This window comes from Lampetra planeri, chromosome 1 (genome assembly GCF_965212315.1).
Source record: "Lampetra planeri chromosome 1, kcLamPlan1.2.h2, whole genome shotgun sequence".
Lineage (NCBI taxonomy): Eukaryota > Metazoa > Chordata > Hyperoartia > Petromyzontiformes > Petromyzontidae > Lampetra > Lampetra planeri.
In genome coordinates, this window is record NC_136107.1 from 38463568 (window position 1) to 38607746 (window position 144179).

Below are 144179 nucleotides of genomic sequence, written 5' to 3' on the forward strand. Positions count from 1 at the left end.
AACGTGACCACAACCAATCACTCGCAGGCAAGATTTGGTTTCACAGTAAACTGGTTAGAAGACCACACGCGTACCGACGTAACCACACTTGTGCTTGCAACAGCCAGAAATCACATTGAGAACAAAAAAACACGTTTTTTTATTTTAGTCCACGAGTCATCGGATATGGGCAAGAATAATAGCGGAGTGGCAAGCCACGTTATGCAACGCGTCCCAGAAGACGTACACCGAGGAGATGGAGCAATGGAATCGGTTCGTGTGGAGGCGTTGGGGGTGAATTGTGACGTCGCCAAAATTGGTGGAGGCAGCTTTGGGAGAGCGCCTTCATCCAGAAGGGGATTGGCCAATGGCAGATGATGATCGATGTTGGTGCTGCTGTTGCTGCCATCGTGGTGCTGGGTGGGTGCCACTGTGGTGAGATGTTAACTCCCTCGCCTGGTGTACAAGAAGGTCGTGAGTTCGATCCTCGACCCTGACGCCTGCTGTATATTTGGAGTTCGCCTGCCTCTCTCCCCGTGGTCGCGTGGATTTCTCTCCGGGTCCCACGGTTTTTCTCCTCCACATTTAAAATCAACATCACGCGTTTAGAGTGTTTGGCTGCTCCTCTGAATGTCCGCATGGTGTAAGCCACTTGGTTGATGTATCATTTGTGGTAGCCAGGTCGCTTCTGAAAATAAATACCTGGTCAAACATATATAGTTTCGTTTTTAGTTGAATATTCATCAACAGAGTAGCGGCTCTCACTGACGGTGCCATTTGCCAATATTTACGGAACAAAAAACTAAAACAAATGTAAAACAACCACCCATTCCCGCGGCCTATGACTTCCTGGATACACAAAACAAAGGCTCGCGATTCCGTCTGCTACGTCCTCCCATCTCGAGAGGACAGCCGTGCACGGGACAAGCGTGCTTAGTTTACATCATTAGACATTCCTTTGCCAGTGCCAAAATATAATTATAGGGTTTTCCCCTTTTTTCTGGCAACAAAACTGAAACCTTTCTACGAGGAATCATGTCTGCATTGACCACAATACTTGTGGTCAAAATGCAAACAAAAAACACACTATGATAATATATGCATTGTCCTTGAAACTGATTGGTCCACACCAGAGACGGCTTTCTTTTGAGCCTCGTCTCAATTGGTGCTAGACCAGAGGACGCCACATGATTCCTTGTAAATAGATTTCAGTTTTGTTTCCAGAAAAAAGGGGAAACCCCTATTATTATTCTTTTCAGCGTGCTTAGTGTCTACCAGCGGTCGGACATCCCGTGGACGCGATGTCACCAAATGTCACTGCTGTCTGGATTGTCAACGCCGTGAGTTCCGTACGCAACGGGACTGACAGGCCGAGCGACGCCGCTGCGACATCACCTGAACGATCATCGTAAACGTTCAGATGGGGAGGGGGGGAAAGGAGAAGGGGGGGGGTCCGAGCTGGATGTGGAGTGCTTTGTGCGCCACGTGGTCGCGTGACAAAACGCGTTCGCCCACGTGACGGATCAAACCCGACACACAAGTCGGCCCTTGGCTTCAGCCGATGAATTAGTTATTCCCACTCGTGGCGATATGCCAGCAATCTCTACAGCAATCATCCGGTCACGGGTTAAAAGTGACTGAGGATTTCACTGTCATTTTTACTTTCGTCGAAACATACTACTCTTAGTAATCGAATACAGAGTATGTACTGTGATTAACAAGTCACCTCGGTGGCAAGATGTTAACTACCTCGCTTGGGGACCGTCCATAAATGACGTCACGCGATTTTGGAGGATTTTTGACCCCCCCCTCCCCCCCCCCCATTGTCACACGGCGTGACAAAAAGTCAGGCCCCCTTCAAATAAGACGTCACAAAGCTCTTCCCCCCCCAAAAAATAAAACATGCTTCAAATCGCTTTAAACTATTGTCATTGTAGTGCGTATTTAATGTGGCGCTGCACTCTGATGTTGTAGGAGAAAACATTTATTAAAGAGTCTATTTAATTAAATAGAACGTGTTGTCTATATTCATTTAAAGTTGCGCATTTTGATGTGACATTTCTCAAACGCCCCCCCCCCTCGTCACACATCGTCACAAATGTCTGACCCCCCCCCCCCCCCAGGTGCGTGACGTCATTTATGGACGGCCCCTTGGTATAGAGTAGAGAAGGTCGTGGGTTCGATCCCGACCCTGACGCCTGCTGTATATTTGGAGTTTGCGTGTTCCTCCCGTGGTCGCGTGCATTTTTCTCCGAGTCCTCCGGATTTTCCTCCACATCTACAACCCCCGCGTTTAGAGTATTTGGCTGCGAAAAATTCCACACGCGATAAGCCACTTCGTTGAGCTATAATTTGTGATAGCCAGGTCGCTTCTGAAAAAGAGCTAAATATCTAAGTGGTGCCTTACCAGGGATATTATAAAATATATTTTAGTTTAAATAGTTTAGAATAAAACTTGCACAGCTTCCGCCGATAAACCGAGCCGATCATAATCCAGCCACGAGGTGGAGCGGTGGCGCGGTGGTAATGAGCTCACCGCGCCATCAATCTCGACGACCTGGGAGTTCATTTCGCGGCCACGACTAACATCAGTGGCGTGAGATATCTGACCAATTCCTACGCCCCTCCACCCCTGCCCGCCACCCACTTCACCAACTGACCAGCATGGCGAAAGTATGATGAAACAGACACCGCGGCCAACGCAGCGTGGGGATGAGAAGTGGATTGACAGAGGGCTGTAAATTATTATTATTATTGTTGCTGTAATGACTCAGCCACAGCAAGGACACCGCGTATGTAGTTTGATACGACACCGCAACACTACACGAGCTCCACAGTTATTCAGCCTTTAGTTTAACTGAGTTGAAAGGGGACTGAATGAAATATGAACCGCTTTCAAATTGTGGCTGAAGGTCTTTACGGAACGATGCTCCCTCTGTTGGAGCATCGTTCGTTGATGACCTGTTTCCATCTGTGTGGGATAGAGTGTTGTCCCCTCGCAGGAGTAGGTTATCTCTGGGTACACCACATATAAACACTCATTGATTGGCCGATAACCCCTTAATATGTCGGACCCACAGCACCTGCGTTGCATATTCTCACCGTGGCCGCGTGGATTTTTCTCCGTGTCCTCCGATGTTTCCCTCCACGTTTAGAATCAATGTGCGTTTTAGGGGATTTGGCTGCCATACATTTCCACGTGACGATAAGCCGCTTCGTGGGGCGATCGTTTGTGATCGCCAGGTTGCTTCTGAAAACATAAATCTATATAGCTCAGTGGGCCTTACCTGCGAAAACATTTTGTTTTGTTGGTTGACGTGGTACCGTCCTCTCCGCCTGCCTGTCCATCCTCGCCCCTTCGACTCTCTCTAACAAGAGTGAGCACATACTGCGTTACAAGTTGTAATTACCACCAACATCATCATCGTTGTTATGCTTCACGATCACAAACGCGTGTCGTCACCGCCGCTCGTTTGTTATCAGCCGACAGAGCGATCTTACGACGCAGACAGACATCGCCGAACGTAACGGGGATGGGGGTGAGAGAACAAACACCGTGATATAAAAGTGGGGGGGGGGTGCCCATTATGCCTCGTAAGAGTAAGTACAGGGGACATTATCTGAGAATTACAGCAATTTTTTAGTTTTTCTTCCTCCCGTGGCAATAATTGCGTTGCCGTGTGCCATCGCTGCTGCTGCCGCTGCTGTTGTTGTTGTTGTCGTTATAGCAATACGCCTCGCGCTGCCGTCAGCTGTTGGGGTTATAGCGGCCCAGTCGCGGCTCCTCTTACGCAGACGCGGCTTGCATTATTATCGGAGCAAAAGAGAGACTTTCAATTAAAAAATAGAGGAAACTTTCTTCTTCTTGGTTCTTTCGGTAAAGTCACGTAGAAGGGAAATAATAAAATGATAAAAAATAAAACATAATAAAACATAATAAAATACATTGTATTTTATTATGTTTTATTTTTATCATTTTATTATTTCCCTTCTAATAAAATACATTGTATTTTATTTCCCTTCTACGTGACTTCACCGAAAGAACCAAGAAGATGAATCCCTGCAGTCACGAACGCTTTAAATCGAAAAGGAAACTTTCTGTTGATGTGAGCGAGCGTTCGAACGCGACTCACGAGTTCGTGGACTTCGGCGCAGCGCCGAGTTTGCGTCAAAGTCGCAGCACTCCGGAATTTTGCTCTCGTTATTAATTTGGTCGATACTGGCTGCGTTGGCAGTGGTGCACAAGGACACATAATAATGACGACGCCAAAAAGTCATTATTCATCAATAACACGCTGTCCTAGAAAAAAACATCATCGGTGACGTTTCGGGCAATGACCCTTCTCCACAATGGCCGTTCTTCTTCTCTGGTCCCTCTATGTACTGTGAAGGGCTATCACCCGAAACGTCGCCTGTCATATTATTTCGTTTAAGGCCGCAGCGTTAAGGCCGCGAATGTTTTACGTTTTCCTCTCGATGCTGACCAGCACTGAAGCCGTTGAACTGAAGCAGTCAAAATAAAGCGCATTCGAGTTGCTGCTGCGTCAGTGCGATCCTCATTACCCGTGGCGATTGACGCGCACACTGTCACGGCTCCCACGGGGTTCAAACCATAACAGCGCCTACAGAGGCTCCCAACGCCTCTATGACTAAGGCATCAGCTGCACGGAGAGCTAACGCACCCCGCAACAACAACAACACACACACACACACCCCTTTGGCAATTAGCTAATAGCCCATAATGGCCTGGCTGTTGAATACCATGACTTCAACAGGGAGAAGATGGGATTCCGTTTGTAAATAACGACTGAAGGTAATATCTCCCGACGAATGAGATTATAATTAAGTGAAATGGAGCGCGCGGCGAAGGAGCGGTGGCGAAACGTTCAGCGCGCTGAGTCACGAACCCGGCGACCCGAGTTCGATTCGCGCTCACGGCCAACAACGGTGACGAGTATCATCTGAACCCCTCCTGGGCCTCCCCGTGATCGACTGCGTGGAGCGCGCAGCTGAATGTTGCATTCCGCACTCGGCCCATTGTACACACACACACACATAGGCCGCGTGTGTGTGAACTTTTTACGCACCGTACGTAGGCAACCGTGTTAATCGGACGTATGTTTGTATGTGGAACTTCTTTCGCTAATCGGAGGTGCAAGTGAGTGCGAGTGGGGAGCGGTGGTGGAGCGCTTAGCGTGCTGCACCACTAACGGCCAACACCAGTGACCATTATCTGAACCCGTGCTGGGCCTCCCCTAGGTCGACTCAGCCTCAAATGAGTATCTGATGCGGTGTATGAACATCGCTGGCCCCCCGTCCCCCTCGTGTGCCGTGCCGGCCTTAATGTGTGCTCGCAGACACACTTTTTCCTTGACAACTGTTCTTTGTATTGAGTTCATTGTCCTTTCCCCGCACCTCCGATTAGCACGCTTGGCCTACATACGGTGCGAAAGAAGTTAAACACAACGTACGTCACAGCACGTACAGTGGCTTCGTTTGTTTTGTTTACTTTTCTCAAAGTCTAAGTGGGGTCGATGGCTTCATCTGTGGAATTCTAGTGGAGTTTTCTTGAGTCTGTAGATTTAATTTGCTCTATCTCTCTGGGTCTAGCCGACTTCTTATAGCAGTCAAAAGTGCAGTTGACTGTCAGTAATTGTGGTAAGTGTGTGTGCGAGGCAATCTATAAGACCAGTAAATATGTTTATGCATCTATACAGACGTGGATATTCAATTACAATCGGTGGTCTTCGTGGGTGCACTGCAGTCTCTGAATAACGTTGCTAAATTATCTGCGTCTTCATCTCGATCAATTAGCCTCGGGCCGTCATAATCAGTCACGCTTTGGTCTCTGGTGTGTAGATGATGATGATAGTGGTGATGGTGTTATTGGGTAGATGATGATGATGGTGGTGATGGTGTTATTGGGTAGATGATGATGATGGTGGTGATGGTGTTATTGGGTGGGTAGGTGGTGATGATGATGGTGGTGATGGTGTTATTGGGTGGGTAGGTGGTGATGATGATGGTGGTGATGGTGTTATTGGGTGGGTAGATGATGATGATGATGATGGTGGTGATGGTGTTATTGGGTAGATGATGATGATGGTGGTGATGGTGTTATTGGGTGGGTAGGTGGTGATGATGATGATGGTGGTGTTGGTGTTATTGGGTGGGTAGGTGGTGATGATGATGGTGGTGATGGTGTTATTGGGTGGGTAGGTGACGATGGTGGTGGTGATGGTGTTATTGGGTGGGTAGATGATGATGATGATGATGATGGTGGTGATGGTGTTATTGGGTAGATGATGATGGTGGTGATGGTGTTATTGGGTGGGTAGTTGATGATGATGGTGGTGGTAATAGTGGCATTGGGTGAGTAGATGATGATGGTGGTGGTGTTGTGTGGATAGATGATGATGATGGTGTTGGTGGTATTGGGTGTGTAGATGATGGTGATGGTGGTAGTGGTGGTATTGGGTGGGTAGGTGATGATGGTGATGGTGGTAGTGGTGGTATTGGGTTGGTAGATGATGATGATGATGACGATGCTGATGGTGGTGGTGTTGGTGGTATTGGGTCGGCATTCGTCGTCGTAGTCATCGTCACGCTTGAGTGGACACTCAAAGTAATCCTCGACTCAGGTGAACAAAGCAGCACGAACACTGCCGTCCTAGTTTCATGTCGCGGCGCAGCGCAAATCCTTGGCAACACCAACGTGCTTTTAAGGACACGGCTCGAGTAGCCACTGACCACACGGACTTTGCGCCTTCTTATGCACGAACGAATCATTCGCTGTTGACGTTTGCGATGATGATGATGATGACAATGATAATTATTGTTAATGAAAAAAATCTTCGGTAACTTCTCTCTCGCAATCGGGGATGATTGTCTTCCGTAGAAAAGTCGGATCATCTGCGGGTCCGAAGACGGCTGAAGAGACCGATCCGGAATTGACAGATTCTGCCGCAGCTCGGACACACACACACACACACGTGTAGACACACACGCACACACGTGCGTGCGTGTGTGCGTGTCCAGAACGAGCGGGTGGTGTGGATTAGTAAGTGAGATTAGCAAGTCGGCCTGCAGCGTCGTGCTGTTTCCACCGTTGAGTTTCAAAATGTTTGGATCCTTGCAAATAGACTCTGCGTGTGTCTCCAGCTGAGGTGATCCATGAGTTGGTGGCGATGGTGCGCTTCTTCATGTTGGCCTTGACGAAGGGACATCCTTTAAGCGCTTTCTCTGCCCTCCCCTTGAGCGCACACCCCAACTCAGCTGGGAGGAGAAGACATCTTCCTTCGGGAGGCGAGAGTTGGGCATAAGGACGACGCGGCAGACCAAGCGAAGCTGATGTCGAATGGTCGTTTACTTAAATCAATATAATGTGATGGTAGTATTGTCGGCTGTCTACTGTACAGCATGGGCGAGGGGGGGGCACGATGACGTCACGATCTCCATTGTGACGACACCACTCCTCGTCCCGCTCCTTTCCTCGTGCTAATCAACTTTGGAATTCCCAATGTAACACTTAATCGGCTTTCGCGACCAATGTTATTCATAATAAAAGGGTTTTGTCGGGAGGGGGGTTAGATCGCGTAAATATAAAATGCGTTGTTAATCCACCACCCCACACTGCCAATGAGTAAGGTTGGTCACGTGAACACAAGGTGCCAAGAAGTTACGAGTTCACAATGTCGGTGTGATGGCGCGTAAACCCCACAACATTTAGAATTGAGAACTCCGTTTCGCTGGTGATGACAACTAGCTTCATCGGCCGGTGTCTGATGTCAAACCTTACTAAATGTGATGTTGGGTGGTGGTGGGTTCACGACACATTTATATGTACGCGATGAATTCTCTCCTCCCATCACCAACATCATCTCATTTATTTCCCCAAATCTATTATAACCTTGCCCAAATTAAACAAACAAAACCCGTGTTAAGTCTCATCCATTGTAGCTTTGATCTCGCCATTTACCACTTGACAAATTGTGGCTCTTTGGTTTCGGCGCTCAGCAGAAAACCATGTTAAAGAAAACAAAACTATTGTGGAAGAAAAACAGAAACATTCACGAATATTTTCACCCCATTGCCAGGGTGAACGAGACGTCCACCCTGGCGATGTGACGGCGCGGGGGGGAGTTGGCGAGGGGGAGGATGGGGGTCGAGGGGGAGGATAGGGGGGGGGGGATGGGGGGCGCGTGAGGCCGACAGCTCGGAGGGAGAGAGAGAGAGGGGGGGGAGAGACGCCAGCCCGCGCCCGTGAGTGACGTTTGGCCTGGAATGGCCTTTGGTCGTGGCGATGCCCCCGGCTGCGTAGCAGCAGCGGCCTCCACGGCGCTGTGAGCACGTGGCAGCATGTGCCCTGGCATGCCTTGAGAAACACCACCACCACCACCCCACCCCACCCCCCTCCACCACCCCGTTCCACCGCCGTGCCCACCTTCGATACCGACGCCCTCCCCGTAGCCTCTGGCTCAAACAAACCCCGCCGAGTTTGCCAAAGGAAAAGAAACACGTTCGTAGAATGTAGCCGTGCCTAAGGCGATTGCTCCCATCAGGGCAAACAATCAAAGACAAAGACCCCCCCCCCGCCCCCCCTCCGCGTATAGCCTCACAGGCTGTTGGGGCAAGTGCTGCTAGCGAGTTGCACCTGTGAAGGCAAGAACAGCACACGAAGGGGTGGGTGGACAGCACCACGTCCGACCGCCTTTGCCTCCCCAGTGGCGAAGTTTTACACACCGCACCAAGTACTCATTTGAGGCTGAGTCGACCTAAGCGAGGCCCCAGGACCGATTCAGATCATCGTCACTGGCGTTGGCCGTTAGCGGCGCAGCGCGCTAACCGCTCCACCACCGCTCCCCACTCTCGCCTCCGATTAGCGCGCTTGGCTACGTACGGCGCGAAAGAAGTTCAACACACACACACACAGACAGACACACACGGTCTGTGTGTGTGTGTACAATGGCCTGAGTGCTGAGCGCAAAAGCCAGCCGCGCGCCCCACGCACGACGCTGCTCAAACAACACTTCGCTTTAGCCCGCGGTTGGCACACCTGCTTGTAGAGCAAACCTCTCGAGAACGCAACGGGTAAATATGTTAATTTACTTTTGGCGTTACTAATGACCGCACCGGCGTATCCGTTTGCACCGCAGCGCAACCTGTGTGTGGTTTTTTTTTTGGTGTTCCGTCAACATTTGGACGAATGTTTTAACGGAGTGGCTTTTACCGCGCGGGCGACAGACGATACTTGCCCGTTTCTATTTGCTCACTCGGTAACATCTCGAACGCCTCGATAAGACGCACGTCCGCTGAACTTGTTTAGCGCCGTTCGTAGCCAACCGTGCACATCGGAGGTACGGGGGGGAACTAACAAACTAAGCCAAACTAAGCACAAAAAGCAGTTTACGTAATGTGTGTATGCAGTCATAATTTGTCAACCGTTGGAATTAATCAGCAAAGTGCCACCAGATTCATAGTCTTGGTTCTTTCGGTAAAGTCAGGTAGAAGGGAAATAATAAAATGTTTAAAATAAAACAATAAAATTCTCACGACGTTTCGATTGCAACACAAGCAATCATCATCAGGTGTGAAACCACAGCAAGACAATTTTTAAAAAAAGTGGCGTTTTTTATTGTTTTCTTTTTATTACTTAATTATTTCCCTTCTACGTGACTTTACCGAAAGAACCAAGAATATGAATCCCTGCAGTCACGAAAGAAGCTTTAAATAGAAATAAAATTCCACCAGATTGTCTCTTTATTGTTGGCTCAATCCGCACTTGTCTCGTACGTACGGCACTGACTCGAAGTCAGCCCCCACGCATTCCCATCATCAAACAACGTCGTTGTTTGTACCTGTTCCCGGTACACGCAGCGAGGAGTAAAATCACGAGTGCTGGAGTCAAGGTCCACACGATCGGAGAGGGGGCGGAGGAGACTTCTCGCTTTCCCAGGGCCAGTGACTTCAACCATCAACAATTTGTTCACGTTTGTCTCGCCGTGATTTTTTTTTGCTAGACAAACTTTGACCGTAATAATAGTGGGTGTCCTGGGTTAGATCGCGTACATATAAATACATGTGTCGTTAAATCTGCCACCACCCGACACAGCAATTAGTAAGGTTTGTCACGTAAACAGAACGTGCCCAATTCCTTACTAGTTCAGCACACCAATGTGTTGGAGAGTCAACCCAGAACATTTACAATTTAAAAAAAAATTTTATGTGGCAAACCTTACTCATTGGCTGTGTCGGGTGGTGGCGGGTTCAACGACATTTATATTTACGCGACCTAACCCAAAAACCTCTACTATGGATAATTTTGGTCGCGAAAGTCAACGTGTTAAACAAATTTGGACCAGCTTTACAAGTGAAATATATATGCGTGGTGTCACGTCCACCACCACCAGCTGCTACTGCTGGTGGTGGTGGTTGTGGCGAGCTGTTAACTACCTCGACTGGGTTCGATCCCGACCCCGAAACCTGCTCTACATTGGAGTCAGCGGTATCTCTCTCCCCGTGGTCGCGTGGATTTTTCCTCTGCATCCTCCGGTTTTTCCCACCACATTTAGACTTCAACATCACGCATTTAGATTATTTTGGCTGCTGCTATAAATTTCCGCGTGACAATGAGCCACTTCGTTGAGCTGTCATTTCGTGATAGTGAAGATTCGCTTCTTAAAAAAGCGTTACATAGCTCAGTGGGGCATTACCTGGTAAAATACAAAAAATATATATAGTTTAGTTTAGAAGCAGCGGCTTCACGCGGCGCTCCGTTCTGTCATGCGCCAGGGAGAGGTAAAGATTCGGTCGCGAGGACTCTGAGCTCTGCAGGGGGTCTCCTCGTGCGTCCTAGCAACCTGCCCCCCCCCCGCCCCCGACTCGCTCTAAGAACAAGCGGCCTCTCTACACTCGGCCAGGCGCACACGGGAGGGGGCGGAAGGGGGAGGGTGGGAGAAAGGAACACGGTCGACGAAACACCACGCTTTTGTACGCATGTATGCCCGTTGAACTTCTTGTGCGCCGTACGTTGGCAACCGTGCTTGACCGAGCGCAGTCGACACAACCTCTCCGAACGGTCAATATCGAGGGCGTAGCGGGAGCCGACGAAGAATGTGACACGTGGGGCACGTCTGTCGGTCAAGTCGGCGACTCGACTGTTTAGAGAGTGTCGCGACGCGTGTGTATCTTTCTGGAGCGGTCCGACGGCTCCCGTGACGATTCACACGCGAGACGAGACCCCCCGCTCTCGTAACCGAAGACCGCGCGTGCGGCGAAGTGGGAAGGCTCGCAAAAAATACAAGCAGCGGAAGACGCAAGCCGTGTGAAGAGACGCGCCGCCACGCAACGCCACACGACTGGACGTCTGGGGGAAAAAAGCTTTATAGCTCATCGGATTTCTCGGGTGCAAATACGTGTTCTGATTCTGACCGCCAGCGCGGCTGGGGAAGGCCCCCATTGGACAGAGCTCCACGTGGCCTTCGCTGCCGCTCTGCCATTTACTTAGAATCGGAATATTTATATATTTATACTGGAGGAATCCGATGAGCTATGAAGCTATTTTGTCAGAGATGTCCAGTTCGGGGCGAGTGAGAACGTTACAACAGCAAACACATTTTAAAAAACGCAATAGGAGTGGAAAGTATTGGAAAGGTAAGCAACTCACTAAAGAAATACAAAAAATAAAAATAAACTATTTTAGTTTACCAGGTCAGGGCCCACAGCTATTCGCTTCTTTTTCCGAAGCGACCTGGCCACGAATGATAGTTAAGCGAAGTTGCTTATCGCGTGGAAATTTATAGTAGCAGCCAAATAATAAAACAATTAAAATATTGCGGATTTGCTCTGTAACACACCGGTGTGCTGTACTCGTAACGAATTGGCACTTTCTGTTTACGTGACAAACCTTACTAGTTGTCTGCGTCGGGTGGTGGCGTGTTTAACGACACATTTATACTGGTAGGAACCTACTGGTTACACCAGCCCACAGGGGATTATTGTGTCCGTCGTGCAGGGAGGAGCTGGGTGGGGAGGGAGGGGCTGGGTGGGGAGGGGATGGGTGGGGAGGGTGGGGCTAGGTGGGAAGGGGAGGGTAGGGAGGGGTTGGGTGGGGAGGGTGGGGCTGGGTGGGGAGGGGAGGGTAGGGAGGGGCTGGGTGGGGAGGGTTGGGCTGGGTGGGGGATGGGAGGGGTGGGGCTGCTTGGGGAGGGGCTGGTCACTCCGTGGTGCCCTTATAAAACTTATTATAGTAGCAGCCAAATAATACGCCGGCTTGTGCACGCCCTCACAGTCGGGAATATTTGCGGAATACACCACGCTGCCGTTGACCCTGGCCATTGACCAAGCAATCCAACGTTCCTACCAGCTCCCTCCGCAGGAATGTGTTATGTACGTGGTCTAACTCCCCCAAAATAAACCTATATTATGAAAAGCAAATCTAAACGCACGTTTCTATTTTACAAACTAACCGCAGAGAAAAGTTTCCAAAACTCATTCCCGCTCTTTCGAAGTCACCGGCTATTGCAAGCACTGCACGGCATCCCTCCCCCTATCCCCGTGGAACCAACGGGGATGGGAGGAAGTCGCATACCGCTCAATACCGCAAGAGGGGAGAACTGCATGTGAATGCGTGGTCTTGACCGGTCTATTATTACCCAACTGAGAAAAAAATCCGGGACTTTTAAATCTCCAGAAAGATTTCCCAACAAGAAGATTGGAACGTGGAATTATTATCACCGACTTGGGACTGTAAGCAAGAGATTAGCATCGCCTCAATGTCTCATTTGGAGCATCTCTTTGATTTTAACCCAACATCAACATCCCACGTTGTTCTCCCAAAAGCGAGGAAATCTCGCGGGACATCGTCAACGCACGTGAAGCCACGTTCCAGTTTCATTCACCCTCTCGCTGCCACTCAAATTACACACTCCGTTCCTAGAACGATGAATAACGCATGCGAATTCGTATCAATAAATGAGCACGGCACGGGTGGTGGTGGTGGTGGTGGTGAGGGGGCCTTGACTTGGGTTGCTCTCAGAGTTTCGCGTTAACAAAATCCAGCGAGGCCACGCGGCGCACGCGCTCTCCATTTTCCCCACCTCCATCATCGCCACCCCCCCCCCCCCCCTTGCTCCACTTTGCTTCGTTACCAAGGCGCAGTGTTCCGTTCCCTCTATCTCGATTACACACACTAACACAAAGACAAAGATCCCCCCCGTATAGCCTGTCACAGACTCTTGGAACAAGTGCTGTTAGCGAGCACCTATTAAGGCCGGCGCAGTGGCACACGAGGGGGTGGGTGGCCAGCACCACGCCCGACCGCCTTTGTCTTCGCAGTGGCGATGTTTACAGACCGCACCAGGTACTAATTCGAGGCTGAGTCGACCTAGGGGGAGGCCCAGGACTGGCTCAGATAATCGTCACTGGTGTTGGCTGTGAGTGGCAAATCGAACTCGGGTCGCCGGGTTCGTAGCGACGCGCTAACTGCTACACTACCGCTCCCCCCCATACACACCACATACACTCCACACACACACAGAGTGGCAACAACATTGGCCGGCCACAAACGACGAGCATGATGCGTACGCCGCACAGAAGACATACGGGTTGCCGAGGTCTTTTGAGGGCAGCAAGATGACATTTTTGATGGCGCTGAATTTGAAATATCTCCTTCCGATCTCCGTCCCCGAGAAGGGCACAACAACAACAACAATCCACGCGCACGACCTCTCAACGCGAAACCCGTGAAGCGTGCAGGGGGCCTCGTAGCGTCGACCTCGAGCGCCGTCGTTCTCATCGCGAGACGGCAGTGGCGGCGACCTGTCGCTCGAGTCCCAAGGCCCCCGCTGACACAGAGGCAATTAAGTTTAACACGGAGGCTGTCGCGACATAATATTATCCATAATAAAGAGGGGGGGTTGGTGGGGGGGGGGGTTAGCGAAACGTCGTTCTCTAATTGCAAATGTTGTGGGTTTACTCTCCAACATACCGGTGCGCTGATGTAGTAACGAATTGGCAGGTTTTGTTAACGTGACGAACCTTACTAATTGGCTGTGTCGGGGTGGTCGCGGGTTTAACTACACATTTATATTTACCCGATTTAACCCCGCAAAAAAGAAACAATTAAACACGCGCATCAGGGAGCAGAGCCCGTGTCGCATGGTTCATCTTCCCCATGGAACCTCCCCCTCGATCTACGGCCGTGTGGTCGAGCGTTGCCCTGTGAGAGAGACCTCCACCCGATGATCTGAGAGAATCGCCTCGGCACTGCGTGGGAGCCAGATCAACTGGCTGAGGAGCGGCCGTGTGCCACGCACAAAGACCAACCACTTGTGGGGTGGTCTCCGAAACAGCCCTGACTCTCCCTGTCCCTCTCGCGCTCTCTCTCCCTCTCAGTGGGTTCACTTATCAGATCGTCTTCGGGACAGCCCTGACTCTCTCTGTGCCTCTCTCTCTGTCAATGGCTTCACTTATACAATGGTCTCTGGGACAGCCCTGACTCTCTCTGTCTCTCCCTATCTCTCTCTCAGTGGCTTCACTTATCCGATGGTCTCCGGGACAGCAGTGTCTCTCGGTCTTCAGAGCTCGGTGGGCCTTACGTGGCTAAATAATAAATAAGTAAAATAAATAGTAATAGATTATTTGGGACAAGAAAAGTCTCACATGCCGCTCGTATTCAGTGTTGATAAAGAGCACACTTACAATTGTGAAATCAGTCACTGACTTCCAGGAATTGTACAATGCCTTTACACGAGTTGCACTATGGGTGTTGGATGTGAGGTGTAGTACTTGGGTTTCTGATTAATAGTATGTATGCAGTTTTCCTATAAGTCGTGGCATTATATTAGCACGTACGTTCTGTGGAAAATGGATAGAACAGATGCATACGTATGTCCTTCCAAAAATATACGATGTCAACTGAATTGATTTAGGACACAATGTGAATTCTATATCAGCCGAAACAAGCTACGCGTGATAGATTTGGTCCAATACAGAAATGTATCGTCAGCACGTACAGAGAAGCAATGATTCTGTTTCGGAAGCCATTAATTTACTGAACCTGTGGAAATAAAGAGAGGGCGATTTTGATTTGAGTAAGTTAATATCTCCCGCATTCTAAATTTGAATCCCAGAAAGCGCCATTGGTATGAGTTAATGATCATCGTTGTGCGCGATGACATATTAATGGTGACGTTTGGTGTGGATATCCAGAAGGGGGGAAAAAACCCTTAATATAATGCCGTCACAATAAATGTACAATAAAACGCGCGTGTTTTATTTATATGAGTCATTTAATTCGCGTGAATAATTAACGCGTTTTAGTTGTGTTGTGACTGGCTCGGCACACCGCAGGAACCCCACGCACGCGCGCGCGTGAACCGACACGACCATTCACTCACACGTCCACACGACGTCCGGATATTTGAGGACCGCTCCATTGTCGCCACCCCAGGTGGGTAGGGCGGGAGGAACGTCGTCGCACAAAGGAGCCATCAGAGCCCCCCCCGCCACCACCCCCGGCGAGTTGATGATGCAATGAATGAATGGATGGATGGGGGGGGCCTCATTTCTTCACCGCATATCATTACACACCACGCCAGCCAAGAGCGCCTGTGAATGCAGAACGCGTGACGTGCAGCAGAAATCGCACTGCACACACCCCCACCCACCTTCCCACGAGAAGTCATCCACACGGCACGGGGCGCTCATAGCAACAGTGACTCTGCCGTCCACAAACAGCACTCAGCTCCAGCACAAAAGTGCGCGGGTTTCGCGTGGTCGGAGTGGCTTCGGAGTGGCGCCTCTCGTGTCTGTCTCGACACCGGCGCGGGACCTCGGACTGTTACGAAGTAAGTGGCTTCGGAGTCAGACATAGAGCCCCTAGGGGACCCCCTCTGAGCCCTCTACACTTCTTTAACGTTACAAGATGTCATGCAACGTTGGCCATTCTTCGTATGCCTCTGCCATAAAGAAGGAAAATTGCCTAAAACGTCTCGTATTAAGTATATAATTCATTTAAGAGCAATGGTATTGATGAAAGTTGTAAGCGTATGTTATGTATGCTTGTGCACCACTGCCGAGGCAGTATCACAATGTGAAACATAAGAATAGGTGTTACCCTTTCTGGCAATAAAACAGGAGGTGCTAAGATGTTCAAACACCAAATAGAAACCTTATGCAAGAAATCAAGTTCGCATTAACCCCATGTACTTGTGGTGAACATGCAAACCAACACGCTCTGATAATATATGCATTGTCTTTGAAACGGATTGGCCTACACCAGAGACAGCGTTCTTTATGTCCTAATCTCATAAGTGTCAGACCAGAGAATACCAATTTTGTATTTTCCACAATAAATGGGTTTTTTGGGTTAGATCGCGTAAATATAAATGTGTTGTTAACCCGCCACCACCCGACACAGCCATTTCGTAAGGTTTGTCACGTAAGCAAAACGTGGCAATTAGTGACTACTTCAGCACACCGGTGTGTTGGAGAGCAAATCCACAACATTTACAATTTTGTATTATTTGGCTGCTACTATATATTTCTACGCGATAAGCCACTTTGCTGAGCTATCATTCGTGGCCAGGTCGCTTCGGAAAAATATTTACAATTTGAGTAGCGTGAAGTTCCCGCTGGTCATTGCGAACAACCAGCCTCGTCGGTCGATTTTCCAGAATTGTGAAGAAGTTCTCCCGCATTGAGCAAGTACGATTGGGATTCGTGGCAGCGGCCGTTGTTAATGTGTCAGCGTCTCCGCGCCTCCCTCGCCTCTCCCCCCGGGGCTTAGATTTGAGGTTCAATGGAGCTGCTTGGCGCAACGAACGCGGCCACGTACGTGCGGTCGCGAGCAGCCATGGGCCCCTTCTTGCCCTCCATCAGCACCATGCGGGCCAGCTACAGGCACCCAGCCGGGTCGGTCATCAGCACACACCCGTACTGCCACTCAACTACAACACTGCACACTTGCTGACCCACTCAACTACAACACTGCACACTTGCTGACCCACTCAACTACAACACTGCACACCTGCTGACCCACTCCACTACAACACTGCACACTTGCTGGCCCACTCAACTACAACACTGCACACCTGCTGACCCACTCAACTACTACACTGCACACTTGCTGACCCACTCAACTACTACACTGCACACTTGCTGGCCCACTCAACTACAACACTGCACACTTGCTGACCCACTCAACTACAACACTGCACACTTGCTGACCCACTCAACTACAACACTGCACACCTGTTGGCCCACTCAACTACAACACTGCACACTTGCTGGCCCACTCAACTACAACACTGCAGACTTGCTGACCCACTCAACTACAATACTGCACACATGCTGACCCACTCATCTACAACACTGCACACTTGCTGCCCACTCAACTACAACACTGCACACCTGCTGGCACACTCAACTACAACACTGCACACTTGCTGGCCCACTCCACTAGAACACTGCACACTTGCTGGCCCACTCAACTACAACTCTGCACACTTGCTGACCCACTCAACTACAACACTGCACACTTGCTGACCCACTCAACTACAACACTGCATTCTTGCTGACCCACTCAACTACAACACTGCACACTTGCTGACCCACTCAACTACAACACTGCACACTTGCTGACCCACTCAACTACAACACTGCACATTTGCTGACCCACTCAACTACAACACTGCACACTTGCTGACCCACTCAACTACAACACTGCACACTTGCTGGCCCACTCAACTACAACACTGCACATTTGCTGACCCACTCAACTACAACACTGCACACTTGCTGACCCACTCAACTACAACACTGCACACTTGCTGGCCCACTCAACTACAACACTGCACACTTGCTGGCCCACTCAACTACAACACTGCACACTTGCTGACCCACTCAACTACAACACTGCACACTTGCTGGCCCACTCAACTACAACACTGCACACTTGCTGCCCCACTCAACTACTACACTGCACACTTGCGGACCCACTCCACTACAACGCTGCACACTTGTTGACCCACTCAACTACAACACTGCACACTTGCTGGCCCACTCAACTACAACACTGCACACTTGCTGGCCCACTCCACTACAACACTGCACACTTGCTGACCCACTCAACTACTACACTGCACACTTGCTGGCCCACTCAACTACAACACTGCACATTTGCTGACCCACTCAACTACAACACTGCACACTTGCTGACCCACTCAACTACAACACTGCACACTTGCTGGCCCACTCAACTACAACACTGCACACTTGCTGGCCCACTCAACTACAACACTGCACACTTGCTGACCCACTCAACTACAACACTGCACACTTGCTGGCCCACTCAACTACAACACTGCACACTTGCTGCCCCACTCAACTACTACACTGCACACTTGCGGACCCACTCCACTACAACGCTGCACACTTGCTGACCCACTCAACTACAACACTGCACACTTGCTGGCCCACTCAACTACAACACTGCACACTTGCTGGCCCACTCCACTACAACGCTGCACACTTGCTGACCCACTCAACTACAACACTGCACACTTGCTGGCCCACTCAACTACAACACTGCACACTTGCTGGCCCACTCCACTACAACACTGCACACTTGCTGACCCACTCAACTACTACACTGCACACTTGCTGGCCCACTCAACTACAACACTGCACATTTGCTGACTCACTCAACTACAACACTGCACACTTGCTGACCCACTCAACTACAACACTGCACACTTGCTGGCCCACTCAACTACAACACTGCACACTTGCTGGCCCACTCAACTACAACACTGCACACTTGCTGACCCACTCAACTACAACACTGCACACTTGCTGGCCCACTCAACTACAACACTGCACACTTGCTGCCCCACTCAACTACTACACTGCACACTTGCGGACCCACTCCACTACAACGCTGCACACTTGCTGACCCACTCAACTACAACACTGCACACTTGCTGGCCCACTCAACTACAACACTGCACACTTGCTGGCCCACTCCACTACAACACTGCACACTTGCTGACCCACTCAACTACTACACTGCACACTTTCTGGCCCACTCAACTACAACACTGCACACTTGCTGGCCCACTCAACTACAACACTGCACACTTGCTGGCCCACTCAACTACAACACTGCACACTTGCTGGCCCACTCCACTACAACACTGCACACTTGCTGACCCACTCAACTACAACACTGCACACTTGCTGACTCAACTACAACACTGCACACTTGCTGACCCACTCAACTACAACACTGCACATCTACACTACTGCACACACGTATGCTACGACACAAGCATACACGTTCACACTTCCCTGCACACGTGTATAGTTGGACATCTAATAATAGGAAATTAAACATCTGTATTCAGAAGAGATAGGCAACATATCCATTAAGATGGGACATGAGAGGGAGATCATTCATATGAGATATTCGATAAATGTATTCATGATAAGAGAACATATATACATATTCAGAATTGGGAGGAGAGAGATGTATTCAGTAGATACGAAGTGGGAAATGTAGGAGAGTGATGTCGAGGCTTTATCTGGGACAGTTTAGGTGCAAGGGCTCATTTCCATTTGGGGATTTGGTGTCACGGGGCGGGTGGGGAGCGGTGGCGCAGTGGTTAGCGCACTGTGCTATGCACCCAGTCACCTGAGTTATATTCCCAGTGTCGACAACCATCGGTGGCGATGTCCGAAATAATCGACTTTAAGGTTCTTCTTCTCACGTTTAAGGCCTTGGATGGGTTGGCTTATAAATATCTTACTGATCTCTGCTCAAGTTGTATATTCCACTGCAAACACTTAGATCTGATAATTCTGGTCTAAACCCGTTATTCCCAAAGGCCGGACTGTGTGGTGTTCTGTGGGAGACAAACGGAGCCGTCTGCAGCCAGGCTCTGCGATTCTAGATTTGAAGCTTTCGTGACTGCAAGGATTCATATTCTTAGGTTTTTTCGGTAAAGTCACGTAGGTAAAAAATTTAAATTAATAAAAGTAAAATAAAATAAAAAATAAAAAAATTTATTTTACTTTTATTAATTTTGATTTTTTTACCTACGTGACTTTACCGAAAAAACCTAAGAATAGGCTCTGCGATTGTTGAATTCCCTTCCCCCATCCCTTGGGGGATCTAGTTTGAGATGCTTTTTTTTACTCATCCGAAAACTCACCCCCTCTTACAGCCCGCTTTCGCCATAACTTAATACGCCAGAGTGTAAAGCGCTTTGAGGTCTTGTGCAAATTGCGATGTAGAAGAACCGAGTCCATTATTTATATTACCTCCGAAACACCTCTACTTCTTGGTTCTTTCGGTAAAGTCACGTAGAAAGAACCAAGAAGATGAATCCCTGCAGTCACGAAAGCTTTAAATCGAAACACCTCTACTGTCCATCAACCCGCGCTGACGCACGTGTTCGGTCATAGTTTGGAGAGGGAGGCATTCATCCAACAGTGGATTGGCCGTGGCCTTAAAATTTATTTTAAAATAAAATGTTTCCGCGTCACGGGGTCTTCTTATTTTTCTCGTCCTGCCACCGAACTCATACGTTATGCCATTCTCTTTTTGCGAACGGTGATACGATAACCACGGTTGGCTACGTACGCTGAGAAAGAGGTTCAAAATACCACGCACACAATGTCGCGCACGTGACCGCCGCATCTCACCGCGGTGGCGAGATGTTAACTACCTCGCCTGGTATACAGAAGGTCGTGGGTTCGATCCCGACCCTGACGCCTGCTGTATATTTGGAGTTTGCGGTGTCTCTCTCCCCGTGGTCGCGTGGGTTTTTCTCCGGGTCCACCGGATTTTCTCGCCACATTTATAAATGAACACCACGCGTTTAGACTATTTGGCTGCCGCTATAAATGTCCACGTGATTATGATAAGCCGCTTCGTTGAGCTATCATTTGCGGCCAGGTCGCTTCTGAAAAAGGAGCTGCATAGCTCAGTGGGCCCTTACCCGGTTAACATTTATTTATACATATAGCTTCACGTCGGACGCGCGTTGTTTGAATCTATTTAATTTCCTCCACGCAGCTACAACCCCTGCGTGCACTGGCGCCCAGCCAGCTCCTCCTTGGGCAACGGCGCGCGGGTCATGACCGCCCCGTCGCATCAGCACCTGCAGATGCAGCACCCGCGCATGCCGCCCCTGGCCTCCGCGGGGTCCCCCTCGGCGAGCCGCACGGCTCTGGTCCTGTCGGCTCGCTTCACGCCCCTCGAGTGGCAGCGCGCCAACCAGGGCCACTACTCGCGCTCCGAGGTGTCGCGCCACGACGCCGAGCGCCTGCGCCACGACACGGTTCGCCTGCTGCGCGACGCGGAGCAGGCGACGCGCCGCGTTCAGGCCGAGAGCAGCCGCGGGCTGGGCGAGCGCGTGGGCGACATCTCCTTCTGGAGGGCGGAGCTGAGCCACGAGATGCAGCGCAGCGTCGCCGAGATGAACGCGCTGGGCGACATGAAGAAGCGCGTGGAGCGCGCGCTCGCCGAGACCGAGGGGCCGATGCAGGTGCCGCCCCGCCTACATCGCGCCGCGGGGGGGCAGGGTGCAATGCACCCCCTCCCTCCTCCCTGCCCCCTCGCTCGCTCCACCACCGCCCACCTCTCGTGCCCGCTGCTTGGGACATCACAGAACCACTGACACCGCATGCCACCTGCGCACGCCCGCAGTACGACGCGCCCGGATGTCAGCACGGTCGGTTACGTACGGCGCGAAAGAAGTTCAACATCCATACAGCAACACCTGTGCACACCTGATTGCTAGTGGCGAATGGAAGTCACTTTCTCGAGCGTTTTTTTTTTTGGAGGTGGGGCGGGGGGGCACTTCGAATCGATTGGGAGAGGGAATCAATTGAAATAGAATGATGGAGATATTTGGGCGCCCCGGGTTATCCGTCACAGTGAGATTCACGTGCCGGCATCTTCATTCGCCGAGCTGCACTTCCAGGCTCATTTGCGTCAGAACATCCCGAACTAAACAGACTCCTCCTTCCACTGCAACTGGTGGCCCCCACACTGCCAACACCTACCCACACCTACACGGCTACACCTGTTCACCCCCACACCGCCACACCTGCACACACCTACACAGAAATTAATACTTAAAGGCGAGAAGAACAATTGTGAAGGGTGAATTAATTGGGAGCCACGAGACATCTGGACCACCCTGTACATCGTGCACACCTCATTCCTTGCCCGGGACATCCCCACCCACCCACACACAGGAGTGTGTCTCCAGAAGCACTCCCAACCCGCGTCTCCCCACCTGCCTCGCTTCACACGCTGCCGCTGAGCCGACTCGCTGTTTATCCTCGCGTCTCCAGCTGCGGGGTTCATGCCCCGAGTCAGAGTGGAAGTGCGTTTCTCTGACTATCTGTGTGGGTGGGTGTGGGGGAGCGGTAGCGTAGCGGTTAGCGCGCGACGCTGCCCTCTGAACCCTGCGACCCAAGTTCGATTCCCGGTCACGGCCAACATCAGTGACGATCATCTGAACCGGTCGTGGGACTTTCTCTAGCTCGACTCGGCCTCAAATGAGTACCCGGTGCGGTGTGTAAACATCGCCACGAGGGAGACAAAGGGGGCCGGGAGTGGTGTTGGCCACCCGCCCCCTCGTGTGCCGTGCAGGCCTTCAAAGGTGCTATTCGCTAACAGCACTTGCCCCAGCGGTCAGTTAAGGCTACACGGGGGATCTTCGTCTTTGACATTTGGTGTCGGGAGCTGTGCATATCACACACAACGAGCACACGTAACAATAAAACTCGCCCGCTAATCCACACACACAAAACCAAAGACAAATATTCACCGTATAACCTCTCACAGGCTGTTGAGGCAAGTGCTGTTAGCCGGCAAGGCACAAAAAAGGTGGGTGGCCAGCACAAGGCCCGGCCGCATTTGTCTCCCCGGTGCTGATGTAAACACACCGCACCAGGTACTCATTTAACGCCGAGTAAACCTAGGGGGAGTATGTATGTTGAACTTCTTTCGCACCGCACGTAGCCAGTCGTGCTAATTGGAGGTACGGTAGGAAGGACAACAAGCGAAACACAAAAAGCAGTTCACAAAAAATACAATCAGACATTCGGTCATCGAATGTTGGTCGTGAGCGGTATTCGAACTCGGGTCGTCGGGTTCGTACCGTAGTGCGCTAACCACCGCGCCACCGCTCGCCAACACACACACACACATACATACCCACCAGAACATGTTAGCAGTCCAAATACGCTGCTGTGTGTGCACCTACGCCGTGTAGGGCTCACTCGTGGCTTTCTCCTCTCCAGGTGTGCAAGGAGTGCCTCTACCACCGGGAGAAGCGCATGGGCATGGACATGGTGCACGATGACGTGGAGAAACAGCTGCTGCAGGTGCCCCCCACAACTCACTCACTCACTCACCCGGTGGTTCCATTCACCCATCGGATTCTGCCAGTATGAATAAAGATTCTGATTCTAAACTCACTCGCACGCCGATTTCACACTTCTTACTCACTCACCCTGCCCGTAGGTTTCATAGCTCACCTCACTTGCTCACCCACCCACCCAATCACTCACTCATGTGTCCCATACTTCACTCACTCAATAATGGGTCCCATTAACTCACAAGACCCACAGCTTACTCATTCACTCACTGATAAGTCTCAACCTAAATTTACCCTCTCGTAGATTAGTGCTACCCACCTCAGCCTTAACCCTCTCCCGTTCCGATGACGAACGTGTACACCACCAGTCTTTCTTCCCATTCCGTTCCGATGACGTACACGAAGGTAATCAAAACGGAATTATAAATAATAGATCGTGCGGGAGGGCGTCTGGCAGAGTTTGGCACCAGCTATCGTAGAGTGCGGTCGTGTCGCGACAGTTCTCTGCGGTGAGTACAATGTCTTTAAAACAGTGGCGCTACGCATCTCTAATTAAAATTAACCCTGAGCCGCTTGTGCGTTCCAAGATTCAGCGTTGAACGGCACCCCACCCTGCAACTTGCAGACGTCTCGCAACGGGAAAGGGTTTTAAGGTATCACTCCTTTCAGACTAAACCCTGACTTTCATACACTGCAGCTTCCACACGATCTTCTCTTGCACATAAGCTGTAAGAGCGTCGTCTGTGGTGATCAGCGTGCATCCCTGCCCTGCGTGTGCATGTCAGGAGGTGGACGTGGTGCGGAGGTCCCAAGAGCAATTGAGAAATAAGCTGAACAAAATCAACGCTCAGCTCGTGTAAGTCCACCTCTCGTGACGGCGCGTGCACGGCTGTGTCTAATGGCACCACTCGTTTTCATGTCCGTGGCTCCTGACCACAGCATTGCCATCAGATTTGTTTTCGAAGCGACCAGCACGGTAAGAACCAGCCGGGTGGCTCAGCGGTAGAGCGAACGGCTCGCAAATGGAAGGTCGCGAGTTCAAATCTTGGTTGGGCGGGGGGTTTAACGGTTTGACTCAACCCATCATCCCTACAGGCTTGATCAAATTAGCACCAATTTATGGAGAAGTCAACAGCGGATGTCCTATTGATAGACTCGCCCCACGATATATATATGAATGTGGAATGTCCACCACTGGCTGAGGGCTGCGAACAGGCGATGTGCTCCGGTGCCTCGTTGCTCGTTGGAGCGAGGAAATCGCTTCGCCCAGACTTTTGAAAGCAGCGAGAAGCAGGCCCTGGTGCCTAAAAACGCTCCCCGCACGGCTTCCTCCGCTGCATTTCCACCCCCCCCCCCCCCGTCGCCGGATTTTCGCACCTCCGACGAACGCGGTTGAGCTACGTACGGTGCGAAGGAAGTTCAACAGACATGCGCGCGCACGCACGTTGTGACGTCAGCGCGAGCAGGGCGGCATACCACGAGCTGGAACGCGACGCCAGCGACAAGCACAACGCCCTGCGCATCGACGAGAAGTGCCAGCACCTGGGAAACTCCTCCGAGGGCATCAGCTTCTTCCGAGGCGTGGAGCAACTGGACCCCGCGTAAGCCCGAGCGGCGCCACGATGGGGGGAGGAGGAGGTGGGGGGGGGGGGGCGCAGAATAGGGGGTGGGGGGCTACGGCACCGCCGACTTTGGTAGAGAAACCACCCAGAGGTTCAGAATCAGAACATTCATACTGCAGGAGGAATACGATGAGCTGTAAAGTTATTTTTCACAGATGTCCAGTAGGAACGTTGCAACGGTTCGTGCAGGCCCAGGATCGAAAGCCCCCGCGGGATCCCCTTGCTCCATGAGCAAAACCAGGCCCGCTGTGGGCACTCCTTGGTGCGTGAGGTCTGGGGCAAATTCCCCCCTTTGCCCCCTTCCCCCCTCGCCACCCTGTTCCTTTGGTAGACTGATGGGCGCCAGGCATACACTTTAACCCAGCCGCTGCACATCGCAGCCTACAGAGGTGGCTGGGTTGGCTCCGAGTGGCACCGCTGGGATCCTGGCTTGGAATGCAGTCGACCGCCTGCGTTTCATTTGGCACCTCGAGTTGTAGTCGGTTGATGTAGGTATGCGACTTGTGCAGCACTGACCACAGACAAGAACAATTCACGTCAAATTTGGTTCTGCACTCGGAAAAATTCCTGCTAGCTTTATACTACATTTATAGAGCACCTTCACTCAAGGAGCTGGAAATTGTTTTAAAAACGGTGACAGAATGGTGCGAAAGAAGTTCAACATACAAAGATAAAGATCCCCCGTATAGCCTTAACAGACTGTAGGGGCAAGTGCTGTTAGCGAGCATCTATGAAGGCCAGAACGGTACACGAGGGGGTGGGTGGCCAGCACCACGCCCGACCGCCTTTGTCTCCCGAGTGGCTATGTTTACACACCGCACCAGGTACTCATTTAAGGCTGTGTCGACCTCGGGGAGGCCCAGGACCGGTTTAGATAATCGTCACTGGTGTTAGCCGTGAGCGAGAATCGAACCCGGGTCGCCAGGTTCATAACGCAGCGCGCTAACCGCTACACCACCGCTCCCCTTTACACGTACATACATACATTCAATTGCCAGTGCTCCCCATGCTCGTCTGTGACCTTTCCGCCCGTGACCTAGTCACGGGCCGCAGCGGCGAGCGCTTCCGTAAACGATGCCGGCGGTGGTGGCGGCGGAGCGGGGAATTTGCCGTTCCTCCGTGCCCCCCCCCCCCTCTCCCAAGGATCTCCGTGCCCGAGTCCTGGGCCAAGTTCACGGAGGACAACATCGTGCGGTCGCAGTGCGAGCGCGCGGCCTCCTCCAAGCTGCGCGAGGACGTGGAGGCCACGCTGGAGGTGGCCTCGACCAACATGTGGCAGCAGTTCAACTCCGTCAACGTGGCCTTCACCAACCGTGTCTCTGAGACGGCCGAGACCAAAAACAAGCTGCAGACACACCTGGCGAAGGTGAGCACAGCCGTGTCGGGTGGTGGAAGGTTACGACACATTTATAAATAACGCGATCTGACCCAAAAATCTATATTATGAATAATATTGGTCGCGAAAGCCTACGTGTTAAATTGATTTGGATGTATGTTGAACTTCTTTCGCACTGTATGTAGCTAGCTGCGCTCTTCCTTCCAATATTACGAAGTCACTGGAGCTAAGCACTTAATTAATCTAGATTGAAAACTCATTTATTTATAACTCCTTTTTTGTGTTTAGGTTGTTGTCTTTCCCCCCGGCACCCCACGGTTGGCTACGTACGGTGCGAAAGAAGTTCAACAAATACGCACGAACACACACTGCACCCATACAGAGCGGCGTTCCTGTAAACACAGATCTGTGCGTTTGTCATCAACAGACCATGCAAGAGATCTTCCAGACGGAGGTGCTGATTGAGAACATCAAGAGAGCCATCCAGGAGAAGCAGGCGCCCCTGAAGGTGGCTCAGACGCGTTTGGAGGAGCGCATCCGAAGGCCCAACGTGGAACTGTGTCGCGATGCCCCACAAGTCAAGTGAGATTCACACTGGCCCTATAGGGGAGTCACACTGACCCTATAGGGGAATTACACTAGACCTACAAGGGAGTCGCACTGACCCTATCGGGGAGCCACACTGACCCTATAGGAGAGCCACACTGACCCTACAAGGGAGTCGCACTGACCCTATAGGAGAATCACACTGACCCTACAAGGGAGCTACACTGACCCTATAGGAGAGTCACACTGGCCCTATAGGAGAGCCACACTGACCCTATGGGGGAGCCACACTGACCCTATAGGAGAGCCACACTGACCCTATAGGAGAGCCACACCGACCCTATAGAGAAGCCACACTGACCCTACAGGTCAAGGTACCCTTCCCTCCTCCGTGACTTGAACACGCCGCATGGAGGCCGCCCTGGTTCGGAAATCTTCCTCGAAGGTTTGCTCCTAAAGCCCACGGAGCGTGGTTTATGGCGACGCACTTTTGCTCACGTCTCAAATCCCAACGGGGGTGCGTGCGTAGTGTTTTTGTAACAAGACAAGGCCAAATGGACGGTGCATGTAATGCCAGGTTGTCACGTGATACGCATACGAAGCATGGTGGCAGCCCTGCCTCCCTGCTGTTAGTGAGGCATCACACCCGTGCGTGCTGTTGCTTCTAACCGCTCGGCTTGCTAGTTAAGAGAATCCATCAACCCTCCTTGCGGAGACCAGAAGCCAACAAGCTCTAGGCGCCACGGTGGCTAGATGTTAACTACCTCGCCTGGTATACAGGAGGGTCGTGAGTTCGATCCCGGCCCCGACGCCTGCTGCTGTATATTTGGAGTTTGTGTGTCTCTCTCATCATCATCACGGTGGCTAGTTGATGTTAACTACCTCGCCTGGTATACAGGAGGGTCGTGAGTTCGATCCCGGCCCCGACGCCTGCTGTATATTATGACAGCAGGCGTCGGGGTCTGGCGGCACATTTCCCTGACAGTGTCTTGTCACGTCGGCTGTGGTGTGGCCGGCGTCGAGTAGCGAAATGCGGTCAGCGAGCGGCCGCTGCCTCTGCTTTGCTCAGGCTGATGGGCGAGGTGCACGAGCTGCAGGACACCATCGGCGCGCTCAAGCGGCGCAAGGCGGAGGCCGAGTCTGCGTTGCAGGTCCTCGCCTCCACGCGCGCAGCGCTGGAGCACGACCTCGGGGTCAAGGCCAACTCGCTCTTCATCGACCGCGACAAGTGCATGGGCATGCGCCGCAACTTCCCCAGCACTCCCCGCCTCATCGGCTACGTATAGCGGCGTCTAGTGGCGACACACACTCGTCCACGCACACGCAGCAGAGCGCGCGACGCAGCTTTACAACACTAACTATTTCAGCGGTGGGGCTGACAATTTTTTTTTACCCTTTTCACCCCGTCCCGATTTTCAAAGCGGACCGTACCGCTTTGAAAAAAATTTTGGCTGAACAAATATAGATAAACATATTAGCCACATTTCGATTTAAAGCTTTCGTGACTGCAGGGATTCATCTTCTTGGTTCTTTCGGTAAAGTCACGTGGAAGGGAAATAATAAAATAATAAAAATATAAAACAATAAACATTCAGACGCTGTCTTTCCGACAGCCCTGTTCTTCACCTGAGGACGGCTGCTTGCGTTGTGGCCGAAACGTCGTGAGAATTGTATTTTATTATGTTTTATTTTTATTATTTTATTATTTCCCTTCTACGTGACTTTACCGAAAGAACCAAGAAGATATTAGCCGCAGTTTTTTGCGGTTTGCAGTACAAGGGTTTAAAAATCGGCAGCCTAACCGTTTAAATCAGTAAGCTTGACAAATTGTGCACCGCAGAGATTTCGCCGCACCACGTGGCTTCACAACACCACGCAATAAAACATCAGCCACAACACAGGGCCACTGCTATCACGCGACGTGGCATTCTAGTCCCTCAAGGAAAGCAAGGACTTTCAATTATTAACTATTATTCCTTGAATACTGATCCATCACACACACACACTGACCCATCACACAGACACTGACGCATCGCACGAACACTGACCCATCACATGAACGCTGATCCATTACTCATGTGAACGCTGACCCATGGACACTGACTGATTGCATAAACATTGACCTTACTTGCCAGCCAACCCTACGAATTTAAGCGATCGGGGTGCCAATTTCAAAACCCTTTAAACCGCATTACCGATTTCAAATAACCTTACATTGGTATTTCGGTTAAAGGATTTAAAAGTCGGCAGGAACCTGATTCATCTTCTTGGTTCTTTCGGTAAAGTCACGTAGAATGGAAATAATAAAAAAATACAAATAAAACATAATACATTTAATTGTTTAATATTTATTTTTATTATTTTATTATTTCCATTCTACGTAGGTCACGTAGAATGGAAATAATAAAATAATAAAAAATACAAATTATAAAAAAAAAATATTTTATTATTTCATTATTTCCATTCTACGTGACTTTACCGAAAGAACCAAGAAGATGAATCCCTGCAGTCACGAAAGCTTTAAATCGAAAAGGAACCTGAGTGTTTGGTCAAAAGTGCGCATTGCATGGACACAAGAAACCAGGTAAAATGCAGCGCAACCCCGTTACAAATTACCTTGAAGTGGCAGCGACGCGCAGCCGGGTGAGCATCTGTTATGGACAATGATCGCAGCTCATCCGTCATCAGTGTCGCAGCGTGGCCGCATTATCCCCCTTCCCGTGAGTCTTTACACGAGTTTAAGGAATCGATTTTGGCAGGGCAGTTGTTGTCATCCAGCCACACCGTGCGCCCCGTGACCCTGAAGAGTAGCTTCTGAGCGATGACTTTGGTAAGCCTCCACGTTTCAGCAAGAAGCAGAAAGCACAGATGTATTTTCTCCCCACACAATGCCCGCACACTAGCGCAGCAGAACGTGTTTTAAAGGTGAAAAAAATATTGTCGGATTTTCAACAAGTTTTCCTGGTTTTATTTGCACTGCGGGATTTTAGGTATGTGTTGACAATCTGTTTAATAAAGGCAGTGGCGTGTAGAAGTGTGTGTCCCGCGTCATCTGTTCTTTGTCCTTCCCCCGAACCTTCGATTTGCACGGTTGGCTACGTACGGTGCGAAAGAAGTTCAACATACATACATGTCTTCAGCGTAACCATCACTGTAATTCTACGGATAGAAGGCATTTGTTTACCGAATTTCCTGGTTTTTCTCTCGTTAGTACTTATATACAAGTAGCTCTGCGTGTTTTCATGATGTCACGACACTCGAAAAAAAATACAAAGGCAACGTAGCTGAGCCATCGCAGCCAGAGGGCAGGGGCATGAGGAAAAATGAAGTAATTAAACTGAGAGTACATTACCCGATCAACTACACCCATTACAGTGTTGTTGGTCCGGACGTAATTTAAAGGCGTGCTTCAGTACAAGCATTGTTAAAGCAATTACGGTGATCCTATGAAATATGACAATTACGTTGATTTTCATTCAAAACACAAACACACGTGTTGTGCGCGCCCTTAGCAAGCCGTGCGAACACATTCCACACTTCACAGGAGCCCCATACATGCGTGTGTGCACGACACGTACCTCAATATCTCCTTCGTTCCGATGCAGTGTAAAAGCTCTGGACTTATTAAAAAAAACTAAATTAAAAAAAAACGCTCCACGGTGGGAAACGGTGCACGTGATGTGGAATTTACCCAGCGATTAAAAAAGTCCGTGCGAACCGTAGGGTTGGAGATCCCACGGTACACCCCGTGACGTTGGACACGTTAATTGGGTGTCCTCCTCAAAACCCCTCTCGCCCGAGCCCGGAGCCCACACAGCGGCCTCCACAGCCACAGCCACCACCGTCCGTCCGTCCGTCGATCTACCGTCGTCACCGTTGTTGCCCGTCCCATTGTCAACAACCCCCGATTGCTTCCGCTCTAGGTAAGAGAGAGAAAGTTGGCCGGGTGGGTGGGTGGCTGTGAGCTTGTGGCTTCAATTGTAAAGCCGTCGTTAATGATAGACGAAGAAAGGAGTGCTCCTCGGATTGTTTTTCTGCATTTCCCTTTCCGCTGTTTTCATTTATGTTTGTGTTATTATGAATGTCGTTGGTATTGCAAACATTGGCTATGGTTAATTTTGTTGAAATTCTTGTGGTTCAACGTCGCGATATTTTATCGGTATTTCTACCTAAGTGACTTTACCGAAAGACCCAAAGAATATTGTTCACCACACAGAATTATCATTTGGTTCTTATAACAATGGACTTTACCGCAAAAGTGCATCTCAGCGATGTCGATGGCCAACCCACCCTCAGGATGATATTGGTCTCTCGTAACGTGGCTTTGTACATATGTATGTTGAACTTCTTTCGCACCGTACGTAGCCACCCGTGCTAATCGGATGTGCGGGGGGAAGGACAACAAACGAAACACAAAAAGCGGTTCTAAAGAAATAAGTTTTCAATCTAGATTGAAAAGCGCATAGCTCCAGTGGCTTCCTAATATCGGAAGAGCGTTCCAGACGGCCGCGGATTCGCATCTGAAAGCGCGCGATGCGGTGACCCATCTTTGTTCGATGGCCATCCACAAGCCGCTGCTGCGAGGATGACCGGAGCTCGCGTGGTTGATGCTCCTTGACGATCAGAAAAAAGATCCCACGTGTCACAATGGGTTATTTCATGGACTGTAGTTCTGAAAACTAAATGCAATGTAGCTATGACACTTACACATCTGAACCAAGGCATTGATTGAGGTTGCGCATGACTGATTATCCTTACAAGTTCTGCTCCTCTTTCTGGTCTTCCGAAGACATTAATAAGTAAACTGCAGCTAATTCAGAATGCAGCGACACGTGTTCTGACGAAAACCTGAAAGAGCACTCAACATAACCACCCATTTTACAATCCTTGCACTGGCTGCCAGTCGGTGAAATAATTTATTTAAAAAGTATTCTATTGGTTTTTAAGTCGTTGAATGGTCTGGCACCTGTATATATGTCTCCCATGCTTTTAAGATCTGAACCAACACGATCCCTCAGATCCTCTGGTACTGGTCTTTTAGTCGTCCCAAAGGCCAGGATCCAAAACCTATAGAGAAGCGGCTTTTAGTGTATACGGTCCTCATCTGTGGAACAGCCTGCCAGGGGGTCTGAGTGCTTCAGAATCATTAAACACTTTATAAAATAAATCTTCAAACGTACTTTTTTAAACTTTTTTAATTAGCATTTTCTGAATGTGTTTTTTTTTTTATGTCTTTGCTACACAGGTGTTACTTGATTTTTTTTTCTAGATTTGAAGCTTTCGTGACTGCAAAGATTCATATTCTAAGGTTTTCGGTAAAGTCACGTAGGTAAAAAAATTAAATTAATAAAGGTAAAATACAAATAAAATGTATTAATTTTAATTTTATTTTTTTACCTACCTTAGAATATCAATTACTTGATTTTATTTTGCCTACAATTAAATTTGTATTGTTCGTGCCTGTAAAGCACGACGTATTGCATTTTTTTTGCGCGAATAGTGCGATAGTAATAAAGTTTGATTGATTGATTGAGTGTGCGTTCGTTGCCGTCTCCTGCAGAGCACAGGCCAACGAGGCTGCAGGCAAAATGAAGAAGCTGATGATATTAGTGGCGCTCATCCACCTGCTGGCTTTGGCGCTGCTCCTGGCCAGCACATTGGACAATGTAGGTTGTCACGAGGCTTTTATTGACGACCTTTGTGACTGGTGAGAAAACAACGAATTGATGGCACGTGATCCGTGCCCGACGTTTCCGGATGAATAACGCCTTAAGTTCGGCACGCGGTGAGGTGACCACGAGTGGCTCAGAGGTCACTGCCGACGATCTGGGTTCGTAATCCGGGTTTCAGCCGCTGGTCATTGAAACCCTCGGGGTTGTTGTTGAGTGAACCTGGCCATTAACAATGACAAGCATTAAGAGGAGAAAAAGAAGAAATAACCGTCGCATTAAATTTGGTTTCACGCTTAATTCGACTAAATTCCAGCTCCGAGAATTAAAAATGTGACTTTGACAGTCTTCATTCTAGATTTGAAGTTTTCGTGACTGCAAAGGTCCATACTCTTTGGTTTTTTCGCTAAAGTCACGTAGGTGACAATAAAAATAAACATTACTCTGGGAAAATGACCCCCCCACACCCACCTCCTACTGTGTAGAAGAGAGAGTTCACTTGAAGGAAACTTCGCTCAAACTATCGCAATCTCGTCCATTCTACTGAATCCGCGTTTCGCTCCCTGCTTTCCCAGCGTTGGTCCCTTCTTTACTTTCTTTTTTATAAAACCTTATTTATATTTTATTCTTGGTTCTTTCGGTAAAGTCACGTAGAAGGGAAATAATAAAATAATAAAAATATTAAACAATGAAATTCTCACGACGTTTCGACTGTAACACGACGGACGGACGGACACAATAATCCCCTGTGGGCTGGTGTAACCAGGAGGTTCCTACCAGTAAAAGCCCTCTCCTGCCACACTTGCTGCAGAATTTAAACTCAACTAGAGTTGTGAGTTCCAACCCTGTTTGAGGGTTGACTAAACACATCATCCTTCTGGGCTCGATAAAGTGAGTACCACTTTGTGGGGAAGTCCACATTGCTTGTCCTATGGATAGACTCATCCCCGTTATGGGAATGAGGAATTTCCACCACTGGCTCACGACTGGACTCAACAAGAGATGAGCACCAATGCCTCCAATGCCTCCAATGCTCATTTAAGCAGAACATCACTTTTTTTTAGTTATAAAGTCCTGTAGACTTCTCCCCAGGTTATTGCATAACCATAGTTCATCCTTACCAACTCCGCCACCTATTTAAGCGGTGGGCTGCTGATTTATCAACACTTTTGCCGCATACCGATTTTGCAAACTAAGCATACTCCATGGATGAAATCAGTTCATGCTGAGGTAGTTTTGCGTTGGCCTTGGGAGACCTTCATCCAACAATTGTTTATGGCTGCTGCTGCTGATGATGATGATGCGGTACTTTTTTTTCAGAATTGGTATCAATACTATGGGCCAAATAATACCAAAGTGCTGGGATTCCTTTGGCAACAATGCATCTACAGCCGGACGGGAACCTGCTGCGTTGGGACCCAGGGCTGTTCGAACGGTAGGGCGCACAAGAGCTGGGTACACTGAGAGACGTCGCTCACCGCACCACTGCATTCTGTGTACGCGCGTGTGCTCGTGTGTGTGTGGGGGGGGGAGCGGTGGTGCAGTCGTTAGCGCGCCACGCTGTGGACCCGGCAGCATAGGGGCACGGGTTGACCAATAAAGCTTGAATTGGTCTGTAATAAGGTTGGCACTAAATTTTGATTTAAAGCTTTCGTGACTGCAGGGATTCATATTCTTGGTTCTTTTGGTAAAGTCACGGAGAAGGGAAATAATAAAATAATATTATTATAAAAACTATAAAAATAAATATAAAACAATACAAACATTTCTTTTTATTGTTTTATATTTTTCTTACTTTATTATTTCCCTTCTACGTGACTTTACCGAAAGAACCAAGAATACGGTTGGCACTGACAAGGGGTTCACAGGTATGCGGCAGAGATACCCGAGTTCGATTCCCGCTCTCGGCCAACACCATTGACAATTGTCTGAACCGGTCCTGGGCCTCCCCTAGATCGACTCGGCCTCAAATGGTTTCCCGGCGCGGTGTGTAAACATCGGGCGTGGTGCTGGCCACTTACCCCCTCGTGTGCCGTGCCGGCCTTCATAGGTGCTCGCTAACAGCGCTTGCCCCGACAATCTGTCTGTGAGGCTACAGGGGGTGACCTTTGTCTGGTGTTGTTGATAAAGGGGGCTCACACTCTGAGCCTGCATCACCGTCTGCATCACCGCTTACATAACCAAGGGGCCACATTGTTATCTCCGCTTTACATCACCGCACGGCGAGCACGCGGTTGATCTGTGTCCACAACAGCTGACGTCAGCGGTTGGTAATTCTCAAAATCTGATTTGGAAAAAAAATATGTTGTACGTCTAACACAGGGGCCGGCAACCTGCGGATCCGGAGTCGAATGTGGCTCTTTAAGGACTGCTTCGTGACATTATTCGCATGGTATTGCGGCAATTGAACTATTGATTTAATTATTTTTACCGAATTAGGAGAAAAAATGGCTCTTATTATTATTTTTGTTGCCGACCTCTGGTCTAACGTTTGGCATGCGGACACACTCACGGTGTTGAAAGCGGCCACACACTGCATGTCATAGCGTGGATTGGTTTCCTGCTCGTTCTGTAACTGAATTATCATCCATGATCATCATCAATTGATTTGTCTCTATTTAATCCACCACTCCATGCCTCCACGAAAGTCCAGGGCCTGAGCAACAAGACACAAGCTTGCGGTGTTAGACCTCGTTAGGTCAAGCCACGTGTGTAAAGAGATTTAGGACGAGATTTTAAGCTTTCGTGACTGCAAGGATTCATACGCTTAGGTTTTTCGGTAAAGTCACGTAGGTAAAAAAAAGAATATAATTGAAATTATTATTATTTCAATTATATATATATAATATTAAGAATATAATTTAAATAAAAATAATTATTATTGCAATTAAATTCTTATTATTATTTTTTTACCTACGTGACTTTAATAATTATTATTTCAATTATATATAAATATATTAAGACTATAATTGAAATAATTATTATTATTTCAATTATATAATTATTATTATTTCAATTATATTCTTATTATTTATTTGTTACCTACGTGACTTTACCGAAAAACCTAAGAGTATAGAGATTTAGGACGTTTGCAAAAATAGTGGTGACATTATTTTCCTTGCAGGAGTGTATTTTTGTTCATTGAAAATGCGGCCACATAATTCGCGTGCAGGCCAACATCACGGACGGAATAAGATGATTCCCGCGTGGCACTAATTCATATACACACACTGCACGGCGCGTCAAGTACAGATGTCACACATCAGCACTAAGGCGGATTGCGTTTATCAAAGGAAGCACACTTAATAATTCTCGACTCGACTGGACATGTGTGAAAAAGAGCCGTGTAGCACATCGGATTCCTCCAGTATAAATCCATATTCTGATTTATTAAATAGATAAATTCCAATTATCAGCCATGGTGTGTTTGTGTCTTGTCACCTCTTTAATTTGTATTAAAACGCAGCTTTTGAATAGGGCGTGGAATGTATGAGTCATATATGACCAAGCTACAAACGTACCAGGCTCCTTTAAAGAAAAGATGATTGTTAAACGTCACCATTACAGTAATATAACAGAAGGCGAACATTAGAAACATGCTAAGGGTGTACTGCTATTCCTGTTGTCATTAATACTAACAACGCTAAATATTACACATCCGCTGGTGACCTCGCCTGATGCTGTGTTCGCAGTGCGCAGCTGTACTCAAATCGAACCACCAGGTGTCACTGAACCTCCATCACTTGATTTATTTAGAAGTTCGTGTGCGGACATTCGCCACACAAGATCTTAAGTCGCCAGGTGCCGCTCCAGACCTATAATTCTAAATTGAAAGCCAGTGCCGTATTAGAGACGGCTAACGGGTAGAGGATCCTTCATACGCTCCTGGAATCATGCACGCTGGACAAATTATATTTATATTATTTTATTATTTCCCTTCTACGTGACTTTACCGAAAGAGTATTAATTCTAGATTTGAAGCTTTCGTGACTGCAAGGATTCATATTCTAAGGTTTTTTCGGTAAAGTCACGTAGGTAAAAATTTTAAATTAATAAAAGTAAAATAAAAATAAAAATCACGACGTTTCGGAGGCAACACAAGCTTCCGTCTTCAGGTGGAACCGTCACAGCACGATAGCTGTATCAAGATGCTTGTGTTGCCTCTGAAACGTCGTGATTTTTTATTTTATTTTACTTTTATTAATTTTAATTTTTTTACCTACGGGACTTTACCGAAAAAACCTAAGAATATTTACCGAAAAAAACCAAGAATATGAATCCCTGCAGTCACGAAAGCTTTAAATAAAAAATTACCGAGTGTTCAGCACAAGTCCAACTGACACGGGATCATTAATTACTTATCGGGAATCACTCCTAATTCCGCACGACATCCGCATGTTGATCCCATGGCTCTTTGTTTGGGATCAATGTTTTCGAGCAGCGTTTATTTATAAGCAGGCAAACTCAAGGAGGGTTTTTTCAACTTTCAGTTTCATCAGCAGGGGCATGGCCTGCTAAATAAAAGCTGCTGCGTTGACTGGTGAAACTGAGCTTTTATTGTCACTCATAATCCACCAAGATAGTGCGTGGAATATTTACACACGCTTGCTGTACAGAGCTTAATTGGTCCAAATGTAAACATGGAGAGTTATTGCCAATAACACCTAGGCAACCGCACAGAAATAAAAGGCACGTTATTTTTCAAGACTGTATTGTCTCCTATACATGGTGTTTGATATTGGCCCGATGTCTTTTTGGTTCTTTCGGTAAAGTCACGTAGAATGGAAATAATAAAATAATAAAAATAAAACATAATAAAATAATTCTCACGACGTTTCGGCCACAACGCAAGCAGCCGTCCTCAGGTGAAGAACAGGTCTATCGGAAAGACAGCGTCTGAAATTGTCGGAAAGACAGCGTCTGAAATTCAGACGCTGTCTTTCCGACAGCCCTGTTCTTCACCTGAGGACGGCTGCTTGCGTTGTGGCCGAAACGTCGTGAGAATTGTATTTTATCATGTTTTATTTTTATTATTATATTATTTCCCTTCTACGTGACTTTACCGAAAGAACCAAGAAGATGAATCCCTGCAGTCACGAAAGCTTTAAATTAAAATGTCACCGTTTGTTAGTCTTTGACCCGTCGCGAGAGCCACGGTTTTAAGTTGTCGTGTGAAAGTGGATGGACGCTTACGATCCGTGTGTGTGTGTGGTGCAGCATGGGTGCAGGCGGTGCAGGCGTTCATGATCTTGGCCATCCTGGCCTCCTTGGCCTCGCTAGCCATGTTCATGGTGGAGGTCTTGAAGATGAAATGCGGAAAGAAGTTCTGCATTCCTGGTCTACTGCAGTGCTCAGCTGGTAATGCGCACATTGACAGGAACACGGGATAGACAGGGTGGTCCAGATGTCTTGTGATCCCCAATGCGTTGACCGCTAACAGGTTTTTTTCCCAATTGAATATTCACTTTTGTTTTAAATAAACCTTACTTTAAAAAGTTTTAGAAAATTAAACTGGGGTCACAAGACATCTGGACCACCCTTGAACCGAGATGCGGTCCATGCACTATCAGTAGCAACATTAATAGTCTCTTGTACTTCTGGCGTATGGCTAGATTTGTGTGTAAAAAAAACGAAATGAAAGTTCAATATCAATGTTCGTGAGCCACACAAATGGGTGGTGGTTTTCGTCGACGCACTCTGTCTGGGTTTCCTATCAAAAGCTGGGGGCTGTCTTTGATCTTCCGCCTGTGAAGTGGGAAAGCGCGCAGGGTCTGGCTGAGGTCTGGCTTCGTTTCGTTGCGGCCCCAGGAAAAAAAATAAGATTTCCCTTTTCAACACCATGAATGCAATAGCAACAAAAAAAACCTCTCGAATTACATCCGCATGCGATTTTGACCATTTTTATATCCAGTGCATATATGAAAAAAACACTTGCAAATGCCCATAGGATATATGAAATCCTGACATGCATTTTGCGTTTCATCAATGTATCTTTCAGAAATGTAAAATGTTACCGTTTCCAAAAACATTACTGCGGCGTAAAATTCCAACCGGGTGTTCATCACGTTGGCTTGCTTCAGTTCACACTCCCGTCATGACAAACGCAGCTCATTTTCCACCCCTACCTCTGCCTCCCAGGCCTGTGTGCCCTCATCGGTGCATCCATCTTCACGGCCCGCTCGCACGCCCACCACTGGGCCAACGCCTGCCAGCAGAACTTCACGCTGGTGCACAGCGGCCACCCGTGCTTCAATGTCACCCTGTTCCACCCGGGCCACAACGGCACGCCATTCTTCCTGGCCTGGTCCACCGTGCCGCTGCTGATCATCAGCGGGCTGCTCTACACGTTCCTCGAGAAGAAGGAAAGTTTCCCCGTCATGGCCACCAAGTAGAAGAAGAAGGGAACGACGTTGGCACCGCACGCACCACCCAACAACAACAACTTTCATAATAAACGTTTTTGGGTTAGATCGCGTTATTTATAAATGTGTCGTAACCCTCCACCACCCGACACGGCCAATCGGCAAAAAAAGACAAATAGTTCACTAATTTAGCCCACCGGTGTGTTGAAGCGTGAAACCACAACATTCACAGTTTTTTTTTTGTGATTTCACGATTCAACACACCGGTGGGCTAAAGCAGTGAACTATTTGTCTTTTGTCAACGTGACACTTTTTTACTGATTGGCCGTGTCGGGTGGTGGAGGGTTATGACACATTTATAAATAACGTGATCTAACCCAAAAACGTTAATTATGAATAATATTGGTCGCGAAAGCCTGGTACGTGTTAAACAACGACGACGACGGCTCTGCGCGTGCCGCCCAAAAAACAAACAACAATCAAGGTGCGGGTAACACTAAAACCCGCAGGTCACGAGGCCAGGGCTCGTGCCAAAAACCCTCACGGTTGGACAAACGTCGTGCAATTTTAAAATTGTTTGCGAACTACTGAAGCCTATATAAAGCAGCTGAAATGTACGTTATTAATCAAATATTGGCGCAAAGGGAATAAAACAAAAACAGTGGCGCCGTGACCCGAGCCGAGCCATCGGCTATAATCATCACCGACGAGATTTACCGTTTCTCCGAGTTTATTGAGTTTCAGCTCCTGCCAAATTGTAAACCTGCAATTACAAATTAATCGGGCCTGAAGGTTAGGGCTGTGAATTCCGCATATCATTTGCCACAGGTTTAGACTACTCTAGATTTGAAGTTTTTGTGACTGCAAAGGTCCATCCTATTTGGTTTTTTCGGTAGTCACGTAGGTAAAAAAAAATTAATCACAATTTATTTTTTATTTTTTTACCTACGTGACTTTACCGAAAAAACCAAAGAGTATAGTTTAGAATAATGTTTACTTTTTTTTCAGTGCCGTTTCAAAGTAACGGGGCGGTGATGGCTATGCACACCTGTGATCCGGCACTGTGGAAGCAAGCGAGGCTTGGTGGATCAAACAAATAAAAATACGTTGCGAGACCCCCTTCCCACGAGCATCGAGGTGCAATGCTCCGGGCCATCTGCCAGCAGAATGCTGGACGGCAAAGTGTGGACCGATATCATCCGTCCCCCCTTCTGTATGGGATAGAGTGTTGCTCCCTCGCATGTGGTTTTTTTTTCCCGGGTCCTCTGGTTTCCTTCGACGTGTATAAACACCAATTGGCGGCTGAAAAATATCAATTGTTGGTGCCGGCTCACCCCCTGACAGCCTTCCAGCTTTGTGAGATGCAATTTGCATGAACGACGCTATATAAAAATGTAATAATTTAGATTTTTTTTCTAATGTTGCAGTACAACAGCCAATCCGAAACGTACTGAGTCATTTATATGGATGCACACTAACCAAGTTGAGTATTCTTAAAATTGTTTATATCCACTTTAAAAAAACATTAACAGGAAAGGTGCACATACACGTTTCTTTTACACACGTTTCTACATCGAGTGGTGGAGGCAGTACATTTACCATGCAACTTCAAACCTCTGCTGCCCAATGCAGGAACTCTTCATGGGGAAACTGTACTATTAAGCACCAGTCCTCTACACCATCATACTGAACATGTACCTTCAAACACTTCACTCCATGGTGTACCACTAAGAAAGCATTTTTACTGCACGGGCATCTGCTCATGTGTGACCCCAACTCACGAGTCGCGACCCGATTTAAAAAATTGCTAAAAATCTTGAGGTAAATTTTTAACCAAAAATAACTTTATGAACGAAGACAATTGTTAAAAAGTACTAAAACACATTATTATATCCTATCTGTGAATACAAATACAGCAATATGTAAAGCACTGTCGTTTAAAGATTACTAAAACGATGTGGGTGGTGATTAGTTCCAAAAACAAGGGAGGGTCAAACGTTTAAGCCGATGTTTCAACTCAAGCCAAACCCAGGCCCCCTGCCCGCTTATTAAAACCAGTGGGAATATCGTGGATAGATATCGTCAAATTCTGTCCAAAAAAAAAGCCTCAATTAAAATGAATGTTACAAAATACCACACACAATGGCCGGTAATGCGAACGTGTTACAATCGGTTCGGGCACACGACTGCCGCTCAAGAACACAAGCACTGCATTCCGTCACCGAAGCCACAAGTTCTCCACCTCCAACACACAAGTCGAAGCCGCATCCAGGGGGGTTCACACACTGCCAGTCATATAAACGGGTGAGAGCTGCAATGTAGACGCGGATTTACACAAAATGCACCAGGCTGTGTTGTGTTAAATACGGCCAAGGTCCATGGGCACTGGCCGTGGCTACAAATGGCAGCGGGCAAATTGCAGTCGTTTCGACAGCAAAAGTGACACAACCACCCCCAGGCATGACTTAAGAGGGCGCTTGGGAGCCAAATGGTACATGGGATCAACTAAATTTGGACCATTTCGCGTGCTCGCTTTTGGTCACGCTGCATGTTAATGGCAAACATAAGCGGAAGACACTGCAAGTACAGTCCTTAGTTGTTAACCCTATGTCACCGAGAACAATTACCACACAAACGTTGCTAAGAAAGCTTCATCTTCAAGTATTACCACTAAAATAATAGTTTGCTATGTTGTATAATACACAGTATAAGTTTACACACCAGTTTCAAGCAACATAAGATTTGAGTGCAGACACTGACTGGGTGAGGTTTGGCACCAATTGCTCAAGACTTTGGGAACTAAGAAAATTAACGGCTTCTCTTTTGCAGCTCGCACACACACACGTAACAAAGTGTGCCGTTTCCTACTTCCACTCTACACAGAAGAAATGGGGTTACTAAAATATACTTTCAAGTGTTACATTACTGTTACGGTGATGGTTTACCTAAAATTCAATTATGCTTACGTTATCAAACTTAACCTACCTTCGGCATGTATGTAACATCTTTTTGTGTTCGATCGTTGTAATGTCTATCCCTATATTAAAAACATCTCATTTTTCAACGACCTCAAAATGATGGCCTCCGCTCACCATATCTCACGGGGGTTCCCCGCATTCGAGGCATCGCCGACGCCAACAAAATACAGCTGCTTGGGTGGCACTTGTGGCCGATGCTAGTGCTACTGTAGAGTTAACAAGCTCCTCCTTCACACGTTATCTCAACACCTTTTGACCTTTGTGGAATGAAATTAACTCTTTGAAAACGGGTACTCAAGTAGTGAAATTCTAACAGCAAAAAAGATAAGAAGTGTTGCCGTGAAAATACAAAAAAAACGCAAGACCTCCTGGTTGAACACACCAGCACTCCATACCACTTCATTGAGAGCAACACCTCGATAGCAGAAATGTCCACATCATCACCTTAAATGTTCACAAAGTGGAACAAACAGAATTGAACATACCGTTTTCAAAATAAAACATTTATTACCGTAAAGTCTACATAAGCTACTGCTTTTTGTTTTAATTTAAAACAGATTAAATAATGGCCTTAGTCATAAAAATGCAGTGTCATGTCATATATAAAAACAAGTACAGATGAATGTAAATTACTTAGAAAATAAAATATACAAACACTAGTATGCTACACTTATCGATTCACAGCAGACACTTATCAGCGATTTGCTATGCAAATAAAGAAGGTTAAGCAGTGTTACTGCTCGTTCTAATGTTTTTTTTTCAACTCGAGGTACAAAATAGTCGCATTACAAACTGGCAGTTTCAAAATAGCATATTTCGTGAAACAAATGTACATAAGTTATTTTGAGATGGAGGGCTTTATTTTCCCAGAACACTAAGAATAGCTTCAGGGGTATCAACTTCAAGTCAGTTACTTGGATGTAAAAATAACACTTTACAAGTTCAGCTGAGCGCAACACTTTGGGCCACAAGGTGCCAACACACAACACCCTCCAGAAAACGATCAAGGGGTCTTGAAGTCAGTGCACTGTGGTTCACAGAACGGTCCGTATCTGCCATAGACGTCCTTGGCCCTGACGGCGAAGTAGTACTTGCTGCGGCAAACGAACTGCGTGAGGGTGCACGCCATGGGAAGCGGCAGGGCCTTCACCTCCCCAATTTTCTTCCACTGAGAGGGCATGGGGCTGTTGGGGTCCTCGTGGTAGGCAAACAGGTGGTAGCTCTCGACGGGCGCACACTTGGGGTTCTCCTCCGCCACGTTCCACTGCAGCACGATGGCGTTCTGGTTGTCGGAACGGCCCAGCTTCAACACGGGCCTCTGGGGAGGCAGTTTGGCAGCGGCTTCGGTGGGCAGGCCTGGGGGAGGAGGGGGGGTCCCAGGCAACGGCGCTGGGTAGCTCTGACGCACCGGGGCCTGCAGAAGAGACGCGACGATTACAGACACAACTCTTGAATGTCAATGCACTCGCATAGTGCGCAATGGCTTCGACAACACTGCCTTTTGTGAAGTGTTAAGATGGATTTTATATATTGCACTTTATTTTATAGATTGGTTTCAGATTTTAAAGTCCTGGATTTTTATAAGAACAATTTCGGTTTTTCCCATCCACATTTAGAAACATACATTTTGATTATTTACATTATTTGGCTTCTATAAATTTCCACATGATGAGCCACTGCTTTGGGCTATCATTTGTGGCCAGGTTGCTTCTGAAAAAGAAAAGCTCAGTGGGCTTTACCTGGTAAAATAGAAATAGTCAAGTAAATGATACTTTGCACTCCTATTGTGTTTTTGTATTGTTTGTTGTTGTAACTTTCTGTCCCAATCCTACCGGACATGTGTGAAAAAGCACTTTATAGCTCATCGGATTCTTCCAGTACAAATAAAAATTCCGATTTTGGATATATTCTTCACTGCACAGTGAAGTATTTACAAAAACAGACTAAGATAATGTGCTTCATGTGCTCATGTAAAATGTCTTGGTACTAGCAATAGTGACGTGACGCCACGCAGCTTTACTTACGATGGGAAAAGCGTCGACGTGACGGCATGCGAGCGACTTCCCTTCCGGTTTTTGGATTAATCCGAAACAACAAATATTGGGATCATCCAACATTTCATAACCGAGCTCTGAATTTCGATTATTTTAAGACGAATCAAAAATTCGGGTGGACATCCATGCACTATGATTTACTCTGGTCCAATTTATGACAATCCACATTTACGAGTTTACATCATGCCACCATTGATCGATTTACGAAGCAGACACTTGGTTTACGACGCAGACACTTGATTTACGACGCATCTTCTGACATGACTCCAAACAAATCTTAACAGTGGGTTCGTTTTCCGATGTGACCTGGCATGGGAGCTTTTATTATTCTCAAGTATATTTGTGGATTTTCACCGATTAAACCCTGTTAAATATGGCTGATAAAAGGAAAAAGGCATCAGCAATTTTCTACTGTCTATAGGAAAAAATAAGGGTCCAATTTATGACAGTCCGATTTACGACTACAAGGTTCCCAGGAACATATTGTATCGTAAAAGCGGGGACTGCCTTAATATAATTTTACCCAATTTAAGAACATGCAATATTCATGGCTCTCACACAGATATAGAACATCATTTATTAACTCACTTTTGCAGTTAACATCTTTAGACCACATTAACCTGTTCTGAATTTCATTTGAACACTGTGCAGTGAAGAATTAAAAAAAATAGAAATATATAAAACACATGTGATGTTGCAATTTTTTTTGCACAATCGAGGTCTCTGCGGGAGAACAGAGCACATCACAGGTGCTTTAAACCCCTGCACCCCAACGACGACGACGCTTGCAAGATTAAACGAATCGGACTCGTCTCTCTTGTGAGAAGCCATAAAAACGAAAAAAGAAACAGAATTCCACCCGAGATGTGAACACTCATCCATTGACGCAACGGGAATATAACGTGGCATTTGTAGACATTTTATCAATGCAAATGTTCTCGTATCTCTGGAGAATGGCTAATAAAATAAAGACAGCATGACAATCTGAACAACAGGCATCTGTGAAGGATGTTGTGGTATAGGGCAAGGAAATTAATATTTGCTTCGTATATTGTGTGTGTGTGTAGTGGGTGTCGCAGTATACCGTTATGTAGCTGTTTTGATACGGAGACTGAGTGTGGGTAGACGGAGGGGCAGACACTCGCACCATATTCTGGGCCACTCGTCCGTTCAATCCGTTAACCATCTGCGTTGAAAGACCCTGAGAAAGAGATCATCGTCAACACTTTACCATTCAAATCCAAATCATTCTAGATTTGAAGTTTTCGTGACTGCAAGGATTCATACTCTTTGGTTTTTTCGGTAAAGTCACGTAGGTAAAAAATTAAAATAAATTAAATCACGACGTTTCGGGCGCAACACAAGCATCCTTCTTCAGGTGGGGACAACGTAGCGAAAGCACAAACGCTTAAGTGTGTCACACTTAGCGAAAGCACAAACCGCTTAAGTGTGTCACACTTAGCGAAAGCACACCACTTAAGTGTGACACTTAAGAGATGTGCTTTCGCTAAGTTGGGACAATGTCTGAAATATATATTCCAATCGAGTAATTTGGCAAGTATTTAGCAACTGAAAACCTTGCAGGACCCTCCTGAAAACAAGTCATGAGACTCGGTGTAGCGAAACTATGTTCATTTAAACAGGTAAGTCCCACTGAGCTGTATAGCTCTTTTTAAGAAGCGACATGGCCACAAATGATAGCTCAACGAAGTGGATGCTCATCTGAAAATCTATAGGAGCCAAATATTCTAAACACAAGTTGATTCTAAATGTCGACGGATAAACCGGAGGACCCGGGAGAAAATTCCACGCGACCACAGGGAGAGAGAAATGCAAACTCCAAATATACAGGCATCACACGACTGGAATCGAATCCACAACCTCCTGTATACCGGGCGAGGTAGTTAACATCTCGCCACCGTGGTGCCCCAGGCTTTCCTGGGTAAATTCGTGTAATAGTAACAATTAGCATCTTTAAGTTACAATAACATTGTCTGTCATGACACACGGAGGATTTTATTTTTTTACGAATGCTTGTGAGCGAGACTGAAGACCAACTTACTGAAGGCACCACCAGCCGCTGCTGCTGCGTGTAATGAGGCTGGCCGTTGACTGGCATCGCCCCCACCGAGGAGTAAACGGGCACGGAGCTCATGCCCATTTGATTGGAAAAGTTCACGGCTGAGGAAACACCCAACAAAAACACACAGTTATAGCCACACTCGTAGCGTACACCTTGCTGTTCTCGTGAGCCCATCCCAGTAAGAGCAGCCTCTACCCCCTGTTGGCAAGATGTCACAAAATGTACCAACTCGGTTTGGATATCCATATGTACACATACACCAATATTTTTTGTCAATCCACTGCTGGATGAGGGCATCCCCGTCGCGTGGGGGGTTATTTACTGCACTTCACCCACGGTGGTCAATGACGGCTAGTTTAGGCGGGGTGCAGACGTTGTAACAGTACAGTACAATGGATTATCGCTGCGCATCCTCCTCTTGACAAGGTAGCCCCGCAGCAACCCATAACACCTATTTTATGCACGGTGGCCGCCAATGCCAAGCACTATCCAAGCCTCATCATGCTTACACTTCCGAGATCTGACTAGATCAGGCACACTTCGGTCGATTTGGTCACAAGCGGGATCATTCTACTCACGTTCAAACACGCAACTCACCTGCAAGAGCGACATTTGGAGGAATCTGCTGCATAGGGATGTGGATGAGCTGCTGCTGCTGCGTGGGGGGTGGCCCCTGATGAATCATCTGGCCAGACATAGGCCCCATGTGTGTCCCCGCTGGCCCAAGAGACATGTGCCCATTGCCCCCTTGCTGGTGGTGGTACGGTGGTGGAGGACCCATTGACCCGTAGGTATCCACGTGGCTGTTGACAACCCTCTGCAGTGGTGGGGGTGGTCGCAGATGCTGCTGCTGCTGCTGTTGCTGCTGCTGTTGGCGATGAGGCAGGGGCTGTCGGCCGTGCACTACTATGTTGCCTGCAAAAGATTAACAACGGCCGTTAAAAGGACTGCTTAAAAGATTGGGTGGCACGTACAAGCCACTTTATTCACAATACATAGAACCTACTGAACAATGTCGAGACGCCCCATGCCAAACGCCTGGCTGCATTCAGGATCAACGTGACAGTCTCAATCATGCAGCAGCCTCTACAACCCAATCATGGCTCTTCCCATCGATTCTCGGCACACGGCGACACCCTTCCTCCTGTGGCTGGTACCAATAATCCAGATGCCAAATGTCGATTTGTTTGGTGGCCAGGCACGTGTGTGCTGCCATCTCGTGGCAAAGATTGGATTTAAAAAAATATTTTTACCAACAATCCAACTGGGCCACCCCACCTTCACCCATATCATTAATGGGGCGTGGAGGTGGATGGAAGGGCGCCACGGTGGCGAGATGTTCACTACCTCGCCTGGTAGACAGGAGGTCGTAGGTTCGATCCTGACTCTGACACCTGCTGTATATTTGGAGTTTGCATGTTCTCTCCGTGGTCGTGTGGATTTTTCCCCGGGTCCTCCGGTTTTTCCCTCCACATTTAGAATCAACATGCATTTAGAGTATTTGGATGCCATACATTTCCATATGATAAGCAATTTGGTTGACCTATCATTTGTGGCCAGGTCGCATTTGAAAAATAGATATACAGCTCAGTAGGCCTAACCTGGTTAAATAAAAAGTCGCTTTAGTTTAATTTCAAAACAGAGGGCTGGATGCAGTACGACATGCAGTTGTAAAAAAAACACATTGGCAACGAAAGGGTTAAACAAGCGGGACACAACTCACCGTCAACAACCTGCTGACTCATGGACACTGGCACACAGATGGAGGTGTGAGAAACAGCTCCTAGGGGCGCCTTTCCGGCGCCGTGCTGCTGCTGCTGCTGGTGAGCCGCTGCCGGCTGCGAGTGCACCTGCCCCACCACCACCCTGTCGTGGTTCGCCTGGCTCAAGGGGGCCCGCGACAGGCCCATGCCATGTTGCGTGGCTGGAGAGATGCGCGACGGCGCGTGCTGGGATTGATGTTGCGAAGGATGCTGCTGCTGCTGCTGCTGATGATGTTGCTGCTGAGCTTGCTGGAGCTGTGACAACTGCTGCTGATGTTGCGGTGGCTGGTGTTGACGGTGCTGCTGTGACTGTACTTGTGAAGTTCGAATTTGTTGTTGCTGAGTAGGTACAATTTGTTGACCTTGCCCAACCCTTCCTTGGTTCTGTTGACCTTGCGTGCCTCTGAGCTGCTGTGGTGAAGCATGTTGCTGCAGCTGTTGCTGCTGTTGCTGCTGTTGCTGCATCTGCTGCTGTTGCTGCATCTGCTGCTGTTGCTGGACCTGGGTGTTCCTTGAAGATGGTGGTGCCATATTTTTGGGCTGGGCTGAGCCACTAGAGGGTCCTCCCGGCAGGTGGCGCTGTTGGCTCGCCGTACTGGATAAACCAGGTTGGCTTCTGTTAACCGTCCTCATGCCTCGTTCCATGCCAGTTACTACATAAAAACATCACAACAAACAACAACGGTTACTCCTTAACTGCACAAATAAAATAAATAAATAAATTGCTCGATTTCAATCACTTGAGAATAATCACACGTGACCAAAATCAGACTTTTTACATTTCAACAGACCATTCAAACGGTTCATCTTCTTGACGCCATGATTTTTTTCATAGCGTTGCCATCGGGCAACGCTGTGATTCTACGGTCGCATTTGACGACGAAACCACGGGAGTAAATGCTCATAAATAAAAACTGTCCCCGAGACCGTCCACGGAGAGTCAAGACCATACCACACATCAACACATGTGAACTTCTTTACTTCATGGTACCTTCTCCTTTGCCAGTACCAAAATATAAGAATAGGTTTTTCCCCTTTTTTCTGACAACAAAACTGAACATTTTTACAAGGAATCATGTCTGCATTAACCACAATACTTGTGGTCATTTTTTTGTTTGCATGACGCTCTTCCTTTGATGAAGTCAACCGAACGACAAAACACAGATAGGAGCTTCGCAATCAACGTATCCTTCCAAATTCGGTGGGCTCAGCCCCATTCATGGGTCACAGCTTCAAATCCAAGAGGTTATCACTTTTGACATGGCTGATACTCAGTTGTATGTTTCAACAATATTAAATATGGGAAAAAAAAGATATAAAAATAACCATTTCACAATCAAAATGGGTTTAATAAGACGCAATATCTTTAAAACCGAGACCACCCAATATGCGGTGGAGAGAAGCAGTAACCTCGACTGGGCAATTGACAAACGACAGTTGTTATTTTGTTTCCATGGCTACAATAAGCCCCCCTCCCCGTATATTAATTTATTAATGAACCTGTGATGACTTCCTCGTGGTTGGGACTCAGTTTAAGGAATGCTACGCTTCAGCAAACCACCGTGAACTCATATTACATAAAACGAACACTTATTTACCCGAACTTGTTATTCATTGTGGAAAGTCAATGATGTAGTGACAAATTAATGGGATACTAACCAATTAAATACTGCCTCCCTTAAATTACTTCCAAGCTCAAAACTTCCACAATACAAGAACTCCATGGTTAACGTCCAATGACTAACAACACGTCCTGGGCGACGGTTAGTACCAGAATGCTCTTGTCAAACTTACTTAGAATATCATCGTCCTCTTCTGTGAGATCAATGACAGCGTCTGACGTCGCAGAGTTTCTCCGTAAGGCCTAAAGGAGACAAAAACACAACATCAACACGAAGGTCACAATATTACTAAAAGTGTACACTGAAATTCATATCCTTTGGGTTTTTCGGTAAAGTCACGTAGATATTTTCTTTGAACCTATCTACGTTCAAAGAAAATATCTACGTGACTTTACCGAAAGACCCAAAGAATATGAATTCCTGCAGCCACGAAAAAGCTTTAAGTCAAGATTTGTACACTGAAAAACAAAAGCGATAGTATGTATTAAATTCTTTAGCACGATACGTAGCTAACCATGCTAAGCCGGTTAAATCATCAACTATTTCTTCCACTCTCTTACTTTTACTTACGCCGTCTGCGGAAACGACAATCGTTGTTCTCATGAAGGGGTACAGTTACCGGTCTGATGGCTCAACGGCAGAGCAAGCGGCTCACAAGTGGAAGATGCAAGTTCAAATCATGGTTGGGGGTTGACTTCAGGGTCGATAAAATAAGTTCCATCTTGTGGAGTGGCTATCCTATGATGCGACTTCACCCCTGCCATCGGAATGTGGAATTTCCACCAATGGCCCAGGGCTGTGACCAGGAGATGAGTGCAACCTGACTGCTAATTTCAAACTCCACTTTTTTTTACTAAACTAACCCTTTCATTGTCAACGTGGTTTTTTTCCAACTGTATGTCATCCTACAGCCAAGCCCACTGTTTTGACATTAAACAAAAGCTACTATTTCTATTTTACCAGGTAAGGCCCACTGAGCTATAGAGCTCTTTTTCAGAAGCGACCTGGCAACAAAATGATAGCTCAACCAAGTCACTTATATCATGTGCAAATTTATAGCAACCAAATACTCGAGACGCATGTTTCTAAATGTTGAGGGGAACACCGGAGGACCCAGAGAAAAATCCATGCGACCACAAATATACATGCATCAGGGTCAGGTTCATACCCACAACCTCCTGTACACCAGGCGAGGAAAGTTAACATCTTGCCACCGTGGCGCCCGTTTTAGCAGGAAACCACTCCAACATGAAAGCTACATGGACTTCCAATGACCTTGAGCGCGTAAGCTTTGATTCATAGAGACGCACTCACCTGGCTGGAGGTCCCAGCTGTGCCGCTGCTTGGAGGACTCCTCGACGAAGCTGCTGCTGCTGCTGCTGCTGTTGTTGACTCAGCACAATCTGGGAAGAAAGCCCCTGGCCGGATGCCGAATGCCCGGGCAGTCTGCTTGCGCTGCTACTACCGGTCCCCACCGGCACAGCTGCGCAAATACAACCAACGTTTGATTAGCACGGTTGGCTAGGTACGGTGCAAAAGAAGTTCAACATACATACACTGCTGCCACACCATGCTACACAAGTGGTTAGCAAGACACTGCGTGAATAGCATACACCTTTAATCTGTTCATAATAAAGGTTTTCGGGTTAGATCGCGTTATTATAAATGTGTCGCAAACCCTCCACAACCCGACACGACCAATCAGTAAAAAATGTGTCACGTTAACAAAACACCAATTAGTTACTTCTTCAGCCCACCGGCGTGTTTGAAGAGTGAATCCACAACATTTAGAATTTGAGTAGTACGACGTTTCTCTGGTAATTGCATCCAGCATCTTTGGGCGATTTGCCAGAACAGTGAAGCCATCCACGTGCTTCCGGTCTTAAATAGAGCAGGATGACGTCATCATTGTTGAACCCCATCAGGTTTCGAGATCAGAGGCGGAGGTGGGGGGTATTGCAATTATGTAATAGATCAGTAATCAGCCATTTAGCATGTGACTCCTCTAAGGAATTGCAATGTATTGTGTATTACTTAATACGCTTCCAGGCTGCGCCGAGTCTGTAACTACCACAACGGTTGAAATTAATTGTATTTTTCTCAATTTCGATTGATTCTCTAATTAGTCTTGGCCAGTAATAATTAGTTATGCATAACACTTTAACGTTATCAAAATCAATGTCCTTGCATTACAGATGGGATGTAACATTAGACTAAAAGAACACCAAAGGATAACGTTGAAGTGTTATGCAAAACTAATGACTGGCCAAGACTAATTCGAGAATCAATTGAAATTTAGAAAAAATTAATTTCAACCACTGTGATAGCTACAGACTCGGCGCAGCCTGGAAGCGTATCAAGTAATACACAATACATATTGCAATTCCTTATAGAAGAGTCACATGCTAAGTGGCTGATAACTGATCTATTACATAATTGCAATACCCCCCAACCCACCTCTGCCTCTGATCTCTAAACCTGATGATGACGTCATCCTGCACGATTTAAGACCGGAAGCAGGTGGATGGCTTCACAATTCTGGCAAATCGCCCGAAGATGCTGGATGTAATTACCTGCAAAACGTCGTACTACTCAAATTCTAAATGTTGTGGATTCACTCTTCAAACACACCGGTGGGCTGAAGAAGTAACTAATTGCCATTTTGTTAACGTGACACATTTTTTACTGATTGGCCGTGTTGGGTGGTGGAGGGTTGCGACACATTTATAATAACGTGATCGAACCCAAAAACCTTTATTATGAATAATACTGGTCGCGAAAGCCTACGTGTTAAACGGACCTTTAATCTGCTGTTATTAATCCATACGAAATAAGCCTGGTCTGTGTAGTCATATTCCACTGCAGGGATATGTTTATGTAAAAGATCATAGATAATCAAGGTAACCTGAAATTAACATAAACATGCACGTTTACAAATTTGTGCATATAAAACGTATTACAGGTACTGTAATATGAAAGTTTATGTGAACACAAAAAAAGTTAATTTTTTTTTTATTCGAGCAAATGACTAAAGCAGAATGTAAGGAAGTCTGGATGATATTCAATGTTTTCAATAAGCACTCTCGCTTGATCTATAGCAGTGGTTCTTAACCTGGGATGCACTCACCCGCTGGGGGTGCGAGATGCCCTTTCTGGGAGTGTGAGCCATAGATTATTTTTTTAAGGTAAATCATCCAAAACACAAATTAAGCACGGGCACGCAGGTACAACTACTTTGTTTCATCAAACCCGATGTATTTATTCATATTATACATTTTTTACGATTGAGAGCCAAAGGGATGCAGGCTGCAGAAAAGGTTAAGAACCACTGATCTCTAGCAACCTCAATCCTACCAACTCTTTAGTGAAATGCGAACCAAAACACTAGTGGTGACAAAACACATTCCACTTCTCTCTCTCAATACAGGCAATACAAAGCGATTCATATTCAGGAAAGAAAAAAAACATTTCTTTAACGCAGCTCTAAGGTGTTTTTGTCGGGGGTGGCATTTAGGGAAGTTTACCGAACCTTACTTTTTAAATTAAATATCATAAGTAATATATTAACTCATGTCCGAAACCGAAAGGTCATTATTGTCTGGCTCAACCCGTATTTGCATCACAGCCCCGCAGACCACCTAGAGGACCGTCGCGAATCATCTGGTGGTGCGAGAACCACTGCACTACAGTGTCATACACAACAATAGATGTCATACGAAAAACAAATTATCGTCATCAGCATGCAAATACACAGTTGATCACGCAAACACTCCTTTCACCCTCTCCAGTCCAACCAAGTATCTCCAGCACAACCCTTTCCTGGCTCCTGTCTTATCTCTCTTCATGCACTTCCTCTGTTTCTTTCAACCACGACAACTCCCCTTCTCTCCCCCAAGCCTCTGTCCGAGGGGACCTTGGCTATTCTCCCTCTGTATCTCGCGTCACTTCTTCGCCGACGACGCTCAGATTAAATGCTCCTTTCCTGCCTTTACCCCTGACCGTGCCTCGCGCATTTCCAGCTGCTTAACGACTGTCCAATCCTGGATGTCAACGCCACTACCTCTACATCAATCATTCCAAAACTGAAATTAGTTTCTTCCCTTCTCCCTGCTTCCTTCCACCCCGTCCTACCATCTCATCTCCTCCCTTCTCCCTCGCTCTTCCTGCCTCTAGTCTGCTTACAACCTCGGGGTCATCTTCAACTCCTCCCTCTCCAACCACACCTCTGCCCGCACTTGCCGCTTTCACCTATTTAATATCCGTAAAATCGGTCCCCTTAACTCACTCTCTGCTGCTAAACTCCTGGTTCACTCGCTTGTTTTCACTCAACTTGACTCCTGGACCACTCTTATTCTCGGCCTTCCTGCCTACGCCTTCACTCCTCTCCAACAACATGTACAAAACGCCTCAGCCCGGATCATCTTAACCTCCACCACAATTCCCAACTCCACTGGCTCCATCTACTATCGCTGTCTGTTTAAATGTCTCACTCGGGTCTACATTCCTCCATGGTCTTGCCCCAACTTCTCTTGCTTCCCTCGCTTCTCTGATCTGTTACTACTCTGTCCCTACTCTGTCCCGTCCCATCCTCTACGCTCTCAGTCTCTGCCGCCCCTCTCTGTGCCTCCCTCGCCCTGTGCCCAGTCTCGCTCTCTCCTTCCTTCTCCATTCTTGCCTCCCTTCCATTGAACAAACTACCACTGCACATAAAACAATCTTCCTCCCTTAAAACAACCCCCATCTATTCTCCACTAGCCTATCATCGTGCTACTCCTACTCCCTGTCCTGGACCCCCAGCTACGACTATGCCTACCCAAACCCCTATCACTATCCCGATCACTAACCCACCCCCAACCCCTCCAAAAACTCTCCAGCCTGTTCTCCTGTCACCTTAACTACACCACCAATCTGAATAACCCCACTCTTCAGTTTAATCACTATCATCTTATGTACAAGTTAATGATTGTTGTAAAGCACCTTAGAATTAGTCGCTATATAAATTTTATATAAACTCATATGTGTGCTGATATGTTGGGATCATTTCTCCGATCCTGTAATTTGCGACGCACCGCAGAGGTTAGTCCCGTAATCCGCAAAAAAATTGCGCCAGGATGAATTATATCTGTGCGACTCGGTTAATTTGCAAAAAACATTGGCGGATAACAGTCGGTGCATCCGTGATCAATTAACAGATGAGGTTAGGATTTTACTTTTAAAGCCCCAAATAGAGCAAAGCGACCATATGGGTCTGTAAAAAAAGGCTTTGTGTAGTTTAGACTCAAACATCCAGCCTATTAAAAAAATCACAAAAATTCTATACAACTTAACAGATCCCATAACCACAGCTGGTATGTGTGGACGCAAGACGAACCCCATTTCGAGCAACAACAACAACAAAAACTGCATTCGTATCTGCAGCTCTGCGCTTCTCTCAGCAGCTATGGCCTTTCCGTTTGCAAAACTTTTTTTGTCAATCTGCAGCTCTGCATTGTTCTATGTGCAGCTCTGCATCTGCACCTCCGGGGTTTCTATATTGCAGCTACACTCTTCAAACCAGTGCTAATTACCAAGGGGCCGGAGGCATCTTTGCAATGCACGGCGATTAACAAAAAATGTATTAACAAAACATAAATCTGCGCACGCCGCCAATGTAGCGTTGTATAAGCTTCACAGGTTTTGTTGAGATTTCATGGTCAACTATCCGGCATAATTACGGTAGCAGTCAGGAACAGCGAGTAACCCGCCACACACAGGGATTCACGGATTGCAGCGTTGATTTTTTAAGTTCTGCTGCACAGGACTGCGAGTTCTTGTAATGCTTATACAATCTAGTACAAGACTGCAAGTTCCTGTGAAGCTGATGCAATCTAGTACAGGGCTGCAAGTTCCTGTAAAGCTTACATAAACTAGTACAGGACTGTTCCTGTAGTGAGCATGCAAAGTTTATGGGCATGGGAAGGGTACATCTCATACAAATGTACATCCGTACTTACGTGAAAAAAAAAACACTTCATGCATTGAACATACATATAAAGTAGACATTTATTTTGAATGAGCAACTGCTACGGTACCTGCTCTTGGAGCGGTATGCGATGGAACCGACGACGTTCTGACTTGTGCATTTGGCGAAACCCCCGTGGTTCCCGTGCCCGAGAACCTCGAGGCCGGGTTCCGGTTCGCAACAGGCGACTGCATAGCCACCGAGGGACGACCTGCCCCGGCGTGTGGCAGCTGCGTGCCGGGCGAACACGTGGTGCTGGCGTTTGACGACGGCACACGGGAGAGCGCAGATGGAAGGGCGAGGGACTGTGTCGAGTGAGAATTGGAAGAGCCGTGGTTTTGGCTCGCGGCCCCGACCGGAGGAGTCCGTGCGACGCTCGATGGTGGAGGAGCCACGGAAACGGACGGCAGCGCCGGGGGCATCTGTCCCACAGAAGACAGGGCGGCCGTTGCCTGGCGGGGCGCCGTGAAGTGTGGTCGCGCAACCAGTCGCACCCTCTCCTCCCCGCCAGGCACGCCACCCAGAGCTGGCGGGACATCGGATGGTGGGATCGCCCGGCCCCTCTCATCCCCCGATATGGCGCTCGAAGACATCTGGATGGCAGACGACGTGGCTGCGCGGGCTCTCTCTTCCCTGTACAACAAGCCGGCGACCGTCTGGGCGGGAAACGGCACTGCCAGCCGTGCCCTCTGGGGCGAGCCCCCTATTGCCGCTGTGCCAGAGGCAAGCCCAGGCGGAGCTTAAAACACAATCATACAGAGGAAGGTCGTGAATGAGCACACATCGCTTCACATTGAAGCATTATCAATACCATATCATGAAAGTCAATTTCAATTAAAATCCAAAGAATCTTTTACTCACCACCATTAAGGTTGCTTCCAACAGATGAAACAGGACTACTTCTTGGCATTCCAGGTTTGCTCTGCATTCTGTTGGCCACAGCCCGTAGATTGTTAATCATTTCTCTAACAGTAAACCTGCAGATTAAAAAGAGTTACTTGATAAAAAAAATGTGCACGTGTCATTAATTTATCAGTGAATATTGCTTCATCGCCACCTAAGTGCATGTAAATAAAGCACTTTATTCAAGCACCTAATCATATCATGACCAATTTCACAGCTGACTATAACCAAAAATACTCATTTTATCGATGCAGGAGGTAAACAAACCCCCATATATTGTGATTCGAAATCAAACCTTCCATTTGCAAGTCAAGTGCTCCAGCTGCGATAACGGTGTACACATTTCACGAGTTCCCCATACCGAGTAAAGCAATGTTGTCAAAATTATACGCGAGGCAAAGAAAGACATACCCCTTGTTTTTGAGTTGCTGGCTGTTAGGATTGGAGCTGGGAGGAGATGGTGATGCAAATGTGGTGGTGGCGGCAGTAGTAGTCATCGAAATCTGGGGCTGGCTAGCGACAAGCGCTTCACTTGATACCTGCCAAGAACAAAGCATGGGGGGGGTCAACAGCTATCCACCAAACAATCCAACAATACCAAGAACACCAACACATGATACCAACTACAACCCCCAGGAAGCCTGAAGCTATTTGTGTCTTCTAGAACAGATCCTATCAACTGCCTATTTGGGGTGAAAAAAGTAACGGAGGCTTGAAAAGCAGCATCTGCATTTCCATATGTGCATACACAACACATGCATAACACGTGGGATGCGGCTTTGTTCAGGTGTTCTGATATTAATGACTTAAATGCAGTGTATGACATCCCTATTTGGAGCCAAATGCAAAAGATAATCACACGCAGAAATACTTTAGTTTACTATCCGGCTGATGGATACTTGGAATTTTAACTTTATAAGACAATGTTAATGACAGTGAAGACATTCTAACTAGTGGGAAACCTGTTGAGATTCAACAGTAATAAATCGTTCCACTCCCCTTCCTCCTGCAAGCACCATCTGCCACTACACCCCCCCCCCCCCCCATGGTAGCCATCCACTGTAAGATTGTTTTAAACAGGGCTTGCATACATAACAGGTTTTTTGGGTAAATATATGAATGTGTCATTAAACCCGCCACCACCCAACACAGCCAATTAGTAAGGTGTGTTACGTAAACAGAACGTGCCAATTCGTTACTAGTACAGCACACCGGTGTGTTGGAGAGCAAAGCCACAATATTTACAATCAGAGTACGACGTTTCGACAGTAATTAGCTAGCTTCATCAGGCGACAGCCAGATTTGGAGAGAAATCCTCCTGTTTCGTTCCTTAAATAGAGTGGTAGATGTGATGAGACTTGTGTGCTCATCTTGCACGAAGTGGGGGAGGGGGTGAATACATATAAATGAAGATGGGTATCCATTGCCATTTGGGTTATTCATATAATTAACGTACATTATTGAAGCCCATTGTTCTTGAACTTCTTGTCGATTGTGTGGACTAAAACAGCCGTACCAACGGTAATCCCTTTTGAAGTATGGTGACCTGTATAGGCATGCATTTAAACAATGTATTATTTGATTATTAGCTTCCAAGCAGCACTAAGCCTGTAGCTATCCATACAATTAAAATTATTTTTATTTCTCTCAATTTCGATAAATTCTCTAATTATTATTGGCCAGTAGTAACTATTTTGCACAGAACTTCAACAATATCAAAATCAATTGAGTGTCCTTGTTGGCACGTGTGTTCTTCCACTGCTGACAGTTGTATTAAGGAGTATTTAAAATTTCTTTGGTGTTCTTTTAGTCTCGTGCTGATCATTCACCCTGTTTGCCCAACATAGCGTTTGTCCCCAAGTGCAAATAATCCGGTACACACCTTCTGTTGATAGCTTCAGTAATACATCTTTTGTAGCAGATATACATTTCTGAATTTTATGTACCATTCCAAATCTGACTCGGATGTTTTGTTTTTCCAAACATCTGGCTAGTTTATCAGTTACTCACGCAATGTATGGTAGTTTAATAGTTTGAATTACTTAGTAAATTTCAATGTTCGTATTATTTGATTTGGTTTTAGCATTCAATGCCCTGTTGATTTGTGCATCATTGTCACCGTTCAATTGCAGCGCTTTTTTAAAATGTTAGGCCTATCTGAATGCAATGTCACACCATCACCCCGCACAAAAATGGCTCTCATCAACTGCATGTCACGTTTAAAAAGTTACTCATCATTCATCAAAATTGATGGGAGTGACCTAGGAGGGTGTTTCTCCGGACAAACAATGCAGATTAGCCGATTATGCAGATTCTGTGTAAAAAATTTAGCAGAAATTAAGTGCACAACCAAAGTTATTAACGTTGGGAGTTTTGATTGTTTTTTTACCCTTTTATCTGGCAACAAAACTGACACCTTTTTTACAAGGAGTCATGTTTACATAGACCACAATACCTGCGGTCATAATGCAAACAAAAAACATAACTCTGATAATGTATGCACTGTCCTTGAAGTTGATTGGTCCAAACCCGAGACAGCCAAAAGGCGCCATCTGGTCCAACACCATGTGAGACTAGGTTCTAAGGAAAGCGGTCTCGGGTGTGGACCAATCAACTTCAAGGACAGTGCATACATTATCAGAGTTATGTTTTTTGTTTGCATTATGACTGCAGGTATTGTGGTCTATGCAAACAGGACTCCTTGTAAAAAAAGGTGTCAGTTTTGTTGCCAGATAAAAGGGTAAAAAAACAATTATCATATTTTTTACTGGCAAATGAGGTTCCAATGGTGTTGGGGGTTTTGTTGAGCAGTCGTTGGCGACTGGCCCGAAACCATCAACCCACTCCACTGGAAAACACCAGTGGATTACAGGCAGCTCCTTAGATGAGAGAACACACAGGGGCCTCGGCGATGCCATCTCAGTGCTCCAACGTCTGGTCCACCAACTCTTCATGAATTGCAAACAATTGATAAAAAAAGTTAACGTAAAAATTTTTTAAAAGCTTACCTCTTGATTTTTTGGTGTTTCAAGATGTTTTCCCACAACTTGCATAGCCAAGGACAACATTTTCTCGAGGCACAACAGCTGGGACTAAACAATAGTGGCAAGCGTTAATGTTTATTTGCATAATAGAAAATGTTCTGTTATGCAGCATATTTAACTTATCACTGTATATAGAACTCAAAGACCAGAGTAATTGGTCTATTTAACTACCAGTAACGTACAGATAATTCATCAACTAAACAGGAAATGGACAGCACATGGAAAAAAATATGTAACAATTCCACCAATACACACGAGACCAAACCTTTTTACGCAACCCTGGTGATTAAATGGATTGTCACAATTCAGATCCATAATAACATTTTAGCAAGAGTTTACACAAGTGCATAAATGTCCACTGAAAAAATACCTGCTTATAGTCCGTAAAAAAACCAAGCTAATGTTATTTCATTTGTGATTTCTAGAATTTGACTGATAATACAATAAGGTCAAAAAGGTAGAAAACTACTCGTAGCAAGCTTGCGAAGTTGGCTGGCTACAATATTGTATTGTCCGTTCAGTTTACAAGACTTGCATCAACAATTTGCCTCATTGCGATGGGAAGCCAATGGGCCACTAACTCTTAAATTTAAATCAGTGTTATCGTTGAAAACAAAATAAAATAAAACAACTAAATTAAATGATGACGTTTGGGAAGCAACACAAGCATCCGTCATCAGGTGTGACTGCTCCAGCAAAATTACTGTAGCGTATGAAGAGAGTTATTAAGAGACACGTGTTTATATCGGGTACTGGGGGGGGGAAAGGAGCCAAGGGGTCGGGGGGCTCCCCACCCCCCCCCCTAGTACCCTATATAAACATGTGTCTCTAAATAGCTCTCTTCATACGCTACAGTAATTTTGCTGGAGAAGTCACACCTGATGACGGATGCTTGTGTTGCTTCCGAAACGTCTTGATTTAATTTAGTTGGTTTATTTTAATTTTATTTCGTTTTCACCTACGTGACTTTACCGAAAGAACCAAGAATAGGGTTATTTAGGTTTTATTATATTCTTATTTTGTTATCAGCTAGCCGCAGCAGTGCTCAGCCCGATCCATCCAGCGAGCAAAGGTTTTACCATATTATAAGTATCGAGGAGTCTTTTCATGCTAATATTTTTTAAGTAAATAGTCTCGCTTCTGTTTGCCAGTCATAATAGTTTTTCGTTTTATACAGTGTCATTCATGAAAACGATTAACATTTTCGACGCATGAAAGCATGAGGAACTACAGAAGTTGGAAAAAGCAGCCAAGCGATGAGCCAGCTCCAACAATTGCCCACGCTTCGTCCTCTCAAGCATTAAAATGTTTTCAGCCAATTCATGCGAGTTCATGCACGTGGGAGGAAACCGGAGCACGCGGAGAAAATTAATGGCTCGGAGGGGGCAAAACTATATCATACAGATGTAATTAGTCCATATTTGTGTACTGCCTTCTCCTGGCAAGCCAGGGTATGGCACCTCGATGCCCACAGGAATGGAATTTCACATTTGTTCGATCCACCAACACATTTATGGATTAGTGTCGAGCATGGCCACCACCAGCACATAAATATATCTACAGTTTCATGTACACTATGTGACCAATAAGCTCTACGATTGAGATATGCACATCTTTTGTAAAAAATCTTACATTTATTTTCAATGTAAAGTAAAGCAGTGTCAAAATGGTCAGGTGCATTAATTTTAAAAATAAATGTAAACACATTATCGCAGCTCCAAACATACATAACAAAGTCATGTTTACCTGTAATTTGCTTCCCAGGTTCTCAAATTTTTCGTAATCCTTATCCCTTTTTCGGACCTCCGATTTTATCCATCGGACCTGCTTCATCAGCATGGCTCCGTCGATGTCACCAAATTGCCTTTGGAACGCAGCTTCAACAGTCTAAGAAAGTTCAACATAACAATCATTGCCCAAACTTTACATCAATTAATAAGAAAAAACACTCAACTTTTGTATTACAATGTAAGAGTTATGACAATTGTTCACCCAGGAACCCTCACTGAGTCGCAAGACTATTGCAGGAGGGTCCTGAAGATTTTCACAATATGGGAGGATGATGTCTACATTTCTAAATTAAGATGGAACATTATGGTGAAGACACCCACTGTATTCATACACCTCTGATTAGTACGTTAAGCTATGTAAGATGCGAAAGAAGTTCAACATACATATATAACCCACTATATTAAACCAGGAGTCTGCAGGATTCCTATCATGTACCTCTACAACATGGAACACGTTACCAATAAGCCACATCATCCCCCCCTAAATACTTTTTCCAGTCACACCATAGACAATTTCAAACCTTGACTTGTGCATTACACAAACTACATTCCACGTGTTCTTATATTCATTGAGCACACAAAGCATTCACCCTTGTGACCTTATTAATGATTCCATTGAGACGTGGAGATTCTTGCTGGTTATAGGCAGCCTCGTTAACACTCGTGGTTACATCAGTGGTTGTTTTGCTTCGTTTTGGCATGTGCTCCATCTCGGTATCATCTTCCAGAGCTGTTCTTTTCCGAGAAATCTCACCTACAACAAAGATTGAACTTTTTCAGCATCATTGTTACAATTATCAACATTGTAAAAATCTAATGTGCTGTAATCCAGTGCTAAATAACTACATATTAATTATCATTATTTATTTCATTGTTAAACAATATTTTCTTCATATTCCTGGTTCTTTCGGTAAAGTCACGTAGAAGGGAAATAATAAAATAATACAAATAAAACAATAAAAATTCTCACGACGTTTCGACTGCAATCATCATCAGGTGTGAAATCCACAGCAAGCAAATTTCACACCTGATGATGATTGCTTGTGTTGCATTCGAAACGTCGTGAGAATTGTTATTGTTTAATTTGTATTATTTTATTATTTCCCTTCTACGTGACTTACCGAAAGAACCAAGAATATGAATCCCTTCAGTCACGAAAGCTTTAAATCAAAACATTATTTTCTTCATTGGCATTTCTCCAATTTATTGTTTCCGACAAAACAAAATAATCCTGAATGTGCCAAATCTTATAAAATCTCAGAATATAAGATTGTACATGGTTGCTAGTGCAGTCGAATTACCCTTATGTGTAAACCTATATTATCTGTAGAACCTATAGGGTCAACAAAAACTTTTTTTTCCTGAACCTCTATTTTTTCCTGAACCTCTATTCTTCCTATTATTCGCATTATTTCCCATCTTACATTTTGCAATGGCTTCCCATTTACAATTTGTCATGGATAAGGAGTCAATGGCACATTCATCCTATTATCCACCGGTTTTCTGCAATTTTTCCAACATGGTGCCAAAATCCATTTTCAGCAATGAGAAACTTTTTTAAAAGCCCTCCAGGGATGTGGATTGATGACACGGCATTCTCAGCATTAGCATCAAATCGACACTTCTTTAACCTGTAAATAATGTCCATTTATGGATAAAGTTGTTCTTTCAAATGTACGTTAAAATACTAATGAATTGCCTTTCAACCACTAATATCTGAACCAATTACATCTGTGGCCAAGAAGACATGTATAAGTAAATTATATTCATCACACGAGGCAGTGGAGGAGTTATTCAGATGGAACACAAACGACTTGGCTTCCCCGTGAAGGGGAATCAATTTCTTGGATGAGTCATTACCAACGCGCAGAGGGTTTCTGGATTTGTTTCAAGGGGGGCAAAGACTTAAATGTGGAGACCAATCTTGATTTGAAGCTTTCGTCACTGCAGGAATCCATACTCTTTGGTTCTTTCGGTAAAATTACGTAGGTAGAAAATAAAATAAATCACGCCGTTTCGGGCACAACATCATCAGATGGGAAAGCGTGGTCTGCTGCTGAGGCAGACCGTTTATGCTTGTGTTGCGCCCGAAACGTCGCGATTTATTTTCTTTTATACCTATGTGACTTTACCGAAAGAACCAAAGAGTATGGGGAGACCAAGCATAAGAGTTACAGTAGTACAGACGAGTAAATATAAGGGAATGGATAAGGAGTTTTTCAGCAAAGGTCAAATTTTGCCAATGTTAAACAAGTACGGGTAGTCGCGGATATGTGAAAGGAAAGCGTTAAAAAATAATAGCAAAGTTGTGTTCAGGAAATCAACAGAGGGAAAGAGATGGTGGGACAGGGATGAGGGTTACGTGAGGTAAGGAAAAAATATAATTTGGGTTTTGTAAGAGTTAATGAACAGTGACGTGACATCCAAGGTTGGATGGAAACCAGACATGATAAGATATGGGAAGCGAGGTCATGGGAAAATAAGAACATTTGGATATCATCAGTGAATTAAGAATTAGGAAACTTAAGTGAAGGAGTGATGAGTCGTAAAATAGAGAAAACTATGAGAATGAGCACAGACTCTTGTGGAACACCAACAGTGAAGGGGGCTGGGGGGGGGAGTGGCAAAATTACATGAGACTGCAGAGGTGCATAGAGAGATATAGGACTGTAGCCAGGAAAGTGGTGTGCCAAACATACCAAACGAGAATATAAAAGAGTAAGATGGTCAAGTGTCAAAAGCTGAGGACAGCTCAAGGAGTACAAGTAAAAAGAGAGACCAGCATGAGCAGAGTTAGCCAGATGATTCTGAGCCGAAATAGACGTTTTAGTTGAATGAGAGGGACGAAACCCGGATTGGAATTGGGGTAGAGTGAGTTAGAGGAGATGTAGTGAGTAAGACGAGAATGTGCCAGACAAGCCAAGTGTTTTGAGAAATAGGTGAGAAGAGAAATGGGGCGGTAGTTGGCAGAAGAGGTATCAAGAGATAGTTTTTTTAGGAGAAAAACAATGACTGACTAATAGATAGCGGTAAAGACACCAGAGGAGAGGGAGGAATTAAATTGAGAAAATTAGAGGAAGGAGTCCGGGTATAAGAAAAGCAGGGATGGGATCGAGGAAAGAGGAAGTGGGATGGGCCTTAGAGATGATGGAAGATAGTTCTGTAGTAGAAGTTGCAGAGGAAATGGTGAACGCAGTCATTATGGATTTGACGTAGGGGGAAAGGTTGATGAGATGAGCTAGAGGACGAGGTAGATAGAAGGGTAGATCAAAGAGTAATCTTGGTAGAAAATAGGCAAAGTCAAGAGCTGAAGTGAGAGTAAAGGGAAGAATGTATCGGGGTAAAGGGGTCAAGGAGGTTGTTGAGAGTAGAGAAGAGTAGGGTGGGGGTGATGAGCAAAGGAAGAAATAGTGTGTGGGTAGAGGGGGACAGGTGGTCAAACGAGCCAGTGAGGGGAAGGAGGGCAGTGGCAAAGTTGGAGATTAAAGTCTCCAAGAACCATAAGGGGTGGGTGACAGAAAGAATGGAGGAAAGGACAGTCAAGATGGTCGAAGGAATTAGGGAAAGTGATCATTGAACTGAGGTAATTCACAACATATGAAAGAGCATTTTCAGTAGAATTCCCTTGATGGAAACCAGATTGTATTGTTTTTTGAGTTCCAGTGGCTTTTTTTCAAGGTAATGAAATGGTACCTGATTAAATAGATGAAAATTACAAAGCTGCTAATATACTGGGCTAGCGTGGTTAGGCAGTGCAATTTAGTTTGGTGGGGAGGGGATTGCAAATGGGAGACATTAGGTTGGAAATTATTTTAATATTTATGGTGACAGGTTCAGGGTTGTTAAGGGTTGTTAGTGCTGAAACAGGATAGAGAACAAGAAAAGTTGACTCCAGCACTAGAATGCAATTCCCAAGTTTCTCTACATTTTCAGACTAGAAGGCGAATTATTGACATAGAATCTCCTTCCTCGGTCCATGAGGAATTCTGAGTCTGTTTCACTTTTTTTCCTATGGACTGACCACGATGTGCTTACAGGTCACTCAAAATTGTGCCCATTCCTCTCCGCCCCAGACCTGGAATCATTACTTCATGCCTGTGTCTCAACACACCTGGATTATGTGAATGCCCTCTACGCAGATATACCACTTGGTTTGGTGTGGAAGCTCCAGTTAGTGCAGAATGCAGCTGCCCGGATAATCTGGTGGGTAAGCCTTTTTGAACACATTACGCCTACCCTCCACAGCTTACACTGGCATACCCCCAAGTCGGTGGGTGAGGTGCGTAGTTTTGTAGGGTTCGCTTCTTATTATCACCGTTTCAGGCCCGGGTTCGTGACAATCGCAAAACCTCTCCACATTCTCACGGCTAAGGGCCAGAGATTTCTATGGGGGGAGGAGGCTGCGTTTGTCATGCTGCGGGATGGTCTGGTCAACACACCTCCCCATTGGTACCCTGATTTTTCGTTGCCTTTCATCCTGGACACAAACGCCAGTAACACCGGAATTGGCGCCGTGTTGTCTCAGGTTATGAATGGAGTGGAGAGCATAGTTGCGTATGGAAGTCGAGTACTGTCCCCAGCAGAGTAACGCTACTGCGTGACGCGCCGAGAGTTGTTGGCCATTGTATATTTTATACAATACCGTCCGTACCTCTATGGCAGAGGGTTTGAGGTACGCACGGATCAAGCGGCTCTCCAATATGCGTTGTGGGTCGAACAACCATCCGGGCAGCTCTCCCGGTGGCTAGAGGGGTCCCTTCACGACTACTCGTTTACGGTCTCCTACAGAAAAGGTGTTCGCCACGGTAATGCAGATGCACTGTCAAGACTGTCACCAAGGAACCAGTGTGCATGCCTGCGGAGACAGGGTTGCCTCATACTGTTGTGGCGTTGATGGTCGTTCCACCCCCCGATACTGCCGATGCGTGCAACAATACTATCGGCTTCACGTATACTGAATGGGGGCGACTCCAAGTGGAGGACGCCTCCTTATTGAAGCTGAGGCGCCGCGTCGGGAGAGTAGAGGGTGGGAAGAGCTGACAAGACTTGTCCCCTGTGATTCTCAAAGGGGGTCTTGTTGATGAAATGGGACGGAGAGATGCAACGCTATAGCATTGTAGTGCCCACTGTTCTGTGGGGTAAAGTTATTTGGGCTGCACACGAACGATTGATGCCCCTTGAAGTACAGAAAACAGTCAACCCTCAGACTTTCTTCAGGCCCGGAGTGTCGGGGGATGTCTACAATGTGTTGAAAGAGTGTGTGAAATGCGCTCGCCGAGAATGGGCCGTCGACCGTTGCAATCTATTGGTGTGTCCCGGATAAACGAACTCATCGCGCTCGACATGCTCGGGCCGTTCCCCACCACTTCGCGGGGTAATACATATTTATTGGTGGGGGTAGAATATCTCTCTAGCTGGCCGATGGCCTGGCCGCTGCCAGACCAGTCGGCTGTGGCTATTACGGAAGAATTCATTCATGGCTAGGTGTTAGATAAGGGGGCCCCGGAACGCCTACTTACGGGCCAAGGTAAAAATGTTTCATCGAAATTGTTAAAGGAAGTGTGTGATCTGTTGGGCAACAAGAAGGTTCGGACTTCGCCCTATCACCCCCAGACTGATGCTATGGTGGAACGATTGCAGAGGATGCTGACGTCTATGTTGTGCCAGCAGGTTAATGAAGCCCAGTCCAACTGGGACTTGCACGTTCCGGGGGTTCTCGCGACCTATACAATGGCCCCTCACGCTTCTACTGGATTCTCACTGTTTTTTTCTTATGTATGGGAGGGAACGGGACCCCCAGTTGAAGTTCTATTAAACACAGAGCCGAGTAAGAAAAACATACTTGACCCTATGCAACTTACCCTTAAATGGGTATCTGAAGCACGAGAGGCTTCCCGAGGGAATTCGGGCCTTGCGTCAGGCTGCTAATGAAAGGCTAGTGGGGCTTCGTGAATATGGAACTAAATGGAAACTGGGGGATAAGGCTTGGCTACATTGCCCCCAGGTGCTGGTGGGTATGTCCCCAAAATTGTATAAACCTTGGCAGGGCCTGGTTGAAGTGATAGAAGATTCAGTTCGGTCACCAGCTTCGGTTTGTACATCTGTCGCGACTGAAAGCATTTTTTCCGCCTTGCGGGATCCCTTCATCTCCACTACCCAAGGCCGGGTGTCTGATGTGTCCGACGAGCTGGGGCGTGTGTCCACTGAAGTCATGCCTCAGGGGATTTCTGGTTTTCCGCCCACAGGATCCTAGCACCTAGCACCCTTGGAGTCACCGGTTGCGCCGACCGGATATGGATTGAGAATGAAGCGGCCATCACCCACTCCTTCTCTTGTTGGTTCTCCTTCTCGGGAGGGGCCGCACCCGTTAGGTCATCTTCAAGCCGTCCCCGGGACCCCTGGGGAGCCCACTCCCACCCTTCCTAAGGGACTGGCGAAAAGAACACGTTCAACTCCGTCCGGTTCAAAAGGACTCTCCTCCAGCGTCCTATTTATCCCTGCACTGTCTGTCGGTGGTCACAAACACGAGCCGGATTGTATTACTGGTTGAACTGGGTTATTTTAGTGCTCATGGGTGGTGACACACTTATGGTGTAGGGTTGTGTATATTGTCTAGGGGTCGGGTCGGTTGTATATTCGTGGAAGTTTTTTCTGGTTGTTGTTGTTTTTTTAAGGTCATTTTCTGTAATTATATATATTGTTCAGTCCACTTGGGTTTATTGTTCAACAGAAAATTGTTGGAGGCAGATTGTTGTTAATTGAGGGATAGTGATCAGCCGGGATGGCTGTGTTTTATAAGGGGGGGGGGGGTGATATAATGACGTATATCGGGTTACTACGGCGCATAGCGCCAGTTACTTAGAGAGGAAAACTGGAGTGTAAGTAGCCCTCTCTGCCAGCAGGGTGTGCTATGCCATGGTAAATGGTCCCGAAGGAGCATGGTTTTATCGGCGGGCAGAGAGAGCATGTGAGGACGTAGCAGCCCGATTGGCTGGCAAGGGCACATGACAGGACAGAGTAAGGATGTGGGCCAAAGGTGACCGAAGGGACATGTGATATAAGGCCCAAAGTCTTCTCGGGAATTCTAGAGGAGGGCGTGGCCGAGGCGGAGCCGGGCCACACTGAGGGGCATAAAAGGGAGGTCCCAATGTCTGATCCGGGCTGTCTACTGGAATGGAACCCGCCGTGCTACGTCTCTTCGATCTTTGCTCTTCAAGCTTCAGTCTTCATGGTCAGCATCATGGGTTAGGCAGTGCGTTAACTGACCTGACCCAGTTATTTAGTTATCCCGTGGTGGTTACCGCTATATAGTTATCCCATTGTTACGTTTATGCAGTTACCCTATTGTGGTCATAGAATAAACGTGTTGCCTCCAAAGTCAAGGGTGTCTCTCACGTGAACACACTACACAAGTCTCTAAGACCAGTCTGTAGATGATGTCACAGTAGTCAAAAATATGGAAACTGTTGACTCTAATAATGCCCAATTTGAGACAGATGGGAATTCAATGTTTTTTTCTGTGGAGAAAAACATGTTTTTTTCTTTTAAATGTTCTGTATGAGCCTGGAAATAGATATAGAAATCTAGGATCACTGGTATAATTTTCTGAGAATCCAGAGACACAATATGAATTGGAAAATGTGCAGGCTTAAATTTCCTCAAAAACTGTTTATTTGCATTGAAGAAAAGTCTAAGGGCAGCCAATTCCAATTACTGGAAATCAAAAGCCTGCTGATGTTGATGTTGTAAATAAAGATCATCCAAATATCTGACAGATACCATTAGGGCTGTGTCATTAGCAAAAACCTTTATATCAAAGTCGATTTGAGATTTACCTCAGTAGTTGACAGAGAACAAAATGGGGCCCAGGACAGAGTTGAGGAACGCCCTTTGTGACCGGGGTTTTATTATCAGCTTTCTATTTTACTTAGATTTTAACGATACTTGTGAGTGTAGTTTTATGTTTATGTACAGCACTTTCAGATACAGGGGATTTCCAATATATGTCTTCTCGATATATACATTGTTTCGCATTCACGTTGATAACTTTGAGGAAAACAACGTAAAATGTCCCCTAATGTCGTTTTTGACTCAGTTCAGCGCAGCCGAGTCAAACACACTATGCATGGGTGCAAAGCGGTTAGCACGCGCTGTGCTATGAGCCCAGCAACCAAACTTCGATTCCCGCTCACAGCTACATCAGTGATGATTATAATTTTCAATCATTATTTTTGACTTGGCTCAACTGAACTCGATTCTGGCGGGTGGAAAGGGCGAGATGTACTGTACAACTCGCTCATGCGTCCCATCTTCTCAGTCTGATCGTGTTCTCTCACGTGCATAGAGCATGCTCATTGTAATAGGTGCAGACTTTATCACAAAATACCAGTAGAAATGTCTACACAAACTGAAAATGATAAGGTAGGCAACTACGGACCCAGCTTATTGCCGAGTTGGAGAAGTTTAGGCATGCCAATCTACATAGTAGAAAGTTAGAGTCTCAAAAATATTTTAAGGAGGGTCCTGACAAGTTTTTAAGTAGGCGATGTTGCCATGTATTTGAGTAATTTGCTGCAAAAATTTCAACATTGGGATCTTTGGCCGATACCATTTACATTGTTTATTTTTTGCTATGGATTAAACTCGAGAACCCGGAGAAAGCCCATGCAAAACAGGGGTTAAAACAAACTACACACAGAAAGCCACCCACGTCAGAAATCAAACTCAGGCCCTTCTTGCTGTGAGGCAAGTGTTACTGCTCCGCCACTGTATTGTTATATAAGATGTCTAACCAACATGACTTATCAGGTGAGGAACTAAAGTTCGAGGTTATATTTAAGTTTGGGAAGATAAACACAAGGTAGAGTACTTGAAATAAAAAGTAGAAAAGATGCCAAATACTAAATATTGTACTTTTTTTGAGTATTCAAAGGAAAATAATTATATGTTCAGGATATTGTACTGTTGAGAGGACTGCAACTTAGGAGATTATATTAAGATGTAAACTAATATGGACACTAATGTTAATTTAAACTTTTAACATTCTCTAACTCTCAAAATAGTGAGGACTCAGAGGTGCGAGGAACCACAGCAGAAATGCCAGCCAGGTGGTGAGCAGTCGCCAAATTTCCTAATAAACTCTGCGGTCCCTAGTATTGACTTAAAGCTCTCGTGACTGCAGGAATTCATATTCTTGGGTCTTTCGGTAAAGTCACGTAGATAGGTTCAAAGAAAATAATCAAAAATAACAAAACGATGTTTCGATCGCAATGCAAGCAGTCGTCTTGCATTGCCATCGAAACATCGTAGTTTTGTTATTTTTGATTATTTTCTTTGAACCTATCTACGTGACTTTACAGAGAGACCCAAGAATAGGGGGGTCCCTAGTATGATGTATTTTCGGCAAATTATTGAATGGTTTATATGTGGAAGGAAACCGGAGTACTTGGAGAAAACCCACAAGTGTCATTGGGCAACACTATCCTGTACAGATGTAACAGGTGGAATCCACATTTGCTGTACCACCTTCTAGCAAGCCAGCGTATGGCACCTCAACCCCCATGGGAAGGTAGTTTCACAGCATGTGTGATCCACCAACTGTTACCTCCACAGTACTGGATTACAAGTATGTGCCATCACCTTCTTACAAATGGAAAGAACTTATATTGAAAATGTTTAATGCAATGTATTCTAGCAAATTATGTAGAATTAGAAATGAAATTACTTACCACTGTATTCCTGCGTTAAGTTGGGTATTCTGTCTTCTTCAATGGTTTCACCATTACTTTTGGAACAATTATCCGTTTCCTCATCTTGTGTTTCTTCCATAGGGTTAACACCACACTCATCATTGCCATCTTGTATACACGGATTCCTCAATTCTTCACTAGTTTTGTCCAATATTGCATTTGAACCAGTGTCCAACTGATCATGGTCAGTATTAGAGCCACCTTCTACTATTTCCTGATTTTCTTCTTCAACATTTTCAGCTTGAATAAGTTCAGAGTTCTTTTGACAAACGGTTTCCATTTCGTTCAGGTTTGGGTCTTCATCTGGCTCATCTAGCTGTGAAGATTTGCTCAATTTTGCACAACCTACTTTGTCAATTGATGGCATATCATTCTCTGTAAATGTATTTGGATTTTCTGGAGTTGCATGAGCTTCAACTTGACTATCCAATGATTCAGAGTTGTTATTTGGAACTACATCTTGATTATCCATGTCCTGAGGTTCCATAGTATGGCTTTCGGATTCAAAATCCTGATAATCATGTTCGGTGGCAATATGTTTTAACTGACCACTGTTTTCACTGGATCCTTCCTCAGCACAATTAGGCTGAGACACGTTTTCCTCATTATGCATGCAATATACATGGTCGGTCTTAAAATCCTCAGTGTGTGAATCTTCACTCATGTTTCCATTCACCATGACTTTGGAATCATTTTCAGTGACCATTTCTTTCGGGTCCACTTTTGACAATACTGTTAATATTTGTATGTTTAAACTATTTGGCTCCAAATGTACCAAGGCTGACGTATCCTCAGAACATACATTATCTATTGCCTGGTGGTCTTCAGCGTCCATATTTATAGAGCTAGCCCTTTTTGGAGAGTCTTCAGAGAAATCTTCCAAACTTTCATCAACATGATTAAGATCATTGTTCACATCTCCATTACAATTATAGTTTGCTATGCTTTCCTTGGTGGAAGCTATGTGGTTAACTAAGGCATTCTTAAGAATGGAAAGTTGTTTTCTGTTGCCAATAGGCAACGTTTTTCTTGCCTTGTTGACAACTGCTTTTAACAACTCATCTGAAGAGCATGACGTATCATGCAACCTGCACGAGACCCAACATTGGACAGAAGGTAATTAGCATCAAATACAGGAATTCATTTAAAATCAAACAAAAATTAATATGCACGATGGGCTATTTACGGTGCGGAAGTTCAAAGTACATACATGTACAGCAGATACTAAGTCAAAATCCAGAATATCAATATAATGAAGTGCCTATTGTAGTTTTAAGAGGCTATACAGATTGAACAGCATAAATTATAACACGTAGGCTTTCGCGACTAATATTATCCATTAGTTTTTTTTGTTAGATAGCGTAAATATAAATGTGTCAGTTTAAAACGTAGGCTTTCGTGAGCAATTTCATCCATAATACAGGTTTTTTGGGTAAGATCGCGTAAACATAAATGTGTCGTTGCTGTACTAGTAACGAATTGCCATAACGTGTCATTGCTGTACTTGTAACGAATTGGCATGTTTGTTTACGTGACAAACCTTACTAATGGGCTGTGTCAGGGGGTGGCGGGTTTATTGACACATTTATATTCACACAATCTAACCCAAAAAAACCTATATTATGTAGAAATGTGTCGTTAAAACCTGCTACCACCCAACAGCCAATTAGTAAGGTTTGGCACAAACAAATGCCAATTAGTTACTAGTTCAGCACACCGGTACGTTAGGGAATAAACCCACATTTGCTATTAGAGTATGACGTTTCCCCGGTAATTACAACCAGCCTCATCAGGCGACAGCCAGAATTGAGAGAAAAACTCTATAATGAAGTATAAATTATATTTTAAATTATACCTTTACGTAAACTTTTGAAACAAAACACTGTTTAAAACCAGTCATACGGTGTTCCTGGTATGGCAGCAACTATACCTCGGCAGTTCCTGTGTCCGGGACAAAGACACAAAACATGGCCGTATGACCATCGTCTCTCCTGTTAAAACAGAACGGTGGGAATTATAACACACTCATACACTCGCTCAAACACTCACGCGTATCATATACACTATAGATGTTTCACTCAATTGAACAAATAAATTACGGCAAACTGAGAATGGGGAAAACAACAACAAAAAACGTCACCAACTGCCTAATCGAGTAATCACGCGGTCGAGAGGCAGCTGGTAGAGAGTACTGAAGACTTCAACAGTTTCGCAATAGGGTCACGTGGTCGCGAGTGTGAGGCTTACATACACACACACACCACACACACGTGTATGTTGCTATGCTATGCACGATTCAACTACCGAGCACATTCCACTCTTCCAACGATTCAGGGCAGCGATGCCATTGACTAATTCATGTTAGTCTCACTTGTTTTTTTTATACCGTATTGTTAATATAGTTGCGTGTTACCTTTTGCTAACGTGCCTACATAAACATTGTGATTTGCCTAAGTAGTGCATAGCACCAGCACGTGTTTGAGCGTCAGAATACATCTTTATCAACACATTGATGTATCTCACTGCAATATACTACACACTGTACACAGTAAATGCTGTACATCTGATCATACACTGTATACGGTCCACAATGGACTGTCAACTAGTATTTGATTAATTTTCACGATTCCGAATCACGATTAACAAAAAGTTCCATTAGTTGCTTTCGATGTCTCGTCTCAATCGGTTTGTTTTACCTTGATTATTTTATTCCGACTACAGGTAACATAGGTAAAGGTGTCAGTCAGCCCTGCAATTACTTGCAGAGGCTATTGCTGCTGGGAGGATGGCTCTCTACAGTGCTTCTTAGAGATGGTAACTTGGGCATAACTTCTAAGCTGGCCAAACGTCCTTGAGAGATGGAATTACCCACACTTTGCCCCACCATCATCGACCTGCCGATGGAACACCATATAATGTACTTTCTATCAATCGTAGTCGATTTTCAGAACCCGTAGTAAGCTTAATCGACTGCCACAGGTTAACTGTGCATGCTACCCACCACACATCCTTTTCGCTACTATCCGCTATTTGCCATTGTGTATACAGTACAGAATACGCAATATACTTCACGTAACGTAATGCGTTACACCCAACACCATACACGGACCATAACATATACGACACACCATATCAATAATTATGAATAAAATACTCTTAATATACATATACTGTACTTTATCATACAAGCTCACGCTGTTAACACTCAATAGGATGCTGCCGTGGTGTTAATGATTAAACACCGTGGATTTGTAACTCAATCTACCGACGCTGCAGCTGCATCGATAAACCAGTTGCCTGTCCACCATAAAGTTTGCGCCTAGTTGTGATCGCTTCCCAAGACTTCTGATCGTCGTGGAAGAGTAGTCCAAATACTTTACTCTCCAGGAGGGTTCCCGTTGGAACTCCCCGAGTGGAGGAGACCCTTCCGCCAGCAGTGGCGAGTGAATCTAATCTGCGGGCTGCGCTTTTACCTTGGCACCCAACAAAATGCTTAACACAACTTAAACACAACCGAACGTCGCATAGAGTACACACAGCGGTGTGTATCTATACATACACCCATCGCGCAGTACTGTACATGTAACACACGACGTCGTTTCAACTTTCAAAATCAGAATTTGACTGCGGACAAACATCCTTAACGGGCGGACTGCAACGCAAGCCTACTGGCGTATTAACGTCGGTATCGTAAAGACGGCGCGAATCATCTAACAAACACACGTGTCGAACACACGCATCATCTCACCACGTGTCTAACACACCCGCATCATCACACCACGTGTCGAACACACACGCATCATCTCACCACGAGTCGAACACACACGCATCATCACACCACGTGTCTAAACACACACGCATCATCACACCACACGCATCATCACACCACGTGTCTAACACACACGCATCTCACCACGTGTCGAACACACACACGCATCATCTTACCACGTGTCGAACACACGCGCTTCATTTCACCACGTGTCTAACACACGCATCATCTTACACACACGTATCTACCACACGCATCATCTTACACACACGTATCTAACACACGCATCATGACACACACGTATCTACCACACGCATCATCTTACACACACGTATCTAACACACGCATCATCTAAGCGCGCCGGAAAGCGCCACTTGCATTCACTTAACGTCGCACGCTCAGCGCGACGTTCGGTCCGGGGGGGGGGACAATGCCCACGGTGACGTCACCTAACGCGCTTGGATTGTGGCCTCGACCACGCGCCGCTACCGCACGGGAGGGGGGCACACACACACACCGACACACCAACACACACACACCAACACAACCACACACACACCGACACACCAACACAACCACACACACACCAACACACACACCAACACAACCACACACACACCGACACACCAACACAACCACACACACACCGACACACCAACACAACCACACACACACCAACACACACACACCGACACACCAACACAACCACACACACACCAACACACACACCAACACAACCACACACACACACCAACACACACACACCGACACACCAACACAACCACACACATACACCAACACACACACACCGACACCAACACAACCACACACACACCAACACAACCACCCCAACACAACCACACACACACCAACACAACCACCCCAACACAACCACACACACACCAACACAACCACCCCAACACCAACACACACACCAACACAACGCCACACATACCACGCCAACAAACCAACAAAACGCCACACACACCTAAACACAACCACAACACAACGCCACACACACAAAACCACAACACACAACCACACCAACACACATACAAAACCACAACACACAACACACAACCACACCAACACACATACAAAACCACAACACACAACCACACCAACACACATACAAAACCACACACACAACCACACCAACACACATACAAAACCACACACAACCACACCAACACACATACAAAACCACAACACACAACCACACCAACACACATACAAAACCACAACACACAACCACACACAACCACAACACCACACACACCAACACACAACCACAACACTACACACAACCACACCAACACACACACAAAACCACACACAACCACACAACCACAACACCATACACACACCAACACACAACCACAACGCCACACACACACCAACACACCGCCACACAACAACCGCAACACACACGGGAGTGAGTTCCATCAATCCGACTTACCTTCTTCCATGGCCGCCTTAAGCTTGTGCCTCGGCGATAATTCTTCCCAGTCCATCACGACCGCCTACCACCCCCCCAAAAATGACAAAAGGCAACATCAACAACAAAAACAAACGTGACGGGCTTTAAAAACACCACGTAGGGCTCGGGTCACAATGCCGTCGGTAGTCACCCACCACCCACCAACACCACAACCACCCACCAGCAACACCAACACCCACCAACACCACCACCCACCAACACCACCACCACCCCGTGCGAGAGAGCGCGAGTGAAGAATCCGAGACGGAGAGACGCGAGAGGGGGAGGACGGAGTGAAAAGAGAGGGGGCAGAGTGGAACCACGAACATTCGCTCACCGTTAAGCCATCCACTCCACCACCACCAGTCTCGCAACTAAACCCGACTACAGTAACAAACCACCCCTCCTCCTAACAAACTACAGCTTCCACAGCCACTCCGACACAACACAACCTTCCACAACTAAGCTGCACACGCACGTGCCATTTCAACTACAAAGCCAGTTGTGCATTACAGCCGAGCAACAACTTAAACATCAACAACAAAACCCTCGAAACGCGCACCACACACACAAACACTACCACCACTACTACTACTAACCACACCACAACCCCCATTGTAACAACCTGGACACACCAACACCACCCCCGGCGTCCGCCGTAAGCACCACCCACCCGCGTGCTCTCGCCAACAACAAAAGCCGCCGCCTGTTGTCGCTACAGCCCCCGAGGCAAGGTGGTTGCTTGCTTGGTTGTTGTTGGTGGTGGTGGTGGTGTAGAGCTCCCCCCGCCCCACCACTACAGTCGGAGTGACGCCGGCGGGCGGACGGGGGAAGGAACGCGGTGGCGACAGCAGTGGGGGGTGGTGGTGGTGGTGGTGTGGACAGCATCGGCAGACACGGCCAGGGTGGTGGTGGTTGGGGGGTAGGAGGAGGAGCGAGAGAAGAGAAGAGGTTGGGTGACGGGAGATTGAGGAATCGGAGAGACAGCAAGCGATGGTAGGGGGGGGAGCGAGGAGGAGGAAGGGGGTGGTACAGCAGGAAGAATGTGGACAGCAAAGGGAAGAGCGTGGGGTAAGGGAGGAGCAGGCGAGGAAGAAGAGGAGGGAGTTGTGGGCACAGCAGACCAGCAAAGCCTCTCCTCCCCCCACCCCACAACCACTCCACGAGTTGTTGTTGCCCCGCGCGATCGCTCGAACCCCGCCCCAAGAGGCAGGCGGTGGAGACCGACACAGGCGTAGAGAGACAGTCACCACCATCACCCAGTCCCCACCACCACCACCATCACCACCCAATGCTGTGAACCACCACCACCACCCCCGCCTTGCCCGGCCACGTCCTGACCATGACAGCCCCAGGAGTGGGGGATGGGGCTGGTGGTTGTGTGCATTGCTCACCAGGAGCACGGAGGAGCCATGGGCGGAACCAAATGACCCCCCCCCCACCCACCAAAACTACCTCGCTCCTGTTAACGAAGCCCGCGGTCTTCGTTCCAGGAGAAAGTGAGACGCCCTGCACCACCGCACAAGCCGCCACTTCATTGCGTGGTGGTGGTGGAGGGGGGGGGTAGCGAGAGGGGTGCACCGGCTGCGTGCTGAGGTCCCTGGTAGAGAGTACCGGGGGCCCCGCCCCCACAGGCGCAGCTGCACAGCCCCGCCCCTCCCCCACAGCCCCGCCCCTCCCCCACAGCCCTGGGCCAGTAGTTAGACTGGGAAGAGGGGGGCTTATGTGTTGGGTTGTAAAATGAGAATGCCGAGCTTGAGGTGTGGGTATCGAATCGGTATTAACGACGCAACCGGGGACTAAACTCGTCTTCCACAATGCAGTTGACGGAAAATTTAGTTTTTTGTTGTTGTTGTTGCTAGAACCAATATTTAATCGAAAAACAACACTCGCTTGCTATTATTGTCGTGTGACATTAAATCGGCGGCAGTTAACATTAACATAATTGATCTGCGTTAAGATGAATAGCCATTGTTCAGAAGCAACAATAATGAGGCCTCGTGTCTGCTTCACCCCCCTCCCTCGCCCGTTGCCCCCCCCCCCCCCGCTGCGTTGCCCGGGGCAACGCCCACGTGGTGCTGCTGCTGAGTTGGCACGTGACTAGCGAGAGAGACGATCCATTTGGCAGCAGTTCCATAGATCGGTTTAGCCAACTCACTAGAAGCGAACACTTCGTGTGGGTTAGTTAAATCATTCACGTTATGGTGGGGATTTTTGTTTGTTTCTATCTTAAGCTGCCTTTACAAGAATTGAGTCACATTCGTTATCGGTCACTAAGCTTATTTTCCTTCCAAGTCAAAATGGCCCCTGCTGGTTCTTTGTTGTTTTAAATGCTGAACATGGGGAAACTGACTCATTGCTAACGCCAACCACGTTACTCGGTAACCATACTCACTGTAATCGGTGACAAGAACATTTAAAAATAGTACAAGGCTATTGCTGTCTCCTGCACACGACAGCCAGCAACAGATAACGATCCAAATATTTGGTTCATACAGAACAGAGCGGCCATGTCACGACACAGTTACACCTCATGCCCTACCCAGAGGCTCCCACAAGCAGATTTACATAACATACTTTAGTTTTCCCTTTGCCATTTCAGTTAAAGTACACTTAGGTTGCTAAGTGCAACCAGCCTTGGTAAATAATATAAATATGTTTTGCAGATGCTTTTATGCATGAGTGTAATTGGGGTCAATCTGTACTCTGTGCTTTGATCTTGCCTGGGTAAACAATGCTTTTATTATTCAAGTTAATATTATTCAAGTTGCTGAAAAGCTCGTGATCTGCTGTAATAAAAAAAAGACAATTATACAGTATGTCATAACCGAATAAATTACGATTATGCAGTACATTTCACGAGCTGTACTGAGGCTTTTTACACCAGCAATACACAACTAAATTAGCACTTTTTTTACGTACATTGAACGTAAATGCAACAAAAAAAGTCAGTGGATGCTATTTTTTTTCCATCGTGTTGGGCAGTATAATAGCCACGCGGCGGACGCTGACACGAGCAACGCCTTCCCTGGTAGAGAGTACTGCCTGCTGCCATGGAAAATAACAGGAAACAAGAGTAGAAAACCGGTTCAATCTGGTTGCAGCTGCTTTGGTAATTCACAAAGACAGCTGTGGACATTTGGGTGCTCACATGATGCGATATTTTCACGCGTTGATCTTTTTTTACCATCAGCAAATGAATCTCCGTGGTCGGGATAATTATCCGAGTTAAATTTACATGTATTTATTTCCCTCTTCCCCCGTACAGTTTTAAAAAGGTTGCACAATACCTAGAAACATGAAAACATGCATTTCTGAATATTAGTGAATTGTGATTTATTAAAATCTCGCTAAGATTTGTTTCATATTGGATGTGAGATGTTAATACACATTTACATGTCCATCCCTTTTTGCCAATTCACTGCTAGATTAGAGCCACCATACCACAGAGCCTCTACTAACTTGCATGATGGTCATTGATTAAAATACTATCCAGATCTAAACCTGTACAGCTCCGGAGGCCTGATGAGTTTAGACAGTTTGGGTGATGTCAATGTATACCATAGTGGTGAGCATAAACATCTAATAAATATTTACAAAGCTAAAGCAAGTGGCTTTAGTTTGTGTGAAAAGTGAGTACTATAATACAGCAGTGTGAGGGTTGCTCTTTTTTATTAATATGGAAGAGGAGTTCAGATCTATTTTCTTTCCCATGCAATTCCCTCAATTCTATTCTGTTTAGGATTTATATAGTGCTCTTTCCAGGATGCTTTACAATGCATCCAGGGCCCTTTACAATACAATAGTAGAGGGTACCAATGCAGACTTTTAAAAGTGCTTTAACGGCATCCTAAAAGTGGACAATAACTCCATCAGGAATACACAGTCTTAACGAGATTTAGAATTTATTAACTATGCCTTGAGACACTTTGTCCAAGGACGCGAATCAAACAATGACAGATAATAACGTCACACATCTACATCACGCCCCCACGTGTCAACAATTACACAACACTGAGTATAACAGACTTTTAAAAACTCTTGCGTATCGCCACGGCGCGTCGACAAATCACAGAACACCAAGTACTACTTCTCGAAACTTGAAGAACACACATCTACACAGCATCCCTGTGTGTTCACAATAACAAAGCACCATGGTGATAAAACTTATACAGAAAACACGACGACCATTCGTACCAACCCTCACGCATGCCCCGCTCTTGGGTGATAGGATGAGGCAGCATACATCCAGAGAACACCAATCTGCGGTCAAGGTCGTGTGCAGCCCAAGCTTCCGTCTTCAGGTGGAACGAAACGTCATGTCTCTGATCGTGTCCGCGAGCACAAGTCAGATCTGAAACACGGCAGAACTGATTCTTCGGCCGTTGCCGATCATTGCTACAACTCGGTGGGCTCTCATAAAATTGTCTTTTCCGAGACCAAGGTGATCTGCAAACCTCCTGGCTACCATCAAAGGTTTGTACACGAAGCCATACAAATATACAAACACAGACATAATTTCAACCGTGATGATGGTTACAAACTGAGTAATCATTGGAAAGATGTGATTAACCATGCAAAAAAGATTTAACTACACTTATTTGGACCATCTTATTTGACAGACAACTATTACAGGTTATTGATAGACAGCCAGGCTTGTTTTACCATGTTTAGTTTGTTTATTTTTTCACACTATTGTTATGTAGGCCAGGCTTAGTCACAAACCGTACCTCTCCATAACAAAGGCTCAGCCTCTTAAGCCTCACCTTACCATATTAATAAAAAGTGTGCCGTACTTGACCCTTCCCCCTCTCCAACCATTATATATACGGAGTAGTAGGAGTAGTAGCTCTTGCAATCTCTCATTTACTTGATACAGCTGTCGTGGCTGTGACGGTTCCACCTGAAGACGGAAGCTTGTGTTGCCTCCGAAACGTCGTGATTTTTATTTTATTTTACTTTTATTAATTTTAATGTTTTACCTACGTGACTTTACCGAAAAAACCTAAGAATATGGTCGTGTGCAGCCTCAAGGATTCACTGGACCAAACAGTAGTGTCTTGGTTTGCATTTACATCTGCGCTTTTGATGTATCCACTCAAAAAGCGGTCTCTGGACTCCACGTGGCTAGGGTCTCGGGACTTGGCTGTCACCGCCAACCGCATGTTGAATAACTCAACACACCTGCAGTCTTGGTCCCGTAGCCGCCTGCCCGGCAGTCGTCGCTGGTTTGCTCCGGGAGTCCTTTGGTCGTGGTGGGCATAGATTGTCTCTCCCCATACCCAGTGGCGCCCGCTTACATCCACAAAATTATTCCCACCATCACGGCCTCTTTCTCTCTCCCTAGCAGCCAATCAGCTGCCTGTTGCAAGGCGGCAGACATTTGTCTGTCGCCTCGTGGAGTCCAGAGACCGTCTGTCGCCTCCTGGCTCCTATCAATCAACTTGGCATATGCAGCGTCCTCCAATCGGAACCTCTAAAATTTGTTATCTTAAACCTTATTTTTTGTTGGCAATACCTGACACCAATCACGAATAGCACCGCTGACTACTCCCTCACCCCACACCACCTAGCCTGTCCTGACTGGCCAATTTGTGTCCCACCCCCAATTAAGGCCAGACTGAGTGACGCCATTTCACACTCACCTACACCATTTCAAGCAGGACTTTAATACAGTAATTAGAGGTGATAAATCATAACCATATCATGGAACCTGTAATCCATAGGAGATCGCTAAAGTAGTCCCGTAATTCGCGAAAAAAGTTGTGCCAATGTGATGTGCCGTGAATTATGACAGGAGTAAGCCAGGTGATTCCATTAGTCTACAAAAAATGTGCGAATTACAAGGAAAGTGCAAGCACATGAGCTCCAGTTCAATTAATTCACAATAAATAAGTAGATTATAAGGTTACAATGGTGCAAATCTTCGATATGGCTCTATTTTCAAGCGTTTTTTGCACTTTTTAGACTTAATATCCAAGTAAAAAATCAAGATTTTTGTTCAAACAAATCACATCAGTCCAGCTAGCCTTGTTTATACATGTGTAGTGACACAGCGCTGACTGCTGTACAGCAGCTGCAACTGCAGGTGGACATTTTGCGCACACGCCATTGAGCATATACACGGGTGTGCCGGCAGGGCAGAGGAACTGGGGCAAGGGTCACGGTATACCTCATAGGGAGGCCCCTGGAACCCTCTGATGGGTTTGAGAAGGGAGGCGCGGCTAAGGCGGAGCCAAGCCACGTTGAGGGGAATATAAGCAGCGGAAAGCGAGAGCTCTGGGCTGCCGGTTCTGGGAGTGGACTCATCTCGTTGTAGCTGTCGTCGTCGCCGCCTTCATCGCTGCCGCCTTCGCCCGATAATTGTGCAGCTGGACAGTAGTTGACTGTCTCGGTCGACGCCGTTGGTACAACGTGGACAGGGTCGTGTCTGGGCCGGGCCGTATGGCAGCGTGGTCAGTAGTAGGTTGTTAGCTAAATCAGCACTGCCACCGATCTAATGTGAGTATGTACTGTACAACACTGCTGGAACTTGGGTAATGTAGCACGAACAGAGGCATCATTGCCTTCAACAAAATAACTCTTTAATAACTTCCTGTGACAATGGGTACTTGCTTAACGAATTAAAACAATAGACTAAGGGTACCTACGGACTAAAAATACACTAAACACATGAGTCTCACTCAAGGTTGAGAAGCCCCTGTGCAAGGGGAGAGCACAGTTGTCCTTTGTTTGTCAGGTGGGAACTGCAATAGAGTAAGCGAGAGATGAGACAACTCACCAAGGCATGTCCCACTTTTCCTGAGGACCGTTAAACGCAGGACACAACCCGCATTAATGTCCTGAGCACTCTTAACACATAGGTTAAAAAGCCCTGACAGGAACCGGCTATGTCCTGTTCATGAACCAGCCCAACTACCACTTGATTGGCTCTCCCCCATTCATATCATACTCAAGATATTGTGTTATTGATGCAAGAAGCTAGAAGCAAACTCAATTGGCCACCTTCATGCAACTTTCTACAAGACTCCTCCATTATCTCCAGGCTGCCTAAGATAGTTTCCCAGCTTACCCTGACCTCTTACCGACTTACCAGCATGGTACATTAAAACCCCGCTAATGCCGCTCTTTGCCATGTGTGGCACAGGGCAATCACATTCTAGTATAACATACAAAATACAAGTGTAAGGGGCACATAAGGATGCCTTGAATAACTTAATTAAGGCTGGAGGTTCCAGGATATTCCAGAAGAAATGGGAGAGGATCAAATGCAGGAGTGACATCAACACAAGGGTTATCGAGAGATTGCTTCCGAATGCGTGTGTGTTCTAGTGAGGGATTTTGAATAAACTCCTTACCTGAACATTGCCTCATTTGGACTCCCTGCCATCTGGTGGCAACGTTGGGATGATGTCTTGTCCTACTCGATGAAACCCCCACCGAAGAGAGTCCAAGTAAGTCTGGGAGGTTGAGGAGGAGAGAGAGAAGATGGAGGTGCTGGACGAGTCAAGTCCAGAGATTCCTCTTCTCTTAGACTTCCTCCCCAGGCCGACGCCTGTGACTCCCCCGCAGCCATGGGAGTCATTAGAGCCAGCTCTAGAACCAGCTCTAATGACCCCGGGGCCTGCATCAGGGGCCACCTGGGATGGCCGACCTCTGCTAGAATAAAGGGTGGACTTGCTAGTAGAGGCGGTCACTTGCCTTCTGCAATGGATTGCAGAGGAAAGCAGCAAACCCCAGGATGGAGTGAGGAACGGTTCCAACCACTCCTGCTATGTTCCTGGGTCGGTGCCATCACCAATACACATGATGTCTTTGCTGTCCCTGGCTTCTTCCACCCTCGAGCAGCTGGAGACAAGATTATCCAGACAGCCTTGGTGACTCATTCCTCTTAAAGGTTGGTGGCTGCTGATGGATAACTAGAGGTATGTGTACACCGGTTAGAGGCAACATACAGAGCCTTTGGAGTGGTCGGAAGAGGAGGCTTTCAAGGCGCTACCAATTGCTCTCAATGACAATGGTCTGGCTATGTTTTCGGCCATACCGGGAGAAGAGAGGTCCATCCAGCAGGCCGCTCATAAGGAGATGGCAGAAATAGACGACCCGCCATCCAGCTCCATGCACCGATTCTAGTTACGTCATGCACTGATTCCAGTTTGGTAAAGGAGGCCACGGTGAGGGAGGCATCCTTCAAACCCATGAGAGATTTCTTCAATTCGAAAAGAGCCAGATCTTGATCATCACCCCTGATTTAGCATTTTTTTTCCCTGGGAGGGCCTTAAGCATTGGAATGGGTATCAGATTGCCCGGATTGAGCAAGCCGCAATTCACCAACTCACACTCCCAAGGTTCCCTTACAGTCCATTACTGTATCCAGTATAAATGTATGTATGTATATTATTTGGGTCTTTCGGTAAAGTCACATAGATAGGTACAAATTAATTTAAAAAAAAAATATAAAATAAACAAATAACTACGACGTTTCAATCACAATACAAGCGATCAACATCAGGATGAAAGAGGGGGAAAGCTGCTGAATGCAGACTGTTTTATAGGTTTAAAATGGGTGTAGTCCTAGGGTAATAAATGAAGTGGGTGGGGCTAGTGATGTTAATGTGAGAAATTAGCATGTTAATGTAAGATTGGAGAGCGGCCTCCATGACGAGTGCGCGGGTGGCTATGTTAATGTGAGAGATTATCATATTAATGTAAGATTGCAGAGCCACCGCGACGTCAAGGTTGGTGTCTAGAGGTGGCCACGTTGGCACGAGAAATTCAACCTGTTTATGTGAAATCGGAGAGCCGAAGCCAACGGGGAAAAAATAATAAAAATTAACATCGCATCGGAAGGTGGCAGGATGGGAACATCACAGCCAGTTATGACTTAAACTGGTTGATGATGTCTTTCCAATGATTGCTGAGATTGTACCCATCCTCTCGGTTGAAATTGTGTCTGTGTCTGTATATATGGATGGCTTCATGAACGAATCTTTGTTGATAGCCAGTGGGCTTACAAATTACCTTCGTCTTAGAGAAATCTATTTCATGTGAGCCAACCGCATTAAAACAATGATCAGCCACGGCCGACGTGTTGGTCCTACCGTGTTTCAAATCTGCCTTATGCTCACGAACACGGTCTGAGACATGTAGCTTAGTTTCCCCAATGTAACGACTGCCACAGACACAGCTTCGTTTGTAGATGCCAGGGTATTGCATATCAGGGATCCTATCCTTCACAGATGGGATTAGATCACAAATTTTATGTACTGTGTTAAATCGAGCCTGGATCTTGTGTTTGCTCAAGATTTTGGAAATCTTTTTGGTGACCCCTGCTATGTATGGCAAGGTGATGGTTTTGATTGGGTCCTCAGATGGTTCTTTCCCAATGGTTGGGGTGGTAGCTTTACGGATTACGGATTGTGTGGTCCATTCATCTTGAAAGCTTGGTGCACGTGTTTCAGTTCACTGGCTAGGTGATGATGGTAGGAGATGCATCGAGCTCTATGGTGTAGAGTTTTAATGAGGGAATTCTTCTGGGATGGATGGTGGTGGGAGTCAGGTTAAGGTAGGCATCCATATGAGTTGCTTTCCTGTATACAGAGTTTCCCATTGAGCCATCTGGTCTCTTTTCGATTAGAACATCCAAAAATGGTCATCCTTTTCCACCTCCATGGTGAATTTGATCGCTGGGTGTATGGAATGTGGTTGAGGAATTGGTTCAGACACGTTCGTCATCTGGCCACATGGCCGACCAGCTCTGAACCAATTCTTCAACCACATAAATCCATACACCCAGCCATCAAATTTAACATGGAGGTGGACAAGGATGGCAAGCTACCATTTTTGGATGTTCTAATTGAAAAGAGACCAGATGGCTCAATGAGACACTCTGTCTACAGGAAAGCAACTCATATGGATGCCGACCTAAAACCTGACTCCCACCACCATCCATCCCAAAAGAATTGCCTCATCAGAATTCCCTCATCATCAGGGTCTTTGTAAATGGGTACGTGGTAGAAAAGGATCCTCCTGAACACTTGCTGACCAAACAGAGGCATTTTTTGCCCCATTTATTAAAGAACACTTTTGGCAGCAAGATGTTGTGCGCTTCACCTTACTACCCACAAATGGCTGGAATGGTTAAATGACTGAATCAGACTATTTTGGCCATATGTCTGGTGGTCAACGACAAACAAACCGATTTGGATCAGCACATCTCTGCCGTTCTCACAGGATATTAGCTGGTTCTACACGGCCGCCACAGGATTTTTCCCATTCTGGCCAGGATTTATAGGGTTTTTTTTATATTTTATTGAAATTTATTTCCATTTTTGTAGTAGTTCGCCGGACTTTCAGATAGCCGGACTCAAGCCCTTCACTGTTAGTCCGGCTCGCTGAGGTTTGACTATATACATTTTCAAAAGCGCTTACAGTACAGTACCGGATTTATTCATATACTTTTAATGAGAAAAATAATTGAACTAAATCAGGGATAATACTGTAATGAACACACATTCATATTTGATCAGTGCTATAATTCTCATCAACTGATATTACACGTGCTTAATTTCTATGGCACGTAGCCTTTCTCCCTGAGCCCCATTGGTAATTAACACACGGAGTGTTTTTTTAATTACTATGATCCCAGTCTTTAGGGACCACGGCTGGGGATGTACCCAGTTCCTTACTGGATATCAACCATCAAAGACGTCACGAGCTCAAAGTTGCTGCCTTATTTTGGGAAAACAAATCTTTAATGTGACTGTGATCTTTGGAGAATCAAAGTTATTCGCAAACCTGTAATTTAGGAAATTCCTGAAAAAACTGTTTACTAACTGTAGTAGAAATTGTGGACATTTTCAATCCCAATAAAAATCACACTATAGTAATATAGAGGGTGATCCATATGACTTGTGACCCCCAATTAATTGACCCCTAAAATATTTCCATTGCATATTAATTTCTTTTTTTTTTAATCTTTACTTTAAAAATATGAAGCTTTAGAGAATTAAATGGGGGTCACAACACATCTGGACCACCCTGTACATTCTAGGATTTAATTCAGTAGTCTTAAGGGATATTATATTTTTCATGTTTTCATTATATTGAATTGCACATTTTGCTGTTGTTACATACTAATAAGCAAATGTTCAATGCGCCAATACCCACGTATACACTGAGCAGCTCAGAATATTTAGCTGCATATGCCATGCCGCTGTATTCATGCGTCTGGATCTAAACTTACCATCAAAAACAACCCTTTCCTCTCAACCCCCAACTGATCTGGATTTTTATTATACCCATTTTAAATCAAAGAATGTAATTATACTGTACTCTAGTTTGGAGTCTGGGGATTAAAGTGCTAGCTTATACAAGCTGAAACTGGCTAGAACCGGCTGAGGGATATTTTTTTTTCAAGGTGAAAAGCAAAACCTGAACCGGTGTTCTAAAAAAAACGTACGATGGAATTACTATATATTAAAGACCGTACAAGACATCGTTGCAATGGAAGAGCAAATCATCGTAACGGTGACGCGCATTATGCTTGATTTGTTTATGTTATTTAAGTCAACACTTTTGGCTTACAAAGTGGCGCTGGACAAGCTCCCCACGATCCACGTCGGATTTTGTTGAACGCTGCACCACCGGCATTGGCTTACAGGCTCCCATTATTCTGGGAGATAAATAACCTCCCTCTCCTGATTTTCGCGACTCTCTACCAGGGAGCAATTCACAGCGGGCTTAAAATATATAATGGTTTAAAATGTTATTTTTGAAAGATGTTGAAACAGGTTAAAATATTTTAACCCATTTCAAATAATGCTGTCTAAGCACTCGTATCGTCATAAAGCATATGTTTGCATTTTTAAAAAAATCTGTACATTATGTACAGTACTACAATATCACTATAACATTTTATGCAACAGCGAATTCTCTATAGAAAAAAGAACTCGTACAATTGACTGTTTTGTATTTTGCAAGACAGTAGTACTTCATAGCTAATAAACCTGCAATAAATTCGCCTTGCATGTGTGCCTGACTGCAAAGATTTCACCACATGAGTGAGAATATGATAATTCACGTCTCAAAATGGTGCTCGTGACTCGCTGATCTGCCCTCTCCTACAGTACTTACTTTTTCTTAAACCCGAACAGAAAAATCTAACAAATTAGGATACGTGTCAGCTCATATAGCAGCTACAGCAATTGCCCATCGTGTATTTATCTTTAGTCTGCACCTGCACTCAAAGCTTCTCACGTTTCTTCATTTCTTATTACCATATTTAATGCTATAAATGAATTGCAAAATCTGCAGAGCTTTTTTTACATGTGGAGGTTTTTTTATGTTGATATACTGTAATTATAAAGATAACAATATACGTCACTGCAACTGCATTTTAAAAGGCTCCAGCGTCTCCCAATGTTCAGGGGATGTTTTGTTTTATCTGAGAATTTTGTGACCCTATTATTTTGTCAGCCATACAAAGAAGGGGAGACGGATAGGTGGGGGAGGGGTGGTTAAGCTAACAATATGGATTCCTTAAGACATTAATGAGGTGTTTTGATAAGTAGATAAAACCTTTTACGGTGTATATATAGAACAAGGTGTAGGTAATTATGTTAACCCCCTTATTCCTAAACACCCATAATCAAGGCCTAATACAGTATGGTATGCGAGTTTTAATATTTAGGAGTTCTGTATGTCCACATCCAAGGTTAGGTGTAGGACTACATGCATGAGGCAGTTCAGCAACCCCCCACCCTCCATATGAGTTGCAGTGATGATTACATTCAAGAATCGATTAATTAGTTTTTTAAAAATACAGGCCACACATAATAGGAGTTTTAAATAAGAGTCACGGATAAGGGGAGTTCCACTGTAATAGATACTGACTTAATGTATGCAATGAGCACATGCTGAAATGCATGAGCATAAGAATAATTTTAAATCAATGCATATATATGTGGTTAGTATAAACCTAACCAAATACTTTTATTTGTCAAAGTTGTATTTGTGAAATAAAAATATTTTGGATTGGTGGAATGCAAAAATAAATCTAAAGAGAGCCCTGTTCATCCATAAAATTCTTATTGACAACTCTGCGCTATACTTAGCTCATTCGTTAAACCCATTGTCAAATGCAGGAAACCTAAGACGTTCATCTAATTGAATTTTAACTCTCCCAAGAACAATAATTGGAATAGGTGACAAAGCCTTTGCCACTGCATCACCAACGTTTTGGAACAGCCTTGATTTCTCCATTAACATTATAAATCTTCCTTCAATAAATATTCTCAAGCAGAAGAATAATGCTGGCTACAGGCACATTTGTCAATGTGATCTGTAAATTAAAATCTTAACAATGTATCGATAATTTAAATTTTAAACTATGAACTTATTGAAGGACTGTGTGTTGTCTTGGTATGGTCTGGGACTGTTGTTTTACTGCCTTTCCCAAGCTTGATAATTGATGTACTAATGCAATTTGAATTTATATACGTTCTTTAAGGGGCACCACGGTGGTGTGATGATATCTTCCTCGCCTGGGATGCAGGAGGTCGGGGGTTCAACCCCGACCCTGACGCCTGTATATTTGGGGTTTGCATGTTCTCCCCGTGGTCGTGTGGATTTTTCTCTGGGTCTTCCCGGTTTTCCCTCCACATTTATAAATGTGCATTTATACAATTTTTCTGCAATAAATTTCCACGTGATGAGCCACTTCGTTGAGATATCACTTGTGGCTAGGTTGCTTCTGAAAAAATTGCTAATAGCTCAGTGGGCCTTCCCTGGCAAAATAATAGTTGGATTCGTATGCTGTATATATTTTAAATGATTTGTTTACATTTCCTCTACTCTGCACTCATATCGTGTTGGTATTTCTTGTTCTTGTAACGTTCTGAGCTGCCCCTACTGGACATGTGAAAAAAATTACATCTCATTGGATTCCTGCAGTATTCTGATTCTGATATGTAAGATAAACGGGAAATGAATATAAGTGTAGGCATTACCTCAAATATACATAATGAGAATTACTTTTCCTGGGTACTTCAGCCTCACAGTGGCAAGGACAAAGACCCCCCGTGTAGCCTTACCAATCTGTAGGGGCAAGTCCTGTTAGCAAGTACCTATGAAGGCCGGAAAAGCACACAAGGGGGTGCGTGACCAGCAGAACGCCCGGCCGCCTTTTTGTCCCCAGTAACGACGTTTATGCATCGCACCAGATCCTGATTTGAGGCTGAGTCTGTCTATTACCACTCTCAGTATAACCATCACTGCTCTTGGGCCTGAACGGGAATCAAACTCGGGTCGCCGGGCTCATAGTGCAGTGCGCTTAACCGCTACACCACCTCTCCACTCTACAAAGGCTCACTCACAGAGAAAAATATCCCCAATGTAGCCTTCACAGGCTGCTAGGACAAGTTACAGCGAGTACCAATTAAGCCCAACAAGACACACAAGAGGGTTTGTAGCCATAACCACTCCCAAGCTCTCTTTGTGCCCACATTGCTGGTGTTTACACAGCGTACCAGGGACCTGAGTACAGAAGGACTGTGTGAAAATGCACAGTCGGGAGGCGATTTGCATACGCACCGAAAATGCGTAGTGAGAAAAGTTAAGTCCGCAGCCATTTCGCGGACATGCACGGGGTACTCGACCCTTGCTTTGGATTGCCATCACTCCAGCTCCACCAGCCAATCGGCTGTAATATGACTTCACCTACTCCTACTGCAGCCAGTGCCGGATTATCCTCGTAGCAAAAGTAGCTACATATGCCACGGGCCTCGCACTTTCAAGGGCCCCGCGCTAAATGCTTTCAAGCTATCAATTCCGGTTCAGTGATTCTGCACTTGCTCTATTACTATAGTACTATACTGCCTTGAACTTTTATGAACGACTGGATGTTTAAGATTAGCGATTTGTCGTATTATCTGCCTGTATAGCAAATTAAAAAAATATAATTACTTTACTATGCAAGTTAAAAATGTATGTGTTTTAATATTTATGGGTTGTTTTAAATTTAGAGGCCCCTTTATAACATATGCCCGCACGAGCTTAATCCGACACTGACTACTGCAGCAGCACTTCTCTTTTCAGGAGAGAAGAGAAAACTTCGCGCATGATTCGGTGGACACCCTGGCTTATGGTGTCCACCGGCATGACATTTGCCTGGAATGTAGCAGCAGCAGAGGCACGCGGGAATGGAGCACGCGTGGCAGAGTTAAGCACAGTTATGTCGTGTACGTCATAATAGTTGAAGTGTAGTCGCAATGTTAACCATTTTAAGAATGTTATTGTACAATGCAATGTTAATCTTTATCATATCGTTACAATATTTAACCATATTTAAGAGGTTATAAAAAAAATCACGTCCTGTAGTAGAATGCAATGGCAATGGTAATGTTATAATATATATTTATCGTTCGATATCAATCTGAACATTTATACTGGAGAAATCTGATGAGCTATGACGCTCTTTTCCCAGATGTCCAGTAGTGGCGGGTCAGAACTCTTTAACAACAGACAATACAAAAACACGATAGGAGTGAAAAGTATAGAAAGGTAAACAAATAACTTAAAACACACACAAATAAAGTGGCTAATCATGTAGACATTTACAGCAGAAAAATAATCTCAATGCATGTTTCTAAATGTGGAAGGAAAAATCGGAGGACCCGCAGATAAAAATCCACGTGACCACGGGGCAAGAGAGAGAGACACGCAAACTCCAAATATGCAACCATGCACCACAACAACCGCTCAACCACAACCACAAAAACCCCTCAACCACAACATACACCCCAACATCCGCTCAACCACAACAACCACTCAACCACAACCGTACACCACAATAACCACTCAACTACAACCGTACATCTCAACAACCACTCAACCACAACCATTCACCACAACGACCTCTCAACCACGACTGCTCAACCACAACTATACACATCAATACTGAAACTTCCACAGCCATACACCTCAACACTCAAACTTCCACAACCATACACCCCAACAAACACTCAATCTGAGTCGACCTCTGGGAAACCCAGGACTTGTTCAGATAATCACCACTGTTGTTAGCCATTAAGAAGAGTAATCGAACTCGGGTGTCGAGTTTGTGATGCAGTGCACTAACATCAGTGGCGGCTCGTGGTATTTCCACTAGGTGGGGCTGTTGTGAGTGACCTCTGAAAAGATGGTGTTATAATTAAGAAAAACCTCGTCGTGTTATTGGCTTTCCCGTGAAAGTGATATACAGTAACTGTCTTATCTACCAACAGTAGGCATTCATGAACAATACGAAACAAAACAACAAAGCACTCAAATGCTGTCCCCATTAACTTCAAGTCCACACTACACCACCCCTTCAACACTGCCAAAAGCCTAAATAATAATTAAAGATCAGCTGACACGACTCAGCAAATTAGCTAAGGCAACCAAGACACCGCATATTGTACAATAGCGGCCACATACCGTCGTACACCCACCTACGTGTAGGCCGTGAGCTGCTATATTTGCACAGTGCAACCTAGCGTTGTGACATCGTCAGTAAAGCCATGGGCGCCGTTTTCACCGCCCTGAATGGGTCTTAAACGCCGGAGCTAAAATGCGAAGCTCATCGCAATGAATGAAGGGACATCTATCACTCGGACGCCTTCACAGCCGCCTCCCCGAGACCACCCCCCTAGGCACAAATCAAACTGTCTTGCAGTGGTTTCTAACATGAACAACTTAAAATGTTATCTTCATTCGGCAATTCACGTTGAAAGAATCATATTTTTTTGTTTAAACGCAACAAAACAATTAATAGAAAACTATTGTTTTAAATTAAAACTTTCGTGACTGCAGGAATTCATATGCTTTGGTTATTTTGGTAAAGTCACGTAGATAGAAAAAATAAAATAAAGTGAATAAAAAATAAGAAATAATAAAAATAATACTGTAGCCTGGTTCTTAATCGGAGTGTACTGGCAGTCTATAATGTAAACTGTAGCCTGGTTAAGTTTGGTGAGTGTCCTGGCAGTCTATAATGTAGACTGTAGCCTGAAAAAAAACAAATAAAAAACAAACAAAAAGCCACGACGTTTCGATCGCAACACAAGAGTTATCATCAGGAAAAGGGGGGTTAGCCTCTAAAGGCAAACTGTTTATAAAGGTTTGGAGATGGGCGTAGCCCAAGTGTCTCAGCAGCATGGGCGGGGCAGCTGATGCCAATCCACTGCCCGTGCCACTGCCGGTGTCGTTGTTGTCTCCTGCATTGGGCATCAGCTGCCCCGCCCATGCTGCTGGTGCTGCTGAGACACTTGGGCTACGCCCATCTCCAAACCTTTATAAACAGTTTGCCTTTAGAGGTTAACTCCCCCTTTTCCTGATGACGACCGCTTGTGTTGCGATCGAAACGTCGTGGCTTTTTGTTTGTTTTTTATGTTTTACTATTTATATTTTTCAGGCTACAGTCTACATTATAGACTGCCAGTACACTCACCGAGGTTAAGAACCAGGCTACAGTCTACATAATAGACTGCTAGTGCGCTCACCGAGGTTGTCTACATTATAGACTGCCAGTACACTCACCCAGCTTAATAACCATTGCTACAGTCTAGATTATAGACTGCCAGTACACTCACTCCGATTAAGAACCAGGCTACAGTATTATTTTTTATGTTTATTCACTTTATTTTTTTCTATGTATGTGACTTTACCGAAAGAACCAAAGAATAAAAAAACGATTATTATTAGAAACATGTCTCATCTCCAGCTGCTTGGTGGGTTGGCGCTCCAATGCCACTAACACCAGTTGTCAATCTACTGCTGGATGAAGACCTTCACATGCCACAGCTCTCCAGTGATCCTGTGATAGAACAATTTTTCCAGAACCTGTACATAAACTGATTTTATCGCGCAAGCCCCTCGGTGTACCTACACACGGATGCGATGCACTCGTTGGTTGCCACTCCGTTATTATTCTTGACCATTCTCCATCATCTCTTCTGCAAGCCCACTAACAGAAAATGGTGTTTTCTGTCTCACTGCCTTCATCGCTTTCTCTGTGTCACAATGCATTTGTGTGTCTCTGTGTCTGTGCGTGTCTCTGCATATGTGTGTGTTTTCCTGTATTTCCGTTTCTTGTTGCACGGGGATACAGAGAGGGGACACGTGTCCTTGAAGCACTTCACTTTATTACCCACAATTTTTTTGTGGATGAAGAGGAGTAGCATGGCAAATTCATCCTGCAGTCCACACCAAAATTTTATTGCACACTGGATCTTTTTGCTCAAGCTTACCAAAGCCTAGGATTCTCACTTGACATTGAGAAGACAAAGGTGCTATATCAGCCTGCCTGAGGTCTTGCACATGAGCCATCACGGATCACCATCGAGGTACAGACTTTGGAGACAGTGGTGCACTTCTTTTAACTCAGTAGCCACCTCTCACAAAGTGCTAACATCGACAATGAGATTCAGCACATGATCCATTGCGCAAGTGCTTCCTTTGGGAAACTGCTCCGACATGTTTTAACTGACCGTTACCTACGGAATGACACAAAGATACAGGTCTATAATGCAGTTGTCATTTCTACATTCCTCTTTGGTTGAGAAACCTGGGTGACCTATCGACAACACCTTAAGAGTCTGAAGAGGTACCACCAACGATGCATCCGGAAAATCCTTTGGATCAATTTGGAAGACCGCCGCACTAATGCCAGCATCCTCACTAAAGCCAATGTCAACATTGAGGCAATGATCCTCATTCACCAACTTCGCTGGACTGGACATTGTGTGCAGATGCCAGATTCTCATCTCCCCAAACAATCCCTCTGCTCCCAGCTCACCCATGGTCAGAGATCTTGTGGTGGTCAGAGGAAATGCAACAAAAGGACACACTAAAAGCATATTTAAAGAAAACTGATGTGGACATCACAAGCTGGGAGGGAGGGGAAAGCTGTAAATCAACCTCAATGGTGATACATCATCCATCTGGCAGTGGTCCGCTTCCATGAGAACCCAAAAACCTCTATTGGATCTATGAGAAGCGTTTTGCCCTTGAAGCTGAAAACAGAGAAGGAAAGGGAAATAACCCTCTGCTGGCAACGGGCTCGCGAGGTAATGCACCTTTTACCGGTGGGTTTGGGGTTCCAGAATCGACTCCTGAGTCATCTCAGGACCCATATGTAAATCTCTGGTAGAGATCAGCCTTTAATCGAGGGATTGCTGCACTTCCGATTAGCATGGTCGGCTACGTACTGTGTGAAAGAAGTAAAAAATGCATATATACATTGCTGATGATGAGAATGACCTATCCCTGATTATTGCAGAAAGGAATTGTGTGGCAAATTCACCCTATTACGCACGGGGTTATCCACAATGTTATACTCTGTGGATTACAGGAATACAATTTCCAGGGATAATAAATTCCGCAATATTGGTCCCCCATATCACCGTGGATAAGAGGTGTTTTGTATATTTTTACAATATATTTGTCAGCCGTGTTAACACGCCACGTTATGCAAATAAGTACCCTGAAATGTTATATGGTAGGTGTACACCGTGTAATGAGATTAAACAATTTTCATTCTCGAGTCATAATCTATCAAGTTTTTATCAACTACATTACCCTAAGTTCCTCCAATAGCCAATATGACTGCTGATTTAGAACTAAAACATTCTGAACTCTTTACTGCCTAAGAATAAATAGGGAAGAAGAGAGTTGCCTCGTGTCTAAAACAAATCTAGTTGTAAATTAGATCTGAACTGATGCCATGAGGAATTACATTAATAGGATGTCACAAATGACAAGGGAACATATGTTCAAGCTCATTTATCACAAAACATTTCAAGAGTGAGCAGAAAGACTGCGGGCAATTTGCAGAGCAAGCCAGTCAACATCGAGAGCAAGCATCTGAACCACAGATATGAAGTCACCTTCAAAGTGTCAAGGAGCATGTCACAATCATTAAAGTAGTTATAGTGAAGATAAGTGCATTTTTTCACGGGAATCATTTAACAGTAGGTCGTGGGACAAAGATGGCTGGAAAAATGAAACAAAAATGGCCACAACCATAAATAGCAGCCTCTTTGTTAGGTGGCTGTTTTTTTATTATTATGTAATGATATATGTGCCAAATTTGGTGCTTTTATCACCATTTCAACGAGTATTCATGCTATCTGCTCCACTATCAAGACAGGTCAGAGTATGCAGTTCATGTCTAAAATATGTAATGAGGTACCATCGAATGCAAGCCCAGACCACAAAACCTAGAGTCGAGCTCATCTCTGACAGTACTTATGCTTGAAGGCCTCTCCATACCACGTCATGGTGGTTGTTTGACCATACTTCACTGTACTGTTCTGTGCAGGTTGTGACATTTTGGCTCGAGATTAGTTGATATCTCACCACAAATGTTAGCTGAGGCCTGGAATATAAATCAGGTAACCTGGTTCATAGTACAGAGAGGACTAACCACTGTGCCACGTATACAGTATGTCATTAATTTTTCGAAAAATGTTGTTCTAAAAACATTGGTTGTGAATACTGTACACTCGCATACTTGTGCTTTTTCCCGTACAATAGTGAAGAACTGCATGTTTGTGTAATTGCTATATATTTGTGTAATTCAAGTTGCATTCATATACAGTAAGCGTACTTCGTTAAACCCCGTGTGCACTGCTTGTTAAGGCCAAAAACATGGCACTCGAATTTCGTACAACATCAAAAAGTCCCTTTGCAGCCGGTGTAGGAAGATCCATAACACACCTAGATAGCGATGTGCTCTACTTGCAGCAGGGCTTGTCCAAACGAGTCACAACCAGTTCGATCTGGTCGGGTCTATTCAAACTGGTAGCCGCAAGAGACAGGCTGTTCCTGGGATGACAAGGCGACTGAAATGGATTATATAAAACACACAACAACAACCCGCTTTGTTGTCACACAACAGTCCAGTTTCTTTAATTATTTCCGCCCAAAACGTCATTGTTTAACCTCGACTGGTTTACATATTACACGGGACGGCGCGAGAGAGAGGGGAAACATTAACGGGATTGATCTTGATACACTGAAGTAAATAGGAATGGAGTTTTTTTTTTACACTGCCATTTGGTGACTCCGCTTCACTTTTTGCGGCACACACCGAACCGCAAACATTACTCACAAAGGGCACAGACCACCCAGCCCCACCCAACCCTCGTCGTTGGTACTCTCCACCAGGAGTTGGCCGCAAGTGAAAAAAATAAAGATAACAGTTGCTGGGAGAGTGGCCGTGTGGGTTGGGGGGGGGAAGAGGTTCTCGGCTTATTACATTCCTCTTGATTTTTTTTGCCTTCCAGTCCTGGCTTGCCACTGTTGGAGAGCATTTGATTGATTTTTTTTAACCCCTTAGGGGGTGGGGTGAGGGACAGGCTATACACACTTCAATGTCCTCAATGCTCAACCTCCCTTTTACCCCCTCCCAAGGTGTGTGCTCGCGTGTGATTGATTTGAGCTGGAGTTATGAGGCTGATGAAGCTAGATTCGGGTGCTTTAAAACCCATTGTGAATTAATTCCACCGTTGCGTTCCCGTATGTCAATGTAACTACAGGAATACAGGAATGGGGTTTTCGTGTGGCAATATTATTTTACAGGACATGTACATACCACCATTAACCCACTGTGTCAGAAGCACACGTAGAGGTTTGCAGTACTGTACTTCACATTTGACCTTCAAAATTTGACATTTAACATTTGTGTACACTTGATAATTTTTTTTACATGCGATTTTCTCCATAACCCCAAACAAAATATTTACCAATCCAGTTACTTTTCAAAAACCCAGTAAACATTGAACGTTGGGCCAAAAAACTTTGTTTACACGGGCCAAACGTTGCGTGTTTACTGAGAAAGCTCTTAATTTTCCATGTCACCCTCCACCCTCCATCAACCTTCAACTCCCCTTTCAATTTCCACATAAGCTTTCTCCCTTACCAGCAAAATGTCTCCCATCACATCCCAATCCACGGCTGACTCCACCCTGCCTCTCCTCGCCTCAATCTCTAACCGGTGTACCATTCCCAAAACTTGAATGTGATTGGAATGGCATTTTCATGTTTTAGGCCATGGTTTTTCAATAACTGTTGAGATTATGAAATGCATTACGTTTTACTGTATGGCTTGTTAAGGGGTTTCTCCAGCTGAAGGAGAAAATAAAAATCCGAACAAATGTAATAACAGTGCAATCTCAAAATAGGCACTGTCTTATTTATAAAAGGTTTTTTTGGGGGTTATATCGCGGAAATATAAATGTGTTGTTAACCCACCAACACCCGAAACAGCCAATGAGTAAGGTTTATCACAATCATGGCAAATTGCCCGATGAGGCTGGTTGTAATCACCAGCGAAACGTCATGATACTCAAATTGTAAATATTGTGGGTTTACTCTCCAATACACCCGTGTGCTGAAGTAGTAGCTAATTGCAACGTTTTGTTTACGGGACAAACCTTACCAATTGGCTCTGTCGGGTGATGGTGAGTTAACAAGACATTTATATTTACGTAATATAACCAAAAACAATTATTTGTTAAAAATAACATTGGTCGCGAAACCCTATGTGTTAAACTAATTACAGTAGTCTGCCCTAGCAAACACTGCAGTAGAAATAGAGAGTAGTGACGTTGACCATGGTTTTGTATCACACTGAAATTTAGTCATCTGACTCCCAGATGACTCAATGGCTATGTTGACCAATCTTGATTTGAAGCTTTCGTGACTGCAGGAATCCATACTCTTTGGTTCTTTCGGTAAAGTCATGTAGTTAGAAATATGTTGACCATTTTTTTTATTTTGCATAATTGTAATAAAAGACATCCACGACAATGCTTGTCAGAGTGCTTCTTTAATTAAAGGTAGTACGGCACAGCTTCGCTCCCTCCCCCTCTGGGTGATTTCCCTCTTTTCAACACCGTAGACGAGGCGTCCCTCTCCGAGTACCCCTGTTGGCTCACTTCACTCTCCCGGCCTCGCCGCTGACTGACGGTGTGCCAGAAGGAGGGGTGAATTCTGTTGGAGGTTCCACCACGTGGCCCGTGGCGAGGAGGGGATGAGCAGCGATGCGGTCCGGAACCCAGGCTTCCCACACCGACCATGAGTCCTCCCCTCCCTCTCCTTATATTCACCCCGGCAGAGCTAGGCTCCGCCACTAGCCACGCCTTCTCGTTGAACCTTCCCGATGGTTCCAGAACCTCTCTGTGCGACTCTGCCCGTCCTCCCTGGCCCAGATATTATCCCCCATTCGGATTGGATGCTGATTACGTAATGGTGCCTGTCCCTGTTACCCTCTGGCACCCCCTGGATGGCACTCTCTCATTACATCACCCCCCCCGTAATGAAAAGACTAGCCGTCCCGGCTAGAGATGAACCAAGTAATGAGGAGACGCATGCGCGGGAAGCATGTGGTGTGTGTGCAGAGGGGTTGCACCCAATAGGCTGAGGGCCCATAACAACATATAACCATGAACAAAATAATAAATGAACAAAGGCAGCAAAACAAGGGCATAAGAACAACGCGTGGGGAATTCAACGAAATCGAAGCATCTTGGAGCGAGTCCACGATGCTGGACCGGCGACAAAAACTGCCTCCTGTTTTTCCGTGGTCGGCACGCTGGGCGGCAGGGTAAGCAATAGCGGAGCGGAGGGCTCCTTCACAGCAGGGTCGGCCCGGTCGGGGTCGCAATTCATGTCAGCAGTCAGAGGCTCGGATACTGTGGGCGGTAAAACAGAGCCCTTCGGGCGATCATCACATAACCACGCCGCCCCAGGTCAGACACGTCAGATTTCGGCAGTCCAATTTGTGGAGATGAAGGAGTAAGCCGAGGAGGGACAAACGACTTCAACCGCAAGGGGTGGACAAACCAACAACGGTGGCCCGCCCGGATATGCACACACTGTGGACGTTTGATTTCGACCACCTCCACAGGTCTGTGCCAGGGCTTATGCAGGGGAGGTGCCAACGGGAACTTGAGGGCAATGCAGCTAAGCCCTGTCGCCGACGGACCAAGACACGTGATCGTGCACAAAGTTAATTGCGCGCTTGTGTCTTGGCGGTGTTCCGGCAGTTTAGATTTAGTGTTAGCAATCGGCGCACCCAATTGGGCATCAATAGGGGGTACGTTCTCCCGCCCAAACATAAGAAAAAACGGCGAAAATCCCGTGGAAGCGTGCGGGGCCATCCTATACGCAGCGAGCATGCTCACCACATGCAGATCCCAATCCGCCTGCTTGGCATCCACCGTCTGACAGAGCATGAAGGACAGGGTCCTGTTCAGACGTTCCACCTGTCTGAGGGTGGTATGGCGACGTTCTGATTTTCTTAGTGCCCAAAGCATCGCAGACCTCGCGCAATAATTTAGAGGTGAAGTTCCGACCCTGGTCCGTAAGCAGCTGTTTGGGAGCACCCTTATCCATAACATACCCGTTCAAAAGCGCGTTGGCAATGGAGGCCGCCGACTGGTCCGGTAGCGGCCAAGCCATCGGCCAGCAAGAAAAATATTCAACACCCACCAAAAGGAATTTGTTCCCTCTAGATGTGACTGGAAAGGGACCTAAGACATCGAGTGCCACCAACTCGTTGATACGCGAGACCAAAATTGATTGCAGCTGCGGGTGACATTTCAGCTGCAGCGGTTTCCTCTGAGCACATGCCGTACAAGATTGGATCCATTTGGAGACATTTGCTGTCATCCCCGGCCAATAATAATCCCGTTGCAATGTCAACAGTGACTTCTGAACTCCAAGGTGTAACAATTTCTCCCCATGAAGCGCACGAACCAACCCGGCCCAGAGGGCAAGAGGAACGACAACCCGCCAACGATCCAACGTTTCCTCCCTCCACATCAAAAGGCCATCGTGAAGAGTCAACCGACCACCCTCACCAGATGCAGAAGTCACCTACGTGTGCCCTGCCCGACGCCGCAGATCCCCTCAGGAGTCGTCAAGCAGCTGCTCGCGCATCCATACGGTGTGAGGAAGCTGCAACACGCTGTCAACCGGTGCACCTGTGTCTAGAGGCTCAGAAGCGGTGACAGCAGACATTGCCGTACGCGCATGTAAGGCAAGGGTCCACAACGACTTGTCCCAGACAAACACGGGCAACGAGGCGGTTGTGGCAGTCGCGATAAAGCATCCGCATTGGAATGGCGAGAGCCTTTACGGTAAACAATGCTGAAAGATAATTCCTGCAAAATTTCTAGCCAACGAAAGAGTTGGCCAGCTGGCTGCTCGATTTTCAAAGAGTATTGAAGAGCCACATGATCGGTGCAGACAACAAACTCCCTGTAATAAAGGTAAGGCCTGTATTTGCGGACGAAATAAACAATGGGCAAAAGTTCCCTCCGGGTAACACAATAATGACGTTCCGCAGGCGAAAAGACACGGCTGCCATACGCGACCACTTTTTCCACACCGTTCTTAATTTGAGACAGAACAACGCCGATGTCGTATCGCTAGCGTCGGTGTCAAGGAGAAATGGCAGCGAAAAATCAGGATACTCAAGCGCGGACGCGTTAGCCAGCTGTTCACGGAGGGCAGAAAACGCAGCATCTTCCTCCAGACCCCATTTAAACCTCAGATTTTTAGCAGTCAACGCGTGCAATGGTCTAGCGACTGTAGCAAAGTGCAGCACGAATCTATGGTAGTATGACGCAAATCCCATGAAACTGCGCACATCCCCCAAACTCGTGGGGGTCAGCCAATCATGGACACAGGCAGTCTTTTCAGGGTCTGTGGCGATGCCCTCAGAACTAACGATATGACCCAAATAGCGTACCGAATTCTACAGCAAGTGACATTTGGCCAGCTTAAATTTCAAGTTAGCGGAGCGCATTCATGTTCGTCGAAAGTGCGACTAAACACAATAATGTCGTCCAAGTACATGATACAAGTGTCCCACTATAAGCCGGTCAAAATGAGCTCCATTATCCGCTGAAAGGTGGCCGGGGCCGAATTAAAGCCCATCGGAAGGCAGTTGAACTGAAAGAGACCTTGAGGCATGCGAAACGCAGTTTTGGGTTTTGACGAGTTGTCCAGGGGTAGCTGCCAAAACCCTGAAGACAGATCAAGAATGGAAAAATACCGTGCGCCGGAAATCGACGCAGAATCTGAGGCTACCGTCCTTGTTGACAAGCACAACAGGCGTGCCCCAAGGGCTATTAGACGGGGAGATAATATCGGTGGCCAGCATGTCGTTGACCGTCCATTGCACGCATTCCTTCTCCACCGGGCTCAACCGGTGTAAGTTTTGTCAAATAGGGCTGGACTCACCCGTATCAATATGGTGGGATAACAGGGTTGTGCGCCCCAGATCGAATTCGTTCCTACTAAAAACGTCTGAAAATTTGCATAAAAGGGCACGCAATCTACCCCGTTGGTCGGAGGATAAGGAAGCATTCTCCCCACACAACACGGTAACCCCTCGCTCATCCGGCACCAACCGCTGCGGCTCAACCTCGTCATGGTCCGAAAACACGGTGGTGGCATGAGCCATCACCGTACCAGCGGGAAATTTCACAACGTCCGGCCCCCCGTTGAGTACCTGCAAGAACGGGGCCTGCTCGAAGTGAATGATTGTCTGTGTGCCAGAAATTGCCAGACCTCGAGTCGCGGTATCAGACGGGGTCAAAAGGACCCCAGCCTTCGAATCAACACATCCAATCCCCTTATGATAGCGCAGTGGCACAAGCATCTGGGAACCCGGCGGAATCTCCACCTTGACATCAACTAGGGCCTGAACTGCAGCACCCGGTGGCGAACGCAGCAATGGGGAGGGCAAAAAATATAATTTGCAACCCGAAGGCATCTCCAAGCAACCCTGATCGACCAGGATCTTAACGGGCATACGTCGCAGGAAATCAGTACCCAACAAATAGGGCACAGCTTACGACCTAGAGATCAAAACCGGTCCTGATACGGCAACATCACCAATAACAATGAGGGCATCCACCTGGCCAATGGTGTCCATGCTGACCCCATTAGCCGCAACACAAGTATCAATGACTGGCCGTATTTGAGTTACGGGAATTGACAACAATTGAAAAATGACATCCGAAAAAATCGTAGCGGAAGCCCTCGTGTCCACCAAGATGCAAACGCTCACTCCCTGTATTGAACCGGGTACCGTCTAGGATCCCTCTAAATGCCAGGTGAAGGCACTCCAGTCGCTACCGGCTGCAATTAATTTTTTAACATGAGGAAGTCGACGGCCGCGATCGGCACTGCCCCGTACGGCAGCAGCGGCCGTCGGAAATGGCGGGTTCCGAACCCGCCTTCGCTGCACTGTCTAAGATGGAGCAGCAACTTCCCCGTCTGTGGTGCTTGTGACCGGGACCACAGATCTCGGGATCGGCAGGTCCTGGGTCTCCGCCTCCTCATCGTCGGAAGACGCAACAGGCGGGTTCTTCATCCTGAGGTTTTTATACATACTTCACCCTTGTCTTGAAGGGCCACCTTTGACACCAATGTAATAAAAGACTTCCACAATGATGCTTGTCAGAGTGCTTCTATAATTAACGGTAGTATGGCACAGCTCTGCTCCCTCCCCCTCTGGGTGATTTTCCTCTTCTCAACACCCTAGACGAGGCATCCCTCTCTGAGTACCCCTGTGGTTCACTTCATTCTCCCGGCCTCGCCGCTGACTGACGGCGTTCCGGAAGGAGGGGTGAGCTCCGTTGGAAGATCTGCACTTGGCCCGTGGCGAGGAGGGGATGAGCAGCGATGCGGTCCGGAACCCAGGCTTCCCACATCGATCACGAGTCCTCCCCTCCCTCTCCTTATATTCACCCCGGCGGAGCTAGGCTCCACCTCTAGCCACGGCCCCTCGTTGAACCTTTCCGTTCCCGATGGTTCCAGAACCTCTCTGTGCGACTCTGCCCGTCCTCCCTGGCCCAGATATTATCCCCCCTTCGGATTGGATGCTGATTACGTAATGGTGCCTGTCTCCGTTACCCTCTGGCACCCCCCAGATGGCGCTCTCTCATTACATAATTAATGTTGATTACTTCTTGGATAAAAGTCAATGTTAAACGCTGAGTATCCTTATAACTGTTACCTGCAATCGGCCATACCTGTATAATTAAGAACTGTTCAATGTTTAACATTACTCGTATCTATTACCCCTTTGATGGGGTCAAATGGTTAATTAATCTTTTTCCGTAACTCTACAATTTGTAACCTCTTAATATGCCAAATTGTATGTAGTGTTTGATGACAAAAATACTAACATCACTCAACCAGTCAGCAAGTATTGATTTAATGCATATGCATGTACCCTATTCTACATACATTCAAATAAATAGTGTCCAAAGTAATAGTTAAATCGGATAATTAGACAACAATGTGCAGATTCTACTTTAAAAACTGTAAGGGAAATCCCACATTTGGAAAAATATAACTTTTGACACACGTATGTATGTTGAACTTCTTTCGCACCATACGTAGCCCACCGTGCAAATCAGAGGTGCGGGGGAAGGACAATAGACGAAACACAAAAAGGAATTCTAAAGAAATTATTTTCAATCTAGAAATAAATGGAAGCTGCCATACAATCGCAATGCCTGGACGCATTTACGTGCACCTTGATTGTGTAAGAATTATGAGTTTGAAACAGAGCTGTTCTTTATACAGGGTATCTCAAAAGTCAGGACACAGATTTTTGTTTAAAAAAATGTTAACACTAGCATGAATTTGTTTCCGTTGTTTATTATTTAAGTAAATATTTTATCTGTTATCATGATTAATATATTTTTTTTCTTCCTTTTCAGATGACATTAAAAAATTGAAAGATATTTTTACGAAAGACGAACGAGTTCAATTCGTTTTATATAAATTTTCTAATCTTTTTTTTAAGTCCTACTTTCATTTCAAGAGAATGAATGCGTGCATTCATTTTAACGGCAACCAGTTTGAGCATTTGTTAAAATAGATTAAATAACCCGATGTTATTTGTTAAAAAGTGTGTCCTGACTTTTGAGCCACATCTGCAAACCGGCTGAACCAGCACCTCGTCACCCGCAGACATGTCCGCCAAGTGGCGACAGTCGGCACTGCAACAGTTTCATCTGCGCACCTCAAAGGGCCTCTGCAACCACCATCACCACCACAACAGGGCCTCCCCATAAGGTTGCACTTGTTCCACACATCCTCTGATTATTAGGGTTGGGGCCGTCCATAAATGACGTCACGCACCTTGGGGGGGGGTCAGCCATTTGTGACTTTAAATAAATATAGACAACACGTTCTACTTAATTAAATAGACTTTTTAATAAATGTTTTCTCCTACAACATCAGAGTGCAGCGCCACATTAAATACGCACTACAATGACAATACAGTAGTTTAAAGCGATTTGAAGCATGTTTTATTTGGGGGGGGCAGAGCTTTGTGACGTCATATTTGAGGGGAGGGTCTGACTTTTTGTGACGCCGTGTGACGAAGGGGGGGGGTCAAAAGTCGTCCAAAATCACGTGACGTAATTTATGGACGGTCCCTTGGCTATATACGGTGCGAAAGAAGTTCAATATACATACGTACATATTGCACAATATATTAGGTATGTTAAAAAAATCTCTAAAATCTGAAATTACTTTGTAACATAATCGAGGGTAATAGTAAGGACTTATACATTTAACATGAGTCTGACATTCCTTTAATCTTTTGGATAGCTATCTACTTAGTGCTGCGTGGAAACGAATCACAAATAATAATACATTGTTTAATGCATGGCTATACAGGAACACCATACTTCAATACGACGATTTTAAAACACACAATGGACAGAAAGGACAAGATCAAAGGGCTCGCATAATGCGCATGCATAATGTACGTTAACTCATTAATCCCCCCCCAACTTTGCGCCAGAGCGTAGAAATGTAGCCACCACTGTGGCAGTCAGAGTGATAGCTTTGGGGGCAGGGTGTCTCTTGATTGAGGAGTGAGGGATGCGCGGGGGGGGGGGGCTTTGTGCGAAAGTGGTTGCTGGTGTGTGTGGGATTAGATCAGCTCGGGAGCACGAGGGTTTGTTTGGACTCATGTGCACGCCGTGCTCATCAATTTGGAAAAAAACCAAGGGTGTGACTCAATAAAAGGGCCCGCCACGGATCCGCAGTGGTGAGGACTCTATCCTGTGGCCCTCATCATCTTGCGGGCCTCCTGTGGCTGCTGTGCTGGAGATGTGAGACGACCGACCACGGGGAAACTCCTCCTCATCCAAGGCCTGGGAACCAGCCGTGTTTGTGGTTCAGCACCGCGACCATCGCCTTGGAGTCCAGCCTGGGGGTGATAACACTATGTAACACAAATTTTGTTCCTGGGTACTAAGAGTTATTGTTTAAATTGTTTATGCATAAAAGGTATAGAAAATGGCTGTTCCCCACACTTTGCTTTTGTGACCAGGAGTTTGTGAACGAAAGACACATGCGCATGTTTTCTCATTGAAAATGGGTACATTTCAAAATATCACTGTCCTGGTCACAAAAGCAAAGTTTATGGGAATAATAGCCATTTTATGTACTTTTGAGGCATGAGCAATTAGGATATAACACTACCCAGGAACAAAAATAGTTTCAGTGTAACCACTTGCTAGCCGGTGGGCACGATCGACTGGGGCTCTGCAGTGGACGGCTGGTCCATTCACCAGTGGGTCGTCTCCACCCATCGTTTTTGGAGCCAGGTGTAGGGCATCACGGGGAACCACACCCGCTGTTGCCGTGAAGGGAACGCTTCGTGAGGACTGCGGGGTGTTGACAGATGGAACGTGTGGGGAGGAAGGGAGGTGATCCTTTGAGGTGGTGCTTGCAACGTTTTTTTTTATCTGTTCCAGAGCTGGGTGATACTGCGTGCGTGCCTTTTCGGGGGGTTGCTCAGCCGCTTGCTCCCCCGCTTGCTCCCCCCAGTGTTCGTGGTGGAGGAAATCTGACGCTGTGGTCGTCGGGTTGTTGTGACTTTTGCTGTTGCGAGGGCCATTTGGGTTGGTATAATTGCTTGTGATGTGTGCACTCCTGGAGAAGTAGCAGTCCTGTTACCATTTGACAATTTAAAACTTGGACAAAAAATTTTTTAAGTTCAAAGTAAACGCTAAATCTGGAATATACTGGCAGCGGTCTTTTATTCTGCACACGGTCATTTGGGGCGTCGTGTGAAACGGGGGCCCCACCATAATCTAAACCACAGCGATGCTACCTAGGGTTTTGGGTGTAGACTGAAACCCTCAAGCATGTCCCAAAAGGACGAACCGTTGCAACCACATCTACGCCTCTATATAAGGAAAAAAATAGGTGGATTTCTCCACATCTGGCTGTCGCCTGATGAAGCAAGTTGTAATTACTGGTGAAACGTTGTACTCTGATTGTAAATGATGTGGCTTGGCTCTCCAACACACCGGCGTGCTGTACTAGTGACGAATTGGCCACGTTCTGTTTAAGCGAACAACCCTTACTAGTTGGGTGGTGGCGGTTTTTAACGACACATACGATCTAACCCAAAAAAAAAACGATTTGACATAAAAGAGATCTATATAAAATTCGAGTTAAACGCTGCTCTGCTCTCAAATATGTTCAAGTCTGCATGCATTTTCCTGTTGTGATGGTGTTTTCTCGTAATTTGGAGTACTGTAAATGTTGTATTTGCAGGCATGCACTTTTAGTGTGCACATTGTGAATGGCGTTGCGACGATTTCGCGGTTACAAGTAGACACGCTCAGGGCATGGCTCCAGAGGCCTCATGGCGGCGCCTCCGACGACCTGCACCATTTCACTGGTCCAAGAAAGGATGTTTCCAGACGGGTTGCTGGAGCAGTTCCACATGGAGGCCATCTCCGCAGGGGCCAGCACGCGGTCCCAAAGGTTGAAATACGCGAGCTCCCCAACAAAAGCCTGCGTGGCGTCAAAACGCCCACCCACCGTGTCCTGCAGAGGATAATAAAACAAATCCAAATCGGGAATGAAAACCCAGGTAAAACGATAATCTTGCAAGGTTTCAATCTTCATTTGAAGCTTTCGTGACTGCAGTAATCCATACCCCGGGACCCCCTCATCCCGCTTGTCCTTGTAAGGGCCGGGACGCTGTGTGGGCCAGTGGTGGGACTCTGGGACTCCCGGCTCTACGTCCTTGTAAGGGCGAGTTCCGAGGAAGCCAGAGTCTAGACCCGCATCTTGGCTGGGTCGGGTCGGATAGCCTCCCCTAGGGAAATTGTAGCCTGAGAACCCAAGAGCGTAGCCAGAGTCAGGCACGCTAGGAGGAGGCTGTGTCCCTAGGCTGTGTCCCTAGGCTGTGTCCCTAAGCTGTGTCCCTAGGCTGTGTCCCTAGGCTGTCAGAGTATTGTTGGAGTGGTGTATCGTAATAAAGAAGTTACCTCTACATTACACTTATATACCACTGCCAATGCAGTGTCACAACCGTACGTAGTCAACCGTGCTAATCGGAGCTGTGGTGTTGAGTCTATGGTCAGGGAGTTTATGGGTAGTGTTAGTCTATGGGCTAATCGGAGGTGCGGGACGGTGTATGCACCCTGTATATATTAACTATTCAGTGTTAGAATGTTTTGTAATAGTCATTACAATTTGAAATTTATACAGCATCTACATTACAAAAAATAACCCCAAGAAACAATATTCAAAAAGTAGTAGGCTTTCGTGACCAATAGAGGTTATTTTGGGTTAGATCCATAAATGAATGCCACATTCCCATGGTCGCTGAACGAGCCGCCCAGTTCCAACATCAGGCAGCTGGAGTCGGGCCAAGTTCCCAAGGCAGCCTCGCTGGGCTAACCCAACTCGGCTTCCGCATCCAATTTCGCCGTTTCGAAAGTTGATCCAGCACCCGAGCCGCCGTCAGAAACAGTTGTGATGCCAACGGGGTCAACGCGAACGAATAATTTCAGTCCTGGAGTCATGAATTTAAGTTGAATTCAGAGTTGCGTCTTTGTTAAATAACACCACGGAAAATTACATACGGTATATATATTGGCTTTGGTTGGCCTAAACTAGTCCAAATATAAGTGTAACCTTGTGAACAAATACTAAATTCTTATCACTTCCCCTCCAACCATCGAGGAAAGAGCGTGAGTGAGTTGTACATAGTGGCGGCCATGCAACATAACTGTGGTTCGTGAATTGGGGAGGTAAGAACAGGACCCTGCTGGGCAGTTTCTAATGGTCATAGAAACCTCATACCGTATATGAGACGATTTAGGCCAGAGTCTTCAGGTAGCCAATAAGTGTACTGTTATATCTGTTAAATATTACATATCTCCATATAAGGACACTTGATATGTTTTCGTGAAGACTTAAAATCTCTAAATAAATTACTACAAAACTGACCACTGAGCTCACCACTACAGTAAGCCCTCGTTTAACGCGGTAGATGCGTTCGTGAAAAGTGAAAACAATTTTCCCATAAATAATGTAACAAAGTTTGTCAAGATACGATGGACACGATAAGATGGCGGGACAAATAAGTGAGTGTACACCGCCGCGTTATTGTATAATTCCGCATACTGTATTGCATAGTACTGCTCAGCTGCGTAACTTAAAGTAGTCCACCGTTTTTCAGATATGAGGAGACCCTAGGAATTCCCCTACAAAATGGATAGGTTCGCCAGCTTGATTTTAGGGGGGGAAAAGAACAGTTCGCATCTGAGGTCTGTCAGAAGATGCCCTGAAACGTGAGATTTCTGCACAGAATTTGACTTTTTGCAATTGATGGCTGCACACGTGCCACCCATATTCTTTCATTGATGTCATTTTCCATACCTGTTCTTGGCCCAAAATGAGCACACCACCCGGCTTAATTGGATGCCAGGGAGCGAGTCCCTCTCCCACACCACGGCGTACACCGTCTTGGAAGGCTTCCCACACACCGTCCCGAGTGGTCCACGTTATGCAGACATGGTGCCAACCACCATCGTTAACAGACAGTGGTAGCTGGGCAACCTGCGTGAGCCAAAGGATTATCGTTGTCAGGCCACAGAGCTTCGCAAGCCAGACAGCTCAGTTCAAGATTGTGAAACAATAACAATTAAGCATACAATCTACGAAGTGAATACAGTCGACCCTTCCACATCGCGGAGGTTAGGGGCGCAGGCCCCCCACGATCTGGAAAAACCGCTTAAAATGTTTTGGTCCCCTTGGTGAGCGAAGCGAGCACCTCCAGTTACTAACCTTTGTTTAGGTTATCTCTACATTTCCAGCCTTTGTGTGTCGTCTGCTGTTGCGTTCTTTTCGCAAACTTATTTTTTTTCAAAATTTGACTTTAAAAAAAATTGCGAATATTTATGGTACTAAAAGATAAAACACATTAATATTATACAGTACTGTACATATATTTCATGCATTTATGAGTTCCTAAACTTTTTGTGTGTCGTCTGCGGCCTTCGCAAAACTCCAAAAAATTCCCATTTCATTTCTTATGCCGACCCCGCGATATATCGAAACCGCAATGGGGAAAGTCGCGATGCAGAAGGGTCGACTGTATATATGTTTTCATATCGTATGCATGTATGTTGAACTTCTTTAGCACTGTATGTAGCCAACCCTGCTAATCGGGGCTACACATGAGGCACATCCAATTTTTCATGAATAATCCCAATTGGCTCGAGTGCCTAAATTCTATATTTGGTAGATTTGAGTCACGATCTGAATCTTTTTTGCAGATTCAAGATCAGAATCTACCACGGCAAGGAATGCCTTGTCTTTGTAAAATTGACTACATATGTCTGCTAACATGGGAAATCCTCATCGTACAAGGGTAAAATTACTTTCTCTAGTGTAATGATGTAATGCATTGGAGATAATTGTCCAATATTGGAAATAGCGTTGAAAATCAAATAATTTTTATCAGAATTTTATAATCGTGGCCGTACATTAATAAAAATGATGCTCCTTTTGCCCACATTGAGATATGATATGGAGCCATAATCATAATTGAACCTTATATTGGTACCACCTCGCATAATGTCCGTGATGCAGTAATTTTTAGTCTGATGGTCGGCGATGCGGCAATCGATTCATCTCGACGAACTGTACACGATGCATTATGGTGCATACGAGCGTTCAGGGTTTCAGCGCAATCGTCCTCGCTGTGTTTCGACATCGCGGAGTGGCACTGATTTCGGATTGATTGGTACCCCAGTCGCGGAGTGAAGTACACCCCTGTAAAAAATATTGTCCCAGAAAAAAATATTTAACTGCCTCGGCCATTTTGTATTATTTGGTACCCCGAGTATCGCCATAAGAATCAATTGACGAGAATAATACGTAATTTATGATATTGCTTGTTTCCCCAAGAAAGCCTCAGTCTCATCTCTTTTTAAAGAGGGTCCTATATTTTCGGAATCACGATGGCGAAGTGTTTCCCAATTAAGTAATTTCCAAGTCGTTGTTTCTCCCAAATTCAAAACATTTGGACCATGATGCTGGCACGCAAAGTCCCAAATCTTCTGTTACGATGACGATTATGCAATGGCAGAGTTACGGCTTTTACCTTATCGTTGACCAGAAATTCCATGGGATGGTTCCCCCACTCAATGAGCACAAGCTCATTGGCCTGGCCTGGAACAGCATAAGAAAAAGGCGTTCCTAGCCCAGCCGCTCCAGGGGCGGCCCGAAGCCACATGCACATGGTCACTGCGTACAGCTCAGGCAGCGTCTCTTCAAAGCGTCCGCACATATAGTTGGTTCGGAGTGGTAAGGATAGTTTGAACTCGCCTGGAGGATTGAGGCCTGACACTCCTGCTGTAAGAAATGCAATTTCACATGCATCACAACACTTTAGGATTTGCAACTAGGCATTGCAGTTCGCATACAAAAATACATTGTAAAGTTGTGTCATGTTTTTGTTAGTGAGTGAGCCCATACACTTGATATAACCAGAAACTGAAATAAACCCATCGAGACTCATGAAACAACATTGCCTCCTGTGCAAGGGCGGCCTGGCTTACGTAAAGACAATTTAAGTCTACGTTAGTTCTAGTCAGCTCATGAATAGCTACTAATAAGTACGAGCTAAGTTCAGATCACATAACTCTTTCATGGTTTACGAAATATCACTGCATAATTTGCTGACTCCAAATTACGCAACTGAATACCATTTTTCATTTGCAAATTATGTCAAAGTCAAACGTGTTGCCACGCGTAATGGGCATACATAATTTGAAAGTGAAATTTCAAGCCACACGCAAGATTTGCAATCAGACATATGGTGCGCTTACAGAACACCGTTCATACTGTAACATTTACATTCACAACTGCTTTGCCCTCGTTAAAAGCCCCATCATCGCAAAGGATCAATTTTAAATAACAAGCATAACCACTGACCACAGGGCTGGCATTGACGAAACGTGGCAACCTTTTTTAAATCCTTTATATTAAGTTCACTTGCTTGCTCGCTTGCGCGCTTACGACCGTGCACATTTTTCGGTCGTTTTTTAACCCACTTCCCGTGATCCAATCGAGCTGACATTTTGCACACAGACTCGTTGTGCGTGACAATTTATTTTCGTGAAAATTTTTTTCCATAACTTTACACTTTTTAGGATTTTTTAAAAATATTTAATTACCAATTGCTTAATGGTGGCAGGCAATCATCTGACCCATAGGTGGCAGCCATCTCAAGCCAGAGGACGAGAGGACTCTAGCCGCCACGCATATAAAGGATTTATAGTGAAAAACTTTGTTTTTACGGGTTAATTTTTACGCTGCCCTGCACGACGGTTGGGACAACACAAAAATCAGACGCACGCATCATCGCAACAAAATAAGCCGCGGCGCGCGTGACGGACCTCGCTCCAATTCGGACACCTTTCGCGCAAGGTCGGCGAACTGTGCCTCGAGCATCGCCCGCTGCGCCACCGTCTCGTTGTGAGCGCGCAACTGGCCCGTGAGGTGCGCTTGCACGCGGGCGAGGAGACGCGCTCCCAGCCGCTCCACGTGCTCGGACAGCAGCGCCTGCAGTCCGGCTACGTTCACCGGCCGCTCGCTCACGTTCTCCTGCTGTTGCTGCACGCGCAAAGACAAAGATCCCCCGTGTAGCCTTAGCAGATTGTTGGGGCAAGTGATGTTAGCGAGCACCTATGAAGGCCGGAATGGCACACGAGGGGGTGGGTGGTCAGCACCACGCCTGAATGCCTTTGTCTCCATAGTGGCGATGTTTACACACCACGCAGGTACTCATTTGAGGCCGAGTCGACCTAGGGGAGGCCCAGGACCGGTTCGGATAATCGTCCCTGGTGTTGGCCATGAGCAGGAATTGAACTGGGGTCACTGGGTTAATAGCGCAGCACAATAACCGCCACACTACCGCTCCCCACTACCACTCCCCCTACGCACGCACACACACAAGACATATGCTCCTTAGTTGCTCACGTGTACCGTGAGCTTCTGGATTTTCGTGGTGATTTACTGCTCGAATGAGCATTTGAGGCAGCATTCGTATGTTTACAGGCCGATGCCATTGGTGGAATATTGCACATTCCTTTGACAGGGTCGAGTCCATCCAGGGGACAACTATTGTTGAATTCCCCTGGGATGTTAGGCTGAGTCAACCCCCCAACCAGTTTTGAACTCGCAACCTTCCAATTACGAGCCGCTCGCTAATTCGCTAAACTAAACAAATTTTTTAATTTTGTCAGGTTAAGGCCTCTTTTTCAGAAGCGACCAGGGCCACAAATGACGGCTCAACGCAGTGGCATATCACGTGGAAATGAATAACAGCCAAATAATAAAAATGCGCGTTTCTAAATGTGGAGGGAAACACCGAAGAAAATCCACAAGACCAGGGGGAGAGACACATGCAAACTCCAAATATACAGCAGGCATCAGGGTCGGGATCGAACCCACGACCTCCTGTATACCAGGCGAGGTAGTTAACATCTCGCCACCGTGGCGCTGAGCCACCTGGCGAGGGGAAATTAAACTTCAGTTTCATTTATTTGGTATAACCCTGTGAGCCATTCGGCTCTTGAATCGGGTGCAACAGCAACAAACAAAAAACAAAAACATGAACAAGAAAACATCTTAAAGTGACTATGCGCAAACAGAAAAATCCAGGAAAAAACTCCAAAGGCTTCCAGAAAAAAGCACCGTACACCAACGCTGTGCAAAAATCCCAGTGGGATGCAAGATAAACAACAACAACCACAAGACAATTTAGATTAAAGCCATCATTCTAACTCCGTACTACAATGGCCAAACCAAAAACTTTTCGAAATCACCAAAATAAAGCCATAAGCAATGTAACGGTGATCATAGGAACTGTGACCGAAATTTCACAAATTTCACAATAAACGACATAAACAACATGTATCACCAAACCCTATAGCCATAGCTGGCTGCATGAGTCACTCCACAACACTCCACAATAGCAGTCGCATCAGTAGGAGTATCAAATGCACCTTTAAAAATCAGCACACTAAATCAAAACACAAGATCATACGTCGCAGCGGTCAGCATACGTTGCAGCGGTCATCATAAACTGATGCCTCCAAATACTGTAAATAATTTGATATCAGCCAGCATTACAAAATAATCTACTCTCTTTGTTGTCACTGGGTGACTCAGGTTGCCCCTAACTTTTGGCAACGTGGCCCGCTTTTGGATTTGCTCAAAATCAATCCCATCAACATTAAATTAAACATATGCGAGTGCCAAACTGAGATGAAATAATGCAACACAGTCCGTTCTCCTATCACGGCGGTGGTTGCGTTCCTGAAGAACAATGCGTTCTGGTAAAATCGCGTTCTAATAAATGATATATTGTATGTGGGGTAAAGCACGTCCACAATAATATGTGAGACGCGTAACACAGGCCGAACAAAGACTGAGGCGTGTGGATAGCATCTAAAAGCATCCAGCAGCATCCCACCTCGTGTTATGCTACGCCGTGGCAGCCGTTACAACCGCGTTATTTCCAATTCGCGTCCGCGTTATATATATTTTAAAAAAAAGTTTTCCCTCATACATACATCGCGTTGTATCCAATTCGCGTTATGAAAACGACACATGGTGTTATGGGAAACAGACTGTACTGCATATAATGTAAGGCACATAATTAACATTTCATCTACATACAGTCATTAACACACACCATTTCCTTACATAAACTACAATACGTACATCATTGACTTTGTTCAACAAATTCTATCACAATAATTATTTAATATACAGTTCACGATTGGCATGTATTGTTATTTCATATGATGAGATTTTGCAAGAGAGAAAAAAAACACAATCGTTGACTTCAACTTAGCTGGCAAGACCTGAAAGGTGCTCCGTGCATTCCGATTGCAGGGAGCGTAAAATGATACATCGCTATTCTCTACATTTTAATGTTTGACTTCTTAAGACAGGGCACACAACAATGAACCCAAGCCGCTTGCAAACAACTCTCTCAGTCTGCGTGACACGAGTGCGGGAGGGAGATAATCCTTGATCTTTCAAAATCCACTCTTTACATGCCCAGGGCGAATCCGTGAACGGGTAAATTGTAACACATGACGTACTAATAGGTGTACACTTGTACAAAATGCTTTGGCACGCGTCGTGACCGGGCACTGCAAGATCGGACCGTGTCCGTCCGGTGCTCGCTGAGCTGCATTAGCTTCCGGTTGCCAGACGAATGCGTTGTTAGAATGTCGCCCTCATTACACAGACAAAGTACTTGCCACAAGTGAACCACAGTACCTCGCTGATCGCGTCAAGGAGGATAAACCATCACGCGAACTCCGCTCATCATCGCATCAGCGGCTTTTGGCTGGGCCATCGACCAAAGACGGTCACCGCATCGCTCGCTTTCAGATGCGCCCCTGTGGCCGTCTGGAACGTTCTTCCTTCCGATATTGGGAAGCCACTGGAGCTATGCACTTTTAAAACTAGATTTTATAAGGTCATTTCTTTAAAACTGATTTTTGTGTTTAGTTTGGTGTCCTTCCCCCGCACCTCCGATTAGCACGGTTGGCTACGTACGGTGCGAAAGAAGCTCAACATACATGCATGGGGAATACACAGCTTATACCAAAGTATACTATAGAATCCACGATTGCTTGTTAATTTTGTGTTGTAGAAGGCCCCAACTCCCACCATCCCCCATGTGTCACACACCTTGTGCTTCCTCCGTGCCGCGTTTTACAAAGATGTTCATTCACAAATTAACGTTTGGCTCAGATCGTCGCGTGACACAAATGTGTGTCGCACACCCTCCTCCACCCGACACAGGCAATGAACGAAGTGTTCACGTGAACAAACGTGCCGATTTTATTCAAGTTCGTTCACGTACAGATCTGTTTTTGTTAATTGGCTGTGTCTGGCGGAGCTGGGTGTCCAAACACACATTTTACTCACACGGCAAAATTGACCCAGCAATCAATTATGAACACACGCGTGTTCAGGGAAGTGCTTTCATTGAGGATTTTACTCAGCGAAAGGAACATCAACAGAGGATTGATACGCATTGACTGAAAGCTTACGTGACTGCAGGAATTAATATTCTTTGGGTCTTTCGGTAAAGTCGCGTAGATAGGGTCAAAGAAAATAACAAAAAACTATGACGTTTCGATCGCAAGACAAGCGGTCGTCATCAGGATGACCTATTTACGTGACTTTACTGAAAGACCCAAAGAATATTGATACGCATGGCAACCATACCCAACGTCCCCAGCAAATAGAAAAGCTGCCATGATAATGTATACCCCCATCTACTCTACCGGTACAATACAAATGCGTGGCATTCAAATATAATTATTACCGGAAAAGAGTGAACTATCCGTATGCTCAGGGTCGTGTTTACATTCGAGGATTTGACTCATCGAAATGAACATCAACAAAGGATCGATACGCATGGCAACCATACCCAACATCCCCAGTTAAAAAGAAAATCTGCCACGATAGCTTATTCCTGCATCTACCACACCGGTGCAATACAAACGCGCAATTATCACCGCAAACGGTGAACTATCCGTTGAAGTTCCACGTGCGTGCTTGTGCCGGCCCATGTGGATGGGCCACCCCGGTGACAAAAAAATAGTGTCCATACCTCGAGTATCTCCATCCGCTGGGAAAGAGCGAGCAGGCTACGTGCCAGGTGGTCTGTGGAGGCTCCTGGCGGGTCACCCATCGTCTCCTTGACGGGCGGGCGAGCCAGACCCTTCATACGAGCCGGGCGTACGGCTCCCTGCCCACCTGAAGCACCTCCCGCTGGGCCACCCTCGCAGCCGCTGAGCTTTGCCGTCAGCTCCTTGATGACCTCCTTCTGGTTAATTATGGTTTCGCGCTGCTGCAGAATTGCTTCTTGAAGCTGCGTGGGAGCGCGTGGATCGGTGGAACCCACGGGAGTGAATTTACCGCCCGATGCCGACTGCCCCATGGGGCACGCCACGCCAGCTTCTGGCTCAGCAGGGGCAGGCTCACACACGAGCCGCAGAGGGGGGGCATGCTCCTGTTGCCCCAGTGCTTCGGCTCCCGCCAGCAGGAGTAGTGCTACGTTGGCTACAAACAGCGGGAAGAAGCGAATTCTCGCTTGCATCCCGGTTGAAATACGTTCATCCATACTGCACACCTTTTTTCTTTTACCCGTTATCTCTCCTTACCTATCTACCTGGGTGCCCACGTGTCCAGCGACCTGGTCAGCAGCCTGGTTTGCCACGGAGCTTCTCTCGCATGTGGCCCTGACATGCGGACAGGAACGGGACGAACTGTATGTGGGCCGACAGATGCGGATCAGCGGTTGCGACGGATTACAATGCATCGGCCGCTTAAGCCACTCATGTGACATTGTGTCCTCATAATGGTTACAAATACACCACAATTCGCCCCCTACAACAAAAAAAGAAACTCGGCGGTGTTCAACGCAGCGCCTTAAGTGGCCTAAAATACAATGTTTCGCTCCAGATGATCGCTGCAAAGTATGATCTGTGTTTTGATTGAGTGTGCTGATCTTAAAGGTGCATTGAAAAATGTTGACACTCCGACTGATGCTCCTGCTGTTGTGGAATGACTCATGCAGCCAGCTATGGCTGCAGAGTTTGGTGGTACATGTTGTTTATGTCGTTTATTGTGAAAATTCTGTCACAGTTCCTATGATCACTGTTTCATTGCTTTTATGGCTTTATTTTGGTGATTTTCGAACAGTTTTTCGGTTTGGCCATGTTTGTTTGTTGTAGTACAGAGTTAGACTGATGGCCTTAATCAAAGTTGTCTTGTGGTTGTTGTTGTTGTTTGACTTGCATCCCACTGGGATTTTTGCACACAGTGTTGGTGTACGGTGCTTTTTCTGCAATATTTTGCTGTCTTTTCTTGGATTTTCTGTTTGCACATAGTCACTTTAAGATGTTTTCTTGTTCATGTTTTGTTTTTTTTGTTTGTTGCGGTTGCACCCGATTCAAGAGCCGAATGGCTCACAGGGCTATACCTAATAAATGAACTTGAAATGAACTTGAACTTAAACATTTTCCGGGGCATGCTTGAAATACGATTTTTCACACTCGGATATCTGACTTGAATATTTCTACGCGGACAATCCTTCCGCTGGCAATTACATTTACATCGGCGTTGTGTCCACATTGATGAGCAAAAAAATTGTGCCAGCATCGAAGCGGTTAGTCTCTAAAGTGCTCACCGTGATTGGCACCGCTACCCGGACCACGCGCCCACGCTGGTCTCAGGGCCTACTGCCCTCAAGGTTTCACTGTCACTGTGACAATAGCTAACATTAGGACCAGGCTGGGCAACTGTGTAAACATAGCTACGAGCAGGGTTAATTTAAACTATTTAAAAATATATTTTACCAGTTGAGGCGCACTGAAGTATATAGCTCTTTTTCAGAAGCGACCTGGCCACAAGTGATATAGCACAACAAAGTGGCTTATCATGTGTAAATGTATAACAGCCAAACACTCTAAACGCATGTTGATTCTAAATGTGGAGGGGAAAACCCGAGGACCTGGGACATGTCCACGCCACCACGGGGAGAACATGCAAACTCCAAATCTACAGGCGTCAGGATCTTAATCGAAGGCACCACCTCCTTCATACTAGGCGAGTTAGTTGACATCTTGCCACTGTGGCGCCCCATTGCAGTCGTGTTTGTCTAGAGACCAATCACCACCACATCTTTGGTCAGTCTGTCGTCAGACTAAGAATCAGTGACAACAAGGAGATCAGTCGATCACCACCTGGAGATCAATGCTATCACCTTGAGATCAGCATCACAAATGTGCTGGTGGTGATGCTTTGTTGGCAATGATGGTGCACGGACCCAGTTAACAGAACAACTCAACACATGCAGATCAATCAGCCCGGAGGTCAGCCTGTCAGCACCTGGAGGTCAGTCAGCACCTGGGGGTCAGTCACCAGCTGGGGGTCAGTCAGTCACCTGGGGGTCAGTCACCAGCTGGGGGTCAGTCAGTCACCTGGGGGTCAGTCACCTGGGGGTCAGTCAGTCACCAGCTGGGGGTCAGTCACCAGCTGGGGGTCAGTCACCAGCTGGAGGTCAGTCAGTCACCTGGAGGTCAGTCACCAGCTAGGGGTCAGTCACCTGGGGGTCAGTCACCACCTGGAGGTCAGTCACCATCTGGGGATCAGCTGGGGGTCAGTCACCAGCTGGAGGAGAGTCTCAGTCACCACCTTGCAAATCGGTCTATCATCAATCGCATCGAGGTCGTCTGTCACCATCTGTCACCATCTGTCACCGTCTGTAGGCAACAGGAAGCGGTCCCGCTGCGCCCCCTGCTGGGCTGAGCTTCGCAGTCTCTCCCGGCATCGCAGGCGCGACTCCCCGCGACTCCCCGCGGCCTTTAACAAGCGAGGCGGGTGACGGCGGCGGCAAGGGGCCGGTCATGGCGGGGAGCGGCGGCCGCCTGTGGGCCCTGGACGTGCGGGGCCGCGCCTTCACGCTCGCCCCGGCCGAGAGCCGCTGGAGGCCGTGCCCTGACCCGCGCCTGGAGCTCAAGCGACTGTCCGCCGGGCCGCAGGGCTGCTGGGCCATCGGCTACGACCATCGCGTCTACGCGTTCGTGCGGCCCGGGGACATCCCCGTGCGGGTACAGGAAGAGGCCTTCGAGAACCAGGTGAGTCGAGCGAGCAGGTGAGCAGTGGGGCCGGTGGGCCGGTGGGCCGGGGGGCCGGGTGGGGCCTTCCTTGGTGGATTCGGGACGACTCCTTCTGAGACGCGAGGCTTTACGGCGATGCTGCTGCTGCTGCTGCTCGGTGTGGGGAGCGGTGTGGTGGGAGCGGTGTGGTGAGAGCGGTGTGGTGAGAGCTACGGTGTGGTGAGAGCTACGGTGTGGTGAGAGCTACGGTGTGGTGAGAGCTACGGTGTGGTGAGAGCTACGGTGTGGTGAGAGCTACGGTGTGGTGAGAGCTACGGTGTGGTGAGAGCTACGGTGTGGTGAGAGCTACGGTGTGGTGAGAGCTACGGTGTGGTGAGAGCTACGGTGTGGTGAGAGCTACGGTGTGGTGGTGGGAGAACGGCGGTGTGGTGAGAGCTGTGCTGTGGTGAGAGCGGTGGTGTTTTGGGTGCGGTGTGGCGAGTTCCATCCCCGCTCACGGCCGCCACCAACGCCGGAGACGATTATCTAACCCGGTCCTGGGTCGACTCAACAGCACTTGCCCCCGCGACTATCTGTCACGGCCCACCGCTGGGGCACCTTTGTCTGTGTGTCTTTGCTGCACCCCCCCCCCCCCAATACCCCACGGCGGCGGTTGGGAACCTTTCGACCGATCAGCGCTGGAACCCCGTGGACGGCTTCGGCGCCAAGCTCCTGCCCAGCGACCGCTGGGGCTGGAGCACCGAGGACGGACTGGGCCCTCGCTTCCTGGCCCAGGTGCAGCTGCCCTCTCCTGCCTGGGAGTGGGAGGGCGATTGGAGTCTCTTCCTCAGCATCGCCGGAGAGCCCACGGAGGCACAGGCGAGTTTCCCCAACCATCGTCCACCACCTTTCGCAGCCAAACCGGCCCACTTTTTTTTGTTGTGAACAAGTTGTTTGTTCAGCCTTCGACGAACAGCGGTTGGCCTACGTACGGCGCGAAAGAAGTTCAACGTGTGTGCGCACATACCTACACGAACTCCAACGCCGTCTTCCACCAAGCCCACCTACCTAAACGTGCTCCACCACGGTGGCGAGATGTTAACTACCTCGCCTGGTATGCAGGAGCGCGTGGGTTCGATGCCCACCCTGACCGACGCCTGCTGTATATTTGGAGTTTGCGTGATCTCCCCGTGGTCATGTGGATTTTTCTCCGAGTCCTGCGGTTTTTCCCTCCATATTTAGAATCAACATCACCACGCGTTTAGAGTATTTGGCTGCTATAAATGTCCACGTGATAAGCCACTTCGTTGAGCTATCATTTGTGGCCAGGTCGCTTCTGAAAAAAATCTGTATAGCTCAGTGGACCTTACCTGGTACAATAAAAAATTGTTTAGTTTTAGAACCCAGTGACCCGAGTTCAATTCCCGCTCACAGCCAACACGATAATGTGAATTGGTCATGCCCCCCCCCCCGCCTAGGTCGACTCAGCCTCAAATGAGTACCTGGTGTGGTGTGTAAACATCATCAGTCGGGAGATAAAAGGAGCCGGGTGTGGTGCTGGCCACCCACCCCCTCGTGTGCCGTGCCGGCCTTCATAGGTGCTTGCTAACAGCACTTGCCCCTACAGTCTGTTAAGGCTATACATCGGATCTTTTTGTTTGTGTGTGTCTGTACAGGGATGGACTTATGCTTTAGACTTTCCTGCTCCGTATTCCCATAAAAAGCACTGGAATTCGTGTGTCCGGCGGCGACGCTGGATCCGCTACCGTCGCTACACTGCCATCAACAAGTGGGCTCAGGTGCGTGCTGGTTGCGTGCACGTGCTCAGAGCACGGCTTCTGTGCTGGAAAACATACCTACGGCTTGTCTATGAGACCTTTTTGGCAGTATCAAAAATTATGAAAAATAAGAATAGGTTTTACCCTTGCAGTTTCAAAGACAATAAGTATATTATCAGAGCATGGTTGTTGGCATCTTTTTGCCACGAGCATGTGTGGTTAATGCAGACATGATGCCTTGCAAAAGGTATCCATTTGGTGTTTGAACATATTAACACCTGTTCTATTGCCAGAAAGGGTAAAACATATTCCTATTCTTCATTATACCTGCTGCTGTGCAAAACAAACGTGAAATGGATGCTAAGATTTTCGTGACAAGCCATGATGCGCAACACGAGAAGGGCCGGAAGAGCACATTGCATGCGAGTGTTGTCGATGTTATTCGACAAAAACGCTTGCGCTGGCTCGGGGCGTGTGCAGGAGGGGGAGAGACGCGACGATCGCCAAGACGCGCACATTGGCGTGGTCTACATTCGTCGGGCGTCCCAAGGGGAAAGACCTAGGACCCGATGGCGTGTAACTGTTATGGTAGATCTTGGATGTGCCGTTTCTACTGTGCAGTAGCTGCAGGATGCGGGAGAGGGTAGAAAGCATTGGTGGTGAGGTGTGGTGAGCGTCAACAGCTTTGGCCACGACCGCACGTTGATCTTGAAAAACAAAAAAACGTCGCTGTTGGTGCGCGTCACGTATCCACGAGGTTGTTTTTGTTTTTTTTGTATTTCAGATTCCAGTTCAGGAGGAGGGTTCGTACCAAGATTTGTTCCACGATGTTTGTTTGGGTGGATGGGACCTTGCAGAGGAGCCACCCGGACAGCTCTCCGTGTGGGCCGTGACCACCGAGGGCAAGGTGAGGACACAGCGCCAACTGCCACCCTCTATCCCAGAGCTTCTAAAGTTTTGTTTGGTTACTGCACCACCCCTTGTTGAATTTAGTTTCAGCCTGGAGGTCAGTCTGCCCTCCATGTTGAACTTCTTTCGCACCGTACGTTACCAACCGTGCCCATCGGAGGTGCGGGCGAAGGACAACAACTAAACACAAAAAGCAGTTCTAAAGAAAGGTGTTTTAAATGTAGATGACTTAAAAGTGCATAATTCCAGTGGATTCTTAATATCGGAAGGAAGAGCGTTCTAGACGGGCACATCAACATCACCACCATCACCACCATCAACGTCAATACCCCCCACTTCCTCATCATGCAGGTACCTCCTCAACGCCACCACCATTATCGTCATCGCCACCACCATCATCGTCATCGCCATCATCGTCATCGCCATCATCGTCATCGCCGCCACCATCATCGTCATCGCCACCACCATCATCGTCATCGCCACCATCGTGCATGTATGGACGTTGAACTTGTTTCGCACCGCACGTGGTCGACCGTGCCAATCGGTGGTGTGTGTGTGTGTAGGTGCTCTATCGAGATGACGTGCATCACTCCAACCCAGAGGGGAGAGAGTGGATCGGGGTGGAGATCCCGAGCGAAGCCCTGCAAGTCAGCGCAGGGCCCATTTCACTCGTCTGGGTCTTGCTGTGGGAGGGCAAGCTCCTGGCGCGTGAAGGTGTCAACCAGAAGAACCCGATGGGTAAACGCGCCGCCACTCACCAAGCGCTGCCCCCCTGTCTGACATATTCAATTATAAAAAATACATATATATAGTCTGTTCTCCTATAACGCGGCAGTTGCGTTCCTGATGAACACCGCATTATGGCAAAATAGCGTTATAATAAATAATATATAACATATGGTAAAAAGCACAGTCCGCGATAACACGTGAGATGTGTCGACTGAACAAAGACTGAGGCGTGTGGGTAGCATCTAGAAGCATCCAGCAGCATCCCGTCTTGTGCGACGCTACGCCAAGGCAGCCGTACAATGGCTTATTGCTACTCGCACGATGTAGTTCTGGTCACTCGATCGGGTTGTATCCAATTCGCATCCGCGTTATGAAAAAACGTTACCTAATACCTTCATCACGTTACATCCAATTCGCGTTACGGGATAACAGACTGTAATTATGAAATGGAGAGCTCCCAGATACGCAATTGGGTTTTGGATGTTTCTATAATCTACAGATGCCTATTATAAGATAGAACAATTTATTTCGATTTAAAGCTTTCGTGACTGCAGGGATTCATCTTCTTGGTTCTTTCGGTAAAGTCACGTAGAAATAAAACATAATAAAATATTTTATAATTTATGATAAAGGAAATTTCGATTGGAAATTGTATAATTACACCTCATAATGCAATAATATCTAAAATGCTCAATTCTAAACGTTGCAATGCGCGTGGTTAAACAACGTTGTAGTCCGTTGACCCGTTCCTAATTTGCTGCCGCAATGTTGTGCGATTGCAGGTGAAGGATGGGTGGTGGTGGACCCCCCAGAGCACGAGTTTGGTGTCGTGCAGGTTTCTGTTGGCACGCGGGTCATCTGGTGTATCACAAGCGATGGACAGGTGACAACATCACGTGACCATTATAAAGACAAAGATCCCCCCGTATAGCCTTGACAGACTTTTTGACAAGTGTCGTCAGCAGCTACCTATGGGTGGCCAGCACCACGCCTGGCCGCCTTTATCTCCGCTATGCCACTGCTTCCCACATTACTACAGTACAATACTGTTTCTGTGCAACTACACCGATTTGGCTGTTGGGTCCCAGTGTGCCTTTAGATCCATTGAGACAGTGGATGATTGTTCTGTTCATCTGCCAACCGGTAAATATTCCACACCTCTGGCGATTTGATTGACATGATTTGGGGTCAAAGTTTATTTCTAGAATGTATTCTTCTGTGTTTACTATATTGTCTTTGTTTTTTATTCTGATTTGTACAGGTTCATCTTCTCCATAATCGTACATATACTTAGCATATAATTAACATAAATACAAATTGTATTGTGTGCTAAACTATTTAAATCTATAAATTGATGCACATTTCACGCCGACTTCTGAGTACATCTGTACACGCGTTCGTCATTTGTATAACTTTGAAAACTTGTCCTCTAAAATGCAGTGCGACACAAATTATATTCATCTCAAAGCACTATTCAAAAAGTGTGACATTCGTAACATCACTGTTTCTATTTTCGATGTCGGGTGCAAATGAAGACACTTCATAGACAGTCAGCCATAGGCAGAGGTGACCAAGATCTCGAGTCTAGACTTGAACAAGGGGCATGTAGCACAAACTTGCTGGGGAGAGCAAGTTCCAGGTGATGAGGGCAGCAGTGGAGGAGTGATCTGCCACTGGGCGAAGGTTGACGGGGGCTGAGCGAAGGCCTTGGTTGCTGGGGTGAAGAGCATGGAAAAGGGCGGGTAGAGTGACGTGAGAAAGGGCGAGTCCGTGAGATGTGGAATTTCCACAGCTGGCTCTACGTGATTTTATCTTCATCGCCTGGTATGCAGGAGGTCAGGTGTTCGATCTCGACCCTGATGCCTGTATAATTGGAGTTTGCATGTCTCTCTCCCCGTGGTCGCGTGGATTTTTTTCTCTGGGTCCTCCGGTTTTTTTCCTTCCACATTGAGAATCAACGTGCGTTTATATTATTTTGGTGCTGTAAATTTCCACGTGATAAGCCACTTCGTTGAGCTATCATTGGTCGCTCAGATGTTCGATCTCGACCCTGATGCCTGTATAATCGGAGTTTGCATGTCTCTCTCCCTGTGGTCGCGTGGATTTTTTTCTCCGGGTCCTCGTTTTTTTTCCTTCCACATTGAGAATCAACGTGCGTTTGTATTATTTTGGTGCTGTAAATTTCCACGTGATAAGCCACTTCATTGAGCTATCATTGGTCGCTCAGGTGTGGTTCGCCGTGGCGATGTTTGTGTGCTCAGGTGTGGTTCCGCCGTGGCGATGTTTGTGTGCTCAGGTGTGGTTCCGCCGTGGCGTGTGCGCAGACAGTCCCGCTGGCCTCAGCTGGGTGTCTATGGTCAGCAAGATGATGATGGTCAGCGTGGGGGTCAACGATCAGGTGTGTGTGTGCACGGCCTGTCGGTTCAACGTGTTTGCATTTCCCATGTTGTAATACGGTGCGGCGAAGTGGCCCTTATTTGATGCATGGATATTTTTTTTTATACATGGCACCGCTCCAGACGCAACTGTTGGTAAACTTACGTAACGCCATCATTGTTTTGTTACATGTTCGGCTTCAATCAATCACTAGAGCACGGTCATAACCTTTGCCGTACAGTATTTTTGTGGTTCAGTGTGTGCGTGTGTGTAGAAGTGGGGAGCAGTAGTGTAGCGGTTAACGCCGTTGCCCTGCGAACCCTGGTGACCCGGGTTCGATTCCCGCTCACGACCAACACCAGTGACGATTATCTGAACTTGTCCTGGGCTTCCCCTAGGTCGACTCAGCCTCAAATGAGTACCTGGTGCGATGTGTAAACATCGCCACTGGGGAGACAGCGGTGGCCGGGCGTGGTGTTGGCCACCCACCCCCTCGTGTGCCGTGCCGGCCTTTATAGGTGCTCGCTAACAGCACTTGCCCCTACAGCCTGCTAAGGCTATATGGGGGATCTTTGTATTTTTGTGTGTGCGCGTTTGTGTGTGCGTGCCAGGTGTTTGGGGTGGGTCGGGAAGACCGGACGGTGTACTTCCGTCAGGGTGTGTGTGCCGACGAGGCGAGCGGGAAGGTGTGGAGGCCCGTAGTGTGCGAGCGCGATGCGGAAGAGGGCGTGGAGCAGAGGGCAGCAGGCGGCTCCCACAGGAGCAGCATCACCAGCCTGAACAGGTGACCACACCTGATGGGCAAGGGTCCTCTAGCAGGTGCCCACACCTGAACGACAGGGGTGCCATAGCGGCTCTTCAGCATAATATGTTGAATTCCTCAAGTGGCGTTGAAATGAATGATCTACACGAAACGTGTGCCTTTAATCTGGTACCAAGCTTTTTCTGAAAAAAAAACATTTTTATGAATTTTGATTTAAAGTTTTCGTGACTGCAGGGATTCATATTCTTGGTTCTTTCGGTAAAGTCACGTAGAAGGGAAATTAAATAATATTAAACAATAAAAATTCTCACAACATTTCGACTGCAACACAAGCAATCATCAAAAAGCGCCATTTTTTTCAAATTTTCTTGCTGTGGATTTCACACCTGATGATGATTGCTTGTGTTGCAGTCGAAACGTCGTGATAATTTTTATTTTTTTTATTGTTTTATATTATTTTATTTCCCTTCTATGTGACTTTACCAAAAGAACCAAGAATATATTTTTATAAACTTTTTTATTTTAGCATAATGAAATTCCGAGATACTTTGTTTGCTTATTTAGAGAATATCCAAGGCCCCTGGATTGTTGTTAATAAGGTATACAAAAGCTAGTAGAGGTGGTACCACTTTGTTTACACGTACTTTTGGTCAGTGCACAGATACATGTGGAAGTCAACCAATACAAAATATAGTTTTCAGCATAATTTCGTGGCTTTTTGCAAAGGTTTGTGATTCGATTCTGGCTGGCTGCTCTGGTTATTGCTGTGGGTATATTAAGCATACATATGTACCGTCTGTTTCAAAGTGAACATGAAAGATTCCATCATCTTGTTCAAAGAAGAGTATTCCATATTTTTTATATTAAATTTAAATACTTCGTTGGAAAACACATAGCAATCAACACCTCCGACTGAAACATTTGCAAAACCCTTCTGAAATATAGTTTTGAGACTCGGTGTTGCTTTTGTGGGTAATTAAGCATAATGCAGTCGAACCCCTCTTAATGACCACCCTTGTTAACGACTAATCGGTTAACGACGAACCTCCATAGAGCCCAATGTGTTCGCTTACCGACCTGTAAACGATGGGCTGTTGTAGGTATAGTAAATATTAATTAATGCATTGGTTAACCATGTTTATTTTCATATTACGTGTTTATAATGTTCCTAGTATCTATATGTATTAATGCCCATTGTTTAAATATGATAAAGTACTTTCTTGGGTGAAAAATGGTAACTTTCGATGCTACCGGAACGAATTAAACCCTTTACGTGTATTTCCTGTACTCGCTTAATGATCAAATCACTTGGCGACCGGTTTCGTGGAACAAATTACCGTCGTTAAGAGTGCTTCTATGGCAGTAAATTAGAGAAATTAACCCTCGGCCTAATAATTATAAGCCTCCCATGATCTGTATGTAGTATGTTGAACTTTTTTCGCACTGTACGTAGCCAACTTTGCTAATCGGAGGTGGTTATTAGTTAAATGTGCGTTTTGCCTGTTTACGTTGAACAGTTTAGCTGACCTGAACCTGAGGAGCAGTGTGGACGATGCCGCTGAAAGCAACGAAACGGATTCTACGTCGGTGGCCACTGAGGACACTCAGCAGTCGCACAGAGGCACTGAGAGCTCCCTCACACCTGCGCCAGCTGTCTCCAGCAAGCCCAGCAGCAGATCACCGACACCGAGGGCAGAATTGGCTGCGGGTCCCGGTGAAGACTGTATGGATACCGGCAGTGTGTCTTCCTTGGGGGGAGGGAGCATCAGCGGCGACACGCTCGGCAATATGGACAGAGGCCTCCTTTGGGCCTGGGTGAGCACTGGAGCCTGCGACATCGACAGCCAATCACAACCGCTGTGGTTCATCCAATCCACAGGTGCTGCAATACACCACGTCAAAGCGTTATGTTCTCATGTGCACACATTTGCCGGTCTGCCTATTGGAATACAAATTCGAACTGCTCTCTTGCTCAACTGAGCATTGAGGCATTGGGGGTGCTCAACTCCTGTTCACAGCTCTGAGCCAGTGGTTGCAATTCCACATTCCTGTGGCGGGGTTGAGTGACTACATATTACAGCCGTTGTTGACTTCCCCACGAAGTGGTACTGATTTTAGCTAACCACAATGGACAATGGGCTGAGTCAACCCCAAGCCAGGATTTGAACGAGCATCCTTCTCATTGCGAGCCACTCGGCCACTCTCCCTGCCGCTGAGCCATTTGGCCGGATAGTCCTTGGAGCGGTGGTTTGTGGTATGTTTTATATTTCAACTTGATGCCTTGGACAACTTGCTGTTATGGAGCAATGTAGGAAACATGTTAACATCAAAGTACAGTCTAGTCTTTTTCAAGTTATTATTTTACAGTGAGAACCAACTTAAGTTATGAATATATTGGGGCACTTGGTAAACGTTGCAATCGGGATGGTGAATATTGAAGACTCGCGATGCAATGTGTGGTACGATCTGACAATAAGCCGACACGCTCCCGATACATGGCAACAGTAGCGTCGGGACGACGTAGCGCCAAGCACGATGCTCGGAATCACCGCATCCACTGTTGTAAAAGGCACCGCAGACAGAGCATTGGCATGATCGTGAGTGATAAGGCCACAGATCGGATGTTTGTAGAAATGGAATATCTGGTTTTGGTTCATGATGTAATGAAGCCTCGTTGATGACACAAATATGAATATATTCTGTCTTGTGGTAAGTGTATATGACGGGACGCCACGGAGGCGAGATGTTAACTATTTTACCGGGTATGCAGGAGGTCGTGGGTTTGATCCCGACCCTGATGCCTGTATATTTGGAGTTTTCATGTTCTCCCTGTGGTCACGTGGATTGTTATCCTGGTCCTCCGGTTTTTCCCTTTATATTTAGAATCAACATCACGCGTTTTTAGAGTATTTGACTGCTATAAATTTCCACATGATGATAAGCCACTTTTGTGAGCTATCATTTGTGGCCAGATCGCTTCTGAAAAAGAGCTACAAAGCTCAGTGGGCCTCACCTGGTTAAATAAAAAAAACAGTTTTAAATAGTGGTGTGACGTATAAGAATGTGGTGTGATGTGCATTCGTCGCGAGGTTCCCTGCTAAGCGGACCTGTACGCGACCCCGCGTGGAGGAGGGACATCGTGCAGCAGTTGACCGATCGCTCGCTCAGAGAGATATCCAACTTTGAGGACTACGAGTCGGCCACAGACAAGGTACCCGCAGCTTCCACGCCCGTGGGAGGCGACGCTTATGCCGGTTGCGGTGTTTACAGCAGTGGCCAACCAGCGTCTCCCAAACCGCCATGCTGCTCTTTAACCCAGCACATGCGGCTCTGTCGAAGGGGCATACCGTAAGAACATACTATCACAGTAGTAAAGAATAATGAATGTCTCCCGTTCCGTGCCGAAAACTGTCAATATACACACACACTTATGAATATACTTGGCTCTACGTGGGTACTTCTTGTCTGTTGGTCTGTTAAAAGTTAACCCACCCCTGGTTCACAGCCATTCTGTTTTGCGCGGTGTGCTCACAGAAGACGGTGTGGGTGAGGCGTGGCGTGCTGTCGTGGTGGCAAGACTGGCATCCGCAGCGCTGGATCGACCTCACGGTGCTGCTCGAGCAGCTGGAAGGCGCAGAGGAGCGCCCCGAAGCCATGCTGTTCCTGCACTACATGGTCGGCGCCACCAAGAAGGTGGCTGACGTCACACGACAAACTTTTGATTTGCAGTCCAGCGCCTATTCCACCGCCACAGCAGTGCCGTCCACATAAAATAAGAGTCCTCGTCCTTTTTTGTTGTCAATTTTTTTTTTAATATTGATTTTCAAAAGAGCTGGGGGTATTAAAGGACTAACAAGAGGAAGGGCGAGATGTAACAAACGAACAGTTGACGTGACACGTTGCTTCACCCTCGCGATCAGAGAACGGACGAGAGCACTCCGGCTCACCGCCCTATCATGGCAGGGGGAACAATCGGGGACAGGGTGTTTCAAAGGCGAGTGAAGGATATGTGGAAAAATGGAAGCGAAGATTGGGGGTGACGGGGGCATCCGTGTCCAGTCGTTATCGGTGCATTGGTGCTCGGCTGGTGCTGTGCGGTGGTGTGCGGTGGTGTGCGGTGGTGTGCGGTGGTGTGCGGTGGTGTGTGGTGGTGTGCGCTCCTGTAGATGCCCGCGGCCCAACCCGGACAACCGCACGAGGTGTCTGCACCGATGCTGCACTTGTCCTTGATCGGATAATTTTCAGGCTCACAGGCAAAGACGAGCGAGAGCCGTCTGTGCTTGTGAGGAGAGTAGGACACAGGAGATACTGAATTTTAAATAAAATTCCACGTAAAGAAAGGGAAGGTCTTTTTCATGTTCCCTCCATTGTTGATTACTTCATGCACGGTGTTTCCTGTGGTGGTGCTGCTATTGCATAGTGGTGTCCTCTGGGTGTGTGTGCGTGCGCGTGTGTGCGTGCGCGTGTGTGCTTGTGCGGCTACCGCTGTTATGTGGAGTGGCAGTGCAGCGGTTAGCGCTACGCTGCGCTATGAACTCCGGCGATCCGAGTTCAATTTCCACTCACGGCCAACACCAGTGACGATTATCTAAACCGGTCCTGGGCCTCCCCTAAGTCGACTCAGCCTCAAATTAGTACCTGGTGCCGTGTGTAATCATCGTCAGTAGAAAGGCGGCCAGGGCGTGGTGCTGGCCAGCCACCCCCTTTGCATCCCATTCCGGTCTTTGTAGGTGCTCGCCAATAGTACTTCTCCCCGACAGTCCGTTTCGAGTATATACGGGGGCGGGGGGTGATCTTTGCCTTTTCTGTGCGTCTCTGAGCGCAGTACCTGCACATCTTCATCAGCGAGATCACGGCACTGGTGCCAGTGCTGGACACGAATCGGCACACCTTCGCTGTGTACACGGCGGAGCGCACGGAATCGCGTGCGCCCATACGCTTGGCTGCTGCAACTGAGCAAGACATGCACGACTGGGTGAGTTTCCGCACTCTCCCTTCACCCGTTCGTTTTCGAGGCTACGTCTATAAAACGACGTGGCAAAATTTGTCATTACGACTTTGTGTTCAAGCTTGCCAAGGTCGCCATTGCCAACACGGTTGGGGGGCGGGAGGTGGGGGGGGCAGGGTGGTTGGGGGGTGGGGGGGCAGGGGGTGGTGGGGGGGCAAATCGCCAAGGTGATGTCTTTCGGTCGTTTCGTGAAGGTGTGCATCTGGCCCGGAGACTACAATTTTGTAAAGGATGTCTGGAGTAAGAATGCATATTGGGTGTGTGTTTGTGCAAACCTTTGGTACCTCTATGCGTGCTTAACCCTGTCCTGTTCCGAGACGTCTGCAAGTTGCAGGGTGGGTGCCCTCCACGCATGGCCTTGTGGGAGCCTCGGTAGCGATAAAGTTATTATAATTTTGTTTTTGTATGTACGTATGTATGTATATTGAACTTCTTTTGCACTGTGCGTAAGCCAACCGTGTTAACCGTACGCCATCGGAACGGAACCATAAGAAAAAGAACCGATCGCACGCATACAGTCGTCGGAAACGGGTCAGGCTTAACGTGTCCGTGCTCTGCGTATGTGCCTCGGTTTGCCGGCTGCGGCGCCATCAGCTGGCGGTGCTGAACACGGCGTGCTGCGAGGCGCGCGGCCTCTCCAGGAGCCCCTCTCATCGCGCCGTGTGGTCCGTCACCTGCCGCGGCGACGTGTTTGTGAGCGAGTGCTCGTCCGAGGCTTCCTCCGGCTCAAGTTCTGCCCTCCATATGTACGCTGCATACATCTACATCATTGGAACCTCATTTGGCAGTAAAAAATATGATAATTAGTTTTTTATCCTTTTATCTGGCAACAAAACTGACACCTTTTTTTTACAAGGAGTCATGTTTGCATAGACCACAATACTTGCAGTCATAATGCAAACAAAAAACATAACTCTGTATGCACTGTCCTTGAAGTTGATTGGTCCACACCCGAGACAGCTGTCCTTAGAGCCTAGTCTCACATGATGTTGGACCAGATGACGCATTATGACTGCAGGTATTGTGGTCTATGCAAACATGACTCCTTGTAAAAAAGGTGTCGGTTTTGTTGCGAGATAAAAGGGAAAAAAACAATAATCATACATCTACATCGTCGTCATCATCACGATCCATGGTGCAGATAGGCCCGTGGGATGTCCACTGCACATTTCGTCATTTGTTTCCACTTTCAGTCTGTCTTGTGCTAATATGCTCAAGCAGTGCAACATCTTTCTGGCATCAATCTCTCACGTCATCGTCAAGCCTCTCTCTCTGGTAGGTCTTCTTCTCTTACCGGTTCCTTCCATTTTTCCAAACAACACAATTTCACTTTTCCATGTCGTCCATGCTGCATACGTTTCCAAATAGTGCCAGTTTCCTTCTCATCACTGCCTGCATCATCGAGAAACACCATGAAATAAGAATAATAAGCTTTACATTTAATAAAATAGGTGTTGAGATGTTAAAACACCAAATAGAAACCTATTTCAAAGCATAAAGTCTGCATTAACCACACGAGTTTGATTCCCGCTCATGGCCAAACACCAGTGACTATTATCTGAACTGGTCATGGGCTTCCCCTAGGTCGACTCAGCCTCAAATGGGTAACTGGTGCGATGTGTAAACATCGCCGCTGGGGAAACAAAGGCGGCCGGGCGTGGCACTGGCCACCCACCCCTTTGTGTGCCGTGCCGGCCTTCATAGGTGCAACTCGCTAACAGCACTTGCCCCAACAGTCTGTGAAGGCTACACGGGGGGTATCTTTGTCTTTGTTTGTGCGCGTCCCCCCAGGTTCTGGCGGCAGATCGGTGGCCACCTGCGGCTGGTTGAGAGCGATGGCAGTGGCGTGGTGTGGGGCCTCGGTTACGACCACACGGCTTGGGTGTACACAGGCGGGCATGGCGGAGGATTCCTGCAGGGTAACGCGCTCAGCCCACCCACGCAATACATCACGGGGGACGTAGAATATTCGGAGAATTCCTCAATTAAAACCGTGGACATGTGTCCGACCTCACTTGGTCTGTACGCGATGGATGTACAAACATAGCCTCGAAGTGCAATAACGGGTTTACTACGAATGTGTTAAGTGACACCCTAGACACACTTGCAAATGAAATGTTTCATCCCAAGGGTGTATTCGGGGGAAATCTTTTAATTACTCAGAAAGTGTGGAATGTTTACACCAAAATACTCCTAAGGGATACATTTTTCTGATAGTTTTGTGTCCAGATAATTTGAGATTTTTTTGTTTATTACAGCTTTAGAGAGGTCGCTTGAGACCCATGCTTAAAGACCACTCACTTGTAGATGTCTCTACATTTCTTCAACATATTTTTAGGTGGCCCAAATGTGGACCAGTTTTATAAAAATCGAATCCACGACAGGATTACAAGTCACACAGCAAGGATCGTTAAAGACACACTTTGGGCCAAGCGAGTTATTATTTATATATACGGTGTAAATATATCCATATTCTTATTTATCTGTTTACGTAACATTTCTGTTCACAAGCGTTCAAATTAAGTTCCCGCTTTGATTAGAAATCCTGCAGGGGGAATCGTGGATTTGCCACCTCAACTCATATTCTTGGGCAGCTACAGTCTGAGCCAGATGAATCGAACCTCAGTGAAATTTTCAGTTCGTAAAAAAAACGTGATTGTAATCGGATTCGGCAGGCTCAAGCACTTAAACACAGCGTTGGTGACAGCAGTCCTTTACAATACAGCCAAATGCGCGGGGGGAAGAAGTACAGTGTCACTAAAGTCCTTAGCTGCCAACCGTCGCGTTGCGTGCGCCTGTGTAGCCCACTGGAGCTATGCACTTTTACATCAATATTGAAAACTAATTTCTTTAGAACAGATTGTTATGTTTAGTCTGTCCCCCCCGCCGCGCCTCTGATTAGCACGTTTGGCTACGTACGGTGCAAAAGAAATTCAACATACGTAAATACCTGTTAGGGTTTTGTTTTTACCAATAAGATTGTCCTGCCATTTCTCAAATGTAACTTAATTTTCCACAATACAATGGTGGCTGGAATTAAGTAACCAGGCACACCTATACCCGCACATACCCGCACAGGCACGTGCATCTCTTATGTCTTTGTGTGTTTGTTGTGCTTCAGGGAGCACGGATGGCATGCACCCCCAGACGGATGTGATCCAGGTGTACATCTACGAGAACCAGCGCTGGAACCCGCTGTCTGGCTACACTGCCCGGTGTGTGTTTGTGTGCAGGGAACGGTGGGGCAGCGGTTAGCGCTACGCTGCACGACGAAGCCGGCAACCCAAGTGCAATTCCCGCTCGCGGCCAACGCCGGTGATGATTATCTGAAACGGTTCTGGGCCTCCCCTAGGTCGACTCGGCCTCAAATGAGTACCTGGTGCGGTGTGTAAACATCACCATTGGGGAGACGACGGCGGCCGGGCGTGGTGCTGGTCACCCACCTCCCTTGTGTGCCGTGTCGGCCTTCGTAGGTGCTCGCTAACAGCACTTGCCCCAACGCTCTGTTGAAGGCTATGCGGGGGATCTTTGTCTTATTTTTGCACTCATGCTTCCCGGCCGGGCGTCGCCGCTACTTTAGCGACGCGTTTGTTTGATCGCGACGTTTCTTAAGAGCCTCTCCAATCCGAGTGAAGTGATAACTGGGCCCAGTCATGCATCGCTAAAGTGAGCGATGCTCGTAGTTGCTTTGTCGACCTCACTGCAACAAAACTAATTCCCTGCCGAACGTGCAGTCTGCCAGTAACATTTTCTCGCGTAAACTTTAATACAAATTTGTTTATTTTGTGATACATTTTTGATTATTCAAGGGTTTTCCTGTTACTCAGTCGCTATTGATTAATATGTAACTATTTATATGCCCATTTTAAACACTCTTTTTTACTTGGCCCTGTGGTGTAAATAGCAGTTTCCAGCTCTTATTATTTCCACTCTATCTCACCGGTCTATATCTGTGTGCTATGAAGAAGAGCCATTGCCAAAAAACTTCACCTATTCTATATTTTTGTTATTTTTAAGCCACAGTGTTATTGACGAGTCTGTTGAGTATTTTTGTTGTTACTGATGCGTGGATCGTTCGTAAGTAGAGGAGTCCCTGCAGTGCCTGCCGTAGTTCTGTGGACCACTCCCCCACGGCCTTGCGGACCACTGCAGTCGGCGCGTACTGCGGAGGCTTTTTTTGAACTTTTGCGAGCGTGTGTGCTTTGTGTGTGCGTGGCATTTGTGCCCCCGTGTGACAGTGGCTTGCCGACTGATCGCTACATGTGGAGCGACATCACGGGGCTGCAGGAGCGTACAAAGACTCACACAAAGCCGCCTTCACCACAGTGGACCTGGGTATATTTACCTGCAATACCATATCCTAAAATCCTAGGCCTCACTTTAATCCAGTGGTTCCCAACCCACAATTAATAATTATGGACCACTGTGCACCAATAACATTTTTCAAATATATAAATGACCCTTACCAATTCTAGCAATTACCAGATTCAGTCCAATAGCCAGCTGTGTTGATGGGTCATGAATAAAATATCAATAGTAGTACAGTAGGCAGTAGCATAGACCACTTTCCATAGCCTTGTGAAGCACCAATGGTCTGCACACCTCCTATTAGCACGGTTGGCTATGTACGGTGTGAAATAAGTTCAACATATATGCACAGTTTGCAAACAACTTCTCCATCCTTTACTCTGACAGCTGAGTCTTAATCCAGATGCAACCCTACACCTTATTGTCAACACATTCATTCTATACGGCAATTGTGTAACTCTTATTTACCCAAAGTGTTATGCCAATTAGGAATCCGAAACTGCGTTGAGAAAACGCCAACTACAGCATGTGTGCACAACATATTCGTTGCTGTTTGCCCACCTGCTTGTTTGCTTGTGTATGTGTACGTGTGTGTACGTGTGTGTGTACATGTGTGAACATGTGTGTGCGTGTGTGTACATGTGTGTACATGTGTGTGTGGGAGGAGCGGTAGTGTAGCAGTTAGCGCTCTGCGCTACGAACCCAGCAATCCGAGTTTGATTCCCGCTCACGGCCAACACCAGTGAAGATTATCAAATGAGTACCTGTGCAGTGTGTTTAACATTGCCACTATGGAGATAAAGGCAGCCAGACGTGGTGTGCCATGTCGTGCTCGCTAACAGCATTTTCCCTGACAGTCTGTTAAGGCTATACGGGGGATCTTCGTTTTTTTATCTTTGTATGTGTATGTACGTGTGTGTGTGTGTATGTGGAGAGCGGTAGTGCAGCGGTTAGCGTGCTGCGCTACGAGTGCAATTCCCACTCGCGGCCAAACACCAGTGACGGTTATTTGAATAGGTCATGGCCCTCCCCTAGGTCGACTCAGCCTCAAATGAGAACTGGGGAGACAAAGGCACAACTCGCTAACAGCACTTGTCCAATATGCCTGTTAAGGCTATACGGGGGATCTTTGTCTTTGCGCTCGTGACCGTGCAGGTGTCAGACTGGGCGGTGGATTTCGGGGTACCCGGGGGCACGGACCGCGAGGGATGGCAGTACGCCGCCGACTTCCCAGCGTAAGCGCCACTGCTCGCTTTCACCCATTCAGTCGCGAGTCCACGTCGCTTCCTGCTGCTCTAAATGAGCAATGAGGCATCGGTGCTCACCCACCGTTTACAGCCCTGTGACGGTGGTTGAAATGACACATTGCTATGGTGGGAGGCGAGTCCATCCATTGGACAACCACTGCCGACTCAAGTGGTACTCAGTTTATCGACCCCGGAGGGACGATGGGCTGAGTGATCCCCCAACCAGGATTTTAACTTTTCCTATTGCGAGCCGCTCGCTCTGTCGCTGAACGACCCGGCTGGATTTGGATGGAGCCTTACAATTCCTGACATGTGTTGTCCCTCGTATGAGCACCACCAATGCGATATCGTGAGATGATGAGATGCGACCGATGTTGCGATGGCAAAAACGTAGCGTACACATACTTGACCAGGGGTCGGCAACCCGCGGCTCCGGAGCCGAATGCGGCTCTATGTGGACTGCTTCGTGATGTCATTGTGTACGTATGTATTCACGTGCATTGGCGGCTCTTGAAATATTGATTTTTGTACCGTATTCGACGAAAAAAAATTGCTCTTTTTTATATTTTGGTTGCCGACCCCCATACGAGATGTATAAACATTCCAGACGTGTGACAGAAATAAAGTAGGTTATGAATCGGTGCAACACGTGGCTGGCTGATGTAGTACAGCAGTGGAAGTGCTCATGACAACACTCGCCCTGTCGGGCTGGTTCTGTGTGCGCAGGCGGTACCACGGATACAAGACCATCAAGGATTTTGTGCGGAGGCGACGCTGGTCAAGGTAATTGCTTTAGATCTCCAGAAAATTGCACTGCAAAGTATTAAATGACGAGCATCATTTTTTTTTTACTGCTCTGCAGAGATGGTAGAGTGACGCTCTGTATTCATCGAACGCAAAAAAAAAATGTTTCTCTTGGTGGGGACGTTCCCCCTAAAGATTTCGCTCTTACGAATTAACAACATTTTGCCCCTGAAATTTAGAAAAATAGCATCCAATGGGAACCAACATCTTTTATTGGTAGAATAGTCTGCAAGTTGAGTTCCCCATTTAAATTCGTTCCCCACGATGGCATTGTCCCTCACACTGAATAAGAATGTTTATTTATACTGGAGAAATCCGATGAGCTATGAAGCTCTTTTTCACATTTGTTCAGTAGGGGCGCGTCAGAAAGTTACAACAACAAACAATACAAAAACACGATATGAGTGCCAAGTATAGGAAAGGTAAACAAATCACAAATTTTAGTAAATTTTACCAGGTAAAGCCCAATGACCTATTAGCTTATTTTTCAGAAGCGACCTGGCAACAAATGATAGCGCAACGAAGTGGCTTATCGCGTGGAAATTTATAGCAGCCAAATACTCATTCTAAATATGGAGTGAAAAACCGGAGGACCCGGAGGAAAAAATCCACGTGACCATGGGGAGAGAGACATGCTAACTCCAAATAATTAAGCGTCAGGGTCCGCAACGAACCCCCGACCTCCTGCATACCAGGCGAGGGAGTTAACATCTCGCCACAGTGATGACAACATCTGTGGCTTCGCTGCGGCGACATCGCCGATCGGGCTTAATGACACTGATGACGTCATCGCACTTGGCACCTAATCCTTACTCAATGCGTGCGCGGCCGAGGGCGCGCGGTGAAGTTACATCCCACGCAAATGCGCGGCCAAGTGCTCTCGTATGAACGCATCGTGTCTGCAACGGGTTTCGCTGAGCGTGACGAGGCGGTGTGCAGGCGGTGCAGGTTGGTGACGAGCGGCCCGTGGCTGGAGGTCCCTCCGCTGTCGCTGCGCCACCTCTCCCTGAACGCCACCTCGCCACAAGCGCCCGCGGACTCCCCCGTCGCCCTCTGGGCCGTGAGCCGCAAGGGCGACGTGCTGTGCCGTCTGGGCGTCTCGCGCGTCAGTCCCGCCGTGAGTCGCCGTTCCCCAAGGCCGCAGCTGCTATCATCCGGCTGGGCGGTTTCAAGTCCACTTTTTATTCAAATTTTTTTTATTAAGTTGCAACAAAACACGAGGCCGGTACGTCACGCCGAAGGACTTCGATTGAAGGGGGTTTACAGAGAGTCCGCAGAAATTCCGATTTGGCGAGAAGGAGAGAATTTGGGCCCGTTGCCCCAGCCAAATGGGGACCCACGCAGTGGGAGGGCAGGTGGAGATGGGGATTTAAATGGGGAGGGAAAAAGGGGCTGTGGGGTGGAGAGTAGCTAAACACACGAAGGAATTACCGAGGGTAGGGTGGAGTGTGTTCAGCCCACTCTGAATTGTGTATGAAATCGCATTTGTTAATTATACACTTGCACCTGCATAATAGTCCCTTGAGATGCAATTGTCTCACTTGCAAGTGCGTCCGACATGTAGCGTAGCAAACGTGCCATGACAACACATGCAGACATTATGCATCGGTAACTTGCACGGTACACATTCACGCGATGATTATAATCACGTGATAATTATCACTCACCATCAAACACATAAATAAATGCGTAAACAATTAAGTGGTGCACACCATCGGTTCGCATAGAATGCACTCTAGCTGTGATCGTTGGTGACGTGAGAGGTGAGTTTTAGTGAAGGTTGACATTGGTGGGGCAAATTTCGATTTAAAGCTTCGTGACTGCTGGGATTAATATTTTTGGTTCTTTCGGTAAAGTCACATAGAAGGGAAAACAATAAAATAAGAAAATAATAATAATAAAATAATAAACAAAATGATGGTTAAAAATTAAACAATAAAAAATGTTGTTTTAATTATTTTATTGTTTTCCCTTTTACGTGACTTTACCGAAAGAACCAAGAATATTGGTGGGACAGTTTTGTGCATCTGGGGGGAGGCTGTTCTTTGTTGAAGCAGCGGTGTGTAGAAGACGTTGTGTACCTGTCGAGGAGCAGAAACCATCACCACGTGAACCACGGTTATCCGCGCGACAGCGACTTTTAGCTCGCCGCCGAACAAAGATGGTCACCGCACTTAATATTCTACAATACAATGTGGCTAGAATTAGGTAACCAGGCACACCCCTATACTCGTACGACTGTGCAGTTGCTTCAATCTTTCACAGACAGCCATGTAGCAAAAAAAATGTGGTGTGAAGACAACATTCTTAGGATCTGCGACAGTGACACGGACCACATCCCCACGACCTTGCGGACCACAGGCTGGGAACCACTGCACTCGGGTGGATGGAAAACATTCGGAAAACGATTTCACAAACCGTGATAAACATCTACCAAATTAAGACAAAAACTGAGCAAATGTCCCCCACCGACAATACTTTGTAGGCCAAAAGCTCCTGTTGAATTAAATCGTGTGCACCTCTACAGGCAGCTAGGGCTGTGGATACTCTCCTCCTGCTGCCTAAGAATAATATTTATCCTGCAGCAAGGCCGCGTGTGTAGTAAACTTGACCCTGCAATTACTGCGGTAGCCTCGGCTGCGCCTTCCATTTGAGGGACATTACAAAAGGAGAGATCTCTCCCTCCTCTGTGTTGCCGACGCAGGGAAGCAGCTGGCTGCACGTGAGCACGGACCAGCCGTTTGTTGCCGTGTCCGTGGGGAGTGGCGGCGGCGACGGCGTTGTGATGGTCTGGGCCCTGGCGCTGGACGGCTCCGCCTTCCTGCGAACCGGAGTGTCGGACGCCAACCCAGTCGGTACGGTTCAGAGGTCGCAATCGGGTACCCGATACCCGTACCCTACCCGATACCCGGCTACCCGTACCCGGCCGGGTACGGGTACCCGTTTGCGACCCTGGTGCGGCCGGGTACGGGTATGGGTAGGCCGTGAGTCACTGGTGAGTAACCGTTTGTCACTCATTTCGGGTAGGGTACGGGTAGGGAACGGGTACCCGTACCCGGCCGGGAACGGGTACCCATTTGCGACCCTGGTGCGGCCGGGTACGGGTATGGGTAAGGAATCAAAACCCGTTTGCGACCTCTGGTACGGTTACAGCAGCTGAGCCCGCCACTTCAAGTCACCCAAGAGTGACAAACCAAGAGAGTGAATCATTTTGTGAGGCTGGCTGATATCAAAGGCTTTTGGGGTATTTGGAGGCGCCAGCTGAATTTACCCCCTGGCCAGGTGGCTCAGCGCCACTGTGGCGAGATGTTAACGACCTCGCCTGGTATACAGGAGGTCGTGGGTTCGATCCCGACCCTGATGCCTGCTGTATATTTGGAGTTTGCGTGTCTCTCTCTCTCCCCGTGGTTGTGAGGATTTTTCTCCGGATCCTCTGGTTTTTCCCTCCACATTTATGAACACGCGTTTAGAGTATTTGGCGACCATACTTTTCCAGGTGATAATCCACTTCGTTGAGCTATCATTTGTGGCCAGATTGCTTCTGAAAAAGAGCTATATGACTCAGTCGGCCTTACCTGCTAAAATATAAATAGTTTATAGCAGTTTTAGCTTACGCCATCCGCCATCGCTCTGTCTCGATTCTGTACAGGGCTCCCATAGATTTAACAACTCACAGATGTGTGCTTTGCATGTACAGAAGCTGTCGGCTTTATCCACACCACCAGCTCAAAAGCACTTAATGCATGGCCACATTGTTGTCCTTCCGCCGTACCTCCGATTAGCACGGTTGGCTCCGTACGGTGCAAAAGAAGGTCAACACACGTACATAGATTTTGTCGTTTAGAGCAACTCCCAAGAGTTGAGAAGATCTGGCCATCCCAAGCGGCAGCGGTTCAAGTTCGGTGGTTCTCGGCGATGAAAATGGCCACGCAGTCGGTTATTTTGAGCCTTTACACTATGAGATCTCTTTTACCAGTGGCAAAATATAATGGTAGGTTTTTACCCTTTTAACTGGTACAAAACTGACACCTTTATTCAAGGCATCATGTTTGCAATGACCACAACACAAGTAGTCAATAAAGCAAACAAAAAGAAGCAACTCTGATAAGGATAATAATATGCACTGTCCTTGAAGTTGATTGGCCCACACCCGAGACGGCTTTCTTTAGAGCCTAGTCCCCATTGGTGTAGGGCCAGATGACACCAGAAGGCGTACAACTCAAAAACAGTGCAATATCAGAGTATTGAGAGTTCGGGGTAAACATTTACACTATGAGATCTCTTTTACCAGTGGCAAAATATAATGGTAGGTTTTTACCCTTTTAACTGGTACAAAACTGACACCTTTATTCAAGGCATCATGTTTGCAATGACCACAACACAAGTAGTCAATAAAGCAAACAAAAAGAAGCAACTCTGATAAGGATAATAATATGCACTGTCCTTGAAGTTGATTGGCCCACACCCGATACGGCTTTCTTTAGAGCCTAGTCCCCATTGGTGTAGGGCCAGATGACACCAGAAGGCGTACAACTCAAAAACAGTGCAATATCAGAGTATTGAGAGTTCGGGGTAAACATTTACACTATGAGATCTCTTTTACCAGTGGCAAAATATAATGGTAGGTTTTTACCCTTTTAACTGGTACAACACTGACACCTTTATTCAAGGCATCATATTTGCAATGACCACAACACAAGTAGTCAATAAAGCAAACAAAAAGAAGCAACTCTGATAAGGATAATAATATGCACTGTCCTTGAAGTTGATTGGCCCACACCCGAGACGGCTTTCTTTAGAGTCTAGTCCCCATTGGTGTAGGGCCAGATGACACCAGAAGGCGTCAGTTTTGTACCAGTTAAAAGGGTAAAAACCTACCATTATATTTTGCCACTGGTAAAAGAGATCTCATAGTGTAAATGTTTACCCCGAACTCTCAATACTCTGATATTGCACTGTTTTTGAGTTGTACGCCTTCTGGTGTCATCTGGCCCTACACCAATGGGGACTAGGCTCTAAAGAAAGCCGTCTCGGGTGTGGGCCAATCAACTTCAAGGACAGTGCATATTATTATCCTTATCAGAGTTGCTTCTTTTTGTTTGCTTTATTGACTACTTGTGTTGTGGTCATTGCAAACATGATGCCTTGAATAAAGGTGTCAGTTTTGTACCAGTTAAAAGGGTAAAAACCTACCATTATTTTGAGCCTGTGCTGTGGATAAGGCTCAGAGCTTGTGGACACGTGATGGGCATCTCTGTGGGTTGTTAAATCTATTTGTTCCCCCCCCCGCCTGCACTTATTCTTCTGTTGTTCTACACAGTTGAGCAGGGCTCCAGGTGGCGTAGTGCAACGCAATGCGCCCATTCCGGTGCATTTCGACCATTTCGATTATTTTGCTGCTATAAATGCCACTGTTGAGATATAATTTGTGGCCCAGGCTGTTTTTTTTTTGGGTTTTGCCTGGTAGGATGGGGATTGTTTAGTTTTATTTGTATGGGTTTGGGTGATTTTGTTTACCTTTCTTGTACTTTTACACTCCTATCGTGTTTTTGTGTCGTTTGCTGTTGAAACGTTCTAACTCCGTGCCCTGACTGTACATGTGTGAAAAAGAGCTTTAGAGCTCATCGTATTCCTCCTGCAGTCTAAATACTCATTCTGAATATGTCTGTCGGCACTGTGCTGTGTTGTGCTTTTGAAATGTGTCTGGTGTGTTCAGGACAAACCTGGATCCATCTTGCTGCACCCACTAAACAGAAGCTCAAGCACATTTCTGCCGGCCCATCTACTGTGTTTGCAGTGGATGAGCAAAGTAAGTTGAGTCGCGCAAGGGGGTTGCTGTGACTTGAACGTGATCGGCCGTGTCCAAGGCGCGATGAGAAGAAGGCGCCTCCGATTAGAGCGGTTAACTACGACGTACGGTGCAAAAGAAGTTCAGAATACTGTGCACTGGAGATGTTTTCATTATGTTGCATTGCTTAAGTGACTACATCACATTACAATTGTTTTGTTCAATACAGTCATCTCTTGTTATACAACTTAATATACCAATCTCGCGATAATGTAACTCATAAATTA

The 144179-nt window shown here is 46.6% G+C and overlaps 4 protein-coding genes and 1 long non-coding RNA gene across 5 annotated transcripts in view; 3 read left to right on the forward strand and 2 right to left on the reverse strand.

Annotated features, from left to right (window-relative positions):
- The first annotated feature begins 15695 nt into the window (after nt 1-15695).
- Nucleotides 15696-29913, forward strand: LOC144722124 (tektin-3-like). The gene is made up of 9 exons (XM_078600289.1): nt 15696-15827; nt 16769-16893; nt 21059-21530; nt 23299-23382; nt 24161-24231; nt 24833-24976; nt 26141-26363; nt 26761-26915; nt 27949-29913. The coding sequence occupies exons 2-9, from the start codon at nt 16781-16783 to the stop codon at nt 28163-28165; spliced, it is 1479 nt and encodes a 492-aa protein (XP_078456415.1). The 5' UTR covers nt 15696-15827; nt 16769-16780; the 3' UTR covers nt 28166-29913.
- A 535-nt stretch (nt 29914-30448) lies between these two features.
- LOC144718977 (uncharacterized) lies at nt 30449-34045 on the forward strand. Its single transcript, XR_013585513.1, has 3 exons — nt 30449-30802; nt 32440-32545; nt 33869-34045. It is a non-coding gene; the product is annotated as an uncharacterized LOC144718977 (long non-coding RNA).
- A 6353-nt stretch (nt 34046-40398) lies between these two features.
- Nucleotides 40399-50825, reverse strand: ATF7IP2 (activating transcription factor 7 interacting protein 2). Its single transcript, XM_078600303.1, has 7 exons — nt 50725-50825; nt 49583-49652; nt 47749-48441; nt 46623-46940; nt 46005-46123; nt 45027-45143; nt 40399-43302 (listed from the first exon to the last, which is right to left on the reverse strand). Exons 3-7 carry the CDS (start codon nt 48431-48433, stop codon nt 42892-42894), a joined length of 1650 nt encoding a protein of 549 aa, XP_078456429.1. The 5' UTR covers nt 48434-48441; nt 49583-49652; nt 50725-50825; the 3' UTR covers nt 40399-42891.
- Nucleotides 50826-105413: 54588 nt separating this feature from the next.
- LOC144722186 (neuronal pentraxin-2-like) lies at nt 105414-120269 on the reverse strand. The gene is made up of 5 exons (XM_078600344.1): nt 117191-120269; nt 112944-113160; nt 111647-111894; nt 109918-110097; nt 105414-108072 (listed from the first exon to the last, which is right to left on the reverse strand). Exons 1-5 carry the CDS (start codon nt 117701-117703, stop codon nt 107848-107850), a joined length of 1383 nt encoding a protein of 460 aa, XP_078456470.1. The 5' UTR covers nt 117704-120269; the 3' UTR covers nt 105414-107847.
- Nucleotides 119954-144179, forward strand: part of TECPR1 (tectonin beta-propeller repeat containing 1) — a 30733-nt gene continuing 6507 nt past the window's right edge. Inside the window, exons 1-21 of the mRNA XM_078600316.1 lie at nt 119954-120221; nt 120879-121061; nt 121859-121981; nt 122745-122867; nt 123433-123607; nt 124381-124481; nt 125895-125996; nt 126586-126758; nt 128255-128616; nt 129827-129948; nt 130272-130430; nt 131563-131712; nt 132340-132491; nt 133537-133664; nt 134867-134960; nt 135984-136080; nt 137209-137288; nt 138027-138083; nt 139044-139221; nt 140809-140959; nt 143821-143913. Coding sequence (XP_078456442.1) covers nt 119991-120221; nt 120879-121061; nt 121859-121981; nt 122745-122867; nt 123433-123607; nt 124381-124481; nt 125895-125996; nt 126586-126758; nt 128255-128616; nt 129827-129948; nt 130272-130430; nt 131563-131712; nt 132340-132491; nt 133537-133664; nt 134867-134960; nt 135984-136080; nt 137209-137288; nt 138027-138083; nt 139044-139221; nt 140809-140959; nt 143821-143913 — 3034 coding nt within the window. The 5' untranslated portion in view covers nt 119954-119990. The remainder of the gene's footprint in view (nt 120222-120878; nt 121062-121858; nt 121982-122744; nt 122868-123432; nt 123608-124380; nt 124482-125894; nt 125997-126585; nt 126759-128254; nt 128617-129826; nt 129949-130271; nt 130431-131562; nt 131713-132339; nt 132492-133536; nt 133665-134866; nt 134961-135983; nt 136081-137208; nt 137289-138026; nt 138084-139043; nt 139222-140808; nt 140960-143820; nt 143914-144179) is intronic.

Bases quoted from the DNA above. Each gene is read 5' to 3' on its own strand.
- LOC144722124 (XM_078600289.1), top strand. From the start codon at position 16,781: ATGGAGCTGCTTGGCGCAACGAACGCGGCCACGTACGTGCGGTCGCGA. The intron at 16,894-21,058 runs GTCGGTCATCAG...TCCTCCACGCAG, and splicing joins AGCTACAGGCACCCAGCCGG to CTACAACCCCTGCGTGCACT. The intron at 23,383-24,160 runs GTGCCCCCCACA...TGTGCATGTCAG, and splicing joins TGGAGAAACAGCTGCTGCAG to GAGGTGGACGTGGTGCGGAG.
- ATF7IP2 (XM_078600303.1), bottom strand. From the start codon at position 48,433: ATGGAACGAGGCATGAGGACGGTTAACAGAAGCCAACCTGGTTTATCC. The intron at 46,941-47,748 runs GTGAGTTGTGTC...AATCTTTTGCAG, and splicing joins GAGTCAGCAGGTTGTTGACG to GCAACATAGTAGTGCACGGC. The intron at 45,144-46,004 runs GTAAGTTGGTCT...TCTCTTTCTCAG, and splicing joins AGCGGCTGGTGGTGCCTTCA to GGTCTTTCAACGCAGATGGT.
- LOC144722186 (XM_078600344.1), bottom strand. From the start codon at position 117,703: ATGGATGAACGTATTTCAACCGGGATGCAAGCGAGAATTCGCTTCTTC. The intron at 111,895-112,943 runs GTCCGTCACGCG...TTCTTACAGCAG, and splicing joins GGTGTCCGAATTGGAGCGAG to GAGTGTCAGGCCTCAATCCT. The intron at 108,073-109,917 runs GTATGGAAAATG...TATCCTCTGCAG, and splicing joins TCATTTTGGGCCAAGAACAG to GACACGGTGGGTGGGCGTTT.